Genomic DNA, 134,502 nt, shown 5'->3' on the forward strand with positions numbered 1-134,502 from the left:
AGCAGTCTCATCCAGGCTGGATTATTTCCCTGTTTTCTAACACTTAGCCTGGAGTATGACCTCTTAATTACTCTACAGCAGCCATGATTAACATCATTAATTCTACAGCAGAGAAAAAAACCCATATATATATATATATATATATATATATAAAAAAAAGCAGAAGTGTGCATACTGAACTGATCTGATGATGCATAAAATACTGCTAATATGGTTTCATCTTTCCTAGTCAGGAAAGAATTGACTATTCCAAAAGTCCTGGAGAAAGAAAGTCTTTTTCCTAGTTTTGTTTTCATTCTTCATCTTATGGATTTTCTTAGTACTTTCTCTGCTTCATGTATTTTTGCCAATACTTTTCCCAGATTTCTTTTGTTGCCTTATGAACTCTTCCCTAGTGATTCACAGTCCTTATTCCCCACTGGCTTCTTTTGCATTCACGTACATGGATTCCATTGCTTATCTCTGCGCTTTGTAAGTTCCCTCACTAGATCTGCAACATCTGTTGAGGTGTTATGTCTCCCACTAATCCGATCACAGAAGGAGTTACATTTCTCACTACTTCCTGAGCAAACGTTCTTAAGCCCTAAGATCTCCATTCTCTCATTTGCTAAGAGAACAACTGTGGTATTATCCCACCCCTTGACTTGGCTCACCTGCACAGGCCTAGCACAGCTCAGTACCCTTTCAGAAGTATGTTTTATTCTGCGGTGAGTGCAGTTTATATAATATTTTGATACAATATATTATCAGATGGTAAAAAAAAAGAAAAGAACAAAACACACGACAAAAGTAATTTTAAAATAGTTAAAGGTCCACATTTTCACTTTTAATTCCAGGGAGAAAGATTAGATCAGGACAGATCATTAATCGGTTCAGTCAATGTCAGTTAATATACACTATAAAGGAATGTGTTTCATTTAACCAAACCTTAACATTTGAATCACTCCTGAATCACTTCTGAGGAAACTTGTCTGTCAGGTCCATCAGCAGGGTGCAGTTAGACATCAAAGCTAATGGCTCTTGCAATGCTTGTACCACAGCACCTAACAGGATCAAATCCCACCTTCTTTGAGGTTTTACTTCCTGTCAATCCTACCATTATGCTAGCTCAGGATATACGTACATCCCAACAACTCAGTCAGCTAATATTATTACTATTACATGAGGGCTGCATCTGGATGTCTACTCACATTTTACATATTTAAAAATAAAAGGCTTTCCTGTATATGTCTAAGATACTTATGCAGATACTATGCTGCTGTCTGTGGTGATGTGAAAAAAGCAGAATGACATGCAGATGTTGCAGACTTCATTTAGGCCTAGTCAGGAAAACAAACAAACATAAATCACAAATGTAAAGTAATCAGGTCAGCCAAGGGGACCATGTCCTAAAGCACTGAGGATGCAGAAACACAGCGGCAGGACTCTGGAATTATTTTCCTACTGATTCACCCTATGAAACTACCCCCTACCACTGTCAGAAAATGGTAATTAGCTACTTCCCAGTAATGTAGCATCTATGCATCTATCTAGGGATGCATTTAAGAAGGTGGAAACCAAATAACCTCTATAAAATCACCTCTGTGCTACGAGGATCCAGGCAAGGGACACCAGAGTAGGAACAGATGTTACTGCACTACCCTGCCCGACACCTCACTTGCAGGAACAGCATTGTGTCTGTCCCATGTCGTGTGTGTCCCCCCCCCAGTAAAATCCCTGCCCTGACATCCCTGGTGCTCCCATATCTGTGGTCAAGGATTTCCCTGCCCCTCAACAGCAATGCTGGGAAGCAGCTGAACCCCAAGTGCCTCATCCTCAACTCCCCAAGAAGCAGTCCTCTCCTCAAACCATACCTCCCTTTGAGGAACAGCTTTGTCCTGATACCATACCCCCTTTTGTGGAGCAGCCTTGTCCCCATGCCACAAACCCTCAGGGACAACCCTGTCCCCACACTGCATCCCCCGGGAAACGGCCCTGTCCCCACATCATGTCCCCTCAGGGCCGGCCCTGTCCCCACACCACATCGCCTCAGGGACGGCCGTGTCCCCACACCACACCCCCCAGAGAACAGCCCTCACCACATACGACGTCCCCCTTTGGGGAGCAGCCTCGTACCCGTGTCCCCATTCCGCATCTCCCCTGAGGAACGCTCCCGTCCCTACACACCATACTCCCTTCAGGTAACGGCCGCCTCCACACACCATCCCCCGGGAGCGCCCCTATCCCCTCACACCACCTCCCCGCGCCGGCCCCGCCCCCCCGCCGCCGCCGCCGCCGCTTGGCCCCGCCCTCCCGCCCGTCTCCCGCCCTCACGCGCGGGACGCCGCAGAGGACGCGGCGGCGGCGGCTCTGGAAGATGGCGGCGGCCGTAGCGCGGGGCGGCGTGGCCGCGCTGCGGCGGAGCAGGTACGAGCACGGCAGGCGGGACGGCAGCGCGCTGCGCTGCGTCGTCCGGCGATGAGGGGGCTGGGGCTGTCCGGCTCCGGCAGAGCTGGGGGCGAAGCGGCAGCCGCTGTCTGACAGCCGGCACCCCGGGGGCGGGGGGCGTGAGGAGGAGCCGGGCGGCGGCCCGGCCTCCCCCGGCCCGGGGGCCGCGGCCGCCCCCTCCTCTCCGGCTGCCTCGTTCGGTGACGTTTCCCTGCCGGGGTGAAAATGCGGTTGTTTCTGGTGCCTGGGCCCTGTCCCCTGGGCATGTGCAAGGAGTCTTGCCCTCGTTCTCCAAGCTGGAAAGCAAGATGAAGGTTTTACGTTTTTTAAGAAAGGAAAGCGTGTCGCCTTGTATAATTTTAACTCGGCCTCATAGTCTATAGTTGTCAGTGTCTAACTGTTTAGTAGAAATTGGTAGATGGGGGCAGCTACTGCCCCAAAGGTTAGGTAATCCCCGGGGGAGGACCGGCTGCGAGGAGAAGCAGCTCGTGGGGAGCCCGACTGTCCTTTACAGGAGGTATTCTCTGAAAGCTTTTGATTTTCGTAACAATGAAACAGTTTTAAGAATACTGTTTCTAGGACACAATTTTGTGTTCTTAGAACACACAATCCCTTTACTCCACCTTCTCTCTCAAAACCTGGAGGAAACACCTCATGCACAGAGCGTGCCATTACCGTCTGGTCTCGGTGCCTGGCAGTGGAGTGTTGTCCTTCGTCCCGTGACGGCTGAAGTCACCGAGGGGCTGAAGGTAATGACGTGCGGAATCAAACTTCACAACTCAAAAGAGTTATAAAGCAGGTATGTTTATTACGGCGCCGGGTGCAAGGGGGATAGTTCCTCCTAGTTTGCACACCGTATGTTGCATCAACTGTCTCTTACATGGTTCTGCGGTGTACATATTCGTTACCATAGGCTGGGTTAGTACAACTAGTTCTAAGAAAAGGCAGGGATATTTTATTTCCAGGAACCCATTATCATAGGCTCCCTCCTCCTGGCGCACGCATACTGTCGTCTGGTGGTCGTCTATTGGGGTCTTTTGGAGGAAGATTCACAGTCGTCTTCACTGTGTACCTTCACCTCTGGCCCAGAATGCTGAGTTGGCTGAGCTTCAGACCGCAAGGCTGGTTTCAACCAGATGGTCGCTGAGTGTATACATTTAAGTTTCTGTTATCTACCCAACTTCTGTAACTTCTGCTAACAATAGGGTTACAGTGTCTTTGCCAAACATTCTATTATGCTTGCAACAGCATCTATGCTATTGGAGTTACTAACTACAATAGTTTATGCTAATAATTAGCCATTTGTTCCCTAATTCAGTAATGTGGGATCCTGGCAGTTCCTGCTCCAACAACCTCCCTTCCGGTGGCAGAAGCAGGAGGCCAGTGCTGTCCTACACACTTGTACCCATCAAGGTCAGGCTGTCAGGAGCAGGGAACGTGAAGCTGACAGTAAACTATTTAGTCTTCTCATCTTTACCTATTTTTAGACAGATTTCAGGGTAAGGAGGAGACTGGTTTTCCCATGTTGGACATCAAAAACAATTTTGTTAAGAGCTTAGGGTCTCTAATTAATTGTTGCGTCCTTCCTCTGTGATGGTCTGCCTCCTGAAGTACCAAGTCCCGGTATGCCCTGCCCTGCCGTGGCAACATGACCAGCTCCTGGATGCTCCTGAGAAGCCAACACAGCTAGTTTTGTCCTGGCTGTGCATTTTTTTTTTTTTTTTTTTTTTTTAGGTTATTATGTATCAAGACTAATATATGTCTTGAGAATACTAGTGCTTTAGGGTGTAGCTAAGTTTTAGTATTTTTTTCCCCCTGACTTTTTAGGGTTCTAAAACTTTTCTGGTAAATTTAAGTCTAATGCTAACTGGATTAGTTCTTAGCGTTTTTTTAATCCCTTAAAAGTAGCCCACAGGCTCCCAGCTTACTGATGGGCAAGTACTCCTTTTATCCCAGGTGTTTTAATATGTTGTAAAGCAGGCCTTGTAATACCGCAAATTAGTGTAGGTCTGGTGTATGACCCAAGCAGATCAAGTGACCTCATTGTTCATCATGAAATTACATCATGTTGCTAGGTAAAACATACAGGTTCTGCAGCAGTGTGGGACGCTTTTTCTGTCTTCCTAAGGAAATAATATCCTGGGAGATGATGCAGCAGTGTGGCATGTTTAGCATCTGGTTACAGGAATCTATGTTTTGGGGAGGCACCATCCTGTCACATTTGGGTTAATACAATGGTTTTAATAGAGACGATGAAGCTGAAGGGCAGAGTGAAATATTACTGACACCGTGTTATGGGGATAATTGAAAACTAGCTATTTGTCCTTGGCTAACATTAAAACATTGTTAACAAGTGTCAACTAGTATCATTATGTGATTTCTAGACAAGAAATCTGCTATTTGTAGACTTCTAAATAAAGAGATAATGTCTATATGTCAGTCAGTAGACACCCGAAATTAATTCTTAAAACTCTTAATAATCACTTCCTGGGATTGAATCACCCTAAATGATGCAATAGCTTGTAAGCTAATGAAGTAATTCTGTACTCAGCATGTATCTGATCAAGAGCAGATGAAAGGTCAGAGGGCCAAATGAAGACATCCCAGCTGTGGCATTTGCATCCCAGGAATGAGCGGGCTGCACAAAGACCTGCCAGACCTGGTTCTTCCCAAGGGGCTGAGCCTGTGGGTGTGAGAACACTGCCTCTCTCCTGCCCTGGCTTGGGCCTGTGATCCTGTCTGACGGCAGGATGTGGTGTTGCCGTGCCGTCTTCAAGTACTTGTCGAAACACGCTTATTTACAGACTTTGAACAGGAGTAGTTCTTGTACAATTGGATGGATCCTTTTCAGATTTATTAGAAACAGGAAATTAAATATTATATATTAAACATATGAAAAATCCTGGTTGGACCTTTTCCCTGTGTTGGCCAGTTATAAGGCTATTTTATGTGCTTTCAGAGTGGCAGATCCACTCGCATTACAGTTCACCAACATACAGACTGGTAAGACAAATTCTAAAGAAGAGCTTCTGTGCCTGGCAGCTTTTTTACTTTTCCAGCTATACCAGTTGGTCTAATAAATGTCATTACTTCTTCATAGAATCCATAACTATTCTAGGTGGTACTCCTCCCCACCAGCATGGCGAGGAAGGAGATCATAGAATCATAGAATAGTTTGGGTTGGAAGGGACCTCTAAAGGTCATCTAGTCCAACCCCCCCGGCCAGGGGCAGGGACATCTTCAGCTAGATCAGGTTGCTCAGAGCCTATCTTCAGCTAGATCAGGTTGCTCAGAGCCCCGTCCAACCTGACCAAGGAGATATGTGAACCCAACTCTTAAGTGTCTCTTAAGATAGTTGCTGTTATAGGAAGTTCCTAAATGACACACCTGCATAGCAGCCTGGTGGAGATGCAATAATCCCAAGTGCTAATGATCATTACAAAATTTACCACTACATTTGCAAGCAGAGTTTGTTTTGATCAGTGTGACTGAATTCACCTTTGCCCATTATAAACATCACCTTTGGATGGAAGTAAATACGTTAGCCATGTTGTTACAGAAGGTTGTGATACTTGTGCTATGTACTTTACCTGTAAGTAGAGAAATCTTGTTTTAAACATTTTTGTTTTCCCCAGCAAAATACAAGTAATTTACTGACCTTAAAAGGAGTTGTTTGCGTGCTGTTGAATAAAATTGGTTTATGTTAAACTGGAAGCAGATTTAGAGAGTAGTAACTCTCATCAGTTCTAGTATCACTTATTTAAAAAAAAAGAAAAAAGAAAAAAGTAACAGATTACTGAACATGTAGGCAAGGCAGTGCATAAAACAAGATGAAATTTGATTATATTAGCTTGCTTTTTAAAAAAGAGTCAGATTGTATTCACAATCACAAACATTTTAGAACTCCAAACAGGCCAAGATGTGGTACATAATGATAACATGGCAATAGTCCTGTTCGGGCAACTAATTAAGATAAGCACATACAATACTCAGAAGAGTATCACTATTACAATAGAATTAAGCTCAAGAGGAACATATGTCAATATTTGGTAAGAAAAAGAAAAGATAAAATAGATGCAACATTAAATAAATATCTGCAGGAGCAGTTGGATTGTCAGGGGGGTTTTTTTGGTTTTTTTAGGGAAGGAATAGGCCAGACTTTTCCCTCTGTTATTCACCTTCTGAATATAAGATTATCACTACGTTAAACTGCTTACATTTGCATTATTAAACATTTGTACTTAAGCAACTGTTTCTCATTTGTTGTATTTGCAGTTTGCTGACTAGCTCTAACTTCCTTATACACAAGAACCTGTGTGTTAGAACTGGAGTCCTGTGGAAGCATCCACCTTCTAGGACGTTTTTCAGTGGTAAGTGAAGGCTTGTATCTACCCAGTGTTTTTAAATTCAGGGTTACTGGAAGTTAGGCAAACTACAGTCACATATTGGTGAATATGAAGTTCTTGAGATTAAAGCAGAAGTGGGAGTCCAGCATCAGAGACCTATTCAATTCATGGCGTTTCCAGAGACACAAGCGTGCAAATTACGCTTTACTCCTTTGGTGTTTTGTTTTCCAGAAAGTAAAAGAAGTGTATTTACCTATTTCAGAAGATTCCTTATGAGGTGTTATTCATTGTTTCTCAGCTATTTTGGAATACTTGGATAGCAAATGTAGCAATAAAAATAAATAGATAAAAAACCCCAGAAGTAATTTCCTTTAACAAGAAGAGCATGTTAGACAAATAGCTTCCCTAGCCAAGGTCGAAAGCTTCTTTGTTCTTTTGGAGGTGCCATCCATTTGACAATGATTTTATAGGTATGAGGAGCCTTGCAGAGATGCAAATCTGGACAGCAGTTTAGATGCTATAGTATCCAGAGCAGTATCAGCTAAAACTGGAAAGGCAGAGCTGATCCCATCTGGGGGAACGTCACCCCCCAGATCAGGAGTACCTCCACTGGGGCTTATTAATAGGCCATGCAATTGTTTATTTTCTGGGGTTTTTTCCTCATTATTTTTGTTCACTCTCAACACTCAGTTATACCTGTGTGTGTTTATCAGAAAGTAACCGGCTTGCTTTGTCATTGTGACATCTGCTGCCCTAATGGTCTCTTTTAATGTACCCACCTTGAGGGTAGTTGCCTTTTTTGAAGCTTCTTTGATGCTTTGACAATCATCCTTTTCACTGGGATTATCGCTTCTGAAGAAACCTGTGTAACAGGGCCGGCAGAAAAGGAGCTAGGATAATAAAGTGAATGGCTGCTAAGTTTGTTTTCTCTCTCTCTTTTTTTTTTTTTTTTTTTCCTAAGGGAAATTTATATTGGGATCTGTTTCCATCTTCCTTGGCAATACATGTTTTTTGATGTTTGCTATTTAATTAATATGTTCAAACATTACGATAGCTGGGCATCTCTGCATCCTTCATACGTGCCTTATTGTATGTCAATACAATACAAATGCACCTTTCTCATATGACATCCATCTCGGCACACTAATGAATCAAGTTTTTCCCCTGTGAGCATTTTTGTACAACTTAATAACACACTGTAAACTAGGAGCTAGTCATTTAACCACAGTGTCATTTCCTTGGCTTCATCAGCCAAAATCCCTGTATGCAAAATGAGGGATTTCATGTTTCCCTGTACTCCCTACTCTCAGTAACTGAAGAAAGCAGAACATTCTGTAAAGCAAATTTAATCAGATAGACTGTGATACTAATAACAGATGCTAGAGGAAGAAGGACTCTGGGGAAGAGCACATATAATGGAATCTCTTTACCTGTAGCTTTTAAACTTTTCCAAACATCTAAAATTTTTCTAGTGAAGATGATCTCTGTATAGCAAATTAAAACCCATTAACCATAGGTTTATTTTTCTTAATTAACTTCTGCACATTACTTAGTTTTCTGAGGAGTCTACAGTTGAAAAATTACTTTTTTAAAGACACAGTACAGTTTAGCAGAGAGATTCATGTTAGGACTGTTTTTATATTAAAAAAAAAAAAACAAACCACTTTAATGAACTTGCTGAGCCAATAGTTCATGTACTTCCCACACCTACATTGTATCATTCTCCTTCATTTCAAAATTTGAAACTTTTTTACATCAGTTTAATGGTTTTGCCTGTCCTTCGACAATTTAAGTGTTGCGTTGCTCTAGAGTGTTTCTCGCAGGACAGCACAGCCAAGTAGCAGGCCAGGCATGCTTGTATCTCTTGCTGGACAATGTCATGAACGTGATGTGAAAGAGTCTGCATGGATGTTGGCTGAGAGATCTCTGTAATAGCATAGTCATGAATAATGAGCCTGACAGCTAAAATGACACCCATTGTCAACACGGAAAGCCAGTGAAATAATGTTAGATGTGAAGTGACTGACTGAGAAGGGCAACATCAAGCTTAATAGATAATGGATAATAAGAAAGTAACGGCACATACCAGGTGGGAATTTGTTGAAAACTGTTTAACTGTATTACCTGCTTTGTAGTGCAACTCCTATCAGCTATTCACCGTGAGAAGTCTGAGGAATTCAGACTTCAGTAGTTTAACAGGCCTGTAAGAAAGAAAACGTATAAGTATCCTTTTATATTTCAATCTGTACTTGTAACTTTAATAAATCAGGAAATCGAAGTAGGTTTACATGAAATGTTTAAGACCTGATTAAAATGATGCTTGCACTTGGAGTTACTCTGGCTGGGTAATGCTGTGAAGATCAAATATTATTGTGTGTTTTCAATATTTGTTTGTGAACTTGTAGCATATGTGTTGTCATATATTAGTACAATAACTGCATATAGTCTTCAATTTTTGTTTCCTTGCCAGCTGAGGTATTGATCCTATTTTCTATAACCATTTCTTTGGGTTAACTTGCCTGTCCAAACCCTTTGTCTGTCGTGTCATATATGGATATTTCATTATTGAAAGATACGTTTGCACAGATTAATAGAAACAGCAGCTCTTTGTTGTCTATAAATCAAAGTTAGTCCTTACAGAAAAAAAAGTATCTAGGAAGCTGACACACATAATGCAAAACTGTTGATCACATGGAAGAAAAGGTCATTTGAAGTTAGCTTTGAGTTTTGAACAAGTTAACTTTTTAGCCAGCCATTTTCTAAACCATTGATATTTCAGATTCAAATTTGGATTTAAATCTAGATGACTTGCAAATGATGTCATTAGGAAGAGAAGATAACTCTTCTTCAGTTTTATCTCTACCCCTTATAATGGCCTCCTCTCAGTGTGTATCCTTTCCTAGAATAAATTCTTAATTTGGTCAGAGTAACAAAGCAATATTTGTATCATTGCATCTGATTGCATAGACTAGGGCATGCCTTCGATTATGCAGTTTGCTTTCTCATCCTGCATTTTTTAACGTTTCTGAGGGAATGAGTCTTCTTCATCTGTTCCAGAGAAGGAAACGGTTACTTTCTTTTATTCTCATTTGCTGAATATACTCAATGTTTAAGAGAAATCTGAAACAGGTTAGCCTTATCTGTGAGGAGTTCAGGTTTAGGGTTCAAAGCATCTATAAGTATGTTATAGTATGTTAAAAGCCCTACACCTTTTTCCTCTTGTCCTGGACTTGTTTCTACTGGCTCATGTGCCAAGACATGAGCTTTCCTCATGTTCTCATGCTACTTGCCAGAGAGCTGCAGTGGTGTTAGTATCATTAGAGAACATGATGTTCAGCTGAAATCTCTAATCAGCGCCAACTGCCTGAACATGGTATTGTTGCCAGAATCAGTAACTAATCTTTTTGTTTTGGAATTTGTAAACTTGTGTGAATTTCATTCATATCTGAAAGGTGTGGAATTTTATTTTGTCAGGGCAAAAAAAAGCTTAACAACAGCGTGTTGGATTTGCCAATGATCAGGTTTTGGACACCAGTTACAGAAGTGCTGTTGCATTAATGCTGGAGATGGGGAAAAGTCAACTCTTCATTTATCAGCAAATTAAATTGTGTTTGCTGTGGCTCGTGGAACACTAAATGGTTTGGTCTCTAGGACAGGAGGAGAAACATTCATGTCGATGTAATCAATAGAGGCTCTTGAAGTGGAAGCAGCCTCTCCCTGGGTACAAACCAGAAAGAGCTGTTCCCGCTGGGGGGTTTTGGTTTGGGCATTTGCTAAGCTCTGGTGAAATAGCTGAGCAGCTTTGCTAACTTAGAACCAAAGATGTGGTGGGAAGGGAGTTAAAGGCTTTAGGGCTAAAGAGTATCATTGGTCTCTGTACAGACATTTCTGTTGAAATAGTGATGCAAAGTTGAAAGGTTGTAGAGTCTTTGTAAATTCAAAATAAATAAAAGACTTTATTTATAAACATTTAGCTGTTCTAAATGATCCCTGTCCTTTATTGAGCATTGTTCTTTAGGGTAGAATATTTTCTAGAATCTTAACTGTAACTGTAGTGGCTGCCTTGTTTGTTTGTTGTTGTTTGTGGGTTTTTTTCCAGTAAGAATAAAACTGTTTTCATATTATGATGTATTTTAAGACATATAATTCAAACAGCGTTTTAAGTCACAGATGTAGGAAAGAAATGAGCAAAAATATTATTTTGGTAAAACAAAATGTGAGCAAGAATTACTTTTATTGGGCATTTTTTTTTCAGCATCACGGATGAAGAATAGCTGGATGCTTCTAATCACTCTACTACTTAGAACTAAAGCTTCCCAGATTGCTAAGCCATTATGCTTTGTCTCTATGCGTGCCTAGAAATAGATTCGGTGTTTACTGAATTCTTTTAGTTGTTAATGCATCCTTTCATAGTCAAACCCTAAGCCTGACATTGATGGAACAAGATATAGTCCATTGTTTTTGATTCCGGCTCATCCATGTTAATGATTGTTGTGGAAATGACACCAATCAGTATCCGAGAATGAATTCCTTTGGGCATTTTCTCTGTCCGGTTGTTGCTGAGAACCTTTAAACTGACTAATACAGATAGAAGCAGCACAGTCTAATACTTACTTAGCCCATTATGCCTGAACATACTTGTTTTCTCTGAAGATTTTGCAAGGGAAATGCTTCCCACCACTGTGATTGCCCTGTGCGGCTGTCCTGTTGCTTAGTGACAGTGCGGTGTACATGTATCTCACAGATGACATGCAAGGCTTGTGTTATGCAGGAGGAGCTTGGTAGTTCTCAGTATGAAATAGATGTAATACTAGATGTCATTTTTTTTTCCATGTGGTCACCTGTATTACAGCAGAAATGTGCCTATTATCCTGTTTACCAAACCTACGCTAAAGCAGGTCGTAATTTCCTTCCCTCTTCCAGTTAGCTGTACAATTTGGGGATTCCCTAACTACAATGAAAGCTTTAATGGCTGAGAAGCATGAAGCGCCACAGTACTACAGATTTCCCCAGCAGCTGATTATTCTGTATAGTAACAACATAGAAGATCTCATAGTTGGAAAGTATGATAGTGTTTTCAGGCAGCTCATTTTATATATTTCTCCATGGTGCTTTCAGGCAGCTCATTTTATATATTTTAGGGGGAAGAATGTTGGAGGGATGTGGGGTGGGGGCTAGGAGGATGAGGTTGAAAACACAGATGACCAGTTAGTGTTCGTCAGCTGAGTTTCAGTAACTTGGTAAGCTGCAGTAACTGGAGTACTTAGGAGCATCTATGCATACCTTCTGTATCATAGATTTCTGATCACATTTTCATCACCTAAGCTGACATCCCTCACTGCACATCATAGCTTTTTCTTTACTGTGTAGTTACTCTCTTTCCTGAAGTCTGTTTTTTTTTTTTCTGTTGCAGACAGGAAGAAGCTTCATACTGCTCCGGTAGGGCAAGTCTTCCGCCTGCGCCCCTTCCATGTTCTGGTAGCTACAGGTGGGGGATATGCAGGATACAGAAAATATGAGGATTACAAGTTGGAACAGCTGGAGAAAAGGGGCATAGAGGTGCCTGTGAAGCTTGCAAGTGAGTGGGAGGTAAGAAACCTGGGTCAATTTTGCTTCTGCCACGTTTGATGCAAAGCTCCTTTGCTTTCATTCCGACAAGGGAATGTTTAATTTGTCTTCTACTGCCAATGCATTTTTGACAAACCATGGAACTAAAGTTTCTGTCACTTAAGTAACTATCACTTTGGCTGAAGTCAATTTAATGATACATTAGGAACTGCTGGCATCTCCTCCATCTTCTAGTATGGTTGACACTTTAATTTTTTAAATACTTGTCAAATAGGAGGTGGAGGGGACAGTTGATCAAGTGGCTGTATTATGTATTTTGAATAAAAAGGTGCTTGGTAGGCATTGAATCATTCAGATGGAAGTCATGTAGTCCAACCTCCTGCTTAAAGCAGGGCCAACACTGATTTCAGACCAGGTTACTCAGGGCTTTGTCCACTTGGGTCTTAAAAATTTCCAAGGACAGAGATTCCACAGGGTCTCTGGGCAGCCTGTTCCAATGCTTAATCATCCTCGTAGTGAAAAATATTTTCCTTATATCCAGTTAGAACCTTCCCTGTTTCAATTTATGGCTGTTGTCTCTCCATCTCCCTCAGTAAAGAGCCCGGTTCCATCTTCTCAGTAACCTCTTCTTGGATGTTGGGAGGCTGTTGTTAGGTCCCTCCTAAGTCTTCTGCAGGCTCAGCAAGCCCAGTACCCTTAGCCCATCCTCACAGGCCATGTGCTGCAACCCTTTGGCCATGCTGCTGGCCCTTCACTGGACATGCTCAAGTCTGTCAACATCTTTCTTGATCCTAAGAAAACTGGACACAGTATTCCAGATGGGGTCTAACATGCACAAAGTAAAAGGGAATGACCTTCCCTTGGCTTCTGCTCCTCTATGCTGTTGGCCTTCATCACTGCCAAGGCATGGTGCAGGGTCATCTTCAGCCTACTGTCCACCTGCACTCCTGAGAGAGCTTAAGGCATCCATCTGCCGTAACTGACGGAGCTGTGGCTCTGCTTAGCACAACGCGTTTTCTCATTTTCCCCACCTTGCATTGCAGGGTAGCAAATTAAGCACGCTGTGCTATTTACAGAATTAAATACAGAAATCAAAATAGGCAAGACCAAAATTACATATCATAAAATTAAAAAAACATTCAGTGCTGAGGTTTTTTTGTCCTAGTAGTTCTAGCCGTGGGTACAGCTTTTGCAGTAGTTCATAGAATCATAGAATCATTGAGGTTGGAAGAGACCTCTAAGATCATCGAGTCCAACCGTCGACCCAACACCACCATGCCCACTAAACCATGTCCCTAAGCGCCTCATCTACACGTCTTTTAAATACCTCCAGGGATGGGGACTCCACCACTTCCCTGGGCAGCCTGTTCCAATGTTTAACCACTAGTTGTAGGGTTTATCTTCTCACTAGCTGCTCAGTCTGTGCTACTTTTAGCACTTTGCTTGCTTCCTCTATGACCTTCATGCCTTATATAGTTTACAAGGAAGCTGAGACGGAATTAAGACCTAGTTAATAACAATCTGCCTGTTTTCTTTGTGAATGTATAGCAAGACCTTTTTTTTGTCAGTAGCACCTAGGTCTGTAATGGCTCTTGCTGATCCTGAGGGATTTTTGCCTTTTCCTTCTGGATTCCAAGGAGTTTAGAAATTATTGTGGAATTGCAGTCTGTATATCAGATTCATAGGTCAAATATCCATTGCAGCATTGAAGTAAGAAATATTTCATAACTTCCTATAATGGCTGTATCTCCTTTGAAATATTAAGTATAGTGTACAGCTCCGTGTTAGACAGTTTAAAGTATATGTGGTGTTCTTCCAAACAGCCAGGTGAGTGCCTGCCTCAGTGCCATTTCTGAAGGCAAGGAGTTAAAAATTCTAAGATTGGATTGTGTAGGAGATGCTTCAGTATGACCTTTAGCATCCCGTCTCTTTGCATTCCTGAGCACTGCTGCCAGTTTGTGAGTGGTTTGGCCACATGCCTGTGGGGGACTGGGCTGGAATCCCTAAATTCATTTTCACTAGTGACCCAAATCAGATACGAACCAGACAGTCCAGATGCTAACAGCTTAGGCTATGATAGCTCCTGAGGAATTTGTCTGTAAATCTGTTTTCTGTATGTTCTTTTCCTGCTGAAGCTTATTTCAAACAGGTTTTATGTTCTGATTAAAAAAGAACTGGTAAGTGTCCAAGGAGTATTTACTTAAAAAGGCAATGTCGATTCAGTTTTGATACTCGAAAATGCATGTTTTTTTATTATTGTTCATACTTTTAGGTATGAAATTGGGTAATTCCCCTATTAAATTTGCTTTCTTTCATTATACTGATATACTGGTTTCTTATTATTTGATGGTTATAATTTGGTGAAGCTATGAGTATTGCTTTTGATGAAACAGCTCTAAGGGATTTGGTTTTTGCAGTGGGGAATCACACAAAGAATTTCAAACTGATAACAGCAGGGCTCCAAATGCAGCAGATACTCTAGGAGACACTAAGGTTTCCTAGTCCTTCCTGATATGCTTAAGTTCTGTTGAATGCTTCTGTGGGAGGGAAAGAAAACTTGGCAGTTATGAGGAAAAAGAGAAACTGTGTTCAGACATTGCAAGAAATATTCCAAACAATGAAGGATTCAAGAAAAATAAGAGCTGCTTTGTTCCTTTATATTGGAAAGTGGAGTGGTTTTTTTTTTTTTTTTTTGCTGACCTATCATTTTCAGTTATTCTGGGTTTTGCGTCCCTGGAAGCACACTTAGGAGTGTGGAAAAGAGGGGTGTCGCCTTGTTTTTAGAGCAGAATAAGCCTTTGCATAGGCAAAAAGAGACCAAGCATGATTTGAATGGACTTTGAAAGAGTAATATAGAACAAAAAAACCTGCACGTGTCCTCACTGCCGAGCCTGCTGCTATGAAGTATGATTCCACAGTACCAACCTTGTGTTCATGTGAGAACACGCACCATCTTCCACCTGACAGCTCTGTGGGTAAGGCAGATTCCCCTGCTGCTGAGCAGAAGTCGGAGGTGTGAAATAGGTGATCATCATCATGTCATGCAAGCAGAGAATCTGTCCCTGTTGCAGACGTACATATCGGTATCGTCATAGAAGTGTGCATAGTTTTTGATTGAATTAAAAAGAGTATACTCCTATATGTTTTTGCTTTGCTCAAACTTCATAAATGAAGGGGGGGAAAAAATGAATCTCGTTTAAGTCAAGTGTCCCTTAAGTTTTTCCACAGGGAAAGACAAAACTATTGTTTCTTTAGCATAGACCTTTTCTTCCTATAATTTTCTTAGAGACATTATGTAGCTAATAGCTTGAGCCGATTAACGCCTTAGAGTGTCTCCTACTGCGAATACCAGTGAGGATCAGCTTTCATTTAATTAGATGAGGTAAAGCAGAGGGCTTGGAGGGAGACAGGTAGATATTTATCAGATGGATGGAAGCTTATTGTTTCAAATCCTTGCTGTCACAGAACATTTCCTGGCTGGGATCTGCATGCATGGCTTGCCATTCATATGCTAACTAGAGGCATTTTGCCTCTTCTCACCTGGGCGCTGGGGCGGTGCTGGTGTAGGATCAAAGAATTACTCGGGGAAGCCTTGGCCAAAGAGTGAGTTTGGATGAACAGAGTGACCAGATGAACAAGTTTTTCTCGAGAGAGAGGAACTTCTTGTCGCTGTCCTTTGCTTCCATAGTTGGTTCTGTTTTGTGTAAGCAAAAAGCACTGTTTGTTGGAGTGACGTGCACCAGGAAAACCACAGCGAACCTTTAAGGGAAGTGAGCTGCAGTGACATCTGATAATACAGATGACAGATTAATACACAGTTCTGCCCCGTTCGAACTTCAGCTTATTGTCATGGGCCACGGTTTTTAAAAACAGCTTAATACAGTGGGGAAGTGCTTGAGTATAGCTTTAGGATTTTGATTCTCAGAGGTAAGAACAGCACAGTCTTTCCTATTGATATTGAAAACTGCTCGTATTTATGTAACAGGGATACTGGATGCTATTTTGGCAGTACAATACAGAAGGTGCTTTTCTTGGCCCAGAGGAGACAGACATTTAGTGTTATGGTAAGAGGTGCGTATCAAGTTCAGGAAAGAGCTAATAACGGAAAAATCTCCAATTACTCTTTTTTTAATCCAACTTTGGAAGAATGAAACGCAATCTCCAGTTGGTTGGTCTCTTGTTCTTCATTCTTGCTCTCATGTTCTGAAGTTTGGAGTTTCATTTGAGCAAACATGCAATTACAAAAACATTTCTTGTAGAGTGGCCCAATGCACGTGACAAAGATGGCCAGAAAATGTTAAAAGCGGTGAAATTTCAACAACATCAAAATGTGTGAAAGGTGTGACGGTGTAAATGTTTTTCTCAGCTGTCCTGGAAAACTGAACTGAGTAAAATCAGCCTTTTTTTAATCTGACCAGTGAGATGGCTTTTTGACTATATAGGCCTGTTCTGTCTCGTACAACTTCCTGAGCATCTTGCTGGGATTATGCAGCAATTCATCTGAGCGCTTCAGGAGCGCTTTATGAGACCGCAGTGCACTTTCTTGCCTTGGCTGAAAATGGGTATGTCGGACTGTGTTGACGCACCAAGACACACCGCGGAAAGCGCAGTCTCCCGGGAAGCCGGGCGACGTACAGCATCCGCGCTGCCGCGTTGTTCCCCGACGCGGTCGCTCTCCCTGTTGCCTTGGCCGGTGGCTCCTAAGCGGTGATGCGGGGACCTCCTTGTTCCCCGGGAGTGCCCGACAGCCAGCCTGGCAGCGCCTGGATGCCTCCCCGGGCAGACCCCTTCTCCCGCCGAGCGCCCGAGGTCCGGCCCGCCGGGCTGCGGGCCCCCCGCCCCGCCCTGGGGTGCTGCCGGGCGAGACGGCGTTGTCGCCGTGTTCCGGTCCCTCCGGTTTCTCTTCCTTTTCGTTTCTGCTGCCCTGGCTCCTCCTCCGAAGGGGGCCGGGGCCCTGCGGGAAGGCAGCCGCCTTGGAGCGCCAGTGGCTGGGAGGCGAGGCGGGGGAGGGCCGCCTGCCCCGCGCCGCTTCCTTAAGGCGAGGACCGGGCGGCGGCGAGCGGGCGGGAGCGGGGGCCGGCGGCGTCCCCTGCCCGGCCGTGCCGGAGGTAGGTGGGGGCCTGCCGGGAAGGGGGTGCGGGTGGGGCCCTCCATCCCGGCCCCCCCGCTCTGCCGGAGAAGGGGCTCGGCCGGCGGCGCGGAGCCCCGCGGGGTTGCGGGGGCGGGAGAGCTGGGCCCGGCCGGCGCGTTGGTGGGGTTTGCGTTCCGCTGCTTTGTTCACGTGTCTGAAAACTGCTTTAAAAGGGCGGGTCAGCGTCGCCTTTCAGCGAGTGGAAGCAAAAAGCCGGGACGGAGGAGACCTCGCTCGGCCGCTGGCGCCGCCGGCCGGCATCAGGTAAGGGCTTGCGGACTTGCAGGGCAGATGTGCGAGGTCTGATGGCCGGGCGGCAAATAATCGTTGGTCTCTGGCTTGCTGGAAGTTTCGGGAGAGATGTTCCAGAGTCTGGGCTCTCTCACGAGCGATCTCCCAGCAGATGTAAACAAAACCGGTCTCTTGGACCAGCGTTATCGGAGTTCAGGGTCCCGTTAACTTCCTCAGCCGCCGGGAGGGCGGCTGGGGCCGCCGCAGCCGCCGCGGGCTTTGTTCAGCTTGGCCGGGCTCTGCTTTGTTGGGAAGGTGTAACGCGGTTTATGCTTCCGTTAGAGCTCCCTTACAGGGCAGAGAGTTTGCTTTGCAGGTATCTTAAGCTGAAGCATGGTCTTTTTAAACATGAAACGGAAAACATTGCTACAAAATACTAAAATAATACAGCGTATTTTAGGTGTCATCAATTTTCATGTCACTTTGCAAAAGTGAATAAAAGTAAAAAAAGTAAATAAAACTTCTTTTCCTTGCTTCACAGAAGAGATCTTTGAGACTGCGTAACAGGCTTTTTGCACAGAATTCGGGTTTAAGTTTAAAAAACCACCCAACCTTTTACGACTAGCTTAAAATACCGCTTTTTTTCCCCCCTCCATTTATAGAATGCAACGAAAACAGCAACGTAAAATTGGAGGAAGACGATCGAAGGTTTTTTTCTTAATAAATTAAGCATATTTATATTAATAAGTATTTATTAGTACATTAGGAAAAGATACAGAAAGCTTTCTTCGTATGGGAAGTGGAAGAGCTGCAGAAGCCGGGGCGGGTAAGGCGGGGCGCGGCCCGCTGCCCCGGCCCGCGGCGGGGAGCCCGCGGGAGGCGGTGCCCGCGGCCGGCCCTTCCCGGCCGAGCTGGAAGCGAAGGCGCTTCTCAAAAATCACGCGGCCTTGGCAGCCGCCGGCTCTGTCTGCGCTCGCGTTTCCCCGCAGCGTGAGAGCAGTTCTGTTGTGCTCTCGGAGCTCGGGAGCTCCCGGCTGGGCGTGGAGCATCCAGCGTTTCTCCCGCTGGGCTGGCTCGGGAGAGGGTTGGGTGGGAGCGGGGATTACGGGTCTGAAATTAAACGGGTACTGCTGGGAAAGGAAGGGGACCGTTAATAAACGGTCGCCGAGTACCTCTCCCCTGGTTGCAAGACCTTATTTTCGCTGGCACTTAAATAGAATGCAGCGCTTGGATGCGTACGGTGCATTTTTTAAACCGCGGTTCTGTTACCAAACGCAGAAAGTGTGACCCGAGGGCTTTGAGCGCTCGGACCAGCACATTCCAAGCCTAATGATTCACGCTTATGATTTGAAACCGAGACTGCAGGTTTGAAGTTCAGTTGCATAGTAGTCTTTCTTGCAAATGCCTTGCTGTATTGTTTTTTAAAACTTGAGGGGAAGGGTTTGAGGTAGTAATGGAAAGACGAGTAATTAAAGGGGTCACTGGATTTGACGCTTATTTGAGCTGGCAGAGCAGAACGGTGCTGCGTAGCTGGCAGATTAGCAGTTCTCTGTTAGATAATAATTCTCTAGGGATTTATACCTGCTGGTAACTGCTGCTTTTATTTGCCTAACGTGGATTCTGGGTGAGTTCAGACAGGTGGGGCAGTTTGGTACTGATGACCAACCTCCTACAGACCAGCAATCGCCCAGATTCTTGTCTAAGCTAATAACGCAGGCTCTGTGGCGCTGCCTGCATCACAAGAAGTCCGGCTATTGAGATGCCATTACATGAGTTCCCCTGTCACGAGCTGGTTGATTACCAGTTCTTGTTCCTTTCCCCGTGGAACTCGGGGTGGATTTTTCATTTCAGCCTTCTCACGCTGTAGGAACTGTACATTGCTTCTGGGGCAGCCGCAACAGGGGTGGCAGCTTGCCATATATGTCAGCGTTTAGGCAGGACTCGGGTATTTGCATCTTGGTGAATGCAGTGAGGTCAGTAGAATAGAATTTAAGAGAAACATAGGTGGTCTTATTCATCTGAACTCAGTTTTTTTTAAGAAGTGGAGGAAAAAAAAAAAGCTTTTAACATCAATATTTCTCCCCTCCTGGAGAGGAATCTCTCTTGCACCACATTTTTTGTTTTGAACTGAAGGGTGGTAGCTCCCACTGCATTGGGCTGTAGAACATTTCAGTGTCCGTTTGTTTTTAGGGAGCAGGTGAGCTATTTAACTTGTTCCGGGCTTTCACAGAATCAGTCTTGTTCAATCTAGAATATAATAATTTCTTGAAAATGTTTTGTGGGATAAGATTGACTTTCTACTGAAAGAGCTGGTGGGTTTACCTCCCTCATCCGTAAGGGAAGAGTGCTGAAGAAAATGTAGATAAGGCTTCTGTTTGCTCTGTTGTCTTTCTGCGAAGTCATGCACCAGGTGAAAGGTCCTCAAAGGAGGAGATTAGACCTTAGACCAGGGAGCGGGGTGCCAGCCTGACCTGCAGGAGCCGAAACGATGTTGTCAGTTTAGCTTGTTTCTATGTGAAATTTGGTATTTAATGGTGGTAATTTCTAACGCTCCTGGCAAATGAAGAGAAATAGCTCCCCTGTGCTCCTCGTTGCTTTTCTTTGAATTTTGATGGGATTTGGTTAAGTGCTTTCATCACTTCACTATACAGATGGCTTCATTTTTGTTGTGTAGGAGTTTCTTGTGCCAGCCAGAGAAAGACTGAACGATATTTTAAAGAGGAAAACAAAAAAGTTGGCACAGGGCTCAGGGAGGAAGGGGTATGTTTTGCGTGCCTTCAGCTGATCTTAAATTTACCTTCTTTCTATTAACTGGATTTTTTTAAAATACGCAATTGTTAAAATTCAGCTGAAACAACACCACACACACAGGTCTTGGAACTTCCTGAGATATAGAATGCTCTATAGCAGTTGTAATATTTGGAGTTGAAGGCCAATCAAAATACACAGTTCTTGCTGGAATATTTTCCTTTCGAGGCCTGAGTGGGATGCCATTAGCTAGTTAATTCTAGCTTTTCCTGCTGGCCCTAATACAATACAACCCTTTCCCTCGCGTCAGAGCACCAGTGCTCGTTTTGATCTAGTCTTATCAGGCATACAGCTTTCATGGGTGTTTAGAGAGCTTTGGAAACAATTTTTTTTTTTTTTTTTTTTTTAAACCCAGACTTTAACAGAAAATGTAAGTGAAATGGATAGCCACTGGAGTTAGCCCCCAAACCGTTCTGTGTTGGAGATGTGGTCTGCAGGGTCAAAGAGGGAAATTTCTCTCTCTGTATATTCAGAATGCTCAGATAGAAATACTGCAGCTTTTTGTCTTTAAAAAACAAAACAAAACCAGCTTCCTTTGCTCGTGTTTTGTATTTTAGTGCTACTGGACATAAAAACTGTGACAGTACCGAGAGTCACATAATAGACACGTTTAACACTGCTTTTACACCCCATTCTCAAGCTGGCCCTAAAACTGGCTATTTCCTTACGTATTTGGGTTTTTGTAGAAGAATGTCCTTTACCTGCTCCCTGTGTGAGTCTTTTGAGATGGAAAGAGACTTCAGGAGATGGATGTTGGTGTCTGGCAATGGTTGTGAAATAGAAAGACATTCCTTTCCTTTCTGTTTTCTTCTTTCCAAGCTGGACATTAGAGCAGGGAAGGATTTTTGGTGCCCAGCAGTCCAGAACTCTTTTAGCGGCAGCTGCTGCACTGCAGAATTGAAGCTGGGAATTATCTCCTCCTCTTCTCCACCCCACTCCTCCTCCCAGCCTCGGATTCAGACCGGCTCTGGGGTTAGCTGTGCAAGGCCAGCTGGCTGCTCATCTGACTGTAGCGCATCGCTGCCCAGCAGCCTGAGACTGCAGGGTGTTTTTTGGAGAGTTGAGTTTCAATGGCCACCCTGACTAGCGAGAAGCAAGGACTGCTTATACGGACAGCTCGTTTCTATCTTGTGCAGAGTCGGCTTTGTAGTGGGATGTTGAAATATGACACAATGCCTGTTTGTTTGCAATAGCTGCAACCCTCGTAGCAGAGATTCAAGTGGGAAACAGAGGGGTAATCCAGAGACAAACCAGCGGGGGAATTAGGAACTGTGACGCCGTGTCCTCTCTCCTGTGCCGGAGCAAGCAAAGGAAAGAGAGGTAGAGGAAAAAAGACTGAGCCTTGCGACCAACCGTCACCCTGACGATGTGTCAGTCAAACACCCTGCAGGGACCAGATCTGCACACAGGGAAATGGTGAGATGCTATAAAGCTTTATCTAACCCTCCACCCTCTTGCTACAACCTCCACAAAGTTAAAATTCATGTCCGGAGGCTGCGTTCAGGGAACGGCGGCAGCAGGAGCTGTGCCGGGGACCAGCACCCACAACTGGAGAGTCCAGGCCCGGCTGGCTCTGCCGGTGGTACAGCAAATAGGAGAACTCGTTTCAGGTACTGTTCAGTATTTTCTGCTTTGCAGGAATGGTGACTGAAGGGAGAAACGAGGGCGGGAGGATGGGAGGGTTTCTGGGCAGAAGGAGCGATGGCCATCTGCAAAGCTTTTGTTTGGCCTAATTACTATAAAGCTCCTTATGCATTGAATTGGCGGAGAAGGGCATGCTGTTCTATGACAAGGGGAATGAGGAGGCTTTCATTCCTTTCCTTTCTATTCTCCATCACTAGGAGAACAGAAAAATTAGCGAGGGACTGCTCTGAAACCAGGCCAAGGCAGTGAGAAGCCCGAGGGCTCTGGAGTGAGCTGCCAGGATGCAGCTCTGCAGGGATTGGTTCATGAGCGACTGCAGTGAAGGGGGGGAGAGCAGTGGGAGGGGGAGCAGGACCTCTGCGCCCGATGCTGGCAACCCAGCTCCCGGCCTTGCCAGCCCTCGAGCAGACCGCAGGCTGGTGGATGGTAAGGATGGGAGGAAGAACGTGAAGTGTCCCTGCCTATTCCCAAGTCAAGTCAGTCCCGCGTCCTACTGAGAAAGCCAGCTTTACCTCTGCCGAGACAGCACTAAATCTCCTCAGGGTTTTTTTTCCCCTTGCATTGTGATGCACAGATCATTCTGTATTTTATTTATTAATTCTTGGGGGGAAAGAAGTCGCGCTCACTGCAGAAAAAAAGTCTGAGCCAAAAGCACCATCTTGCATCCCAAAGTGGTGACAGTTGTACCTGCCTGCATGACACTAATTCTGATCCAAGTTTTGAAAAGAACATGTTGGCAAGAAAATTTCCTTTTAATTTCCCAGCTTCTTTCCATCTTGGAAAGACATACACAGTATTTTATAGTTCATCCTTTGCATCGTATGATCCAGCGATAGAGCGAGCTGTTCAGAGCAGCCAGAGCGTACCACTTGCAGTTTGTGTGCGCACATGGCTGTATCCTGGTTGCCGGCATACTGCCTTCAGCGGTGTGGGGAGAACAAGCTCTTAGCCAGGATCTAAGTCAGTGCCCAAAAGATTTGAACGTTCTGCCCTCAGGTAGGCAGACTTTCATTTGACATGGGACCTTGGAAATGCCAATGGTTTCTTTATGACTAGAAGCCAAAGAATAAATGGGGACCTGAAGGGTCTCTCATCCAGACCTCCTGCAAGGGTCTGAACTGAGGCCCATGATGTCCTCTGCTAATAAGATGAGCAACTTTTCTCTCCAAGAATTACAAGTTCAACTTCTCCCCATGGCCATTTGTGCAAAATGAGTTTGCTCTCAGCCAGGACATCCACATCACAAAAAAAATCATAGATGCGGTTGGTTATGAGGCGAAGTCTCCATAGCCCAATAACCAACTCCTTGCAGCACTAGCGATATCTGCTTTGTCCACATGTTCTCTGCTCAGAGCCAGGGTACACAGTGAAGGTTTTAAGACCTGGAAAGATGTCTTTTGGAATCAGTTATTTGAAAATTGTATTAATTAACTCAGGAGTGCCACTCCTGTTGTTTCTCAAGTGCTTGTTTCCTGAAGTTAGTGAATGACCAACAGGTCTGTGTAAATTTGACTCTGAGGCACAATCTAGTCAAGATGCCTTCAACACATGAACTCTCTGAAGGACGTCAGTTTCTTAGGTTTCAAGGATTTCTTTCATCAGAGTATCTGTTCTTTCCTTAATATACAGTACAATATACAATTCCTCCATACAGTTCTTATTAAAGTCCTAGCATCACAGATTCCTAGCTTTCAGAATATTGTTTGCTGTCCACTTTGGCTATCCAACAGCTGGAGCAGTCACAAAACACTTTCTGGGGATGTAATCTTCTGATATTTGGAAGAAGCAGCTTTGCTCTTTCTTATTTCCACTGTAAACTATCATGTTATGTTGTTAGTTGCATGAACCAGCTGTGACTGTTTTCAGATGTCACCTGCAAGTGATCTTGCCTTTAATTTTTGAGGGTGTCGCTCATAAAATGTGACCTGTGAGAGTGAACACCATTTTTTTGGACAGAAGATTTTTCTTTTCTTTTTAAGGTAAACTGGTCTTCTATTTGGGAAGGGGAAGAACTGACCAAAATAAAGGAGTAAAGACTTGCAGAATCAATGTTTAAGTAAAGATTAGCAGGAATAAATCATCCCCAGCTACCAGAAGCTGGTGGTTCTGAAGCTGAGATGGCTGACCCTCTTATGTTGTGTATGTAATCTTTCAGGTTGCAATTTCCCCAGCTGGCCCTGAGGCGAAGGTTGGGCCAGCTAAGCTGTATGTCTAGGCCTGCTCTGAAACTCCGTTCTTGGCCTCTGGCTATTCTCTATTATCTTCTGCCTTTCGGTGCTCTTAAACCCTTGACCAGAGTGGGATGGAGGCCTATGAGCAGGGTAAGTGTGAGCAGGTCTCTCTTGCGCTTCGTGTATGTTAGTTCTTTTATACCGAAGGGAGCTGGCAGCAGCTGTTGGATAGATCCTTAATATAGAACAGGCTGATGATCACTAGTACGAAAGCAGAGATGCAATTCACGTTTCCCTTTAGTTTTTACTGTTCATAGTTGTGCTGACTAACTGCTTCACAGACAAGTGATTTTTTTCAGTAGCAGAGAACTTTTGTCCTCTAACGGTCAAGGGTCTACCCAGGAAAATCAACAGAAACTTTTGAATTAATTCAGTCACCTCAAAGTATCAGGGCTAGGATGAGGCAGACCTGCTGGTCTTCTCCAGTTCCCTTTCCTGGCCACATGGAAATGGTCTCTTGCTTTCTGTCATTTTTGCACAGAGAGGGTTTGTTCCTCAAGTTCTTTGAGCATTTGTAATCCAGCCTGTCCAAACGGTACGCAAATCTCTGCTCTGACACTGTTGTGAGCAGGGTGTAGGAAGCCTTGCACGTGGATATTCTCTGCACATATGCAATTTCAGAATGCAACAACCACAGAAATGTTTTGATTGAAAACTGCAACAAAATTGTGGTTAAGACTATTTCATTGAATAGCTGTTCTGTTTGATCCCATCAACTTGAAAACCAGGCTCTTTTGAAGAGAAGGGCCTACCAGGAAATACCACTTCGACAATTTTTGTGATTTTACAGCAGTAGCTGCATATTCTCAGTATTTGTGGAAAACTGAGCAAAACTGATTTTAGAAATTAACACTGTATAAGGCATGTCAAATAAAATGGCAAAACATTTTTTCCTTCAGTACTTCAGCTTATATAACCTAAGGTACTGTTGATTCAGATGTTTTTATCTGAAGTAAGATTAGGTTGCTGTTTTCTTTCTGAAATATCACTGTATTTTAATGTGATGCAGGATGGCGATTTGTGAGTGAAATCTTAATTCACTCTATTTGATAGGATGGACAGGCTCTCAGCCAGTGTGTGCTTCTGTTTGTGTTTATGGCTGTATTTTGCAAGACTTAATTATGAAGGATATGATTAATATTGAGAATAAATGATGACTCTCACTAAGAAAAAAACCCCAACTTTTAGTTGGGAGTTAAATGTAGCTGAGCTGCACCGTTCAAAAAAATTGTACTAGATTCAGCAGATAACTACTTCTTTTGCAAAACTGGTTTCGGAGGGTTCAGTGCCCTTGGTCCACACCTCCCACCCCCTTGATGACATCGTGGTCATACGAGCTTTTTTTGGCTGATACTAAGTACCACAAACCCCAGCAGAGTGACCTGCTGGAATTACCAACAGGAAGACACTGTCATCTGTCCAGTTACATCAACAGCATATACCTCTTACCAACATTGTTTCATTTGGTTTTCTTGCTACTAAAACTTACGCTTTGGTGTAAGTCCAAAGATGTATTTCTACAGGAATAAAGGCACTTTACTCTTACAATTGGCAACTCCCGTTGTTGCGAGAGGAGTAAGGCTGGCATAAGTTCATAGCGGTGTAGCTGCATCCACATGGGTATGTTTCTTCGATTGTACTAGTATCATTAGAGCAGTACAATACTGGGATGTGGAAAACACCCTCATTAGTAGATGCATAGAGAAGCACGTCATTGACTGAAAAAATAATTTGTCAGTGTTCAATTTTCATTTGGTTATTCACAAAAATTAATACATTGGTAATGTTAAACCCTTCTGATGAGTGTTCTAATAGAATATGTGCAATGTGTCTTTTTTTCTGTAAGCCTCACATTGGGCAGTTTCCAGTTACTTGAATGTGGAGCTTCAGCCTGCAGGGGAGTGGAGATTCTGGCTTCAGTATAAGGTTATAGTAAGTTTCATCCCATCTCTCATCTGCTCTCATCAGAATGGAGGGAGTGCGGATGAAGCAGTGTTAATTTTTTGCTGACTTAAAGGCCACTTTGTGTGGTGTAACCCACTGAATTCAAGGGAGTGGTTAGCAGGGACAGTTTGATCCTTTCTGGTTTATGAGGAGAAGTAAGAGAAAGCCATCAGTGGGAAGAACTGAATGACGTGGTGTAATTCTTCTTTCTTTAGGTTGCTCTGTACAAATCAGTACCAACTCGGCTGCTCTCACGAGCCTGGGGTCGCCTGAACCAGGTGGAGCTGCCTACATGGCTCCGGAAGCCTGTTTACAGCCTGTACATCTGGACATTTGGGGTGAACATGAAGGAGGCAGCTGTTGAAGATCTGCATCACTATAGAAACCTCAGCGAATTCTTCCGCAGGAAGCTGAAACCCCAAGCGCGGCCAGTCTGCTGTTTGCACAGTGTGGTGAGTAAAAGGAAATGAAGGCTTTACACTACACTACCAGCTTCCCCCCACCCCCCAAAGGAACGTGTCTGCTTTATGAGGAATGAATGAATTCCTAATGTGTTTCATTTTTTTCTCTTTGCTGTAGATTAGTCCCTCTGATGGAAAGATCCTTAATTTTGGACAGGTAAAAAACTGTGAAGTGGAGCAAGTAAAAGGGGTTACTTACTCTCTGGAATCTTTCTTGGGACCTCGCATCTCCACAGAGGAACTGCATTTTAGCCAGGGTGAGTTCTGCATTTATTCTGCTCTGCCCTTTCAGTGTTCTCAGAGATCATGAGAAAAGAGATTACCTCCTTCCCCCCCCGCCCCCGCCGCCCGCTCTCTTTCTCACATTGTCAGTAACAAAAGCAGGCCTGATTTTTGTTTGGTTGGTTGGTTTGGTTTGTTTTGTTTGGGGATAAACATGTCACTGTTCTAGTTCTTCTCTTTCTCACCAGCAGCTTTATAGTGTCTTGCCTGGCTCATTCTGATTATCTGAATTTAATTGCTTGGTTCCTACAATTGACTCCAAGATCTGCCACTATAATGAGGCCACAGCACTGCTGCTGTCAGACTGAAATGTGCCCAAGCACCTGGTTAGCAAAAATCATCTAAGCTACTCCGTAACAAGATCGATGCTCAAGCACTATACTTCTAATGGCTTGTGCTATTACTGCTCTGCTGCACCTCGAGCACTGTCTCCAAGGCCTTGAGTTTTGATGAAAGCAACACATTTTGCTAAACTGGCGAGGGGACTGGAGAGACCGAGTTCTGCAAACAGTAGGGTTATTTTCAACATGAGCACAAATGAAACTAATGCATTTTATAAAACTAGGGACTCTTCACAAATTCTGTTCTTCAAAGGGTTGCTTTGAGAAAAATTCTGTTCTTGAAAGGGTAGCTTTAATAAAACTTGTGTTTCACTGGATTTCGGTTTCTGCTCTTCTGTTTAGGGAAGGGCAAACTTCAAAATGAAGGAATTTCCAAAATTATTAAAACAATACGGGATCTAATTTTGTTATAAAGGAAAAAGAACACTTTGAAATATTGGATTCCTGGACAAAGTGTAGCTTTTTGTAGTCTCAACAATGCATGTGGACTGCATTTAGTCCTCTGCTATTACCACTGGTTCTAATGTAGACTGCTCGGCTATGGTAGATGACTGCATGAAGAATATCTTTAACCCCTTTCTTTTCGCGGTTTCTTTGCAGCCCCACCTGGTAACTCTTTTCAGCAACAACTAGTCACAAAGGAGGGGAACGAGCTCTATCACTGTGTAATCTACCTTGCACCAGGGGATTATCACTGCTTCCACTCACCCACTGACTGGAGAGTGTCACACCGGCGTCATTTCCCAGGTAGGTTTCTGTTCCTAGAAAACGAATGTAGAGCAGCTATGGAGGGAAGCGCTGGTGTGGGCCACTGCTGAATGAGACACACCAGTGGAGCACTTGTACAGTTGCGTGATAGATAATGGTAGAAAATGGTAATGAATTTTATGGTAGTGTAGTTTACCAGAACAAACAACATACAAATGGTGAAAACAGTAATATTGTATGAAAGCTGTTTTAGTTCTTTGAAATAACTGTCGATGCATGCTGACCTGACTCGTTCCCAAACATGATTTGTTCACTTTGCACCTGAAATACAAATAGTTCTGCAGATCAGAGCAAACAGTAGCCTGAGATACGATCTCTTCCTGTGCTCGGCAAAGAAGATGCAACTAAACAGTTACGTTATTAGAGCTGGGATCAGATGCTTTTGTCCTCCTCTTTACAGATCATCATACTGTAGTTCAGCAGTTAACAAAAATGTTTTAATTCTTGGTATCTAGCAAAAACCTAAGCACTTGGATTTTGTTTCAAACACCGTGAGGGAGAGACAATGACCTGCCACAAGGTTTGAGAAATCTGTCAAGTTCCAGACTGAAGCTAGGCCTTGACTGAAACAAAGGAGTATTAGTGAAATGCTGCTATCGGATTCAATGCAGCAGATGCATTTTACAGCTAAAAATGTATGTAGTGAATATACCTCACTAAATTATTGTAAGGACTTTGTTGGGATTTAAATCTTTGAGGTTCTTCTGTAATAAACTTTTTTTTAACTGATTCACATTATTAGTATTTCCTGGTCAGCTCTAGCTAGATAGCTACTTGGTTTTCAGCCACAGTTTCAGTAACCACTTTTATGCTTTTACCAAAAAGAACTGGAAGGGGCTGCTCTCGTGCAATCGATGGTTAACCAGCAAAACCTGTTCCTAAGCTGTAAAAAGTTTCTTCAGCTTCCTTTTAGGAGCCTGTAGCCTTTTGTTAAGATGGATCTTATGTGCTTATTAGAAGGCTTCTTTCAATTCTGTCTATCAGGTCTGAGACTAGGGACTAGCTCTGCCTTTGTCCTTACCCTGATCTCTCTTAAGGGCCTATCAGATGACAATTAACAGTAGTTGTCATTTGTGAATTTGTAGATGACACTAGTGTGAAGTTGGTTGGTTACATCTTTGGTAGAGGAATAGCATCAGGTAGTGTGGAAATGAGTCCCTGCCACCTCAGTTTGGTGTGACAGAAGAGTAGGTATGACTGATCCTAGAATAGGCTTCAACAATGGCAGATATTTTGAAAGGGACTCCCATCCCAGATTTTGCTCCCTACTTTAACGGCAGGCTTTTACTGTCTGGAAAAGCAGTCAAGGTGAAGCTGTAGATGGGAGTAAGTGAAAGCTGAGGGAGGTGGGGTGGGGGGTACTGAAAAGAACCATTTCCAGGTATGAAAATTTAAACCCTTTGCCTTCTAACAGAACTGTAGATGGTACTCCAGATTGCGTTCAAGCCTTACAATGAGGGATGAGCATGGTCTTTAGTTTCTCTGTGACTCTGCTAGGAAAAATGCAAAGTAATATGAGCCCTGCCCAAAAGTGTTGATCTTTCTGGACAGAAGACTACAGATTACATCTTTCTATGACCCCTTTGTTTTTACTACAGCCTTGTCTTTCATTTGCTCTGCCTAACATTTGCCTCTCTTCCTATAAAAATAAGTGACAATTGCTTACTGGATCAGCTACAGTTATACTGAAAATCCATTTAGATGGCATTATAATACTGCTACAAACCAGACAACTTAACTTGAATATTTTCTCACTACTGCAGGCTCTCTAATGTCTGTGAATCCTGGAGTTGCTCGCTGGATCAAAGAACTGTTCTGCCACAATGAACGGGTTGTCCTTACAGGTGACTGGAAACATGGCTTTTTCTCTTTAACAGCTGTAGGAGCAACAAATGTGGGCTCTATCCGCATCTACTTTGACCAGGTGAGCAAGATAGTAGTAGGCAGCTTTCTGGTTTTGATGGTTGAGGTTGGTACAGTATAATAAAAGAAAACTACAAAAAAAACCCCTTAAAAAACCCCTTAAAATCTTATTACCCTGAAATTAAGGTGTTTCACAATACTGATGTTTTAAGACTGATTTAAAGGGAGTCATCTCTGGTATAGACTATTTTTTTAATATTCCTGTTGCACTTTAGATTTTTAAGTTCCTGCACTGAAAAAGCCTGGATATCCAGTCTACAGCTGTGCTAATGAATAGACAGTACTGAAATCCTGAAGTAACAGTTTCTTCCTTCTCTGTATAGGACTTGCATACCAACAGTCCACGTTACTCTAAAGGTTCCTACAATGACTTCAGCTTCATATCCAACAACAACAAGGAGGGAATCCCCATGAGGAAAGGGGAACATTTAGGGGAATTTAACTTAGGCTCTACAATCGTACTAATCTTTGAGGCACCCAAGGACTTCAAATTCCACCTCAAAGCCGGACAGAAAATCCGCTTTGGAGAAGCACTGGGCTCTCTATAGAAACTCTCAGCAAGGTGGTTTTCTATACAAAGGGACTCTTATCACACCACTGAGTGTTTCACTTAACAAGTATGTATCACTCAGCAGGACCTGGGTGAGGAAAACAGAAGCTGTCATTGCTATGTTAAACTTGAGAGTATTTGGACTATATTTACATGCTGCTGAATGCAGAAAGAGAATTGAATGACCATATATGTATCAGGTACAGCTGCCTTTAAAGATATCGACCATGGAGGTTTCTGTCCCACCCTGTGCCTGTAGTCTTTCATGTTCTCCCCTCAATGTGCCACTGGATAATTATGTTCTTAGAGCCTGTAAGTCCCTTTTAAGCCTTCCTAGGCTGTGCAGGTGCAATGGAAAAGGGTGGAGGTAGAGATTAGCTATATTTAAAGGGACAGTGACAGGCTCAGTCAGACCTTGTACCTTCTATCTGCAATATCTGTTTTTCAGACCTTGAGTAAAGAACGTGTTCTCATATTTATTTTATTGAGACACTGCTGAAGTTGTTATATAAAGGCAGCCTGTGAATGCACAGAGCACCAAACAGTTAAATTGGCTAGTATGGCTTCACAGCGCAAACTAAGCAAAATGTACAACAGACAGCATCAGTACAATAAATTACACTCATCCAGGTTTTCTACTGTTAGACAACTTTAATTCTTTTACCTGACACTGTCCCTTTAAAAATGGACTTTGCACTGTATTTTAAACCTGAAAACACTGTGTCTACATTCCATATGATGAAACTGGTCATCTTGGGATTTTCTCAAAAAAAAAAAAAAAAAGCAGACAAAGCTGTGTGTGTCCTGTTCCTAACCCATGGTTTTATTTTGCTATTCCAGGCCTTAAAGATTTTGTTTGTATGAGAGACAAGTTAGTTCACTTCTTGGATTAAGGGATGAGAAGACATGGGGGGGGGTTTCTTGTGTGATGCAATGAGATGGCAGCCAAAATATGTTTTTACTTTCTGCTATGTATCTTCATTGTTGCTTTGTCACTAAATTCTTGAAGAATTAATTCCTCTACTTACAGAGCTTCAGGACCAATTTTTATTGCACGGAGTGAAATGTCCTATGCATTGACTGTGTATAAAAAAATTACTTATCTTTGAAGCAATCCCAGGTTCCCTCCCAGGTGCTAACCTGGCCATCCTATAATGGACTGGCAACAATTTTATCTTATCCAAAACAGAAAGCACCCCCACACCTGCTCTGTCTTCTGCCCTCATACTTAATGCTACGAATGTGCTGGGGGCTGAAAGCTCTATGCTGAAGCTTAATCCTGCAGCAAAACTTTAAAGTCTCTTTGTAACTTCATGTCAAGAAGAGTTAAAAATCTAACACATTGGATCTATTGAATGTAGCACTACATGGCACTGACAGAAACTGGTGCCAAAGTGAAGAAGAGGAATTGAGTTTTAAAGCAATGTATCAATTGTTTTTAGAGAAATAAGCTGTTTCAAGTCCAGGCACTCAAACATTTAGAATGGACTGCTGTCCAGAGCTTGTTGGAGTGGACGTGCTTATGAAACCTGCCTTTCTGCTCTCTGAAAGATTTCTCATATTACTTCCTTGCTTGAGCCTTGAGTGTTTTTTCTGCTGCTTCAAGGAGATGGTAAGCTTTGACCAGCTCGGATTTCCTAAAAAAAAAAAAAAACCAACCAACGTATCTTCTTTGTATGCACTGCAGAAAATAGAATATAATTTTGTTGTACAAATGTCCAGTTTGCCAAGTCCTGTATGCTTAGCTTGTCATCAGGAAAGACAGGATGATAGACTGCCTTTAAGTGATGTACCCCAGCCCTGACTCAGATTATGGTGGCTCTTTGGGTGACAAGCAGGAGAAAATTCATTTGGCTCCAAGAGTCAATGTTTCCTCACTTTAAACGGGGAGGAGTTTGAAAGCTTGAAGTGGCTCTCAGCCACTTACCTTGTTAAACTTCTTGGCATTAGCAAGTTTATTCCTGCAGTAGTATATTGTCATATACAGGTTATAGAAATGTACACTTTTTAAAACCATTAAGAGTGAGAAAAGACTAAGGCAAATGTCAACCCCAAGAGGATAAAGCTATGAGTAGCCTTTTGACTAAGCTTCAACATCATGTTAACAGTAGAAAGCAAATTTATTCCAGTGGATGAGAGAAAAGACAACTGAAATCTTTTGCCCCTTTTCCACTGGGGCCTATGGCATCCAGACACAGCCAAAGCAACTTGAAGCTTTAATTCTTCCTACTCAGCATCATCATCCACAGTATCTGAAGGTTACTGTTAGCCTCGTAATAAAGGACAGGTTACCTGATGTTTGCTTTATTAGATTTCTAAGAAGGAGGAGAGGATTCAGCATGCAAGTGGCTGTTTTTGTGATGGTCTTAATACTGTGCAGAGCTAGCTGATTAACAAACATTACTTGTTACGCAGTGGTCATATGCGCCCTGGAAGTGAAAGCAAAGTTCCTAGAGGGTACTGATAATGCTGTGAATTTCTCCTGCATGGAGAATCCATTTAATTCTTCAACTGTATCAGTAGCACGGTATTTTTGTATGTCAAAGTGTATGACTTACTGATATTAACTCATTTAATTGCAAACATTTTGAAATAAAAAGTCTTATCAGTGTTGCTTATCTTTCTGAAATGTCAGGGTAACCTAAACTAGGTATTGCAAGTGCAGCATGAGGTACATTTAGCTCCTGGTTGGTTTGGTTTTTAACCAGCTGTAGTAACAAAATAAAACAAACAAAAATATTTAAGTTAAAAAATGCCATACATAGACTAAGACAATGTATACATCTCTTCCCTCTAAAGGCAAAAAGTCCTACCCATGAGCTGGAAAATTGGTTCAGATGTGTTATATATCCAGAGCAATCTGGATATCATGCAGGCGGGCAACCAGGTTCTGCACAAGATGTCTCTCTTTTAGTTGTGCTTTGGTGAGAGTGTTGATCCTCATGTGCAACTGAAAGTGAAAACAATTGCATAAGCTGTTTGTACAGCAAGACAGCATTTAGTCTTTTTGACAGGGGAAGAGTGAAGCAGCTCTAGCAGCCTTTGTATTATCCTACTTAAGAACCATTAAGTGACAGGATTGCGTCACTCGGGAACAGCCAAGTACTGGCTAGCTTTAGAGGTAACAGTGCAGTACCCCACACATATGGCTGTATGAACTTGGGGACTGACGGCAATGCAGTCGTAGTATAGCTACACTGTCCTGAGAAATCACAGAAAAAAATTTGAGACTGAATCTACTAAAGCCTGGTATAGAGCTTGGAAATAGCCTTCAAAAGATCTGTTGGAGCTGGAGTTACATTTCTGAACAAATAGGAAGATGCATCTATACAGCAGTCCATTCTGCTCGACAGCCCACTTCTGATTACAAGTTTCCCTTCTGGCATTTTAATAACAGCTTACTATACAGTTCCTCACAATTACCATCAGCCTTTAGGCTAAGTGCATAGCATAGCATAGCGATAATCACTTAAGTAACTTCAATTTGTCTGCTATTTACACACCTGATCCAATTCTTCCTGAACTCTGTGTACACCATCTTGGTCCTCTGGTTGTGTGCTCATTTCTAGCCACCTGTGTAGAATCTGTGCCTGCTGCTGACAGGATCTGATAAAATGGATTAGAAGGATTCTTATGCCAATTAGGAGCTCGACAGTCTAAGCCAACTAGACCTGCAATTGATACTCGCAATAAGACCCAATTTTTTGTCTCAAACCAGTGAATGATAAAAGTCTTTAAAATAAGAGGAAAAAAAAAAGGATGCTGGAAGGCAGAGAAATCCGCCTGAAAGCTGTTGTCTCCATTTCCTACTCCTAGTTCCTGACTTCTTCCTTTCCTTGAATCCCCTCCAAGCCCCATTTTCTTTTAAACATTTTTGTAAATGTCGTCTTGTTCTAGTAGAAAAGTTGTCAGACTCCAGCCGTTTTTTTTTTTTTAATTGACAGCTGAAAAAGCTAAGTCTTCATTCCTCATGATAAAAGAACTAAAAGCTAAATTTCAGCTGCTCTGCCAAGTTCATTTGTACTGCCTTCAGATTACACCCAATGATACCTTTGTCATGCTTTCTCCAATAGCTGCCAAAGGTATAATTAAACCACTTGCTGACTACAAAAGAAGTTGTGCATGTACTCTCTCCCACATGGAGTGAACTCTTAAAAATCTCTAGAACTTTTCTCTGTTTCATTCACAGTTCTGCTGTGAACAGACTGGTTATTTTCAAAGTAGATACATACAAAAAATGCAGTATTGAGTTGACAGCATTAAGAAAGCCTGGCTAAGGGGGCTTTGCAACATACTTGAGTTCTTGTTTCCTGCTGAAGTAGTACTGCATCTGCTGTTGGATGTGTCGGAGTTCAACTTCCAGCTTTCTCTGTAGCACCATTTCTTCTCTGGAACTGTGCTGCCTTTCTTCCCCTTCAGCTGAATGGAAGATACAAGGCACAAGCAATGGAAACAGAGCAGACTTACACTGTTTCTTCTTATCAAGGAAAGTCACGTTAGTAGACAGGAAACATGGAACCCTCTGGAGTCCTTTTCACACATTTTGTCACCCTGTGACATGTACCTATTCACCCAAAAGATCAGGTACAGTGAGAGGGCAGGAGCCCTGACAGCATTACAAGCTCTCAAGACTCAGTTTAAACATACAAAAAAAGATAAATGCTCTAGTGAATGGTTTAGTACTACAAATGCTATTCATGATTTAGTGTTTTACGTCTACTCTAGAAGTCAGTCAATCAGTCTAGTCCCGTGGAACACAAATTTCATGCCCTTATGTCATTAAAAACACCATATTGAGAGGTGCTTAGACAGCATCCGTCCCCTTTACAACCATACTGTAAGTACGGGGAAAACTTAGAGACCCTTACTGGGTGAATTCTTGCCTCCTGAAGCGAGTTCTGCTGTACATTCAGCTTTGTGTACACGAATACCCCAGCACTTGAGCACATTCTTTCTAAAAGAAGCTGACCCCTAGCAGTTCCCATCCTTCAAATCCCTAGAACAGGGCTTTAGTCCCCTGATTCAGCAGAGTCCATAAAACACTATTACCATCCTGAAAAGGAACGACTGATACTCTTCACCTCCTGATGCAGGCATACAAGACTGCCTTGTCTCCCTTACATTTGGTAGAGTTGACTTGCAGTCTTGCATATATTGGAGGAGGACACACAACTGCTACAGTTTAGATCTGAGGACCTACCTGCAGTTTGGTGACTCCATTTTCCCACCAAGTCTTCAGGTGACAGCAAACATGGCTGCAAGTTTGGTTGCAACTTCTCCAGAGAGTCCTGTTGAGAGTCTTGGGAATGGGCTCCTTTGTGACCACTCCCAGGCTGACCTCTCTACAAGGTCAGAATGATACTGGTTTTTTCCTCAGGGTTTTCTTGAGTAAGCCCTACAAGTAGGATGCACCTGACCTACTAAGCCCTATTCCCACTCAGACATCCCCCGTAGTTGCTGAGGCCCTCTCATAAAATACCACAGAAGAAGTGGAGCTTAAGAAATGGGCTCTTTCATTTCTAGCATGCAGATATTTCATCAAGATTAACACCTCCCATTCTGCATGGAACAGAGGAGTTTAAAATGCAAGTACCTACTTGCAGGTGAAGTGAATTTCAATTTTTGAGACTCAGCAATAGCCACTGCTACTAAACTGAGTTACTCTTAAATCCCTGTAATCTGGTTGGCAAACTAACTGCTCTGAACTCTTTGAAGGAGCAACACTCTCAAGTCAATTGCTAGGAAAAGCATCCTGCTAGGAAAGACACAAGACCAGGAAAAAAGGTATGAATTACAGTACAACACACATGTGGACTGGTCAGCTAGTGAAATATTGCTTCAGACTGGTGGTAAACAGTTCTTGGGCATTCAGAGCCAGTTAATTTGGTCAGCTTTTAAGATGATAGCTAGAACAAGAAAAGAATAGCTCAACAACCAGATGGGCAGTCCAGAGGAGCCACAAGAAAAAACAGCAACAAGCAGCATGCATGTTGACAGTAGCCCAGTAAGCCCACTAGGTTCTCCTTCAGCAATACACTCACCATTTCTGCTCCAGCTTTCATTTGGGGCATGACAGATGAAGGAGACCATAGCTCTGGCCTCTGAACAGCACGGCACACATCATGTGTCCACAGTGGTACAGACCGGAGAGCAGCATGTGTGAGAGATGGATAGGAATGCGTGGTATTGCTCATTTGAGATAGATGTTTACAGGTACTTTCTTCCATTTGAGGTATTAGCATTAAGTTCCCAGTCTGTGCAGAACATTTGTTCACAGATGTTTGCTGAAAGGGTGCCTCTGATCTGTAAAGGAAGAAGGATGAGTTCCCTATACATTGCAACCTGTTGGTCTTGTCCTTTGCAGTCAGTGCAAAAAAAAAAAAAAAAAAAAAAAAAGGGAGAATCTTATTCCCTTGCACACAGCTTTCCAGTTAGCTGCTTTACTATGCAGGGGAAGCCCCAATTTAAAAAAATAAAAATAAAGGAGAAAAACACCACAATGGTTTAAAAAACCAAAACAAACAAACAACAAAAGCAGCAAAGCAGTTAAGGTTTCCATTACTCCAACCTGCCCTGCTCCAAATCCACATTAATCCAGGCTGAAAAAATTTCTTTAGAGCTGTGAATTCAACCCGTTAACAAAATCCAGCTTTATTTTGGTTTGGGGACAAGAGAAAGAGGCAAGCAGAAGCAGCAATCTCAGGTTTTGACGGGAAATTGATAGATATCTCCCTTCTCTAAAGCTAATTACAGAACAGTTTCACACAAAAAAGTTCAGTTTAAACATCTGCTTAAAAGCAGTTTCAGCCTCTATAGCAAGAGCAGTTTCAAATCACTCACTTTCAGGGCTTAAGAAGTGATACCATAACTAAAACAAATGCAGAACACTCAAGACCGTGAAACCACTGCTTAGTTGAACTATTTCAGCAGCATAGACCTTTTGGGGAAAGTAAAAATAAAAAAGCAGCTCCTTTTAGAGCAGCAAAATTGATTCAGCCAAGCCAGAGAGGACTATTCAGTTCTGGCTCTGCATTACCAGAATCATTAATGATTCCCCAGTAGATTAGTTAAATCCACACCCAAACCTGTTGTGGAGCAGATATGATCTATGAGCCAAAAAGCATCATGCACAACTCAAACTTCCAAGTTTATGTGGCAAGACTGACAGAAAAGGAAACTTAACTTATTAACTAAGCCCATTAATTTTGGAAATAAGTGCTGTGCCTTGTCTTTCCCTCAAAATCTCTCACTTATGAAACAAAGGCCTTGGTTGCTATTTAAAATTAACTTGAAAATTACATTATTCTTGTCTGGTTCACATAAGAAACTGGAAGTTTTTAAGGTCACCATGGCCTTTTGATAGTATAGAGCAATGCACAGTCACATAATTACTGAATGCCCTGTATTATCAAGGTAAGGGGATTTGAGGGGATAAGCATAGCATAAGGCCCACTGTAAGTCACCCTCTTAAAAACAGATTTTCTACCTAGTAAAAGGAGGTCCCAGCAGTTCCTTGCTTTCCAGAGATTGCAGAAGGAAGTCAGGCCTCCGTGGTGGTAACCTTGCTTGTCGAATAGCATTTCTGAAAAGAACAAACAGAACCAATAATGCCCCAGATTCATGATTATTTTAAATTGGCATAAGCTGGCACTGCAGCTAAAGAAACCGTCCTATTCCATCATTCATCCCTGCTTTGCAACATTCCCCATGCACGCAATAATAATTTTTAAAGATTAAATTTCGACCTGTATTAATGTCATAATCTGGCTCACCATATGAATGATTGTGCCACGAGGAGCGGTGGAAGGGACAGAACTGAACAAGGCAGAACTACTACTTTTGGCAGCATATGCTAGCTTAAAGAAATGTGAAGCTATCACCTTACTTCCCTGTAAGGCTCCTGTCCTGGACTGAGAAGCTTCATGGAAGATTCTTCCTTGCAATTGCCCCATGATCAGTAAGAATTTTTAAGGAATAGCTTCCCCAAAGGAAAGAAAGGGGCAAGAAGAAAGTTCAGTTTCTACACAGCCAGGATCTTGATGTTTATCATTTCATCAGACCCTATATATGACTTCAGTGAAAAAAAAAAAAAGAAGAGCTTCAGTGACAGCTCTAGGTCACTTGGGCAAGATAAGCTCTCATCACGGTAAAAGTCCCATCACATACATCTTTCAAATGTTTCTCTGTGTAACTGTTCCTATGACAAATGACCAATGCTCCATGAATTCATAGTGGTATATTGAGAAACGCACAGTGGAAAGTATATAGCTGAGCTGATTCTACTCGTCACTGATATGTAAGTATAAAGTCACAAATTCTTTCATTATTTGTGGGCTGATGTATGCATTACGCAGCAGCTCTCATATAACTGCAACGCCAGCTGTATGATGCAGGGTCAGAGAAAGAGTTAGGGAAACTGCATGGAAATAACAGTCATCAGTGTGAAAACTTGGAAATACAAAAGTGACACACACAGACAGACTACATATATGCAAAGCTACATATATGCCAGAGAAACACAGGAGGGACTAGAAGTTTACACTCACAGATCACTGCGAATTGTGTCCCCATCAGCAAGGTGAAATGGTACATGACTGCATTTTGAAGGCCATGGCTCTTCCTCTGAATGTCCTCTTGTTTCAGGGCTGACATCAGGCATTTTAAACGTCACTTGCTTCTTCAGAGGTGGCAGAAAAGAACAAGGCTTATTTAAGTTGTTGGAGAGAGCCTTCTGTTTCCACAGCATGGCACAACGATACACTGACTGGTGAAGGTTGTAGGCTGCCTGCCAACACAAAGAATAATAAAGCATTTGACAGCTGAGAGTAGGAAGCAATAGCACGCCACCCAGGGAGAACACCACCACAGAAAGGAACTGAGATTTCTGATGACCTCACAGCCATACCAGCTCTCTAAGCTAAATTAGCAGGTCCACTGTGGTAACATTTGGGTAAAGAGAATTAGCTGGGTACTTCTGCAATGAGGCAGGCTGCACATTAGCAAATGGAACAACTAGTGTCTTGAAAATCTGGACAAGAGCTGGGAAAGCTGCCCAGGAGCAGGAAGAGAGCTATCAATACAGGCATCCCTATCTTCCTTTCCACACACAGGGCTGGGCTGATACTCAAAGGCAGAAGTGACACTAGCCCATATTTGAAGGTGTAAGTGATGCTAAAGCTAAGACAGGATTATATGCAGCCTCTAATTCTTCATTCTAGCACAGAATTTAGAGCCCAGACCATACCCACAGGCAAAGGTTTCATCCATCTGTATTGTCTACGGTAGGAATTGGCCAGTTTTGAAATAGCTTCATTAAGAAAGGTTCCCAATTAGCAACACAAGTCTGAAGTGCTCTAGTCTCAGCTGAATGAAAGGACTGGGTGTTTTGGTTTGAACCACAGGCAAAAGTGTATGTCAGATCCAAGCAAGAGCCGAGATGTAGGGCTCCAAGATACATATACACACACACAGAGTAGATGAGAGCAGACCAGTCCTGGATGTATCTGAGCAATCACTTGTCTCTTTCACCTTCAGCTGGTGCTGGGCTTGGAGCTGTCCCCCCAGCTGTTCCATGCCAGCAGTGTATCTCAAGACCCGGGTTACACCTTCTCTCAGAACAGTAGTGTGGAAAACTCCTGTGGCTTTTTCAGTGTGATCTTTCTTCTGTTGTTGTCCCTTGGCAAATCTGAGCCAAGCATCAAATACCTACAACATGAACAGCAGATAGCTGTGAGTGTTACAAAGACAGGTTCCAGGCCAGGGACTCTCCCGGCAGACAGGAACATTTTCCCTTCCACTGGATAGCAACAGGCAGAGCTACAGCAACAGCAGGACACTACCACAAGGACAAAGGGACAGGGATTTAAGTCAGTTGAGGCTGGATGGGGAAAAACGTGCAAATTTTTTAATCTGATAAGAGGACTTAGGGATGGTTTTCCAGCATCCTAAAATAACATATAGCACCCCAAAGATGAAAGGAAACAGCTATTCAGTATGCACTGTGCTGATCGCAGTCAAATCTGCACATGATCTGCACATCTGCAAATTCAGTTGTCTGCCCCTGACCCCCAAACACTCTTACCTTCCTCTGCAATGAAAGGGACCAGTGCCACAATGCTTGCACTGTCTTCAGCTTTTCCCATCGCTGCTGCAACAGCTATCAGGGAAAAAAATTGCACAGCAACCAGGTTAGGAGTTTACATATCCCACACCAGAAACGCCAGCCAAATGGAGCATCAACCAAACAGAAGTGCTGGTGGAGCCATAGCAGAATAACCTACTCAGTTCACCCAGTATATGACAAGATGTCTCTTGTGCTAGTGGAACAAAAAAATCCAGAAAATGTTTAAATAAATTTTTGAGGTCTTCACGTGTAAGTGGAATATGAAGGAGAAGAAGGGATAAGGATCAGCAAGGAGCTAGATACCTACCCAGGGGACAATTCCTTACCTGTGTCTTCCAGCAAGAGAAGGAAGCAGAGCAAAGTCTACGAGCCATTAGCTGATCTCCCTGTCTCTGTAGTAGCTGTAAGGCGACCAAAACAGTGAGTCACTTGCAGACAAACCCCACTTATCTGAGCCAAATGCTACTAGAGCAGAACAGGTACCAAACAGCCTTTATCACCTTCCCTTTGTTCCATTGAGGCCACCCTCAATATCTAAGTGCCATATGGTGTAACCCCATTTGCAAGTATCTATAAGCTCAGCAAGGATTTCATTGACAGTCAATGATCCCACACACGCCAAGCCCAACTTGTCATCTCTTGTTAAGTCTATTAGTTCTATCAAAGCTTCTTCAGGCAAGACACAGGCATGTTCCTGCCTCCTCAATGCACAAGGCTGTCATGCTCCTCCTCAGCCAAGACTACCATTGCCTTCATCACCAGGGCACATGACCTCCTCCACACCACAACTTCCCACCCTGGGTCACTGGCTGGGGAGGCTGCTGATCCTTCTCACCATTTTCCCAAGGCATCGCTGATGATATTTCTTCCATTTCACCAGGTACTTTTGGAGTAGGTGCTGCTGGTGGTGCTGTATTGCCCTGTGCTGCTGAGCCCTCAGCATCAGAGACTCCCTGGTTAATTCCTTCCAGTGAAGAAACAGGGTCTGTAAATGCACTGTTAGGAGGAGATAAATTAACTAATGTACCAAAAGGAGACTATTAATGTCAGAGAGTATCAAGCGATCAGCTACTCTTCCAGACTGTTTTAGTAATACTTAACACTAACAATACTCAGCACTAGGAAGAAGGATCATGAAACACTTCAGGTAACAGACAGTGAGCCGTGACTTGCAAGTCTTCCCTGCTGCCATTGACATTCTTTATAATCTTTAGGAAATTATTTGCCCTCTTTGTGCTTCAGAGTCCTCATGTCAAGAATGTGGCTGGTACCATGAAAATGCTTGCAGAGTTTGACGGCCTTTCTGTATTAATTACTAGAGAAAGATTGAAGCAGTAATTGATAAGATTACTTGCACTGCCCTCAAAACAGAGACGTCTGAGCTTCTCAAAATTAATAATGGAAAATTCCTTTGAGGAAGGAAGCGTTACCATCCCTTATATAGACAAGGAACCAATAGAGAAGCAAAAGTCACACAAGAAGCCTTCAACAGATCACTGGAGTCCCAGGTCATTCCCCATTCTATGGGGACATCCCTTGTAGGCTTAACAGACCATCCAGTCATTTCATCTGTACATATGATACAAAAGACTGGCCTACTAAGCCATGTCTTTCTAAGGATCGTACACAGATAGCTAAGTCTTTTGAGAGTTTAATATCTCCATCAGCTCACCTATATCCAGATGTTTTCTGGCCTCCATCACAGCTGTCATCTTCTGCTGACGGTAATACACTTGTAGCGAGGCAGTGTATCTCCACTGTATCAACACCTAAAGATATAATGCAAACAAGAGACAGGATACAGACTGACACTGCAATGTTCTTTGGAAGGGGAAGCAATGTACTCCACATTCCTGGCACCATAACTATTTCCATCTCATTTTCCACATAAGGCTCCCCAAGACAGTGCAAATTTCCCACAAATTGAATACAGCAGTATTTCAGAGGGTCCCCCTGGCATTTTTCAAGGCATTCTTTTCTGTCTCTCCATCTGCCCATCCCCCCGCCCCCCCAAGGTAACTCTACTATGCTGTATCATACTACTGGTTTTCCCTTCCTTCTAGGAAATGGGGAGAAAGAAAGGAAGAGGAAAAACCATGAGCTCGCTCAGAGACAACAGTTTCAGAGATGCGTATGAAAATAAGATGGGACTCCCACTTTTTAGACCTTTCTTAGTAGTGGCTCTTAGATGAAGTTTTTGGTCCTTCTAATTGCATTACCTGACCCCTGCCTGAACTAGCATCTGTACCTGGGTATCTGCTATACAGACCCTACCTTTGACAGGATTGCTCTCCTGTAGTGCTCATCTGCCTGAGTAGTTGCCTTAGCTTCACGTGTAAGAGCAAGGGCATTTTCTCTCCACGTACACAGAAGCTGTCTGAAGGCAAAATGTATAAAAAATTAAAAAACTAAAAACACCATTAAGAATGATTCTCACTTTTTCATTTGGTACCTTCCCATTCGCAGGGGAACCAAAACCAGCTGCCTCTATAAACCCAATCTTGCAAGTCAACTTCTGCCCCTTCAGGTCTCTGCTGGAGAAGGCAGTGCAAAAGCAGAACACACTCTTAAATCTAGCATCTTAAACTGAGTCAATCAGGCTCTGCAAGTGACTCAAGTTTATAGCACTAAAAACAAATGAGGTAGTTAAAACTAAAGCAACTACAACCAACACAAAGTGATATTATCATTAATCACTCTCCTCACTATAATGCAAGACGGCCTCTACATCTTCCAGGCTGCTTTTGTGTCATAGCAGTCAGAATCCATGCACTGCAGGGAGTGATACAGTTTGCTGTCTCTCATGGGACTAAACACAGATAAAAAAAAGTTAAAGCAAAACAGATGGCAATCCAGGAAGAGGTTGACTTCTTTTAGCTAGATGACCTGCACAGAAATAGCAATGCACGGCAGAGTCAATTCCCAGCACTGAACACTCAAAAATTTACAATGGCGGCAGTGAAAGAAAAAGAGTAATTTGACTGCAGTGCAATCACTGCTCTCTCACGCTGCACAAGGAAACACAGGCTTACCGCAGCAGTAGTCTAGTGTGCCGTTTCTCCTTTTCAGCTACTTGGTATAGAATGCACTGTATGTTATGCTGGTAACTCTGCAAGAAAAGCAGAGAGAGGTAAAATTTCCCTCAACTGCCAACATCTCTGAGGAGAGAAGACATTTGGAAACTCTTAGTAGCAGCTTAGTAAAGTAGTAGCAGCAGTAGAGTATAGGGAAAAAAAAATGTTACAGCCACTGAAATTGAATGCTGTTTTTCTGAAATGAACAGCCATTATACACTAGTTTACACTAGCTATTACATACCCTTCACCAAAGCCACAAGATTACATTGGTTCTTTCTCTCCAAAAAGCAATGCTAGAGCTTATACAACCCTATCCACAATAGCCTCCATTCTACCTTGCACAGTTGGTGTGTAAGTGCCTGGAGTGAAACAGCATGGCAGCTCTTCAGTTCTCACTGAAACACTTAAGCACACACAGACAAGTCCCACGAAGAAAAGGACATTCCCTCCTACCTTCCAGACTGCCAAGGTCTTGCCCAGTAATGTGCGCTGATAGTGCACGTCTGCTTGCACCAACTTTCTCCATTTCTCACGCTGACGTCCCACATACTGGGGGGGGGCAGAGAAAAAAAGATACGTACACATGGTGGAGGGAAAACAGGCAACAGCAGAGAGCAGAGGGAAAAGGACCATTCCCAGTCTTTGGGGAAACATCAGTCCTTTATTTTGCTATAATAGGTTCTCACTCAAACTGGTGCTGCACTCTACTATTCCCCCAAAAGGCCTAGCTGAGGTTTTTTTTTCTCTGCTCTTTTTAGGAATCCTCTTGAAGACTGATGCAGTTCACTCAAGTTAACAGTTCTGAACCAACAGACTAGTATCAACTCCAAAATTTCTCATAGATTCTCAAGACGTGCTGCAAGGCACATTTGGAACCTCACATCATGGTAAGAAAAAGGCCCAGCATAAAAGCGAAGTGCCGTTTGATAGGGCCTGCTATGACCTGTACACAATGACAGACCATACACCATGGCTTTGCTGCAAACTTCTAACTTAAGGAAAGTTTTGAGAAGGACATACACAGTATTGGCGAGGGACAATCTCATCACACTAACTCTGGTTTTGTTCCCAGATAAATCTCCTAAACTATAGTCCCGTTCTCACTATACCTGGACAAGTGAACAAGAAGTCAAAGAACTCCCCCTCCTCCCTACACAATTCGTGTTCCGCCCACACTGAACTGGTTTTGTTCACCTGAAAAGGGAGAAGGGCTTAGGAATGACTAGTGTTTAAAATAAACAATTTAATTTCTAGCCATATGGGTACAAGCAATCTGAACATAACAAAAAGGATTCAATCTCTTCCCCATCTGTTAACTCTCTCACCTCCCTCCACTTGTTCCAAGTCTGCTGCAGACACTTTGAATGGTGAAATCTTGAGGCTTGCATCTCCTTGAGCCTCCTACAGGAAAAATAATTTAATTATTTCTCCTACAATGCAATCCATGTTACTGAACCTCTCTAGCACAGGCATGAGTCCACACTTGCTATTTTCAGTAAGTCATTTACTGAGTGAAAGACAAAGCAGCAGATTCTAAAGCACAAATAAAGAGTCAGAGTCATTGTGAATTAAATGCTGCTTTGTCAAAAGTAGGCCACCACAGGGCCAATCCAAATAATTCTCCCTTTTAAAAAACCTTCTTACTCTGTTTTTCTCTCCTGAGTATTTTGCTTCCATAGACAGAAAGCCTTTAGCAGAAGCAAGTTACTGTAGTGATCTCTTGCACGAACCAAGCCCTCTTGCTCCTCCAAACATGCAGCTGTTCTTCTACGCCAGAAGCACCAGAAACAACGCAATAGTTGTCTTTCAAAATGAAGTACAGCCTATAATGGAAAGAAGGTGGCAATGAATTCAAGACACAGGCCAGTTACAAACAACAGAAGACAATTCTTTAAAGGTGACATGCACAGAACTGTCCGATATTTGCTTTCCTCTTCTCATGTTGAAGAGCAATGGACACATGTCATCAAAGCCCCTTTGCTGCGAGTTTATGTGAACGTGTTCTACAGGTACCTATATGCATGCGGATGGAGAAACTGTTATCAGAAAACAGCAGGCCAAAGAGAGGAAGAACACAAGCTGATAAGTAGCATGTGAAAGACTCCCAAGAACCGATAAGCTCCAGAAACGGATCCTGTTGAATTCGCAAGAACTGATAATCTTGAGAACACCAAGAGTCAACCATATCTGCACAAGGCCACCCACACACGCTACCATCAACTATGAGTTGTGTAATTCAGACCACATAAAAGAAGGCAGTGGCTGCTATATATAAAGACTACAGGATTATACATACATCTTAGGAAATGAAGGACCCCCTAAGGGACTTTCTGGACACCTACCAAGAAGCAACTAGTTTGTTGCACTTCTTAAATAGGTTGGTGTTGGCTCTTTATTACTATTATTGTTTCAACTGGGTAACTATGAAACAGAGACAGTGTGAGAGAGAGAGAGCGCACACACATATTTACTGGGTGAGGGAATAAGCGAATTAACTGTGTGAATAGTTATCCTCTAATAATAACAGCTTGATTCTATTATTAATAAACAGCTTAGCTTAAAAAATCTGATCACTAAATATTGGTTGTAATCTGTTTCCCCTGACTTGATCCCCCACCAGGGAAAATGGAATTTACAACACCCGAGTCCATCTCATGCTAACTGATGTTCACAGACAGTGATTAAGAAATCATTCCCTTTATTTCCTAAGCAAGGCCAGGTAGAAGAGTTACATTTACCCTCCTCTCTCCCATTCGGTATTCTTGCTGCTTGCACACCTTCAGCAACCATGTGTCAAATACGTGTCTCATCAACATCCTCCTGCAAGCAAAAAGGGAGAACGTCATCACAGGAGAGAAATCTTGCCCAGAATACATGAGACAAGATTAACGACTTTTCTGAAGTTATTAGATCTCCCTGCTTTCATTCAGATAATTCAAAAGATGTTCCGACTTCTGACCAAAGAATTTATTTTATGTACAAACACACACAGAAAAAAATTATATAACCACCTTTTATTTCTTCTCCACTGTAAATATAGTCCATTCCCTCCTTCCTTGGAAATAGTTTGAAAATCCTACTCTTTTTCATTTAAAAACAACAAAAAAACCCCAACAAACAAACCAAACAAGCATCGTAATAGGACTTGAAAACTGTTATAACAACAAATAATAAAGAGCAGCGTGGTCTGATCTCAACACTGAAGGGATTCTACCAAAGCCTTCCTTCATGAATGAGGTCAGGTTAGTTGCCCTTATTATCAAAGATTCTTTCTCTCTAGATGAAGATAATACTTGCTAGTCTGCCTCCCAGGATTGCACAAGAGTCATTATCAAATAGTATCCCAAAAATGCAATTAATATATATTTGTGACTAAGCACTATACATCTCTCACACAGAACAAGCATATGGTAGAAGCATCTTAGTCCAGAAGTCTGAGCTACAGCCTAGTAGAAATAGCACCCAGTTCAAACCACATCAGTTATTTCCAGAACTCAGTCATGTGGGCGTACTAATTAGACTGTCAGCAAGTCCCAGCTCTTCTCTAGTCTAGAGAGGCCTAAAAGATATTTTGGATTCTTACAAGGTAATTTTTAGTAGGCAGCTGTTACAGCTCATTACAAGTTTATAGGTTGGTAAACAACATGAGTTAAGTAAGTCTTCCTAGAGTTGCCAGCAAGAGTCTTTGATCTGTAGACAGTCACAAATCTCAACTGATGGCTCTTCTGGGGCATCTCCTGGGTCTTACCACCCGACACAGCAGTCGGGGCACTGACTTGTGAGACAGCACATATGTGCATCAGGGACCAACAGGGAAGCTGAGTTCTGGCAAGCTGCCATGAAAGTTTTACTTAGGTCTGGTTGGAAAGCAGTCCTGGACCTCTGAACAAGGAACACACTTCTTATATTTTTCTTCTTTTGTATTCAGGAAATAGGACTTCATTTATACTCTTTCTAAAGAGAAAAGATTGCACACAAAAACATTCCTGACCCATGGAATCAAGGTATGGCTACTGAATCAACAAGAGCCTTCAAACCATTTGTTCATCCCTTCCCTGGTGAGAGACACATATGTTACATTGCAGCAGTTGCATGCTCCAACTCAACTTCACTGAGCTTAACTTCTTGAGTCTTTGAGCCTTTTCTCTGTCTCCAGAGGGTAAGCTAATGCACCACACCTGCACTCTCACACCAGTTGGAAAAACTCAATCACTTGCAGAAATGCAGCTGCCCTCGTTATTCAGCCTGCCCTCCAAACCTATTTGTGAATCTCCCAAAAAGCAAGCCAATATCCAAGGCAAAACAGACTTTCTGCAGCTTGCTTTTCAACTGTGAAGCCAGGCTTCTGATGATGGAAAGGTATGACTCTAGAACACAGGTGTGACCATGTTCTAGAATGATGAAAGATGCCAATGAAAGATGCAAGGTCCCAAGTCTACTAGGAAAGAACATTCAATGCTAAACAACATCTTTTTCTCTCTAACTTACACAGGAAAATGTCCCAGGAAGGGACTCACTGTAAGAGCAGATTTCCAAACACACCCTTTCCCAAGGAAAGCAAACTTTTTTTTGTTAGTATTCTAATACAGAAAATGGGAAATAGGTTTTAATAGCATCATAAAATACTTTAGTACTTAAAGCAAACTCTGCTGGGAGGATTAAAAGAAATGAGATAGAAATTTTATTGAGTGGAAGATACTGATTAGGCCACAAGGTAGTTCTCTGAGCTGTAGTAAAATCAAGTATCTTTTTGAATACAGGCTGTGCTAAGCTGATAAAGAACATCACACATAAGCTTACATGACAGAATGAAGCTTCCCTTCCTTCCCTTATTACCCTGCATCTAATTTAAACCAAGCAACTATGTGGCTCGTTGCACTAATATACTAACATGGTGACATCTCAACAGGTTTCATTTGTTTGAGAGCAACACCATAATATTGTGGTTGAAGTGTTTACAGTACTCAGATCCTGGGGCTGGAGTTGAAACTGAAGAGTACAGGATGCTGTACTGAGTAGCACAGACCTGTCTTGTAGAGGTCTCATTCTCTCCTGCTAAGCTTCACCCAAAAATCAAGAAAGTTCTAAGGCAACAAAGTTCAGAGTACTTGCACGTCCTGCAATTTTGGAACGAACTGAAAGCAGCATTAAGAACTAATAGACAGAGGAAGTGTAAGAATCAAATATATACTCTTTCAACTTCATCATAACAAACATGTACTCCCCACCAAACTCCACAGGTAAAATTTAAAAGCCTTCTGGCTGCTTTGTTAATGTTGACTTATTCCTAGGACTAAATAAATTTAGCTTCTACAAAAAAGCCTTACCTTCAGTCTTAGAGTACCTCTAGCAGCAGAGGTAGCATACATGAGCCATCAACTCCCTCTGCTCCTCCTCAGAGTAAAGCAGCAGCAAGTGTTTTGAGCTGTGTCTGTGCTCATGCTGCAACCTACTGCTCTTACCAGTAAAACGTCCAGCTCTTAAATCTAAACAAGCCTCAGAGCTAGGCTTAATCAATCTCCCTCTCACATTTCACAGAGAAGCAGGAGATGTAAATTGTCCATTACTCATAGAAAATATAAGAGCAATTGGCATCAGGATGGTCATGCCCCCAAAGGTATTACCAGATTTTAAAAGAGAACTAAAGGCCCACAAATCCCACATTTGTACAACTTCATATTAATATTTCTCTGCATACCTATAACGGGCATGAGCCACTGATATTAAGGCCTGCTGCTGTTCTTCCTCTTTCTCTTCCAAACGGGACTTCCAACGGTTCCAGAACTTCTGCAGTACCTGAAACAAAACAACAAAGACATGAAAAAACATAGATATTGAGGGAGAAGAATGCAAAGAAGGAAATTATTAAATGTCCTACTGAAACTACATGCTGCAATGGTTGCCTCCTGCATTGCTTCATATACCAAACTTGTTTTATAACATGCTATGAATCTTTCTGCTAAAAGAAAAAGTCACCATAAACAGGAAAACAGAAAACTAAAATAATGTATCTAAGACTGACAGTTGATTTGCCACAGAAAATCTCGTGTTATTTTTGTATTTAGCAACAAAGCCACTGATTTAATAAAACAGTATTTTGTAGGTGAAAGTGGAAGCCAATAGGCTCAAGAAAAACTAACACAAGAACAAGAAAAAGTTAAACTCACTGTAACTTGATGCTGACGGTATGACAGATTTTTTCTCATTTGCTGAAGACGCGTGTTCATGACATTCTGCCAAAGACCCTTAAAACCAAGTTTCTGTAACAACAAGAAATGTACACAGCTTTCATGTAATTCCAATCAGCAAGCACTGGTAAGTTTAGAACTGGCTGCTCCTTACAAACAATCTATGTTTGATGCTACTCCTTGCAATAGCTAAGATTTATGAACTCAAAGCCATGCATCAGTTTCCTCTCACAAACTGCCACTTCTCCAGCTAAACTAGAATTCCCTTCCGCTTTCCCAGGGTTTTATTGCGAGACATCTAACTCCTTATTCAGCTATCACCACCACTACCCAAGTCCTTTCCCAATCTATCTCCTCCTTCAGTTCAAGACTTATAACTCGCTCCTTATCAAAAACAGAAAAGATCCACTTCCCTTTTAGGTCTCCTCTGCACAAGGTCTTCTGGTCTACAATCCCACAGTATCTTGATTCAGGGATGAACACGGTAAATAGCATTATGAGAGCATCCTGCCTTAAAGTGCTCTTATAGTCACTAACATTTTCGATCTATGATCCAAACAGCTTTATTGCCATTCTTTTGATGATAGGTACTGATCCACACTTTAAAACAATTCAGTTCCAAAAAAGCTGGAGGTTTGCTTGTGCCCACCTTTCAGACAGCCTTCAAGGATTTCTTTTTTTAAAAAAAAAAAAAAAAAAAAAAAGAGACACTTACTCAACTACCTGCATATGCAATAAGCTATCTTTGGACTCGTGAAAAGAAGCATGTATGCATTACTACAGAGGCAAAAAAATAATTCTTGTTGCAAAACAGTGTAAGCAGACAGAAACATTTGGGGTAGAGGTGAGAAGAAAAAAAAAATCAGGGAAAAATCAAGGGGAAAATGCAATCTCATGGTGAAATGGCCAGGCAGCATGGCAGCCCAATACCATCAAGATTAATCTGCTACTTCACCAGTTTCCCAATTGGAAGAAAAACTATTTTGGAGAGCAGCATGGTTTCCCCATTTGGATTCAACTGGCAGATTCCAGAATAGTTGGAATTTAGAAACCTGATGCCCGATCCAAACTCACCATGGCAGAAAATGGTGCCTCCCCCACTTAACACCCACACACCACTGTTAGTATTAAAGGCACACTGCCAGTCAGAAGTATTTTAATTCTCTCCACAGCCTCTTCCACCTGATGCATAACAGCGCTCTTACCAACAGATGATGCTTGTAGTGTTTTTCAGCCAGCTCACACTGTTGAGTCTCTTCCACACACAGTACATCTGTCACTGAGTTAAAGTATCTTTTACACAGAAACATCCATCCTGATATATACACAACCTTCTCCCACAGAGGGGCACTAGATCTCCATCTAAATTTGCTTCAATATTTGAATTTCCAGCACTGTTACCTGTGCAAGTTTTGATTACAGTCAAGTTTTTAGATTTTGCTGGTTTATCACAATACATTTCTGATTCACTGTTAAGTAAGAAATTCCTCCCCAGCCTTAAATTATCTTCTGCAGGCTCTTAGCTGTCAACAGGCTAACATACTGTAATTGCAACAGTTTTAAGAATTGTTAGTATGGCCTTACGTACATCTTTCTGATAACATGTTTATTGTCACCCGTGCTACTGCACAACATTCCTGCTTATTAACCAGATCTTTCCCCTGCAGGAATGCTTTCAACCTGTCCCTGCTAGGGACTAAATACAGATTGGATACAATGCTTCCAGTGTGCAAAGACTCTCCATAAGGCAATCCTTGCTGCTAGTTTTTCAATGTCCTTTCGGTGAGCATGCATTCTTCTCCTACACTCCCATGACAGCCGCCAATCAGAGAAACACTGCCGGACTATCCTGCTTTGGTGATGCTCTTGGGCCAGCTCTAGAAAACAAACACACAAATTACTCATGACTTGCTCCTTCCTGGGCTCATTTATATCAGATGAGGCCATGACATTTAAGGCCATGACATTTAAGTCACTGGTTCTGAAGTGACAGAAGCTCTAACACTGAAAATGCTAGTAAGAATTCACAGCAACACTCAGCTACGGACTATATTCTTCCTATTGATCACAAAGGCAGTTTTAAAGCAGTAACATACTGCTTTACTTTTAAATGTACTACTTTACATTTTAACGTACTGACTTAAGAAGGGGAAGTTAAGACACTGCATCACTTGTTCAACATATACAAGCTTGCTTACATGTCAGCATACTCCTATTACTAGTTCCCAGGTATCCAAGCTGGATTCTTTTCCACTACCACCGATCAACAGGCAATTCACACAAATGTCTGAACTCATTCCAGTGACTTCAAGGGAAGAAACAAAAGAACTGGTGTAATAATCTTTACCATCCTGTCTGAGTTGTGATTTGTCTGACTATCAAGAAAACCCACACAGACTGACTGATAATAGTCCTGAATACGTCCTTCTCACAGATATCTCAGTCCGAATATAATATGCAATGTGCAAGTTTTCGTCAAGGGAACTGTAAAGCATTTTCTTTTAAATCACATGGAAAGCAGGTGATCTTCCTGTTCAGTGTATAACCTTAGCTAGCCAGGCCTGTAACAGTGTACAGTCCAAGTTGCATCTCATCATTTGTTGAGCAAGCAGAAACATTGCAGCGTCTCCTAAAATAGAAAAAACACATCACTGTGCCCTAAGCAAAGGGGATGAGGCCCATTCTGTCCTAACTCACCGTTTTCACTCACCGTTCTGAAGTTTCTTTGCTCTGTGGAGGTTTAAGTATCCTAGCCACGCTTCCATGCATCTCTTCAATTCCCAGTGCTGATGGTGAGTTATTGCCCTACTCTCCTTCTGCTTGTCATTCTGGCTATATAAATACAGCTCTCGCCACTGCAACCAAGCCTGACAGAACAATTGAGGAGGGAGGGCAGTAAGGGGAAAAAACCGGACAAGATTAGGGAAGTAGAACAAAGAAGAGAAGAGGAAGAACACACAGGCAATAGGAAATTCCATGTAAGATCTAAAGGTGAAAGCCATGACCAATGAGGTTCCTCCCCACAACGGGAAAAAAAAACAAACAACAAAAACAAACAAACAAACGCCAAAGGAATGTGAGCATAGAAAAGGTTAAAGAAAGAATGTCGATATCAAACTTCTTTCCTTTTTTGATACTTTCACACTTTTTCCATTAAAAGGCCAAAATAATACTTTTTGGACAACAGGCTTTCTTTCAGACAGAGGATTTTCATATAAAAGAGAATCACATCTTGAGATATGATACGATTTCCCAACTTCTCCTTAGCAGAATACTGGCCTCAAACAGGCAGTGTCGCCATCTTACAGAGCAGGCCAAATTAAATACCATCACCTGTTTTTAATGAAAGGGACAAAAAGCCACAGTTCCAGTGAAAGAAAACCACACTCTCCTCACTTCCGCTAAGATGAACAATTTACTGAAGGAGCTGACAACCTCTCAAGAATACAAAATGCTGGACTGTATTTTCTTACCCCAAAATGGAGTTAAACATGCTCACAGAAATTCATTAGGACGTAAGAAATGTTGTCTTACAAAGATGCAAGGTGCTGTCAAACAGCAAGTGCTATCTTGCCTCCTAACAGGATAGTGGATTGGACCTCTGTGGAGTTCGGCATTCTAGAGAGCTGGATGCAACTACCCTTCATGCCCTGCTCAAAATGCCACAGCTGCAAACTCACACACCTGTTTTCTTTTACCTCTTATTTACCTGTGGCTAGTTTCTCTAGTGGAGAGAACTCTGATACTTTCACTATCATCAAGCATCGTATAAGACAATATTTGGACAGTCTGCTTCCTAGCAAATACAAGACATGGATCCAGTTTGCTTTGCCTAGATTTCTTGTAAAGAAATTTTTCTTGTAAAAAAATTGTTTTGACCTTCTTCATAGAATTGTAGAATATCTCAAGTTGGAAGGGACCCATCACGATCATCGAGTCCAACTCCCTGTTCCTCGCAGGACTACTTAAAACTAAATCATATGACTAAGAGCATCGTCCAGACGCTCCTTGAACTCCCGACAGGCTTGGTGCCGTGACCACTTCACTGGGGAGCCTGTTCCAGTGACTGACTACCCTCTCAGTGAAGAACTTTTTCCTAATGTCCAATCTGAACTTCCCCTGACGCAGCTTCATTCCATTTCCTCATGTCCTAATACATTCTTCCATCATAAGTACTGCAATTTGCAAAGCAAATGAGTATAAGGCCTATTTTTTATTAATCTGCAACTTTATTCACACGTGCGTGCAGCATAAACGTCAGAAATGGTAGTAGCTGAAGCTCCTGGACTTACTCGAAATTGCAGGCTCTGGGCCCAATGCTGCAGAGCCAAAATAATCATTTTATGTCCAGTGCAGTTCTGGTAGTGTCGTCTTCTCCACACTGCCCATGATATGCTGCCAAAACAATGTTATAGACATGTTCAAACGCAGGTTCCATAGTTTGGTGCAAGAAGTCACCTTCCTCTCACTGGAAAAAGGTATGAACAACAATCTTAAGTTCACAGTCTATGGGTGTACCAGAAGAATTCAGAGACACACACACCCCAAAAAGAATTAAAAAAAAAGTCAAACATGGAACAAAGCCAGCGCAAGAAAAGATAACAGAACACAGGGAAAAACCATGGCCTTCTGGTCAGTGCCTCTCTGCCTGTTTCCGCTCCATTCTTACCGCAAACAGCTTCTTTCCCTGAATGCCAGTGCCACAGACTGCATCCCATGTTTTGTCCTTTGAACATCAACATAAACCAGCCAGTGCTGCCAGGTCCTGAGCAATTTTTGCTTCTTTGCTGTGCACAACAAAAAAATTACAGCATCTTAAGTTCATGCAAGAATCTAGCATTTTTTAACCACTCCATAACACCACTTGTCCCCGACCTCCACTCAACTCAACCATAGTGACACCTCGTGGGAAACGCTGAAACAACAGCCACCAGAGCCACAGCTGCGACCATCCACCCTGGCTGAGGGTGTCACACTGACAAGACTCTGAAACGCTGACAGCATCATGCCACTTGTTCAGAGCAGCGTGAATTATTAGACAATGGCATTGCTTTGTCTTCAGTGCTTACAGGGTATATAATTGTATAACAATATTCAGCGTAACAACCCCGTTGGGTAAGAATTACAGGATTTTCTTTGGTTCGTTTTAAAAAAAAAAGTTCATCAGGTTCATCAGTAGCTTTTCAAGAGTTATTCTCTATTACAAGCAGAGAAATCAACCAGAAACAAGTCAAGTTTATTTAGCAGGCTGGTCACGCAGCTAAAAACAGAAGTGGTGTCACAAATTCCAGTTTACCACTTTATGCAGTGCACTGCACTTTCTCCTCACAACAGTCTGGCTTGTCAGAACTGACACTATTGAAGCAAAGTTATTAGAAAGAAATAATCCAAAACCACCATGGATTTTATGCCACTTCACCCTTGCACTAAAAAAAAACCACCCACACTTTTTTTTTTTTAAGATTTCCTTGTGATCCAGTGAATCAAGTATTAACCTACCTTAAAACAGGTCACTTTTCTATCTTTTTGACTAACACACAGCTGCTTCTGTAAGTACTCTGGCCTCACTCAGTAAGAAAGGAAATCTAGACAGCCTATCAGTTTGTTTCCAAACGTGCCAGTCTGTATAATATTCTGAGGCTACATTCATATGCAAAGAGACCAGTTAACTTGTTTTGCAAATCAGCACAGAACAAAACCACAGTATCATCTTTAAAAGAGGGTCATCCTCCCCTTCAGGCAAACAGATATTCCCTGAAACCAAAGGAAGTTGCAACCAATACAGGCAACTTCATCAGTAGGACAAATCCATTGCAGAACAAAGAATCTACACAGTAAGACAAGGGGCACTTCGAAAGCTTGGGCTTCTTTTCCATTGCAAGACACAAGCTGGAAGGAATAGCGAATACAGATAAAATATGTGCAGTTAATATCACAGGGAATGATTATCTAATTTCTATAGCCACAGTTGATAGAATGTGTTATTGGAATTCTCTATCAAAAAATATCTATTTGAACACATATTGTGATAAAGTAAAAAAACCAAAACAAACCCCAACAGACAAACAAAACCAAAAAACCAACCAAACCACCCGCCCAAAAACAAACAACACAATCCGGAGCAGATGGAGAGGCCCTTAAGCTTATTCACCAGCATCCCTAAATAACTATATAGCTACACAGTAGTGTATCAAACAGACCTTCCCTGCCAGCTTTAGACAACCATCTGCACCTAAAAGTATTACACTTCCACGGGGCGGGGGGGGAGGTCAACGTGCAAACATTTACAAGGGACAGAGATTCTGTATAAATATTTCCCTTGGAAACTCCCACCTCAGTATGTCCCCAAATAAAGGTAGTTACCATCACTTCACTTACCATGAGACTCTGCAACATAATATTTGTTCCTCTTTCCTTGTTGCTGGCATACATAGGCTCTCCAAGCCTTGAATATCAAATTATGGAGTAAATGCCTGAAAAATTAAAAAAGCGCCGTTCAGTGAAATAGCTACCAATGCCTAAAAGTAGGATTCTTTCAAGTTCAGTCACATTCTAAAGATAAGTTGGATAGGAAATTTTGACTTCATCCTAAAACAACAGCAAAAAAAAAAAGGCGGGGGGCGGGGGGAATATGAAAATAAGCAATTAAGACATTGCTCTTGGCCTAGAGGTACTGTTGATGTAACTTGCTTACTGGTATTAATAACACCTTCAGAACCTAAGGAAAATTTCTCATGTTGCTATATACACACAATAATAGGAAGTCATTTCACAAACCTGTAATGGCTGTCTGCTCTGAGGCTGAGCTTCCTTTCCCTGCAAACAGTCCACCAGTCCTTCCAGTCTCCAAAAGTTTTTTGAAGAATCTTCTGGTTATAAAAGCATCTAAACAGCGGAAAGATTTGGACATGGGAAACTTCATACAGGTTTCCAGGTTGACCACAAATCAGTTTTAATGAAGATTATGCTACCTCTTTTCCAGTCTTGTCTGATTAGCCTAACAGCATTTAAAAGACACTACCCTAATGTGACACTTTACTCCAAGACTCTGTGAAGTACGACAAGAAGCAATCAGCTTACTGACTGTAAATACTTCACATAAAGTCAAGGAAGGAAAGACAGATGTTGTTAACTGACTTGCCAAATATCGCAGTGCCAGGTGACTTTAGACCTACTCACATCTTCTATCCTCAGTTCTGTGTTTTACTCAAACAACCAGCACCGTTGATAATATGTGTATTTTCCTTGCTAATTTTGTTCTTTGTTATTTTAACACAAAATATTTTATGTATAGAAATAAATACAAAAGCTACTTCAGATTTTATAATGCCTTGATATTTCTATTGTGTTCTTAGAAACAGCATGCTGATCTTAAGTCATCCCAAATATAAAATCTTCCCAAAGAACACTTAAATAGGCTTAAGAACTCCTTCAGCTAGCTGCACATCATCTATGCTAAAAACAAAGCTGTTCATCTGCTCATGTACCTTCTCCTTCCAATGGATGCTAAGCCATGCACAAAATGGATTCACAAGTCACATATGACCTTCAAATTCTTTAACCTCAGTAGAAGAGTCTCTGCTTTTATACCCAGATTTAATTAACACGTACCTGACCAGGTAAGAAGAGATACTACATTTCAACTGAACTGTGAACAACTAAAAATTCAAATATAGGAGGGTCTGCATGAGGGAATTAGGATTTTGATCACCTAACTAAAAATAATGGTCATAACCTACTATTTCAAGCAATTCCTTTTTTTTTTAGTTTTAAAATATTCTCTCAAACATTTTTCCATGTGGTCAAGATGACCTGGGCAGCAGCCTAAGAACCGGAAAGTCTCATCAACTGGAGTAGGAATACTCTCAAAAAATCTCACATCTCTTTGTCTTTGTGATGGAGAGAAGGAAAATAGAAAGACCCATGAAAACATACAAGCTAACAAACAAAAAGTACACAAGCACAGACTCACAACCTTTGATCACAACTATCCCACTAGCTTAATGAAATTGGTCATATCTGTAATAACAACAGGGCTAGGCCCAGAATACCTAGAGGTCCCTCAGTAAAACACGTATGAATCCTCTCACAAGTTGCAATTCATAGCTACCTACCCCAAGCCAAGTTGCTAAGTCATTCCAAGCACTCAAGCAGAAAAGAAAAGAAAAAGAAAGAGAAATGAGCTATACGTTATTTTTTTGGACTTGGTGCATTAATGGAACATTGCAAATAAAAACTATGAAAATCTAGGGACTCTTAAATCTAAAAAGGCAATTAATTATTGCTTATGTTCCTTGCTGAACTTTATAAAACATATTTCTACTCATCCTCCTAAAAAAAAATAAAATAATCGTTGTCCTGAATTTACACACAGCCAAAGTAGTGCAAATTCAGTGTACAGGATAGCAGGAACGGTAAGGTTCACAGGACAACTTCAGTTTACCAGCTAAGGCAGACATAGAATAAATTTGATGCAGTAGTACAAGGAAATCGGATAATTAAGGGCCTGATCTTATTCTGACTGTAACAAATGCAGGTTTTTCCACTGGGAACTGCTTCAGTTCCTAAGCATGTGGTCAAACAAGAATGAACATGCAAATTAAAGCAAAACAAAAGAGTATCAAAGCATTGGTTTTCAGTAGCTGACAGAACACTAACAACAGAAACGAATTATCCGCCACAGGTATTTCAAAGTCAGACAGATACAAAGCATATATAGATATACATTAAGAGCAATAGTGCAAACAGTAAAATTAACTGAATTTCAAGATCTATCTCTAGTTATAACTTTGAAAAATCGTTAAATTTAAAGCAGGTGTCACAATCATACCCCATCATTTATATGCACATACAGTTCAACTTCATCAAGACAACCACAATTCCTATGAATTTAGTTAGTAAAGTTTAACCATGATTATTAAAAACAAACAAAAAGCAGGAGCAAGAAGGGTATTCAAAGGAAACCTTCAAGTGATCTCAAAAGACACCCAAGTATTTTCTTGGCAGCCAGTACTCTCTTAGCCCAATGGTACAGCACTAAACCATAAAAAAAAAAATAACCCACAAAAAAACCCCACCCTTGATTTCTGTAATTTTATCTACCTGGCTTTGGAAGGGAGAACTTGTCCAAATGTCTTTTTTGCCCACAGATAGAAGAATTTCCTTGCTAGGTATCTGGAATATAAGGAAAGGTTAGTTGCCTTTGTACTCTTCCTCTGCTAATTCCCAGGCAGCAGTAAAAATAGGAACTTTTATGCTAGTTTCAGTAATGAAACTAAGGGTCTTGGTTTTCAGAGATCAACACATATACGAAATATTTACACCCTGAAATTAGTACCTTTAACAGGACTATTCACCAAGCATAAACAGAGGCCCAAAGCATCATTGCAAGACTTGAACTGGGACAACACTTCTTTAGGAAACCTAGGCAGCTGAAATGTCTTCCAAGCAGCCCACTTACACCCAATGATACTAATGAGCAGGCTGCTGATTAACTGGGGAGCCTTTTTGTGATTTAGAAGCAGTAACATCACTGTTTCCCTGAAGTCAACCAGCTGAGTCAGACTTGTTTCCAGAATACTCAAGCCAATCTAATGTTTACCCCTGCCTGAAACCAGCAGATCTTCCTTCTTCCTACCTCCCCCACAGCAGTTCCGCTTTTCAGCAAGCTTCTCCTAGTACCAGCTCAACTCACTAATCTGTGATTGTGATATTATCACCCTTTACCCCCCCTTTTTTTTCCAAACGGATTTAAGAGTTAATTGGCTCACAAAAGGCCCCAATAAGCACCAAAGACATCACAAGGTAATTAATTAAAACACACAGCCATGAACAGGGCCTCCCTCTTTCAGCAAGTCTGAGTTGCTAGATCAGCTCTACTTGTTCAACAAATATTAGGCTTTTAATCTCTAAACAATTACCATCCCACCTTTGTCAAGATTCCTTCAACAAACAAAAGAAATAAAGAAACACAAGAGGAGGGCAAGACTAAATCATTACCTGGCAGTCCCCATCAAAGCATATTGTTAAATAGCCATTTTTTAACTTTACATTAGAAAATCAACAATGTACGAAATCTGACTGTGCCAATGCATGTTCTCAAATTACCACAAGACATCTTCAGAATTGTCTGGCATGCCTGTGAATAAAACCTTTGCCTCAGCCTGCACTTGTCCTACTAAAACCAGACTTCTTTAGATCTGATCCCCCTGCTCCATTCAGTGAAAATTATTTTGTACTTATCACCTGGTCTGGAATTCTTTTAACCTTCTTCTTTGATGCCAGGTATACCCAACTTGATCCAGATTGTCATGACCTCTGTCCTGAAATTGATGTCTGGCAGACTGGGGAGCAACAGACTGCCCAGTTGCATGCATTTGATGCCTAGATAGTTGTCGGGTTTCATGCGTCTTCAGAGATTTTGAACTTAAAAGAAGAAATATTTTGTGTAAAACTACATTAACTGCAAAGAAGCGGCATTATTTCAATAAATTAATCTATAACAAATGTATACAATCATATAGAAGTTGACAGCTACAAAATGTTAAAACACGTTTATTGTCTTTTTATCAGGCATTTTTCACTATCTGGAATTTTAAAGTTGTTTCCCCAAGACAAGCAGGAAGACACATTTCAGCGCAATCACGTCACAGACAATTCCTTTCTCCTCTAATGAAATGAAATGGAAAAGCACTAAAATACATTTGTGCTTCCCCTCCCATGTGTATGCATACAGTGTGCCTTTACAGAGAAGATTTGAATGTATTTTTCTGCCTTTTATTCTTGAACATATCAAGGTATTCTGTCTATTGCTGAAAAACTCTCTTGAGGATTAGGGAACTGAAGTGAGAATTTCCCATTTTAACATGAAATGCAATTTATATATACAGTTCTTTTACAAGGAACTCTTTCCCAGTTTTCCTCATATTTTAACTAAATGTGTTTCTTCTTTAAAAAAAACTAAAAATCCCTTCCTGTTTTTACATATTCATCATTAAAAAGCAAAATTAGGCATATTTTTCCATCATACAGTTTACTTTCACACGTAGTTCTAATCTAAAAAATAACAAGTATGTTTTTATGAATTCTAAGTACTTTGCCTCAGTAATTTTCTGAAAACAAGAATGATAAAAAAAAATCTAACCAGATAAAACTTGCTGAACCAGTTGTATTGAAGCTTCTTTCCCAAAACAAATACTGCCACCACCCTGAAAATTTGCACATTAGAACCACAAACACATTCTTGAACCTCGTAACAGGCAACAGAAGAGGATAGTCTGAAGTCTCACCCTAATAATCACCTGAACTGAGCTAGGAAAAACATGGCTGCAGCTAGAAAAAAAATGTTGGTTCCACAAAGTTACTGGAACAATCCAGACTACTAAGTTTCAGGAGTTCAGCTGAATAACCGCTCACAGTATTAACAATAAATCATTGCGGGAGGGGGAAAAACCCAACAACAAAACCAAAACCCAACCCCGCCACACACACACAAAATCTCATAGGAGGTAATACAGTATTTTTGGCTTGTTCCAGCAAGCTGCAAGGAGCTAAAACAAAGCCAATGAAAGAAAACAAGACCTGTATTTTGTGAGAGAGTTAAATTCTTGTTCTCCTATAAAATATTATTTGAATGTTTCCTGAAAGAGGTGGGCCTCATCCAGCAGACAGAAGAATTCTGTTCATGTCAACATGTGCAGTTAAGGCAGCTGTATGCACTTTTGAAGAAAAGTGTTTCAGGCACTTTTAAATTTATGCAAAATAGCTTTCAGCATGAATTCTTGTACACATCTATTAGGCCCAATTCCCTTTAAAACCATCTAATCTGCTCCAAAGGTAAAGCTGGTCTGACCATATGCAATGACAATGTAACACAAAGTAATCAAAAAATCAAGCTCGGGTAGAACATGTAAAAGTTTTGTATTAAAGTCTAAGGCATGTGAATACTTAATGATTTTCCAACATATGTAATTTTTAACAGATTATTCCTAAATTTGAAACACTGTATGTGCTACACATATGTAGTGATGACAGCCCATGCCCATGAGAATTTATGTCAAGTAACCACGAAAAGTAAGAGTTGAAGAAGGATGTAAAGTTACAAAAAAGCACGTGAAGAATAAGAAAACTGACTAATACCACAGAATAAATCTGTGGTTGGGACAAAAACTATATCCAAATATCTTACATTCCAGTCTAATATCTCAAGCTCAAGAACATAATTTTTATATTTGAATGTTATGATACATAAACCCACATAAAGTTGTGTTTCACGATGCTTTTGGCGGGGGGGGGGGGCATTTGTTTGTTGTTTCTGTTTTAAGAGGAACACTTTCTGATTAGTAATGCTCCATAGAGACGAATAAGCCCTCATATGAGAATAACTCAACTTTCTTCTGTCCCATGCATAAGATGTCATAATTGAAAAAAAAAAAAAATCACAGCTGAGCTCTTTAACAAGGTAGCATCTTATTATTGCTTACCTGCTTCTGGATTTCTCCATTTTGCTACAGTTCCAAGTCTGCAGTAAACAAATGCTCTCCCTGCACTGGAATGCTTTATATCAGCTTTGGGCAAAGCATAAATTAGTTCCTGTTATTTGTGATGAATCCATCAAATGGATCGATACTAAATGCACTCTGTATCTTAACAATAACAGGAATTCCACTCACTCGACCCGCATACAAATAGCATAATGCAATTCTAGATGTTTAACGTGAAAAGCATCTGTCTGCACACTCACAGCTTCACTGACCTGAACGATACTGTGCTGGCGTAATTTACTGGTAATAAAGTCATAACCGTTTGAATCCTAAGACGGCAACTGTACCTACCCAAATAAAGCTGTGCTAAAAAGATGCTATAAAGAAGGAGATGACCCTAAGTTATGTTCCCCTATTTAGAAATAAAATAATAATCAAGGGTGACAAAATCAGTACCTAATCAAACTGACTCCTTTTCCCTAAGCTTCTCTCCCATCACAAGCACACAGAAATGAAGAAAACACTGAATTCCACCCAGCTCCAGCGAGAACTTCTGTATGCACAGAACCTTCCACCTGTCAAAGGCCTCAGAGAGAATAAGACTCTGTGAAAGCACCTGGACTTACGACCAGCAATCTCCTTGTAAGCGTGAGATCCAAAGTGGACGTTTCTATAAGCAAGGTTTAAGGTGTGACAGAAAAAACCCCAACAACTTACTGCAGCCAATCTGAGTTTGCCTGCACGAAATGCCTTTCGGCAGAGGAGAATTATAATCTGAACGCTTTTTGTGCTTATGGACGAACACTCAAGAACCACACCACGCCGCTCTAAAAACCCCGCCTTGAGGCGCCGGAGGCCGCGGCCGCGGTGCCTGCCTCCCGCGCCACCCAACAAACGGATCCCGCCGCCCCCCCGCCCCGCTGAAGGCGCTACGGACCCCGCAGCCAAAGCGGCGCAGCCTCCCCCTCGGGACCGGCCGGCTGCGGTAACGGCTGGGCGAAGGCAACGCCTCGCGGGGCCCCGGCACGGCGTCTCTCGGGAGGCTCGGGGCGGCCCCGCAGCGCCACACGGAAGCCGGCGGGCAGCAGCGGGAGCCCGCAGGCTCTGCCCTTCCTGACCGAGATGTCCCCGCTCTCGCAGACGCCCGCACGGCCCCGGCCGCCTTCGCAAGCCGCGTCCAAGCGGGGCGAGCGGCAGTGCCAGCCCCGCCGGGAGGCTGCGCCAGGGGCCGGAGGCAGCCGGGCCGGAGGCAGCCGGGGCGGAGGGAGGGAGGGGGGGGGGGGGGGGCCGGAGGCAGCCGGGGCGGAGGGAGGGAGGGGGGGGGGGGGGGGGGGGGAGGCCCGCCGCAGCAACCGCTACTCCCTGCCTCCCCGCCCGCCCTCACAGCAGGAGAGGGATGAGCCCCGCCCACCACCACGAAGAGGGGCCGGAGCGCCGCCCGCCCCCCTCGGCGGAGCCGCCGCAGCGCCCCCCGGCGGCAGGGAGGGGTGCGGCCCGGCGGGAGCGCCGCGCCGGCCGGCCCGCTGCCCCCGCGCCGGTAAGGGCCGGTCGAGGCTGCGCCGACCTTGAGCCCCCGGGCTGCCCGGGGGGCGCAGCCGCCGCCAGGACAAATATTTGTCGACTTCGGGCACAAAGCGCAGTGCCGAGCAGCGGGAAAAGGGCTAAGCGTGCCGTGGCACTGAACTGCTGCTCACGCGGCACTGCGAATGGAGGAAAACAAGTATTTCACCATTTCTGTGCCATCGGGCTTTTCTGCTACGAGTATCCAGTAACCGGTGTCTCACAAAAGATGTGCCTTTAGGAACGGACAAAATAGTATTTCAGCTCACAACAGCAATGCGTACGAAAGCTACAGCGAAACACACCACCGTTCAGGCCCTCTCAAAGGCAGTGCCTACAGCATCTCGCAACGGCCGCTCGCCGAGAGGCTCGTGGCCCACTGGTTGCTACCGAGTCTCGCCGCGTGTTTGAAAAGCAAACTCGTTAGGAGAAACTTCATAATAGCCGCAGTGCTATCTTATTTATAATACAGCGTTTTGCCATTTCAGAAAAAAATGTGAAATGTTTTTTGCTTCATTCCACAAGTAACCAGCTTTTAATACTGGTGCTCAACTTCGCTAGAGAGCAGGGAAGAAAACATTTTATTCGCCAGATGCTGCAAGGACTTCCTTGCTCCTACACAGACCCCTCTGCCAAGGGAGTTTGGAAAACCAGGGCCTCCGCTGCGTTTCGGTGTGGTACCAGGGACGCAGGTGCCGAGGACACCGCTCCCCAGCAGCGCCGCAGGCAAACGGCGCAGGCGATCTTGCTCACTAAGTAAATTCCTTGAACCGATGTTGAAAGCAGTATCTGCTCCTTATTAGCAACAACTGAAAGATTTGCCAGGTGCCTCCGAATAAGCTACTCCGCTCACTACCCCAATCTTCCTCCTGCTGCCTCGTGGAAATGCCCAATTTCACTTTTGACAGAAGACTGGTAAAGGGTGTTTTAACATACATACAACCTGACAGGGCAGCGTGCGCGGGGCACCGGAATTTTAGGCTCACGTTCCTGCTGGTACCTCACCACCGCTGCCTCCGCGCGAAAGGGCCGAGGGCAGGCTCGGGCAGCGGAGGAAGCCCCGTCAGACCCCCCCTCACCCTCCCGCGGGGGATGGGCCGCTCACGGCGGGAACACGACGGCGCTGGGCTGCTGGCGGGCGCTGACGGGGAGACTTCCCCGAGCCCGTACATGACTCCGTGCAAACGTGCGGTACGAGGAGGCGGAGGGCTCGACCAACGCGCTAACGAAGCTGTCAGCCGCGCCGCCCGCCATCGCCGCCGGTGTCGGGCTCGGCCCTAAGCGCTGAGGGGGCCGCGCTCGCCCCGCCGCTTCCCGCGCCTTCCCCGCAGCCGCGGGCCTGCGGCGGCACGGCCCCTGCCCGCCGCGGGGTCGGCCCCGGCCCCGCTGCCGCCCGGCGCCCCGCGGCCGGCACATGGCGCGCACCACGTCCCGCCGCCGCTGCTCCCGGCGGCCGCCTCCCCCGCAGGGCTGCCCGCCGAGAGTGCCTGCGGGCCCTCGGGGCGCCCCGAGCCTTTCCTCACCCACCGCAGCGCTCGCAAGGTGAGACGACGGCTCGGCGGGCTAGCCCGCGGCGGGGACACGCCGCCCGACAGCGGGGGAGCGCGGCCCCGCCGCCGCCGCCCGCCTTTCCCGGTCAGGCGCCGCGCGGGGGAGCCCCGGTGCGCGCGCCCGCCGCCGCGCCTGCGCGCGGGCCATTAAATGGGTGCGGGGTGGGTAGCGGAAGGCCCCGGTTACGGCGGCTGAGGAGAGATAGAGTCGGGCGAATAGGGAGAGGGCGCGCGAGCCAGCGCGGAGGGGGCCGGAGCCGCGCGAGCGGAGGCGGGCGGGGGACGGCGCCGGCCCGGTGCGCGTGTGGCGCGTAAGGGGGGCGAGCGCGGCGCAGGGCGCCGCCGGGGGGGGCGGGCAGGCAGGGGCGAAGCGGAGCCGGTGGCCGGGGGCAGGAAACGCCGCGGGCGGCGGTAAGGCCTTCAGCGGAGCGGAGCGCCGTCGGGAGACCCGCCGCCGGCGCGGTGAGTGCGACCGCCTGGGCGCAGAGGTGGGGGGGGGGGAGCGGCAGGGCCGTCGGCGCAGGTGAGGATCCGCTGAGTCACCTGCCCCGCCGCCGCTCCGGTGCTTTGGGACGAGGCCTCGGCCGCGCCGTGGGCCGCGCTGCCCCCGCCGCCGCGCGAGTGGCGCCCGTCCCCTCCGGGCGCCGCGGGGGGTGTCCCGGCGGCCCCGCGCCCCCCCCGGCGCTGGCGCTCGCCACCTCTTCCCCCGGTCGTGCCCACGGGGGGATCTTTGTTGTGCTAAAGCTGCTTAGGAGCTGGGCTGCTGTTCTGGGGCGTGGGGCAGGTCTGGCTGGGCTTCGGGAGCGGGTTAAATATTTCATCGAGAGCTGCTTAGTTGAGGTGGGGGAAGCTGCAAGTAGGAAAGAAATGCTGTTAGGGAATGCGTTTCTTATCTGTTGTGTTAGGCTGGAAGGAAAATGCACCCGCTAGAAATATATGTCTCAAAATCTGACGGCTTGGTTTTGCTTTAATTAGGTCCGTGGTCAAAGGCTTTAACGTAACCATGGATAAAAGAGGAGGCATAACAGAAACTGAAAATGGTGATGCTTTCCTGGAGTTGAACAGAATTACAACAAAATACCCACATCGTTATACAAAGGTTAGCTCTCTCCCCTTTCCTCTTAAAAGTTGCGCATGGAGCTATTGGTCACAGAAGTAGAGTGGGAGGTGGAGGCTTCTGTGTAGTAAAGTGAAGGCTGAAAAGCCTTTGCCTGGATTAGGATTTGCAGGGTGGTATAAAATGAGCAACTTGTTAAATGTGATGTAGCTGTGCAATCCTGTCCTTGATATACTTTTGATTCCCACCACCTTATTTTAATATCTGAGCACCTCACAGCATGTGCTGGAGACATTATGGTAGAGACTGAAGTATGTTGTTCTACCAGCTTTCTCAAGCACTTGCACTTCGTAGTTCTACTTTTAGCAATGTTCCTTTAAGAAGTTGACTAAAATGTTTCCTTATAGTAGATGCCACTTCCTTGGAATATACAGCACACCAGATCTTATCAGGAGCTTTAACGTGTTTACTAAGATGCCTTTTGTAATCTTGGACTTGCTCATATTTTGCTGCTGGAAGCCTAAGCACTTATGACTCCAAACAGTGCTTAGTGTTAAAACTTTAACACAAGTGCTTTTGTTTAGCTGCGATACCTAAATGTATGCATGAGTGGAAGACCAGTAACTAAATAACTTGCAAATAAAGATTCTTTCAATACTAAGTGAGTTTGATATGCTGCGGGGCTTAAGGTTCAAACCTTGTTTGGGGTTTTGGTACCACTGCTGAAACATGCTCTTAGACCCTTTCTAGTCTTTAATGGTGGCTGACTTTCCCATTGCTGAAAGCTGTGGGAACAGGTGGTCATTGCTTTGTGGAAATCTATTAAGGTACTTTGCAACAAATGGCCTGAAGCGTGGAACAGGGTGAGACAGTGTACTGTTGCTGACTGTGTTATCTTACTTGAGGAATTCTGAACTGTTAGCTTCCTAGTAGGTTGTTTTTTTAAGAGAAAAAAATTATCATTGTAGCTCTGTTCGTTCGAGATAGTAGGGCTAGCTTATTTTAACTAGACATCAACAATAAACCAAGTACTTCAGAACTGGCAAAACTTACATGGGAATAGTATGGCTTTCTACTTCTCTCTAACTTCTTAGCAAAGATGTACACTTAACTGTCTAAGATGCAAGGCATACTATTGTTCAGATCTTGTTAGTCAATTAACTCTAAAGTGTGGGAGAGGAGCTGTCTTTAAACTTCTGCTGTTGGTAAAGCGGTATCTATACTTGCTTAGTCTTGCCCAACTCCTCTCAAGAGTAGTAACTGAATGCAGCTTCAAATTCTGCTTGCTTTTTTTTGGGCAGTAGTCAGCTAGTGCTGGTGGTAGCTGTACACTGAAACTGATGCATTTGTAGCTTCAGTTTCGTTAATTCAGTTCCTATAGTTTCTGATCAGGATAATGTTGCAGAACTAGTGCCAGAAGGCATCTAGTCTTGTTTATCTGTTGGTTTCCAAGGAGTCTAAAGTCAAGAAACACCAGAAATCAATCTGTGTTAAAATATCTTGTATTGTATGGGGGTTTTCTGGGTTTTTTTACAAGTAGCACCTTAAATATAGCTGCTTTAAGGTGCTCATGGAATCAACATCGTAAGCCATTTTCACATGATCTTGTTTCCTACTAATTAGGGATGGGAGGAACACTGTTTCAGGACATGTGCTGCTGATTTGGAGTGGGGACTCACTTCCTTCAATGGTTTATATTCATTTACTACAGTAGGAAAACAATTGGCTCATACTATGAATCCTTCTAAACTGTTTGAATAAAACTGTTTAATAACAGCTAAACACACCTTTCCCCCCACCCACTTAAAAGTACTAGTGTGTGAATTAAACAAGAAAACCCAAACCCAAAGCACACTCTGGAAGTGCCAGTGTTAATCTCCTCTATTACGAGTGTTATACAGTCCAAGCTGTGTCTTTTCTAGTTCTTTGGAAGCTGTTGCTCCAAAGGTGTACAGCTAATGAGCGAAAGCCAAGAAACAATTCAAATTTTCCTCAGTTAAGTGGAAGAATTGCAATAGGATCTGATTGAGAGCCCAGACTCCCTCTTGTGGCCAACAAAATAGTTAATTTCAAGTCTGGTGATGGACAGTGCTGTTACTACTTGTGATATCTGCATCAGGCTGTGATAGTATTACAGCACTGATGTTCCTCATAGATCAAGGTTTATTTTGGGAAGCTGTGGGCAGAGAGGCCAGTCTCCCTCCCTTTAATGGAACTCTTTTTGCTGAAGACTGGTGCAGGGTGATGCTTGGATGTACATGTATGTGAGTGTGCATATTAAGGTTTTGTCCAGCTACCAAGCTGCCATCTGGAAACTTTCAAATATCAACCTCTCATAGCTAATGAACTGATTTTAATCACGTGGGGATAATGATGTAAAAACTCTAGAGGATACTGTGTTCTTGGGGGGAAAAAGGTAAAGAGATTTCCTTCTTCAGTTTGGCTGATGTGTGGTGTCTGCTGTTAGGATTTCTTTATCCTTCCAGCTGCCCACTGAGTTCTGCACAGTTCTGAATCAATTTAGTACAGTTGGGAGTGAGGCAGATTGAAGAAAGGTAATCTAGGGAGAATAAGTAAGACTAATTAGAAATGTGCATCTTGACTGCAGCCAAGTTAACACTGATTCAGAGCACTGATGATCACACCATTAATAATACTTTTTAAATGTAGCAAACTGCAGTGAAACTGTAGATTGATTGCTAGTCTGCCTCAAATGACTAACTGCTCAGGGCTGTGCAGTAGTAAACTAAGGACTGTATTTGAAAGCTGGTGGAAAGTGGGAAAACTGAAGTAATCATTCAGCATTGATTTCGTGTTGGGTAGAGTGGATAATTGTATAACATACATTTAGATATCTTGGAATTGGTGGTGGTCAGAAATGGCAAGCTTGTCTGGAATTTCCAGATCTACATTAGTAACTGGTATTGTGATAATGCTTTTTTTACCTGCTGAATCTTATATAGCATTAAACATAGCAATTTTGATTCCATCTTGAGAACTTACTAGCTCCAGTATCAGTGATGCCTGTCTTGCTTATAAGCTGAACTGTCCGGGGAAGTGAATAGGTAAACATGTATGATGTGAACAGCCTTTGAAGTGTTAATGAGGTCTGAACCTGACCTAGTAAAGCTTAGAGCTTCAAGTAAGTGTTTGCTCAGTGGCCACTGGTAGAAGAACTGAAAAATAAACTTGCTGTCTAATGTCAACTTTTCACTGCAGTATTTCACAGGAAATGAAACAACATGTTGGGAAACTTGGGTTGTCAAATTAAACCACTAAACTGAACAGGCAGTCTGGAATTGATATTTTGGGTCACTTGAATCTTGTCTGGGTGAAAATTGGAACTAACTTCTTGTTCTTTCTAGGAGGAATTGCTGGATATTAAAGAGCGTCCCTACTCTAAGCAAAGACCTTCTTGTCTTTCTGAAAAATATGACAGGTATTTTCTTGATTATACAAAAACTATATATATTTCTTTCAAAATAAAAGTTTAAATTGCAAAAAATTCTTAGCTAAGAAGCGCACTTACGTTGATGCGAGATCTATGTGCTCCAGAGCTTAGTGTATGACAATGTTTTCAGAAGTACTAATCTACTAGGAAAGGCTTAATGCTCTAGCTAGGAGTTTTGTGCTTTGAACAAAGGTTATATTATGAGATCCGGCAGAAAATAACTTCACACAACACAAGTCTTACAGACTTGCAGGAAAAACTACCAAGAATGTAAGTGGCTGTATAGCACAGACCAACTAGGTCATGTTGCAGCAAGCTGAGATGGATTTCTCTCCCATGTTGACAGTGTACCTCATTTAAAAATGAAGGTGAGAGTGTTCTTGGCTTGTGTTTGTAAGTTTGCTAAACAGCAATATCTTTACTATTCAGACTGATTTATTGTACAAGTAAGTATGAGATTGAGGTAGAACTTTCTGAATGCTTAAGAACAGCGGCATATGATCTCCTTGAGCTATTTTTCAGTGTACCAGGCAAACTTCACCGATAACTAGTGATAGTCGTTATAATCTGATGCTGGGTATTAAACTTCCTTACTGTTACAGAAGGGATCCAGAATACCATGTATGGCGTAATATAGTAAGGCAAAGGTTTAGAAGTTGGGTATGAGAAATGTTTCACTTGTACAGATTGCTAGTCAGTGAATTCTAGGTTTTCAGCAGCAGTACTATGACTTATTTATTAGACTACAAGTAGCAAACAATCCTGCAATCTTATTTTCATAGTGATGGTGTCTGGGATCCAGAGAAGTGGCATGCATCTTTATATCCGAGTTCAGGAAGAACTTCACCAGTGGAAAGCTTTAAAAAAGATTTGGATTCAGATCGGACTTCTCTTATGCGTAGGATAGTAGGTAAGTGTGTTCTTACAGCACAAAACTCAAAACTGAACATAGGCTGTTGGCAAAACCTTTCCTTTGGGATGACACAAATGAGACTAAACAAAGTCTCTCTGAAAATTGTTTGACTGCATAGAATAAGTGTCAAGGAAATCTTGGTTGCTCCGACTATAGTCTAGTTTCAGGTATTCTGGTAACTGTTACCGAAGAACAAACTTAGGTAGCAGTCAGTTATTATATCCTACTATTCGTGCTATATAATAGTAAATATATATGCAATAATGCAAGTGCAGGGGACAATTTCCCTACAATTCAAGGCTGATTACTTCGAAGGTCTATAGTGGGAAAGCAGGTACTTCCTAGGAGACCGCAATGATTCCTCAATATCCAACTGTAAATTTAAGTTTTTTGTCCTCTGCACTTCCTGTGGTCTCGGCTAGATTAGCTTTGCAAAAATAAATCATGAGTGTTTTCCTTCAAAGAGCTCTGGAAAAGCAGCAAGGCTATGGAACAGAAGGCTATTATACAGCTAACTAGCTTTTATTTACTAATACATAAAACTCAATGCTTTTTGCTTGGTCCTTGACTTGTAGATCCAAGAGAGCGAGTGAAAGAAGATGACTTGGATGTAGTCTTAAGTCCACAAAGGCGAAGCTTTGGAGGCGGCTGTCATGTAACTGCAGCTATTAGCTCACGTCGAGCAGGGAGCCCATTAGAGAAGGAGAATGATGGTGTCCGTGTTATTGGTGGCCGCAGGATTGGCAGTGGAAGAATTATCTCTTCTCGTAATTTTGATAAAGACCACCGGGGTGGTGAAAAAGACATACGTGATTCTAGAGATGCAAGAGACCGAGATCGTGACAGGGACTACAAAGATAAACGCTTCAGGGTTTGTTTTTTCTTTTCCTAATTGCATATTAAATTAGAGGTTTTGGACACTTTGCACTACAAGCAACAGGGGCAGGTTAACTGCATGGAGCAGTTGAGTGTTCTGTGCAAGTAGGCTGTTTCTTCTTAGAAGAACCTTTATGGTTTAAAGGATGAGCACTCAGTACTTGAACTTAGTTGTCAATCCTTCTGACAGCTCAGCTGGGATACATCTAATACTGTGTATCTTGCAGACCTCTCCTGTGTAGACTTAATAGCAAGATATTCAAAAGTCTAATAATTCGTTCATTGCTCTTGACCTAGCAGTTGTCAGTGAGCACTGTCTTTAATCTCAGCAGATGGAAGCTTTCAATGCTTTCAGGCATTTTTAAGGGGGGAAAAAAAAAAGAGGAACCACTAGCCTACCTCTCAGGATACAAAACTGAGTTTATATAGGCACTTGCAAACCAATAGCCTTCAGTGTAATAAAGCAGAAATTCAACTATCAAGTTCTTAAAATTTAAAAGCTTACTAAGCATGCTGAGTGTGTGTTTAAACCTTTAAAAAAAAAAAAAAAAAGCCCAGAACTAGTGTGAAAAGGTTGTCATTTGCTTTGGAGGTCAGGGAGGAATCTTATGAAACAGCATTAATGGTTAATGTTTTTAATATCCCACTTCAGAGGGAATTTGGTGACAGCAAACGTGTCTTTGGAGAGCGAAGAAGGAATGACTCTTACACTGAAGAGGAACCTGAGTGGTTCTCTGCTGGTCCTACAAGTCAGTCTGAAACCATTGAGCTCACAGGCTTTGATGATAAAATTTTGGAGGAAGATCACAAAGGGAGAAAGCGTACAAGAAGACGTACAGCCTCACTAAAAGAAGGTAATGGCAAATTTGACAGAAACTTTGCTTGTCTGCTAGTATGGCATATTGCTAGATATAGAGGTGCTTGTTATAGGTCCAGGCAAGTGTAAAGAATAATGCAGTTTATCAGTCTTAAACTTGCATAGCTTTTGGTCATCCTGAAGCAGAAGACGTAAGGCCCATGATTGATCTTTCAGATTGCAGATACCTTTAAGTGATAAAATACTATTTTTTTTTTTCCAAAAGAAAGGCAGGACTGAGAGGCTGGAAAAGAAACTTGTATGGATGTTGAATGATATCAGGAATTTGTAGGCTATTAAAAGGGTCTTGTCCATTTTTTTTATATCCTGCTGGTTGCTAAAGGCTTGGTTTAAGCTAAGCTAATGCTCTGAGGTACTTGAAATATTTTTTCTTATAGAAATACTAGCATTAGTAACACTGATTTGGACATACAGCTGCCAGTAATATAGCTTTAAGCTGAATTTGGAGACTATCTGAATTTGTCTGCAGTCATTGGACTTCAAGTCTACCATTATTATTACCACTGCAAAAGCTGTAGTTTAAACTTTTCTGAGCAAGAGAGAAGATGACTTCCTAATGCTAGAAATTCTGCAGGTGGACAATATAAACCTGAAGAGTTCAGGTTCAGTTGTGTATTCACTTAACTAAAATGTAGTACAATTTCAAGCATACTAGGTTTGTAGTCATGTCACAGCTTTTTTGCAGCACCTGTGCAAGCTTGGTAAGTCGTTAATATGACACGTGCTTTCCTCCTGCTGGAGGAGTAGGAGCAATATTTGTCATATCTTGACAGTATTAAGAAAACTCATGTCAAGTACCAGCTTTCAGGGAGTCTGCTCTCTGGGCCATCTAGGAAGAAAGCAGGAGCTGCCAAAGGATTCTTGATGGAAAAACAGCAGTAGCTGTTAACTTACTGTAACAGCTGTATCTGCTTGGTGTGACATAACATCTGATCTGTTCTGTGTACTTCCTGCGTTGATCAGGATACAGTTGTGCATGATTCTATGGCAATTCTTATTTCCTTGAAGTAGATAGAGCTTTTAGTCTGTAATTAAGACTGTGCTAGAGTTCTAGTGGGCCCTAGTTTCTGTTGTGGCAGATTGGAGCCGGCACAATATAACTGATGAAATAGCACATAGGTGGCTACATTACTTTGGTCCTGTGCTTCGAATTCCTAGGCAAATACATTGACTGTTAGGCACTGTTCCTGCAGGAAATGGTCAAGTTCAGTGACTCAGCATTTGATTTTTCTCTTTAAGGGATAGAATGCAATGGTGGAGTGGCAGAAGAGGATGAAGTGCAAACTGTCCTTGCCAATGAAACTCCAGCAGATCAAGAAGTTCCTAGGGAAGCCGTTTTACAAGAACCAGCTCCAGGAGAGTTTGACTTCAATGAATTCTTTAACTTGGATAAAAGTGTTCCTGGCCTGGCTTCGGTGAGGTGGTTTTTTGTTTGGTTTTTTTTTTAAGACTGGCTGTATTCATGAGAAGCATTTTTGCTGCTGCTGCATTCAATGAAAGCTAAAACTTCTTGCTTTGTGAAAGTTGCTTTATGCAGTGTGTAAGTTAAGATGAATTTGCAGAGGTTTAGCTTTGGAGTGTTAGGATGTTAATCTTCACTGAAAGGGTTGTCAAGCATTGGAACAGCTGCCCAGGGAAGTGACTGAGTCACCATCCCTGGAGGTATTTAAAAGATGTGTAGATGTGGTGCTTAGGGACATGGTTTAGCGGTGGACTTGGCAGTGCTAGGTTAACGGTTGGACTTGATGATCTTAAAGGTCTTTTTTAACCTAAACGGTTCTATGATGTTACTTCTAAAATGTTATCCCTGGGACTGGCTGTATTTCCAAAGAAAGTGTATGAGGCAGAGTAGCTGATTATCTTTTCTTTCTTTTGATTGTTACTTGAAAACTCAAAATCAGCATCCTGGATGGATCTTCTTTGGAAGTATTAGATATGTTCAGAGAAGATTCACTGTACAAACTTTGTACAGCTGAAAAAAGCCTTTTGCAGCTAAGTCTTGGAATTGCAGCAAATGGATATTTTGTGCAAGCTTCCTGAAAAGCAGTAAGCCTGGAGACACCTGATGAATACTGTCTCTGAGACATTGCATCGTTATCAATACCAGTAACATGGCTGAAAGGATGTATGTCTGAGAGGGTTTTAATCTTTATTGCTTAAACCTCTGTATAGTGGTTAATTCATTATTTAGAACTATTACTACTGAGCTGGAAAAACAAACATAGCCTACTAATTCAATCAAAAGCATGTTTAAACAAAGTTATTGATGTGACTAGTAAATACTCTGTGTAGCCCAAGTCATACTTAGATTGCTACTCATACCTAGAAGGTAGTAACAAGACTATGAAGAAAGACTGACAGCTGCACCGCAAGTTTCTTCCAATAGTGGATTTGTACCTCCAGCCATGATTTGATGGGGATTCTGGTACTTCTGTTGATAGCGTACAGTTCTTGAACATCCAATCTCTAGAGGTAATAGTGGATGGTTGGTGTTCACTGTTTTTAGTCTGAAAGCTATAACTGGTCTGTATCTTAGCGTGCTTTTTTCCTCTTCACCACAAGAAGGGGTAAGCAGGTCCAGCAAGTACTGATTAAGCATGGGCCTAATTCATAAACTGCTGATATTTCTATTCTTGATCTCTCCGTCACCAGGAAGAAAAGCTATTCTTGACTATTCTAGATGGTATAACTGATTAGTAGATAGAATTTGAGTAAAAAGGCTTAGTGTTGTAGAAAGGTAAATGTGTTTAAAAAAAAAAGTTGTATTCTGATAGCAAAGAAACAGATCTGATACATCGTTTAGAAACGTTAAGGTTTAAAGAAATAGAATCCTGACCTAGTCTTTAATATGGAAAAGCTGCTTGCATTAAAAAAGGTTCATCATACGGTGGCAGTAATTCAACAAATACAGTGGAGAGTTTGTTCTCCCTATAGAAGATGTAAATGATGTGTCTTTAGTCTTGACAATCTGATTTTCAGCATATCTGCAAGATGGTGACTCCTTCCAAAAGCAGGGAATTCCCAAGTCACAAAATATCTGCTAATGAAACTTTAGTGGGCAGATGTTATAATTTGTCACAAAAGTGGGTTTCAGACTAGCCAGAGCATATCGTAATATTCTTTTTTTGTATTGGCGATATGTCTGTGACAAGTGTTACAGTAGATTTGTACACTTCCTGACATAACTGTCTTAATTCTTCTAACCTGTTAGATTCAAACAATTAAAACCAAATGGATCAACGCTATCTTGTTTTTGCTGTTGGAAATAGTGTTGAGTGCCCCTTGTTTTAGAGAAAACAGCTTCTCTGGCAGAAGGAAGCTGTTCTTCTTTTGTCTAAAAGTAAATGTGCTGCATGGTGAAACTGCACTGGTGCTTATTGAGCAGGCTTTTAACTGGATACTATCTTGCAAGATAGGAAAAGCTTTAGTTTAAGTTAAATTTTATAATGCACTGGTTTTTAAATACTTGTAATAATTAGCAAAGAAGTAAACAGTTGCTATAAACTGTAGTGACTTCTGACAGACTAACTCTATGAAGTACTGCTTAGTGACCTCAGTTCTGTCTGGAGGGAGAAGGTGCTAGCTGCCAGTACTTTGCTGATGACACAGACTCCATTGACTTGAAGAATGCAACCCTCTTAGTCCCAGAATGGTTCAGCATGTGAAGTGCAAGCAAGTAGTCCTTACTGTCTTTCTCCCCCAGCCGTTGTGGGATGCTCACAAGTCAAGGAGTAGTCTCTGCACTTCTTTCCAGGCACTGTCCTTGGCCAGTGCTGGAACTGAATTGAATCGTGGTTGCAGAAAATTCAATGGATCAGTACTCCTGCTGTACAGTGACAGGGACCAGCCTTGAGCCATCTGGCTGTCAAAATTACTAGTTATTATAATATGTTTTCATTCTTGTGGCAAATGCTTCTCAATTTTTTTTGCACATCCACTTTAAAATGGTGTAGTTAATGGTCTTTGGAATCTCTGATTATGCTGTTTCAGTTATAGTTTTACTCTGAACAAATATTTTGTATAAATAAAAGATGTATGATGGGTTATGCTAACTGACTATGCAAATGCTGCCATATTGGAAAGGGGAAAAAAAGCAGTTCAAAGCTTCTAAACTCTGAGAGTAGCATCTAGTTGTCTGTAGCAGAAGAATCTTGGTTGCACAGGAAAGCTTCTCAAAGATGTTGCTGATCTTGCTTCTGTTAAGATTATCTCTTTTTTTTCTTTCCCCCCCCCCCATAATCTAGATGATAGAGGATGTGCTGGGGGAAGGTTCAGTGTCTGCCAGCAGGTTCAGCAGGTGGTTTTCTAATCCTAGTCGTTCTGGAAGTCGGTCAAGCAGCTTGAGATCTACACCACATGAGGAACTGGAGAGGCTAGCAGGTAAGACTATAGGACAATACAGGGTCAGATAGCCTCCTTCCATATTCCTTCCTACTCATTCAGTAAGAACATGGCAGATAAAGCTTTAGGATAGTGAATTCTCCCACAGTTTAAGCACTTGATGTTCTTTTGGAAGCTCTTAGAGTAAGCAGCTATAAGTTCTTTTTTATAAGTGTTCTTGTCATGCTCCTGATGACTTCCCAGCTGATCTTGGGCAAGGGGTGTGAGGCATAACTTTTCAGTGACATGTTGAAGTTGGTTACCAGTGTATGTTCATCTTGAGGCATTGGGTTGGTAAACTGATGTCGCAGTGCTCCTGGTTTTGCTGTTTCAGGTCTAGAGCAAGCCATTCTCTCCCCTGGCCAGAACTCTGGAAACTACTTTGCTCCCATTCCATTGGAAGACCACTCTGAAAACAAAGTGGACATCCTAGAAATGCTACAGAAAGCCAAAGTGGACTTAAAACCTCTTCTCTCAAGTCTTTCAGCCAACAAGGAAAAGCTTAGAGAGAGCAGTAAGTGCCTCTTCAGATATTGTCAAGTTCTTGTGATGCAGTATCTCAAGGCAAGAGGCTTGGTATTCTGGAAACCTCAACTGCCAAGTCCAGGAGTAGGAAGTATTATAGGTTTACTTACAGTACTGAAACCCCAGTATTCAACAAATCTCAGTTGTGTCAATATCGTCACTGCTTCTTTTCATCCTAATCACAGGATGACATCAGGACTCCGTCAGACTGCTTTACTGGCCAGTAATAATCATAAGTTAAGATGATGCAAGTCTTGACCTAAGTTTCCAGCTTTGTCTATGGCATTTACATACATTTTTCATACTGGAGACTGATAATGCCAGCTCTGAAACTGTGTGGCATTTAAACTCTGGCTTTACCAAAAACTTAACGTGTAAGTCATTCTTGCAAGCATCTATAATGGATCACATTGATCCATGAAGTATCAGTATCTAAAAAGATGAACAGTGGCTTGAGGATGTCAATTTTTCCAAGTGCATACTGTAAACTTGAACTTCTCATGGCTGTTGCTAGCACTTGAAGCACAGTGGTCTGTGCTTGCTGTTCAGTGCATGAATTAAATAATTAACATAGAGCTACAACATAGGAACAGATTGTCTTAGTTATGCTAACTTGGCTAGAATCACAGGATTTCAGGGAACTTAGTCTGTTAGAATTCACTTTTGCTAGCATCGGCTGTTCTAAACAGAGTTCAGGGCTGACTTTAAGCTTAATGTTCAAGGGCAGATCCAAGTTAGAGATTTGCATGTTTGGGCCCATAGCATGCATGGAGGGTACAAAATGCATGTGTTCTTTGAAATCTTACGGTCTAATTCCAAATTGGTTTCTCTTTGGCAAGCAGCATGTATTGCCATGTAAGCTGGACTGAACAAAAGGTAATGCTACTCTGTGATTTGTGTGAAGTAGCTAGGAAGGAAAGCATCCAAGCCCTGCAAATATTCTTAAGCATCCAGTCTGGGAGTAGGGAGTGTTGGCTAACATGTGGAGAACTTTTTCTTAATTTGACTTAAATAGAACTACAAGTCTTTTCTGTTGTTCTGCTTAGTCTGACTTTCCTACTAAAAGCTTTTTAAACTTTGATCCTCACAAAGCAAGGATGAAGGAACAAAAACTTGTGGGGAAGCTTCCATTCATTCAAAAGTACCTGATGTGGGTTCTGTATTCCCATAAAATGCTGTACAGTTCTTCAAGTGTTGTGGAGTTTTCAGGTCAATTCCTCTCCACCAACATCATGTTTTTCCTCATGTTCCATACTGCATGTCTGCATCATTGTTTCTTTTCTCCACCTTCTTGCCCAAATTTCCAGTAAATCTTATTTCTTTGGTCCACCATCTGCTACAGCAACCCATGGCATGCTCCTGTCTCTTCTTCCTTTTCTCTTAAGGTGTCATACCTTGTGATGTGTGTTAGTAGGTCCATAAAGCATGTCTAGCCTTGATGTTGGGCACTGATAGATATTTATATGTGTATACACAGGGAAAAAGTACGGCTTAATAACACTCGTACCTTATTCTGGTTATGCCAGTGAAATCTTTCTATAGTGGCTTTAATTTCTGAGGGAAAAAAAAATCTACTTCAAACTTTATGCACACCAAACTAAGTGTGTAACTGAGTCTCCAAAGTATCTAAATTTTCCAGGTATGTATTCTCTCTACTTATGATAGCTTCAGACAATTTGACATCGCTTACACTGTGGCTGTAAGACCATCTGATCTCCTGGAGTATAAGATAAATGGAACTTTCCTAATTGAAAGAGAACAAACTCTGTTGTCAGATGAATATTCTCTACTAAAAGCAGGTGAAGTTGTAAAATGTGGTAATGACATGTCTTGCAGGATAAATAAAAGCTAGTGAGAGCTTATCAGTTGAAACCTAAACAGGTTCTTGTGGAATCTTACATGCCTGTAGTTGTGCATGGCAATACTCCTAATTTAAATATTAGAATATCAGTCTAAACACAGGTCAGACATGGTTTGACAGCTAGTTTGAATATCAGAAGATAAGTTTTTGGCTGTTCCTTGTTGAATACAAGTTGTTTGAAAACACCTGCACAAGAATTATTAGCTCACTTGTAAACAGAGAACCATGGTTTACCAGTATTTCTCCTGTATTTCTCAGCACATTCAGGAGTTGTACTTTCAGTGGAAGAAGTTGAAGCTGGGCTAAAAGGCCTGAAAGTGGATCAGGAGGGGAAAATTGCTACTCCATTTATGGCCGAGCAAATGGAGGAAGCATTGAATGTCACTGGCTCCAGACAGATCAAGAAAGATGGAGATATGACTGCATTTAACAAACTGGTCAGCAGTATGAAGGCAAGTGGGACTCTACCTTCACAGCCCAAAGTCAATGTAAGTAGCAGACACCTGGTTCTTCTGAACTGTAAATGGATCTGTGCTAAGATGTGTTATGAACTGGAAACCCCTTACACAACCCTTCTGATAACATGTGAGCCTTGACTGGATACAGCAGCATGATATTAAATACAGGCTTACATTCAGAATATTGTTGCTTGGAGGGGAATGTAAGGGAGGTGCTTTGGTCTCTTTTCCCTAGCCAAAGTAACTGAAAGTGGGCCTTTTTTCAGGTCAGAGTTCACAGGGATGATTTCATGTTAAGTTTCTGAAAGGCTCAGAACTCTAATTAATGTGAGAAGTCTAATAATTGCCACCTTGAAAGTGGACCTATGTGAATATCTAGTCAAATTGATTAATATCTGGACTTGAAGACTATAAATACTTGCCCCCAAAAAGGCCCTGTATGATGAAAGGGCTGAATCTCCTACTATAGAGGACATTTTGACTAGTGTCTAAGATTCTCCTACACTTGAACTCATCCTGTCTGAACCTTATTTAATAAGAACAAATACATCTGTAGAAAAGGTACTGTCTATATAACAGATATCATCAGTCCACTCTTTATGGAAGACTTGCTAGTGGTTTAATGGTTGCCTCAGTGCTGCTATGAAAAGGCATCTCTTAAAATGCTTGTAGTGTGCGTACAATTAACACTTACCTGAAGCTCAGATGTCTTGCTTTGATGACTTTTGTTTTGATAGAGGTATGTCAGTGCACAACCTAATATTTTAAACTTGGGTTTTAAAATTATTTGCACTAAGATAAAACTGAACTGAGTACTTGTTAGCTGAAAGATTAATATTAAACAACTGATACTAGGCTTTAGACTGAGATTGTAGTATGAAATTTCATCTTGCTACTAACTGCCTAAACAGTATGCTTGACCCAAAGCTCTCAATAACTACTTCTGGCATCATAAAATACTTCTAATAACTGAGTAAGTCTAAAGCATCTGTTTTTCTTGCCAAACTCTACCCAAGGACTTTTAGCCTCATCCCACTTCACTAAAAGATAGTAAAGAATGTAAATTTAGCCTGTGAGGAATTTGCAGACTGATTTCACACTTAAATCAAGACTCTTGTTTCTGACTGTCCCTTTATATTGACATGTAATTTTGATGCATAGAAGAATATCTTAAATAATTTCTCTAATATACAAACACTTTTCAGTGTTTGCATAGTTTCAGTTGACCACTTGGCCCAATGGTTCATCTCCAGTTTACACAATTATATGTATTCATATATCTTACTCAAACTTGAATAAGGCACACTGGACTACCTGTATGCAATCTAGCACTAGGCGTTTTCTTAGCTAGGGAAGATCTATGAGCCAGCTCAGCCCTTGGCTTTGCTGGAATTTCATTTGACTGATGCATAAACTATGCTTCTAACAGAACAGGTGAAATTATTTCTGTCACTGAGACAAATGTGGCTTGTCTCTTAATGAGTCTGATGCTTGTTGTATCTACATCTAATTTACAATGTTTTCATTTTCTTAGAGTCTTGAGAGCCACTTATTGTCACCTCCAGAGATGCCAGGCCAGCCTCTATCAAAGAATATTCTACAGGTACTTCTTATTGGTGGGGGAAAGTACTTAAAAGGGCATTCCCAATAGGAAAACAAAAATTATTTGAAAAGAAGACATTTAAGGCAATTATGACATCAGTAGTCAGACATGACTTCCTATAGAGGAAAGAGAACTAGTCACTAGTTCAGTTTACTTAGAAATTTGTCTTGTCATGCTATTTCCTATGATTACAACTTGAAAATGAAAAGCCTGGCTAAGTGCCTAATTCTAAGGGCAATCCAGATTTGGTGTATCTAGTTGCACAAGTCCACCTTGTCTCTTTAACTTGCTATGAATAGTGTAGCCTGTAGTCTAGTAAAATGAGCTCGTTTGTATAAATTGATTGTATTTTGAACATTTTTCATTACTTATTCTTAGGAACTTCTTGGTCCACCCATTACCAGACCTGCTTCATCAAATGTCTTAAGTGGCCTGATAGGTGGTTTGGAACCTTCAGCCTCTTTACTGACACAAAGAGCACCTTCTCCCCCTATTCCACCTGTGTTTCCAACTCGAGCTGCTTCTGCAGATTACCTGCGTCATAGAATATCTTCACCCATTGGTGAGACTGGTTGCAAAACAGTTTTTTCTTTTCTTTTACTTGAGTTTGTTTTAAAGAATGCTTTACAGAACAATAAGAACTTCCCAGCACTTGGTGGGCAGCTAGGTCAGTCTCTGCCTCTTGAGTGCAAGATGCCTTTTTACTTACTAGTCTCTAATGTTAAACTAATCTCCAAAAAGTGTAGATGTCTGACAGATCAATTAGACCTCACAGTAAATTCTGGTGTGGAGTAATGTGCTCAGCTACTGTATAAGAAGCCAATTTTCAGGAACTACTTGGCCGTTTGTATTGCAAAACACTACCAGTAGCCTCCCTGTAGCTCTCCAGCCTAGTGACAAGGAAAAGACATAGCTCTGTGTAGACTTAAGGGATGAGCTGGGAGTAATCCTTAATTCATGTAGAATTGTTTAACTTGGGGATGTAGATTGTATGTATTGAAAGAAATTGTTAGTCCTTTTAAATGCAACTGTTGAATGTTCTTTAGGTTTTGGACAAGGTTCTCAGCAATTGCTTGGTGATCCATTTCCAGGTGTAAGGAAGCCCATGAGTCCAGTTGCTGCACAGGTTAGACTAAATGCGTTTTGCTTAATGTGTATTCATCTCTTTTTATATTGTGTGGTCTAGAACTAACTGGTGGAAACACATACTTAACTCTTGCATTCAGATGTTTATGCTTAATTAAGTTCATTTTGAGTGTGAGGATGCAAAGTCTAATTTAATACAGTCTCAAAACCTCACTGCGATTGGACCCATCTTAAAGTACCTGAAGTACAAGATTTTTTGAAACTTCTATTGTCTGTCCATAAAACAGATGGCTGTTGGTGGACAGACACTTCGAAGACATTCGTAGCTATAGCAGTAAATCTTCAGTATCTTAAAAAAACACCCAACCAAATACAAGCTCTGATTTGTGTGTTTTTTATGCAACTCCAGATGAGTCCCTTGGAAATACAGCAAGCTGCATTAGAGGGACTAGCATTGCCACATGACTTAGCCATACAGGCAGCAAACTACTATCAGCATGGCTTTGGTAAACCACAAATAGACAAAAGCAGAGATGGCTACAGAAACAGGTGAGTATCTGACTGCAAAATTTAAGGGGTACTCTGTCAACTGATTTTAAGTGCGTATTTTCTTTCACTAGATGTTAGTACTAGTGACTCGAGCTTGTACTGGTTCTTGGCAATCCTGCCTTCCATTCTGTGCCAAGAGTAGAGCTGCTTCTTACTAACTTCCTGTCTGTTAACAGGCAGCAGCGAGTGACTAAATCACCTGCACCAGGACACAGAGGGAATGCATCTTCTCCAGCCCCTACAGCATCCATTACCAGCATGGTCAGTACCTAATGTATAATGATTGTAGGAAAAGCTGTAAAAGTGTCTGCAGTAACTAGACTATAGCAATTGTAATCAATGAGAGAAAGGGATACCATAGAGGAGTTAAACATTCATTTATAACCATTACCAATCAACTGTTTATAACCATTAATAATGGTTATATTGGTGGCCACATGATGCAAGAATGAATTACACTTCATGCTTAACTCAATGTCTTCACTTTGGAAAACAGCCTTTTCTGACCACTATCTTACCTAAAACTGAAGAAGAACCATTAATACTACCTTGACCTGGTCTTCTGAAACCAAAGGAAGATAACTATGAAAACTCAGGCCCTCGTATTTTGGTACTTAAATTTTCAGAAGACGAGTGCTGAAAACCATTAGCTGCTTTAGAGAACACTGGTCTTCAGGTATGAAGTGACTAATCTAAGTGTCTGTAAGGTTGAAATATTACCTAAGAGCTTCAGGGTCACTCTGAAAATAAATAAAATCTCAAAGTCAAGGTGTTGCCTCACTGCCTTCAGTACTATGTAGAATGTTGCTTTGATGTAAATTTTCCAATAAATCAGTCAAGTACTTGCTTGCAGCTCAGGACTAACACAGACTATGAGCTGTTAAATCAAACAAGTACTTTTGTTTGTATATCAAATGAGTAGCTTCCACAGATGCTGTGTAACGTTGGGGGAAAAATACAAATGAGACAATAGTTCTCTGCAGATCTGTCAGCCCTGAGTTAATACAGATAAGGCAGCTCTGTAGGAACTCGTGTTGAGCTGCTGTTCTGAACCAATAGCAAAAAGGAAACAGCTGTAACTTAAAATACAGCTTCAATCCTGTTAAAGGTATATTTAACTTTGAGAACATCTGCTGGTTTTAATAATATCGGACTTCCGCAAAAGCTAAAGAGAAGTGCTTAAACTATAGAATAAAGCTATGAAACAAGGTGAAGTAAAATGATGGGCACACAGTGGCTGATTCAAAAGAGCTTTAAATGGAAAGGGTGTGCTAGAACTGGTGTCCACCCACAACTGAGATAGTGTGGCCTAGATAATGAGCACCGAGTAAGGCGTTGCTTTTTACTATGTTCTCTGCAGCTGTCTCCTTCCTTTACACCTACCTCGGTGATTCGCAAGATGTATGAGAGCAAGGAGAAAAGCAAAGAGGAGCCAGTTTCTGGGAAAATGAAAGTCAGTGATGGTAAAGATGAAAATCAGAGGCCAAATGAAGGTATTGTAATGGCTTTAAAATAACACACACAAGAGATTTGGAATAGAATCAAAGAGCTTCAGCACATAATATGCCCAAGCTAACTTTAGACATTCCCGATCTGTGGAGATGAGGGTGTAGAAATGAGCCTATAATAAGAGAAAGGGTTAGAGCTACGGAGGGGATGCACTTCCAGGTGCACTCTTCCAGCAGTGTTGGGTTTAAATCCTTTTTTTTCTTATCTGTCAGTTTGTGAGCAATAGTGACACAATAGTGACACTGGACTAAAACTGTTTCTTTGCAACTGCTCTTGATGAACAAGCATATTAACAATAATGCTTCCATAGCTCTCTACACCACTAACTGAATACAAACAGCTTATAGTGCTCTCAAGACATCTTAACTGAACAATCAAAGCTGAGACCAATTAAGCTCTTTTAAGTGTAGCAGATCAAGGAAGCATTTTGTCACCCTAACTGATGTAAGTGGCTATTAAAAGGAAATGCTTGATACAGATTGCCTGACTCAGTAAGACTAACATGCCTGATTGCCATGATGTTGTACTTCAGTACTGGTAACTACAGAGATAGCTTGCAGTTCCTATTATACAGTTGACTTTTTTTTTTGTCTTTTTAGCACTCCAACTGTTACTGCTACCTCAACTGGTAGCAGATGACTCTAAGATATTTTAGGCCTTGTCTAACTGATCTATATGGTCTGTGGAAGTAGCTTCTTGAGGTGCTTTAGTGTTCCAAATCTTTCCAAGCAGATGTCAGACATAGAAGGCTGCTGCTAACCCCGAGACACATCTAAACTGAAAAACCACTTCAGGCTAGATTTCTGGCACAACCCCAAATTATAATCTTGTCTAGGGAGGATCCCTTGTACCTCCTGTCTCCTTTGGGACTGACTCATCCATGCTGCCCGTTCAAAATTTCTAAGAAAGAGGAAAAATAAGAATTACAGGTGGAGTCACTGCTGATTGTGACCTAATTTAAGCTTGCTGTCAAGGGATTTCTGTGGAACATATTCCTTCTCATTACTGTTTTGATATAATTTGGCCAAAAGCATCCAGGAAAGACAGATGCTTACTATTAAATCCATATGACTAAAGTTCAGCTACTCCTGGAATATAGCTATCAAAGCCAGTTATTAGCTTTAATTTTCATTAGCTGTAATCTCTAGCTGTGGACTATAATAGTTGTATTCAATTCTAGCTACAGATAACCTACTGTCTAGTTCTGTGGAGAATGCAGATCAAGAAACTTTGCCCACCTTAGGTACCAAACTACCTGCACTGCAACGCTCTGCATGTTCCACACCTCTTACCCAAGCAAATCGTTGCACCAAAGAGCAAGACTACAGGCCTAAATCAACTGGTAGAAAGACTCCTACAATGGCCTCCCCAGTACCAGGAGGCCCTTTTCTTCGTCCTGTTCATCAAGTACCCCTTGTTCCCCATGTACCAATTGTACGACCTGCTCATCAACTGCATCCAGGATTGGTCCAGAGAATGCTGGCACAGGGGGTTCATCCGCAACATCTTCCTCTACTGCAAGCAGGTAATCCATACTTTTTTTTTTCCCCCTTAAGTTAATGCATGTTCTCTGTAAGACTGACTTTGTGCTAGGAACAGCACAAACTGATACTCATTACTGGTAATGTTTATTACATCAAAACTTACCTTTAAAACCAGGCAACAAATTCCAACCCATTTAAATATATAAACGTTTGTTTTGCTTGCAGTTCTTTATGCTTATTAGGTAAGAAGTTTCCTCACTCTTGTTTCACAGGTATGCTTCCTCCTGGAGTGGACCTGTCTCACTTGCAGGGAATATCTGCTCCCATCCTTGGCCAACCTTTTTATCCACTACCAACAGCCAGCCATCACATCTTAAATCCACGCTCTGGGACACCTTTGCAGCTAGCGATGATGCAACAGCAACTACAGCGATCAGGTAGGCTAAAACATAAAACAGGAGTGAGTTTTAGAACACTGACTAGCCTGCTCCAGGTACTATACTTGTTGGCCTGTTTCAGTATACTGTGATAACAGGAAGCTACTTCAGTAATTTAGATATTCATAATTGCTAACCTTGTGTGGGTATCAGAGCAGTTCTGGCCACTGCAGACTCTCTCTTACGCCAGAAGAAAGTCCAAGTGAAGCATTCAGTTTCAAGATACATGTTGCTATTGACAGACCTGCCCCTTGCAGCATGTGTTGCAGTCTTTCCTTCCTTGCTGGGTGAGAGGCCACCCACCTATCTCAAACAAAATGCTATTTGATGCTGGTCTTCCAGTTAAAACCTGCATGATACTGTGTCCAGAACTGGCAGTGTCAGGCAGTTTACAGGAGTACTAACAAGAGAATAAACGTGGGGTCTGGATTTCCCAAGGCTAATAGAACGGGTAAAAGCTACGCTCAGCTCGCATGCCTTATCGAGTCATTGCTCTGGGCAAATCTCAGTTGGGTGAACGTATTACTCCGCCTCTAATAGCTTTACGTTTCACAGGCACTGGAGCACAGGGATCACCCGCTGGTGCGCAAACAACCCCTCAGAATGTGCTGTCTCGGACTGGATTATCTCATGGGCACACACAGCTTGACCACCGCCCCAGCCAGAGAAGTGGCTCTCCCATTGGCCTTGCAAAATGGTTTGGTTCAGATGTCTTGCAGCAGCCTCTCCCTTCCATGCCATCCAAAGTCATCAGTGTAGATGAACTGGAATACCGGCAGTGAACAGTGACCACTGGGTGGGACACTTGTGATTCTTTAGACTGGATAAAAATGTCCATAGTCAGGACTTCACCTCTGTTTGTTTTTTGGGGCTTTTATTTTTAGCACTCTGTGCAAAATTTCTTTTTGAGAGACTAAAGCACATGGCACCTGTCCTGGTCTCATGTCTGCATCAAGACTAAAGGATCCATTATGGCTTGAATAGTGAAGCCTGAAGAAATTCAGATGCAAGACAAAGCCAGTTTAATCCTGGAAGTGTCTATTTTTTGTTTTTGTAAGATATGTGAATGAAGTGCTGATATTCTCTAGTGTAGAGGTAGCAGCTATGGATTCCTCCTGCAGAAAACTAAATGTATAGACCCTTGTGTACAGACTTGTGTATAAACAATCTTTTGTATATATACACATAGAATAGCCTTTTTGAATCTATACAGCTGTACATAAGAGTAGCTGATAACAGTTGAGCTTTAGTTGTGCCTATGGTTTGGATCTTTCTCCATTGTACATGTGGGACTTTCTTTAAGATTAAAGTTGCATATCCTAAGTGTGAGTGAACAGGATAAAGTTGCTTTGCCTTTTCTTGCTGCTCATCTCTTCTAGGTCTCCCTCTCACGTTCTTCTGTCACGTACTGTGCACTCAGTGTAGCTAAAGTGTCAAAGTAAAAAGCCCACATCTTGCTGTCTGTATAACAAAGGTCTGATTCCTTGCCATCAAATGAGAATTGTTTAGTCTTCAAAACAGCCTTGAGGATGGGACCTGGTACAGTAATGATAAAGCCAGATCTTAGTCTGCCATAAGCAAAGAGACTGTAGGTACCTACTGGTCACAGTTCTGTCAAGAGGGCTGGTGCTGGTCCTTGTTTAGCTGCAGTATTTTCCTTGTTTTAATCTTTCAAACCAGTTAGTAAAGGTCATCAAAATGGAGCCTTTACATCCTCACCCTTCAACTCCTCAGTCATAGCTGTGGTATGTTCTATACTGCCTTCAGTTCTATTTATAGAACGGAGTCCCAAGAACTGTCCTAAATCTAGCGTGCATCTACTGATGCAGTTACTGTGAAACTTGCCCTTGGAGTCTTGTTCTGTGGCTTGAAAGGGGGAGGATGGGGTAATTTTGTGATCTTACTGTGTATATTTGGTTTTAAAATACTATGTTCCTTTTAAGCCCGTTTCACTTTCCTGAACAGTTAAGTGTTCTCTTCCATCCTTCTACTGCATGGTTCCTCACTTCACTTTCTCACTTGTGTTGAGTCTAGTACTGCTGTCATGTCCTCTATCTAGCTTAGGCCATTGTGCTCTTTTTTAAAAGGTGAAAGCAAAACCAGAATTCTCACGGACTTGCTCTTTCTTAGGTCTCACTGAATGCAAAACCAGCAGCAGGAAAAAAAAAAAATCACTTGACTGTATTATAACAATTGCCAGCATGCTGTGGTGGGTTTGTTTCAGTCCAGCAGAGACAATGTTGTACAGAAATAGCAAGCTGAAATCTCCAATGTGGAATCTGTTGGGGGTCACCCATACTTCTAGTGGTTGTTCCTAAAACAATCTGTAAAACATGCAATCACCAGCTTGTCCTTGTAAGATTGTTTTCATACTTTTTTAACTTGACACTTTCCCAGTAACATTCTGTAAATAAAGTTGATTCTACCAGCTGTCTGTATCAACTGCTCTTAAACTAAATTATAATGTCAGTATATTGACTAATTTTTAGCATTGTTCTTGTTTGAGCTGAATCTGCAGAAAAGTTCCATGTTTTCCAAGTAAGAAAACTTATCTTCCATGTAGGGGAGAGGAACAGTCTGCTTTGATGAAGGTAACTGGCCTCACTAAAGACGTACAATGGAATTGCTGCATTTAAATGTTTTTGTACAGCCATGGTTAAGTGTAAGGAATGAGATTCCAGTGTACCAGAACAACTCGTAAAACTAACCAGCCCTGAAGAAAGGGTGAATGAGGTTTGCTCTTCGTAGCTTCTACTCTGCCCCCTTCCAGTCAAGGCTGATAACCCCAGCACAGCTGCAGTAGTTCAGCTGACTTACGCAGGAATCTACTTCTAAGCTTAGAAAAAATATTAGGGAAAATGTTTTTTTACCAGGCTGAGTAGCAACCACTGTTGCAAGGATTTAGTACTTGAATGGGTGTCTGAAATCACTGTACTTCTCTTCTTATATGCATAGTAACATGAGAGGGAGCATTTCTGACATATTTAAGTAAATACCCCTACTTCCTTTTTGTAGGAGAGGAAATGCTAGAGGGTGATGCATTTGATAAGCTTTTTGCTCAGGTCAGAGCTCTAACTTTATTCATTTCTACTAAAAAGCAATAGATCCACTGCCTTTAGAGCAGTCTGCTTCTCTTGTGCAACTTATCTGACTTCTTAAAAGAATTTCCTGCTTAGTTTAGAGAAAACTTAAAAGCTTCCAGTCACTAACACAGTAGAACACAGGCATCGCTTACTTCCACTCATGAACAACTGAAAAAGTGACTGCTCATGAGTAGAACCTACCATCTTTTCCATAACTGCAGAACTATTGATAGCCTTGAAGTATTCAAACAAGAGCTAGAACTGTGTCCTCTAGCATTGTTTCATAAGATATGGTTCTCCAGCCTCTGCTCTTCATGTTTTGTTCTAATTTAGAACAAAGTAGTTTCTGATGTGTGAACTTTTTTCCCATTTGGATAGACATGTACATGCAGCAGAAAATCATCCCGGGCATCAAAGCTTCCTTGTAAGATCTTGCCCTTGTGAAAGTCACTTAACATGAGTTTCTCATCCGTAAGTTCTACCAGAATGGGACGGTGCAGTACACGTTGGCCAGAAACATCAGTTTTACCATGCAGTAAGGTACTGCCATAAAAAAACAATACCCATTTGCTATAGATTTGAAAGAAACAGCCTGTTCTTTGCCACTTACAACTAATGACAAATTCCAGGCACAGTGGCAAACCACGTCAGAACAACTTTATTTCTTCACAATCTGAATAACATCCTCATCTTCAAGAGTATGGTCTTTACCAACTTTCTGAGGGTTGTGTTTAACAGATGAACCCCAGACCAATGCACTGAAAGGAGAAGAAAAATAAAATTTGAAAGGCTTAGAAGTATAATACGCAAACAGCAGAACAACAGCTACTTCTGTCACAAAGCTAATACAGAAAGCAATACTTAAGAGCTCTTTTTGTTCTGCAAGTACCTGGCTGAGTGGTCTGTGTGAACCAGAGTACAAGCAGATCAAAACAAAGTATGAAGTCATTTGAAATACTTGTGCATACAGGATGATGGCCCATAATGCTGCATCTAGTGCTGCTTTCAAATATAAAGATAAAACATTTTCCCTGTAGAGGAAATTTATCCAGGAAAGAGCATAGGAACATCAAATACAGTAATTTAAGTATTAATTGTCATAGGGAGATCTAGTCCATTCAGCATCAAAAACATCAAACCCTGTTTTCCCTTCTAGTTTACAAGAAAATGAAAGAATATACCAGGAGGCAGATTATTTTCTATTCTCTATAGATTATTCTTTTACAATAATACTTACTATTTAAAGTCTTTAATGAGATTTTTGTGGATCTTCATGCAAAAATCCTCCACTGTGGTCTTGCAGTAAGGTAGTACCACAGGAGAGGTGTAGTCTGGGAGCTGCCCTTTAGGTTTGGTGTAGCTGTAACGCAGATGGAACAGTCAGTCAATACCAACCAATTCTCAACCCATCGTGAAATTTCATAGGTTATTCGCACTGTCATCCTAGGCGCTTGTGCTGAGTTCCACTATTTCAGTGGTGACGATAGATACTCTGTAAATTGTTTGGTGTTCTTAAGCTGAAAAGGCACCTGGGTAGCCAATGGCTGCAGCAGGTTCTCCCTTGTAACTGTGAAGGTTTATCCCTAGAGTGAGCTTTCTGTAGTTGCTTAAAAGAAGATGAAACAGGAATAGTTGATGGAAAAGAACATCTACAGTATTATGGTTCTGATTTGTGATTTTTTTTCTGTGAAAAACTCTATGTATATTAGGAAAAAAACTGACAAAGTCTATAGCCCAGATACCTAGACATACTAAATCCCTTTTTACAATAATTTTATATTGTCACAAGAAGACAGATACACGTTTAAAAGACTACAATTACTGCATTATGAGTATGAATAGATTCATCCATAAATTCACCTAAAGAAATGCATTAGTAGTATGAGGTAAACCTGTAATAACATATAGTAAAAATACCTGAAAGGCTAGATGAAGAACTAAATTCAGTTCTGTTAAGAGAGCTGAATGCATGTCACTCATGACAGACTGAAAAGAGGTACCTCTGAAATTCATAACTTTGCACTAAATTTGACCAGAAGTCCATGTTTTCAGGATTTTTTTAAAACTTATTTTGGACTTGATTTCACAAGGTCCTCATTTGATTCCCCTATAAGAAGTTCAAAACACAGCACTTGTGACTGTTAGGAAACTCTGTCCGTCACACAACAGACAAAGAGGAGCACAATCTCCGATTTACAGATTAAACATACTTCAGTGACAAAAGACATCATCATTTGAAAGCTAGAGCTCTATGCTAGCAGAAAACCATTACAAAATAATCATCATTCATCCATTCTTGAGACATTCTTCAGTCTCAGCCTTACACTTAACTCCGCAGAAGGCAGCAACTGGGACTCACATTCGTACTAGCTTCAAGTAGTCCCAAATTTTCTCCAGCAGATCGTCAAAGTTCCAGCGATGATGAGCAGATATTGGTACACAGTGGGGTACTTTGTAAATGATATCTAGTTCCTCAATGGAAATCTGGTCAATTTTATTTAGGACGTAAATGCATGGGATGTAAACTCTGCAAAGAGAAGGAAATACCATTACAGCAGCCCAGCAGCAATACACCGCTACCTTCGAAAAAGCTTCATTTTTTAAAAGGGCAGTAAGGTGCTAAACAGCACTTGTTGATACCACACTGCTAGCTTAGCTTCCACGGGAAGCAAACCTCAGAGACAGTTCTTTTCTTTGGAATATAAATCGCAAGTATGCCAAACCCAGGGTCCCAACAGTACCTGTTCCCTTCAACAACATCAATTAGGTCATCAGCAGTGGCGTCGCTGCGCAGTGTGACATCAGCATTGTGAATTTTATACTCTGCTAAGATGCTCTTCACTGTTTCAGTATCCAGCTCACTCTGAGGACACTGAACATAGACACAGTATTAAGGAATGGAAGCGTTTACAGTCAAATCAAGTATTACAATTAATAATGCTATCACCTAGCAATCGCTGCATACAGATTACTAGAAATAATAGCTGCACTGTAAGTTATTGGACTTGACTATGATTTTACCATAGTTAGCCTCAGGAAAAGGAAAAAAGATTTAAATCCTAACAGCTTTATTTCTATTAATGCCCCACTGATAGCTGCAATCAGACATTTCAGAAGTAGTGTTTCCTGTCAATGTGGGACCAGTTGCAATACAAACCCACGTATCTACTAGTTCAGTGCCCAGACAACTACGTTAGATACCTAGATCCCAGAGCAAAGTTCTGATTTTTGGTATCTCTGGCTATTTCTACGCTTTTGAAGATTCAGTGGGAAATGGGAAATGAGGAGTAGTCCAGGTTGCAAGGCCTGGGACTCTGAGCAATCTTCTCCAGAAGAATGCAGTAGCCACCAAGCAAGAGGCAGTTTTTGCACACTCTCTTTTGGGCCTCGGAACTTGTAATTGTTGGAAAGCAACCAAGCCTCTGATTTGGGGGTGGGGAAGTGGTCAGGCTCCTAGGGCAGGTATGGATGGCCTCCAAGAAAAGTAACTGACTACAGAACAGTACAGCAGTTCAGCTTCTAAAGAAGTCAGAGCACAGGAATAGTCCCGGGCACACCATTAACTGCAAACGCCTCTTTCTTCAAGCAATTTTTTTTTTTATTTTGGTTAAAGAAAACTTCTAACTTACTGTGGCTGTAAGGTTAATGCCTCCTTTATCCTTTTTTTTAAAGCCGATATTGGGGGGTTTACTATTCAGACGAATTCCAAATCCCTCCAGTTCATTCTCAATTATTTTCTTGTGACCAAGGGGTTTCAGCACATCCAGAACAATCAGAATGAGATTACAGGTTCGAGCAACTAAGAATCGGAAAAAGAAAGTCATCTCTCAAAAAAGTACGCTCACACAATCTGAGACAAAACAACACAAAATATGGCTCAGTGGACTTGATGACAATATTAAACCCCTGAAGGACAGTACATTGCTTATTTTTAAATTCCAGTAGAAGAGTGAAGTTTGTAGTGCTGGCCAAGCATCACTGATGATAGACAGATCCTTACATGTTTTAAGAATCACAGAGGCTGAAAAAATCTTCCCGTCTACATTCAGAGCCCAGAATGATGACAATAAGCTAGGTAAAGAAATTAGGACAGCAGCCTTGTTTAATATGGGATCATATGTGCCTTCAAAATTGGTAACATACTTTCACTGCAGTATCAATGCCGAGCATGAACTCAGCAAATGCATAAAGCCAGAACTGAAAACAGAACAAAATAAAAATGGCTACTGCTTCACATCAGGCAGCTCAATTCCAGCATACAATTCAGCTTTTTAAAGACATCAGAAACAGCGATTCAACCCTTCATTCTCATAAGCTGTACTAACTGAACCAGTGATAGGATGCTGCCTCCAGCTCTAATATACTCACCTGCAATGACTTGCCGTCCTCTGCCTTTACCATCCTTGGCACCTTCAATAATTCCTGGGAGATCAAGTAGCTATTTGTTCAGAAGAAGGAAAGTAACTCATGAGAAAAATATTTCTCTTCATGGAGAAAATAAATCCTACTTTTACCTTTCTCCTAAACCAGCTGACTCTACTGCAAATCTGAATAGAATTGTTTCCCCTTTGATTCTTATATATTGTATTATCCCTGGTGCCCTATTAGTACAATGCAACAGATCATCTCATACAGAATGTGAGAACTACCACAGGAACTTCTCCCCAGAGCAAAGTGAAAAGCAGGGTAAAATTAGTACCTCAAGGCAACATTTCCAATGTATTCTCAAGCACTTCTACATGTCACTTCTAACCTGCTGATGTCAGGCTAGACCATTCAGCCGTAACACCACTGCATCTACATACACAATCTTATCCTCACAGACACAAAAAGATCTCACCTGTATCTTTGCTCCTTTGTATCTAATGACTCCAGGCACGGTAGTTAGTGTAGTGAATTCATATGCTGCCACTTCAGAGTATACACCAGCAAGATTACTTAGAAGAGTAGATTTCCCCACTGATGGAAAACCCACAAACCCAATTCGGGCATCACCTGTCTTTGCAACATCAAAACCTGCAAATAAGGAGCAAAAATATTCGTTTGAAGATCAACATTTTCTATCTTCTAAGGATCTGGACAGCGGTCCCGCTACTACTTTTAATATTGCCTGAATGAAAGCCAAATAAGCTTCCCTAACAAGGAGAATGAAAGTATGAAACAGAGAGTTCACAATCTATATTGCCTTGCACCACTTTGTCTGTGTAACACTCCATGGCATGTACCTGTCAATAAAGTGTAGGCTGCAAGACTTCCCAGTGGGCTATACTTGACTTGGGTGTAGGTGGAGCACTCCCTTTAAGCACTGCAGCTTACGCAATTCACACCTTTATATATAAAAATAGGTGCCTGCTGCAAGATGCTTCTTCATGTAAAAACCCCTAAGACTTCTGCAAATACAAGATTATATTAGCAAAAACGCAGAAGTCCTTTCATTTACGATTCAACAAGGGCTCCACCCCAAAGCCCTAGAAAGGCCTAGAAACCACAGCTAAGGTCCTGTACCGGGAAGGACAAGAGGGAGAGAAGGCGGCTGCTCCGATCTATTCAGCGGGGAGTCTGTAACGACTTGAGCGGACAAGAGCCACCCCCGTTAGATCGATTTCCGTCACACACCCCGCACTTCAGCTTGCAGGAGCGGCCACTTCTGCAGAGGCCGCCGAGGCGGCCGGAGCCTTCCCGCAGAACAACGCACCTTCCCCGGGGCCGCCGCCGCCGCCTCCCTTGGGGGTGATGAGCTCCCGGCGTAGCTTGGCCAAGCGGGCCTTCAGCAGCCCCAGGTGGTGAGCCGTGGCCTTGTTCTTCTGCGTCCGGGCCATCTGCAAGAGCACGGAACCGAGGACTCACCACCGGGAGAGGCTCTGCCGGGCCGCACCACCCCTCGGCTCCCGCGCGGCGCCTCACGACCCCAACGGCGCCGGCAGGGCCCGGTCACCCCCTCACGGAGTGGCACCGCGGCCGCTCCGTCCCCCGCAGCCGCCCCGCCTAGCGCTTCATGCCTGGCCCATCCCCGACCGGGGAGAAGGCCGACGCCTTACCTCAGCCTCGATCTCCGCGATCTTCGCCAGCGTGCCGCTCATCTCGGCGGCAGGTCTCGGTCTCGGTCTCGGCCCCGGCCGGCAACCACCGCAGCAGCGCTCCTCCTCAGACCCGGCCCGGCCCGGCAGCGGGCAGGCGCAGAGCGGCCTCTCGCGGGAGCGAGGCCAACGCTCGCGAGAAGCAGCGGGCGCGCGCCTCAACGGCAGGCGGGAAAGAGCCCGCGGCGCGCGGCGCCCGGCTCGCGCGCCTGCAGCCCGCGCGCTGACCTGGCCGGAGGCGCCGCAGCGCCCCCTGTGCGGCCGCCGCCGCAGCAGCAGCCCTCGCGCCGCCTCACGGGAGCGGGCACCGGTGTGAGGGGAAGGGCGCGGCGGGCTACGGCGCAAGGAAAAGCGAGCGAGGGAGAGAGTGTGTGATACGTGTGTGTGTATGAGAGCGCGAGGCTGAGGCAGCTGTGGGGGTGTAGGAATCGGCATGAACCTACGATGCCGGGTGTGCGAGAGAGCCGACGAGAGGCTCGGGGAGGGGGGTGAAGGAGAAAAACGGTCGTTGTGAGGCTGAGGTGCTCATCTGAGAGAGAGGCGCTGGCGTTGTGGCGCTGGGAGCGAGCGTGGCAGCCGACGTGAGGCTGAGGCTCTGGGTGTTGGTCTATGAGAGAAAACGTGCGCGAGGTGTGGCGAGAGCGTGCGGCGATAAGAGGGAGAACGGCTGTGCGTGGTGAGGCAGGGTGGCTCGCAGGCGTGTCAGCCGGCCTGCGCATGGAGCCGGGGGCGCTCGCCTCCCGTGAGGGGAGATGGCGTGTGCCTTTCCCTGTGGTTAACCTGGACCTGGCGCTTCGACGTACGCGGAGATCTGCCTCTGCCCTGGTCTTCCTTGTAGTCCACTTGCAGTACTGCTCATCACCAGGTGTGTAGATGTGCATATGTGCATATGTATTCCACAGCCCTGCTGAATCGGGTAGAGCTGCTACACTGCTCGTAGGAGAGCCTTCTTTAGCTGGTGCTTTATAAAACCAGGACTTCCATACTGAAGCTTTCTCGCGGCTCCTTTCAGCTGAGCCCAGGCCATACCACTTAGCCCCAGGGATATCTGTAACTGCCCATTGAATGCAGGCTAATTAAAGAGATAAAAGGATTTTTTTAATGGCCTCTTCAAGCTTTAAAGAGCCGAGTATCTCCAGCTTTTGACTATCACAAGAAGCCAAACGGTTGGATTTGGAATAAAAAATATTTTTATGACATAAGGAAATATATTTTTTATAAGTTTTCGGGATTTTAGAGTCTCCAAGTTTGTTTCCCTGTTGTATTTTGTCTGAATTGGAACCATTTATAGAAACCTTTCTCTCCATACTCAGTAACCTTTCCAGGAAGGCTCTTCTGTCTCAATTTATTACAAAGTCTGTTTTTATGTGACATATCTAAATGTAAAACTTAACATGTTTTTTAAACAAAAATATACTCTCCTGGGCCCATACTGTAGAAGTGTTTCTAATGATGCTTGCAGAACCACCTGCCACATCTTCAGACAGGATTCCAAGTATTGTAGGATTGACAAAATTTAACTAACCTTGTAACAATTTGGTTAATAGAATTGTTAGGGATCATTAAATCTTCTTCAACTTACAGTAAAAAAAAAAAAGAGTGCTAGTGCAATGGAAACCACACTGCTGTGTGCTCTTTCTGCCTCTGCATATCCTCTTCTTGTCTCATCTTAATCAAAAAAGCAGCCTTCAATGTCATAAACTCTTTATAGAGTTTTAACTGTCATTAATATAAGCTTATACAGAGCTTACTAAAATAGAGTCTCGTATAAAATGGGATTACTATTCCTGGTAATGTTAGCTCAGCTAAGCTAGGGTAAATATAAATGCACCTACCAGTGTATATTTGTTCATGGTTTTCTAATCATTCATTGCGAACAATATCTGTTTTCAACATAGGGCATAGCAGATTTGGTCCTGGTATACATTTTTTCATACTTACTTCAGATGGAATTGGACTTTATGCTTCAGCTGAAATCAGCCATACAATCAGTCCACGTTTGTGGTCCCTTTTAGTAACAGGAAAAACACTGAGAAAAATGCAAATTCTGAATGCTCAATCAGGGTTTAAGACCACCTCTATTTTTGCAGTAGGTGTTGGCTAACTTCAGAACTTGTTGCTAGCAACAGTAATAGTTGTTCTTACAAACTTACTCCAAATCCCATATATTGAGTCTAACTAAAAATTGTTTTTCCAAGTGTGGGCTGACTGAACAAAGATGTCAATAAAATACCTGGTTTGAAAATTAAGTTACTGGGTGGGTTTGGTTTTCCTGGTTTAGGTATTCATAGTGTTCTTAATGCACAACTGCTCAGTATATGCTCTTAAATCCTTTTTTTTCGAGAAAGTTACTCAGGCGAAGATCCTATAAGGAATTTAGGCACGTAAAAACTTCTTTCAGTGTTGAGTATTGTCCTTAATGACCTGAAGGGAGTAAGAGTTTAGTTAATAAAGATAATTTGGCTGGGTTTTTTTTCTAGCCAAATTAACACTTTCTAATTCGTTAGAATATTTAAAGTAGTTCATATTAGTTTGTAACAGCACCCTCTTTTAAGTGTCAGAAAGGCTTGTTCAATAGAGATTGGTTCCAGGTTGTGAATAGGGTGTAATTATTTTTATTTACGGTGATGACTGTTGTGAATTTTTTAATATAAAGGTGTTTTATGTTATGTGATGCTTGGGGAACAGGGTGGTTATGACCATGGGAAGTTAGATGTGACAACTGGGAAAGTGACTGAAAGCTGGGTAATTGGGAATGGATAAATGATGTCCTCTGAGAACAGCAGTCAAAACTAGAAAAAGGAGAGCAAATGATAAAAGTTTATTAAAAAAAAAAAAAAGGTCAGTCAGAGAAGGGAAAAATCAAGGAAAATATTCATAGAAAATTGGATATAATGTCAGAAGAGGAAAAAGCCCCCAGTGGAATCTGAGAGGAAATGAAGAGAGATGCAAGAGACTGAGATCCACTCAAAAGGTTAATTGAGCTTCATAGTGGGCGCTGATGGAAGATGGAGTATGTGAATTGCCATTTTTTTCTTAAAATGTATATGTATGTTTTTTAAGTTGAGAGAATTCCATTTAAGAAATCTAGATGAAGTGCAAGAGGGGGTATATTTCCAAAGGTTGTAAATTGCACAACAGTTGCAGAGTCAATCCCTCAGGTGGCCAACTGCCTACTATGTCAGACCACACCAAATAAAGATTCAAATATGGAGTAAAAAAGCCCAAATGATCAAGTAGTCATAGGAATTACTAACTGATAAACTGAAAGTATATAACATAAGCACTTTTCTAATAATATTTTTAATAAGGTAAGGGAAACAATAAACTACAGGGTGTTTAGAAAATGCAGGAAAACTGCATCTGAAATAAAGGCTGTCTCATCAAACAGTTAAACATGACACAGTACAGAATCAGTGATTGGGAAAAAACAGGATTTTGTGTTTCATCAAGCTACAATGACAGGAATGTGACTTAAATGGCACATATCTCATTAGTGAGCTCTGAATGATGAAGGCTGTAGCAAAAATGGGCTTCAGAAATTCATATTCTATGCACTCCAGTCCTGCTGACTGGATTGATTTTGAGCAAGTCATTTCCTTTACTTGTGCCTCAGTTTTATTTTTGCACAACAGGAATGTGCAGTTGCTGCAGAATGATTGAAACTTTTAATGTTTCCATAGCACTGCCCTGTGAGAATGATAACTGTCGATCACTTCAATAGGAGAGCTGAGTAGTTAATGCATTTAGTGTGTTTTCTGTCAAACTACCAATTTTAAATAAGCTGTTTCATTATGGGCCAAATTCTGAAATTCTTTCTGAAACAGCTATTATTTTAGCTTGAGTAAGAGTTTTACTTATGTGAGATGCAAACTAAGTATGTTGAGAAGCGGCTTGCAAGTCTTTTGGATAACCATGTAAAATTTACCATTGTAAAATACATGGTAAAAACTGTGAGTATGAAATTGTGATAACGTGCATTATGTATGCTTCATTAAAATCACATAAAGACCCTTCTTAAAAATAAGCAGTGCGTGCTTGCTTAGTTAGGTATTTTTAAATTATTTTTCTTTTCCTCCTTTTTATTCTAATAAATAACTTCAATGGCAAAATACTTGTGGATATCAAGTCTATTCACAGTGCACTGAGAAGGTCGTTTTAGCTTAAGAGCCACTCTAGTAGTACAGCACTTGTGGTTTTGGTAATTCACCTTACGACAGAAGCTGTAGAATATACCAGCAAACAGCTGCACTAATGCTACATGTGTGTTTGTGGACTTGCTAGGGACTACATTTCTAGCTTAGTGGTGGGGATTTCTGCAGGATTTAAAAAAGTGGGAGGGAGGTGACCGGGAGGAAATCAAATCATGATTGCAGGTGAAACAAGGCTCTTGAAATTTCATATCATCTCAGCAATTATCACCAGCCCAGTGAAAAATAATCTGTATCAAATTATAACCTCGACCTGACTATTTATGATTTTAAGAATTATGGGTATGGGACTGTAACCAACCTGCCAGAGTTCCCTCGTGAAAAAAGGGTAATTGCAAGTTAAGGCATATCGAGAATCTGTTAATTTTAAGGTGATTTTTCTGTGTTTTTTTTTCTTTTACAATTTTGCAACTTACCTTTGGTTTTTTTTCCATGAATTGTACTTTGATTTGAGAACTGGCTGCTAATTAACCCTATTATTGTACTTCAGGGAAGAACTGCTCATGCTGAAGAGGAGACAAACCTTTCTAAGGTGTTTATAAGGAGCTGACTAAGGGCCAGCCTCATACCTGTTTGGAGGAAAGAGGTTTTGAGAACCCGCTATCAAAAGGTAAGATTTTTGAGGTCCGTACTACTGAGTCTTCAATGGAACCATAATACCGATTGCCTGAGGTGAAGCGACTCTCCCAGTTGATGCAGTTCACATCTTCATTGACTCATGAGGCAATAGACAGAATGTTGTGTATCTTTTGAATGTTGTAAGAAATACAGATGTATCCATCCTTAGTTGTCTTCCTGGATTAATTTTTTTATGCCAGTTTACTTGGTATTTATGGAGAGGTCCTTCTCAGGACAGCACAGTAGTTTAGCAATTAATCCGTAAATACCAAACATTTGCTACTTGCATTGCATATTTAGGATTGTATTGTAATGTATGTTTTACATGAGAAAGTTGTCTGTCAGGTTTGCTTAGCTAGGCATGGATGCCTAAACCATGGGGAGTCGATTAGATGGAATCCTAGGTTGTATTCCCATTTTGACCAGATCCTTAATGTGGCAATCTTGTTTTGAATGGCTCAGGTTGCTTTGGTTCCAGGCAGTCTAGAATAAGTTAAACTGGGCAGAGTGAAGAAATGAGGGGAACAAAAGGGAGATTAAGTATGGAAGGTTGGCTTCCAAGACTGTGTTGAATTAGTTTAACGACAAAAAGTTCTGTAGTTTAGCATCAGCTCCCCAGACTTTGTCATAGACTGCCATGCAACAGATGGATTATACAACGCATGAGTGCAGTGAGGAGAGTGATCAAACAGAAGAAAAGCAAACAGTGCAGTTTTCCCTTTTTAAAAAACTCTTTCTGCATACTTCTCATAGCATCATATACCTTCCTATTAGCAGTTGCTGTAATTTTTGTGAGAATGCTAGGTATTTTTAAACAAGAGGGTTGTTTGTCTGCTTCTAGAGGAGAAGGCTGACAAATCGCTAACCCACGTCTGGATTACAGAGGAAACTGCTATCTCCAAGTCTGAGAATCCTTGCTGCTAGGGTTAGCATTCTCGTGGGATGATTCCCAATAAAATGAGCAAGCTTTAAAAAACTAAATTTAAGTAATAATCAACCTAACAAGTAATGAATGCTGAATTAATTGCTTGTTAGATCAGTCACAGTTAATTAAAATTCCAGTGAAAGCTCAGAAAAAACTGACGCTACTCACTGAAATTGCAAGTGTGCCATGAAATGCACAGTGTTATACATTTCTGCGGAACACACATAAAAAGGAAATGGTTCATATGACTGAATTAGCTGGCACAAGTGCTATGCAGAAATGTCTCTGCTAATATTATAATCCATGTGAAATAGTGACTAACTCACCTTCTTAAAGAGTATAATAATGGAAACTATTCTGAAAAAGTTCAGTAGCCTCAAGACCAACACAGATGCATGAGTTGAGAATGTTCAGCGAATAGGTATGACTCAAGTCTGATTAACATATACCCAAATATATTTGAATAGATTCGACTGTAACGCAGTCTTTTGTTACCTCCTGTATTTGCAGACCAATTTAAGGTCTGCACTTCGGAGTAAGGCCAGTAGCAATTGATCTGCAGTGAAGTGAGCCATGTACAGTGTACAGTCCCAAATGGTACACATATGTTCAGAGCAAAAGAGGATTTTTAATATTATTGCTATACCAATCAAAGTGCTTCAGCAGGGACCAGACAGCTGCAAAACATTTAGGGACAGCTCAGGAATTCCCATGAGCAGAAGTGAGACAGGAAATAGTGAAAAGCTGAATAAAGTAGCTGAGGAAAATGCCTTTATTTTGAGAGGTGAATTCAAAAGCAGTTCAGCAGATCCCAGTGCAGAAGATGTCAGAGAAAATAGATTAGGAATCATCTGGAAAGGGGAGGAAATTCTGTATACTGAAAATATAAATTTTTAAATTAAAATTTAAACCTCTTTCACATCATCTGGAACTTTGTCTTCGAGACAGTGACTAGCTAGTTGTGATGATAAATGAGTTCAAAGGTAATCATACCTGTACCCTTACATAGTTAAGTATGGGGAAATGACATTTAGTCATCACATTAAATGTAGGGAACTTCATCTTCCAAGTCTGTTTGTACTGATGAGCCAATTTTTGTCTCAGTATGGCACAAACTGCTTATTTGCAAATAGAAGAAATTTGGCTACATTGTAACAAATGCTAGTTGAATGACTACTTTGAGTCTCATATTCTGAGACGTGGTAAGTTTGGGACCAGATAAAGTTCTAAGAAGTGGTCCTTTAAATGTGTTGCTGAAGCCGTAAGGCGGGGGAGGCCAGTATAGTAAGAGTGGAAGTACTAAAAGGAGAGATCCAGCCGTTACCATGTCAGGGTGCTGAGGAGCTAAGGCGAATGGCTATGTTGGTCGCCTTGTGATTTCCTTGGGAGTGCAACGTGCTGGTGGTCATCTTTAACGAGCATCCACCCACGTACTCAGAATATGAGCTCCCAGCATGCTGATCTGGCATCCTCATGGCAAGTGTCAATGGGTCACTTACCAAGAAACAGCCATGCTTTGGGGTGAAAAGCTTCTTTTACCTAAAGAAGCAGGCAGGGTGTGTTGGATGGTGCTTTTTAAGCAGGAGGGCTGGAAGCTGAAACCAGAACATTCCATGGCAACTGGAGAAAGTTCTGAGGAAAGTGCAGTGAGCGCCCCTCCCCCTGCCTAGAGGAGAGACAAAGAACGGGCAAGGAGGGAACTGAAATAGGAAGCAGGAACCATGTCAGGACGCTGGGGACTAAAAAGAAAGCAAATTAATAAACCACTGGGGGGAAAGGCGCACAACTGACCAAAGCCACTAGGAAAGATAAGCAAATTCCAGATTCTTTAACTGCTCTACGTGTGTGCGCATGCAGCCTGGCCAGTACGTTTAAATATAATCATTTTCCTCACTGTAGCAAGTACAACTCTTGTGTCTGTGGCACACACACATGCAGACTTACAGGATGTGAGCACTTTATTATCTATATAATACGGTGTATTTGAGCTGGGTTTGTCAGCTTTGCTACCACTCAGACAACCTCAAATTTCTGAAAATACATGTTCATATCAAGGTGTGTGCATACATAATGCAGTAATAAAAAGCTACCGATAATATTCTGCAAGCAGTAAATAGTTCCTATCAAAAGCAGGAGAAATCCGGCATACAGGCTGAGGGCACTGTGTGGCCTTAAGTGTTAATGCAGTATTGCATTTTGGAAGTTGGAAGCTTGGTGCGCTCATTTGCACATCAGTACCCAGAATGCTTTTTCAGTTCCACCACTATTTAATTCAAGTGCTGGGTTCGAGCTCTTGGAAGGCTCTGTAGTTTGTGATGCCCTCGCATGTGCTGAGTTCAGTATTTTCCACAGAATAGTTTAAGTGACGATATTGGATTGTGAATAGGTCATCCAAGGATTCTTAATTAGGCTTGATGTTACAAATGCAAAAAAGCACCCTTGAACACTTTTTAAAGTGTTGTCTTTAACAAAACAAAGAGCGAACTCTGTTTTGGGAGTGTGTGTGTGTACGGGGGGGGGGGGGAATATTTCTTCAAAAGTAGAGAAAAATTCTTCACCAAGGCAGAAAGCAAGTTTCAGCTGAAAATGAGTAATGATGATGATGTTGAAATAGAAACTCTTTGTAGAGAGACCTTGAGCACACAGGGAAGATTCAGCACTAGGACAGTCCAAGCAACCCCCGCCAGTGAATTACAGTAGTGCATTGTGGAGTGTTTAGGGCCTGGGGAAGGCTAACTTCAGGGGAGCAGGAGCCTGGCAGCGCTGGATCGTGGGGTGTGCTGGGTGCCGTGGGAAGCCCCGGGCAGCACGGGGCTCAGCGGGGCAGCAGAGTTTCCCCAGCATGGAGGCAAGCACTGGGGGCTGTGCAATTGCCCGTGCCTCCCGCAGCCCCCAGCCCGCGGGTACCGTTTCTCCCAACTCCTCCCGAGAGGAGGGCATTTTTGCACTGGAAGAATTCCCGCTGTACCCCTTCCCTCCCCCACAATGCCGGCGCCTCGCTCTTTTAGCCAGGCTGAGAGTTGATCCTAGTAGGGGGGGTGGGGGCGAGACATGCAATGAAAGACCGGGGGGAGGCCGGTCTGCTCTGCAGCCCCTGGCCCCTCTGGGATCGGCTCTCCTCAGGCGAGGCGAGGAGGTGGGGGCCGCTCTGCGCCTCTGCAGCTCCGGGAGGGTTTGCATTGGACGATGTGCGCCTGGGGAGGGGGGGAGGTTGCCTGCAACCCCCCCCCCCCCCGCCGGCCCCTCCTCCTCTCTCCGGCGGGAGGGGGGCCTGGGGGGCGAGCTGCAGCCCGGATATTTGGGGGAGGGGGCGAGCGCAGCCCCGCCGCCCCCGTGTGCCGCGGGCGGGGGCCTCGCTGCCGGCTCGGCATTGGAGGATCGGTGCTGGGGAAGGGGGAGACTGCAGCCCCCAGCCCCCGCGGGCGGGCGGGGTGGGGGCCGGCCTGCTGGCTCTGGCTGCTCTTGCATTGGCGGATGCGGGGAGGGAGGGGGGCAGGAAGCGGGGGGGCAGGGGGGAGCCTGAGTGGCTGGAGGGGGGGTCTCTATGAATAGGGTGGGGGTCTTCTCAGCCAAAGAAGAGAGGAAAGTTTGCGGCGCCGGTGGTGCGGGTGCAGCGAAGCGGGCGGGGCCCGGACCGGAGCCGGCGGCGGCGGCGCTTGGTCGGGGAGCAGCAGCCGGGGGGCCCCCGCTGGATTTTTGTAGGGGGGGTGGTATCGCCCCCTCCTTCTCCTCCCCCCAGGGGTGAAAGTGCAAGAGGAAGTGCAGCCGCTGCCATCTTTCCTCCGCTCCAAACACACAGGGACGGACGGAGCCGGCAGCCCGGAGCCGCAGCCGCCGGAGCCCCCTCCCTCCCGGCTTGCTGCAGCCGCGCCGCGCACGCCCCTTCCCGCGGCGGCCTCCGCGGCCGCAGCGCCTCGTGGCGGCCGGGCCCGGGCGGAGCTCGCGCGCCGGCGGCCGCGGCGGCCCCGCGCGGCGCGCGCCCCTCCGCCGCCCGAGCCTTTTGTCTCGCCCCCCCTGCAATCCCCTCGCGCTGTGCAGGGAGCGCAGCGCGCGCCGCCGCCGTCGGCCCGGACAGGGGCGGGGAGGAGGAGGCGGCGCGCGCCGCCGGGCGGCCTGAGAGCGCGCGCCCCCTGCGGGCGCCAGCGGGGCGGCGCAGCCCCATGGAGCGGGTGAGCGAGGCCGCCGCCTGCGGGCCCTCGTCGGGCTGCTACACGTACCAGGTGAGCCGGCACAGCGCCGACATGCTGCACAGCCTCAACCAGCAGCGCAAGAACGGCGGCCGCTTCTGCGACGTGCTCCTGCGCGTGGGCGACGAGAGCTTCCCAGCGCACCGGGCGGTGCTGGCCGCGTGCAGCGAGTACTTCGAGTCGGTGTTCAGCGCGCAGCTGGGCGACGGGGCAGGTGGCGGCGGCGGCGGCAGCGCGGAAGGGGGCGCAACGGAGGCGGCAGCGGCCGGCGGGGCTGCAGCGGCAGCCGGCGGGGCCCCCGGGGGCGGGCGGGAGCTGGAGATGCACACCATCAGCTCCAAGGTGTTCGGAGACATCCTGGACTTCGCCTACACATCGCGCATTGTGGTGCGGCTGGAGAGCTTCCCGGAGCTCATGACGGCTGCCAAGTTCCTGCTGATGCGCTCTGTGATTGACATCTGCCAGGAGGTCATCAAGCAGTCCAATGTGCAGATCCTCGTGCCCCCCGCACGCCCCGACATTATGCTCTTCCGTCCAGGGGCTGCTGACCTCGGCTTCCCGCTTGACATGACCAACGGTGCCGCTTTGGCACCCAATGGCAACGGCATTGCTGGTATGCCTGAAGACGAGGCCACACGGGCTGCGCTTACTGCTGCGCAGTCCTCCCTACCTGTTCTGCAGGGTGTGGACCGCCTGCCCATGGTGGCGGGACCTCTGTCCCCACCACTGCTGGCCTCACCCTTCCAGAATGTTGCTGCTAGTGCCCCCACTTTAAGCACCAAGAGGGGCAGAGGGCGTCCCCGTAAAGCCAATCTCTTGGACTCCATGATGTTTGGTACCCCAGGGGGCCTGCGAGAGGCTGGTATCCTGCCTTGCGGCCTCTGTGGGAAAGTATTTACGGATGCTAATCGTCTTCGTCAGCATGAGGCTCAACATGGGGTAACAAGTTTACAGCTGGGCTACATAGACATCCCACCCCCAAGACTGGGCGAAAATGGTGTCCCTGGTCAGGATGACCCTGATGCACCCCGAAAAAGAAGCAGGACAAGGAAACAGGTGGCCTGTGAGATCTGTGGCAAGATTTTTCGGGACGTGTACCACCTGAATCGGCACAAGCTGTCGCACTCTGGCGAGAAGCCTTACTCTTGTCCAGTGTGTGGCTTACGGTTCAAGCGGAAAGACAGGATGTCCTATCATGTTCGATCTCACGATGGCTCTGTGGGAAAGCCCTACATCTGCCAGAGCTGTGGAAAAGGCTTTTCCAGGTAAGAGAGTACTGAATAAGGACCATAGACACAAACGGAGACCTAGGAAGTTGTCTTTCCTATCCCTTGGGAAACAAGAACAATTTGCACTTAGGATAGTTTGACTGTTCCATTTTAAAATGTCTCAAGAAATGAGACTTCCATCATTTCCGCTGGGATGCTATTCTGCAGTCTCTTGAAAGGGTTTAAAAGTAATTAAGACATAGAACTGGGAGTCAGCTGGCTTCTGGGTAACATTCCCAGCTTTGTCCCAGGCTTGGTGTATGCGTGTCCTTGGGCAAATCAGTTAGTCTCTCCCTCAGATGACTCTTCTGTGAAATGGGTATTGAAATAACCACCTACCTCACATAAGTGTCTTAAGACTACTGATTTGCAGGTAGTTTGAAGGTGCTGTTGAAGTGCAAAATATTAATACATCTCAAGATTATTATTTTTCTCGTATCCATTTTAAATTTTCTTTTTCTTAACTTCCCTTCGTTTCTCTTAGTTCGTAATGTTTTTTATCACCCAAATGTGAAGGAAGAGGTGAGATTTCAAAGGCTGCAGCATCAAGTATCTTTTAATACATGATCTTTGTGTCCTTTGGGTTTACATCCTTCTGAAGGGGATCCTGTTTCTGCCCTGCAACATACGTAAGATCTGTGCATTTAATGTTGCTGATTTTTTGTTGTCGCTGTTTGTGGGAGTTAATTTAATAAGTAGTTTGATACACGTAGTCGTGTTTAGCGGTATCTTATAGTCTGAGTTAATGAATTTGAAACTTTTTTGGAAGTTTGATGCTCGCTTTGAGACTAGAAGTAGTGGGGGGAGGGGGATGCGTACACTCTGTGTTACTTTTGTAGCAGCAGTCGGTTTTCTACAGCTGTCGATTTGCTCTAGCAGGAGGGAAGGAATCGAGATGCAAAAACAAATCAAAAGGCTACTAGGGCTAGAATTGTCCCAGCTGTATAAATGTAGGAATTGTGCCCCTGCTAGCTCTCTTTTTGATAGAGGGACTTTTTGTTACTGAAATAAATTAAGAAAATGTAGACTCTTTTTTCTTTTTTTTTTTTAAATCAGCAATAATTAGGGGTCCATTTTCATAAGGACTACAAATTTAGTGATGGAAAGTCATAAACCAAAGATTTCATCTGTAGCTAGAAGTGAAAGTATTTTTCTTACTATAGTGCTACCTGGGATCATCTGCCAATTTTTATTATTTTTATTCACACTTAAAGGTTTCTGCTGTTGCTGTGTGAAAGGTTTTTGTCAACAAGGGAAAGTGAAAGATACATGTTGAGTTCTCATTTTTCCCAGTAAGTTAATGTGAACAGGCAGGAATGCTGTTACAAAAGTAAACAACAAAAATGTCTACACATCTTTGTAAAATCAAAGTATGAATGAAAAGTAGAGACTCTTTCTTTAAGTTTCAGTGTTCAGTCGTAGGAGCAGCCAAAGGAACTTGGAAGCGTGATGTCTAATTTTAGTATCCTTTCCTTCATTCAGTAGCACAGCACGTGAGGTTGCTAGGCTTGAGGTACCTAGAAGGACCCCCAACCAGTCTTTCCGGTTACACCGCTCCAGCCCACTTGCTGGAGCATCAGGTTTAACAGCCTGACTGCAAAGTTCAGTCTATTTTCTGTCTGCAGTGCGTGAATTCCATCCCGCGCCCTCTCATTGGCGCAGCTGGAAAGTTGGGGGAGGAGAGGGTGGAGAACTTGTTTCCAAGCAGTTTTGGCCTCATACAATGAAAAGCTTTCTTCCCACTGGGAGAAACTCCCACCAGGAAAATCTGCAGCTATTCAGTCCTCTCTTCTTCAAAGTAGGCTTTACTGATTGTGAAGAATGGTCTAACTTTTTTCAGTAATAATTTGCTCTTCCATTGCACCTTCTAGTTGGGACCTTCAGAGCACTTTATTTGTATTAATGCAGTCTCCCCACCAAGTTGTGAGTTAGGACAGTATTTTTTCATCTTGCTGGTGGAAAATGTGTCACAGCAACAGAGTTTAGAGTCAGTCTTTTTGCACAGAGGTGCTGAAAGTTGGCTTCTTACATCCATGTTTGGGACACAAACCAAAAGGGTCTGATTTTCAAATATTCAGCAACTGTAAATCAAAGTGCCCTGACCATCAAGATCTAAATAGGATTTTGGAAGGGGGACATACAGGCTTGAAAATTATAGCTTGTATTTCCTGTTTTCTCTGATCATTCAGTCATAATTTCTTCCTGAGAAAATGCTGCCTTTTTAGCAAGTTGGAGAGGGTACTTATCAAGGTAGAGTCCCAGTTGTTGGGGATCTGGTTCTTGGAAAGTTAAATATCACTACATTTGTAATAGATCCACCACTGGGATCTTATCTCTTATCTCTTTCTTTTTTTGGTTAAAATTGTAAGTTTATTTTTAGTATTTGTTTTAAGTGTGCTTATGTGTATCTTCTTTTAAGGCCAGACCACTTGAATGGACACATCAAACAGGTGCATACCTCAGAGAGACCTCACAAGTGTCAGGTAGGAGCTGGAGGGGTTTAGACTGGTGTATGGGTAATCTTTGGCATTGCATTTATGTGTGCAGACAATTATGAAGTATCAGTAAAAATACCGTGTATGTGTGAATTGGGATAAATGTTTGTAAATAACAGTGTTCAACAGTGACAGCTGTTTTACATCCCTCCCGTCCCCCAGCCCCTTGTGTCATCTACAGCTTTGGTCCTCCTGCCTCCCTCCCCTTCTACCAGATGTTCTTCCCTGCTGCTCTATCCCAGTCTCACCCTGGATCTCTTACCCAGCCACCTTGTCCCTGGGCTTAGAGTCAATGTCACAGATGATTTCCTCTGCCCCCACCCCACCCCCTTTTTTTTTTATTGCAGTTGTTGCCAACAGGAGGCTCCAATGCTGACTTCTTTTTTTTTTTTAGAATAATTTCAAATAAAAATGGTAAATTATCATAACTTGCCAAGATACTCTTTTTTTTATCACATAGCCTTCAGAACATTGCACTGAGCAAAATTGGAAGCTTTTTTTTATTCCAGGGAGAATATAAATAACAGCATCACAGCATTGTAATACAATGTCATAATGTTGTATATAGTTTTTTACAGTTAATAAATAATTCGCTAGGGTTTGAAAGATCAAATCAAGAAAGATATTTTGTGATTCATTTGTAGAGAGATTTAAAAGGTGCCTGGAAGTATTAATTAAAACCAAAGTTGGGAATCAGCTTCCACTATCACCCACTGCCTTCACATAGTTGTTGGGCAAACTTCTAAAATATTTGTTGGGCAAATTTCCAAAACATTTATTGGGCTAACAGTCTCCATGCTTGGTCTCTGAAGAAAGATTTATTTAATTATTTATTTAAAGAAAGTTGGAGCAAGATCATTTTCGTTTTCTTTGAAGACAGTGAAGGTTAGAGGATTTCTTTTCTTCTAAAATTTTTAATCACATTTTCTGAACCTAGTCAATCCTACATGACTGCTGCCTCCTGATCTACGTTTTTTTTTCCCATCTCTTGACACACCTCTCCTATGTTTCCTCCAAATTGTGAGAGTTTTGAAACATTTTGCAACTTTAATAATCCAGTGAACAGTTTTTCAGACATATAGAGCCATCAAAAGGTTTCTGTTGACCTCCATATGATCTGTGGAAGCCCAGCACCTTTGAAAATCAGGCCATAGAGCCTTCACATTGATTTAACTGCATATCCTATATAAAGCCTTAGGTTAGTTTAAGCTTCTTAAGATGATTTAGGGGTGTTAGATTTATATAAATTGGAAAATTCCACTCATAAAAAGACTTCACAATTTGGGGGTAGCAAGGGGTCTGGGTGGATGAACTGAAGATGACTACAAATTTTTTCCATAAGCATGTATTTGTGTGCAAGTACAAAAATGAATGTTTAGGTCCCAAAATAAACAGAAACTCATCAGTCTTTTGCCAGTTGATACCAGCTGTAAGTTGTAACTGATCAACTCTGTAAGTCTGAATCAGAGGATACACTGAGAGCTAGAAGGTAAAGAAACACGGAAGCTAAGATAGTACAGCCAAGCTCAGCTCTGTCTCCTTGCACACATGTATTTTGTGATAGTAATTTCTAAGAACAGTCTTTCTCATTGTGTGTTGTTTAAAGTGCCATAATACTGTATGCACTGTTCATTTCAGTTAAAAGGTATAGGCTATTGGTTACAAGCATCAGGACAGAGTTGAGGTGGTCATTCAGGCTTGGTTTGCTCTTGATTTTTGACTGCTTAACCTTGCAAAGTTAATTTTTCATGAATCTTAAGGTGTAGAAAATTTGTTAAGGAGCTGTTGTGTGTCTTTGCAAAAAATACTTCATAATATCCTGTCAGATTTAGAAAGACTTCTTAAATACGCACAGATCTGATATACACGGTACAAACCATGGAAGGCATGCTATCACACTGAAAATTTGTTTCACATCTGAAAGCTGATGTATAAATTGATAAAGTTCTCCTTGTGATTATCTCATAACCAGTAACACTTCTGTTCCATGACGTGTATCTAAACACAGAATCTGGCCACTAAGAAGGAAAATAGCTTAATATTGGCATGCTGTTTCCCCATTTTCCATTCTCATTTTCCATTGATTTTGTTTGGCAAATTAGCTCCCCATGAGAGTAGCCTGAACAGCATTGAGCATCCTTTTTGAATCTGTTGAGTTCCTGTTGAAAATTCCTGTTATTGTCATGCTTTTGTTTATGTTTACTGCAAAAGAGAAATACTCTGTCAGTAAACAGAAAAGCTTTCCAGAATCCTCTGTCATAATGGCATTCTTGGAAGTGGTGCTCTGTTACGATTTAAACAAAATCCATGTAGCTTTGCAAACCAGTGGATATCTAATGTTTTGTTGATGTGGCATCATGGTACATTTTGGACTCCCAAAACAAAAGCTTGAAGGTGTCAACCCAACTTCAGAATAAATAAAATGAAACTATGAGAAGCAGGACAATTGTAAGCTGAACATCAGTGCAACAGCTATAGTTTTCAGTGCTCAGTGTGTAATCCTGCACTCATCCCCCTAAAATAATGGTTGTGCTTCACAGATCTTTGAAAAACTATCCTAAGTTCCAGCACCTGTAGCGCCTGATGCCAGACAAAGACCTGATTCCAGCTTTTTCGTTACTGTTAAAATAGACTCAGAATAGGGAAGGCCTCCACAGAGCCAAGGCAGCTGAGAAATCGGATCCAAGAAGTTGCTTTGGTGTCCAGACAAGACACCAAATGGCACTCTGGATCTTTTCCCCTGGATTGTTGTGTTGGTGATTTTTTTTTTTTTTTTTTTTAATCTGACAGTTGAGTTCTGGATGTAGGAGAAGGGGTAAGTCAGTTTTCTGGCCATAATGGGATAGCTCAGTTTGCTGATTCGTCACGGGAAGGGGTGAAGGTGGGTTGTTGGCTTTTGAGTGTGAATGGTATGAAATTTAGGCTGCAGTTTGGGAGGAAATGGTAATCTGAAAATCTGTGGACGTGAAAGAACAAGGGGAGAAAACAGAAGTTTGCTCCTTCTCAGAGACAAGAGACAGGTGATTCTTCTGGCAATTTAAATAAAAAAGAGAAAAATGCAAGTTAAATTAAAGCAAAACTTTTGACAAAGAAAAAGATCTAGTTATTTAAGTAAACCTAAAATTGGCATCCCAAGTCCAGTGCTTTTCCCATTGATTTCAATGCAAAATGAGTTTCTTCCTGTCCTAATTTCTCTTACTTCCTGCCTATTAGCAGGAAAATGGCAGCCACCATGGAATAAGCTCAGAGACATCCACATCCATAGAAAAGTTGAAACTTCAAGAGGTATTTCTTAAACAATGTTTTTTAAACTTTATATATATTCTTTTTGATCTATTTATATACCTGTGCAATGTTTGATAGGAAAGCACTGGAGAGTTTTCTTCTGTGATTAACAATTAATGATAAATACTTAGCACTCATTTAGCACTTTACATCTTTTGTAAAATAAAACTTTTTTTTTTCTCTATACCTTTTATAAATATTAACTATTTGAACATTAACTTTGGGGTTTTCTTTAAGTCTAGTCCTGTCTCCCATTGTTATGATTCAGCTAAACTGGTTCTTGCTTTCTCCACTGGACTTAATTTTTTTTTTTTTAAGCTTCTTCGCAGATATACTTACTATATAGCTTATCCAAAGGTGAACTTTGCACAACTCAGCAGCAAGAGTGAGAAATCAAACACAGAAATGATTATATTGCCTTTCCCTAAGCTTTCAACTTGATAAGTTCAATATGGGACAGATAATGGTTTTACTTCTGGCATCCCTGTATTTATGTGGTTTGTCTCTGGTCTGCTTCATCAACTAATGCACTCCCAATGCTTTTGTATGGACGCTTACTGTGGCTCAATATTTTTAGACTTATTGATGATGGATCTCTTGGCTGTCATCTTTGATTGTCTAGTTATATATCTTTAGTTGATATCCAACAGATTGATTAGTAACAGTGCTGGAATCCTGCCTTAAATGAGTGTTTACCTCTAAGATCATTTTAGTAAGTGAAAGCTGCACCTGTTTTGCTCAGCGCTGTGTACTGAGATTTCAAATTAAGATAAATCTTTCATGTTCAAGAATTTGCCTCTTAATCTTCACTACTTGTAATTTATGAGTCTTTGTCTGTTGAGCTTAGTTAAACTGTGTGTATTGCAGAAATTCATATAATTTTACTGTTGTCTTTTTAAGTTCATTAAGTCCTGATCCTCTGAGGTGCTAAGTCTCATGCTTGCCTCAGCTCTATGGGAGTTTACCATACTTAAGCATCTCATAGGATCGAACGAGTGTAAAGCCTGTTGAAATTGATAGGTACTTTTCAACTGCCTTCAATGTTTTTTGGATTAAGCTCTTGATTAACTAAATTATATAAAATGATATGGGTTATCCTCTTCTGTATTATCAATTTCACTTACTTGAAGTTATAATTTTATAATTTTACTAGGATTGTTGCTTTAACAAGCCTATCTCTGCTGAAACAGTTGTTTAATTACACACTGATACTTGAAAAGACAGAATATATCCAGTTCCCAGGTCACTTAATAGTCTCATGTTATCTCTTATGGGGTTCTGGTTATACATTTTAAAACTGTGTTATTTTATATAAAGGTGGTATAAACGAAACACTGTACACTCTTGAATGTCACTGTTGCCTGCTTGGTCTAGTCATTTTAATGTATGTTTGCTTTTGTTTTTCCTCTTGCACTTGTGAGCAGTGGTTTCAGACTATATCTTTAATAACTTGTACAGTGTATTGCTGGAGATTTATTTTCCTTCACATGGAGACAGAGCAAGCCTTTCAGAACTGGCAGGCTGTTGTAGTAGGCTATATACATGCCTGCCTGCCAATTGCTGTGATTATAAAAATGGGAGGGAGCCTTCACTCATATGGATTATGGCTGGGAAGTGGGCAAGTAGAATCAATTTTATCTTATGCCAAATCAAGCTTGTTTCATGGTAGTAAGTGGAATATGATACCTTGATCAGGGGTAAGTTATAAACAGATTACAGTGTCATGCAGTTATTTTGATACCTGCTCAGTTCTGAGGCTTCACTTCTACAATTTGTCTGCACTGCTACTGTGGATACCAGGATGGTTCTTTTACTGTCTTTCGTTATGTTCTCATACCAACCAGTTCTCTGATGCTTTGTTTGTATGTCTTCATACTCCAAAGGGATTCTGTGTACTGAAATTAGATTGATCAGATCAAAGAGTAAAATTTAGGAAAATGACAGAGAGGACATTTTGAGCGGTCTAAAGTGATTGTAATGGCTCAGTGAAATGGCAGAATTTACTGTAAATGGAATGAAGTGGTTTGTGCTATTTCTTTTGTTAAATATTACTTTAACTTTTAGTATCTTCATCCTCAGAGAGCAGCTAAGGCCTTACAACTCTCTTGATTTAAGTTTTACTGTCTGTAGTATGTTAGAGCTGTTTTCTTGCTTTCTTAATTCTTTCGAGTAGTAACATCACATCTTGTGCAGTATGTTGGTGATCTGAATTTTTTATTTGTGGGAAAATAGCTTGTGCATCATGTCATTTGTGTGTTTGCACAGGGTCTAAGGTATTTATTCTAAAGAATACTAAATATATTCGACAATATCTGTGCTTTTAGCAGCGTTGATGAGTCACACGGTTCTCATTATACCTGCAGACTTGTAATGCTTCCTTTGCCACTCGTGATCGACTGCGCTCACACCTAGCATGTCATGAAGACAAAGTTCCGTGCCAGGTGTGTGGGAAGTACTTGCGAGCCGCATATATGGCAGATCATTTGAAGAAACATAGTGAAGGACCAAGCAATTTCTGCACTATCTGTAACCGAGGTAATGAAGAAACTATTGTTTTATTTCACTGGGACGGGACAACACTTGAGGGAAGCTGTAAGGCTACATGACTCTGTCTGCAACAGGAGGAGGTTATACCATATATGTGTACCTATTTTTTGTTTTTCTTATTGAATGCGTAACCTTGAAACTGATGGAGCTATAGGTCTGGCCTTTTTACATGGCTGATAGTTCCTGAAGAAACTCAGTTTATATCTGAAGCAAATTGTTTCTAGACAGTTTTAAGAATTTTATTTGCTAAATAGCCAGATCCCTATAAAGTAACCGTAGTATGTTGCCTTGCCACTATTCACCATGCAGCTTTTTTTCTATACCTGGTTAGACTTGAGTCCTTGCGTTCAGTTTGGAAGAAGAATCTTTGAAATACACACCAACTTGAAAATTATACACTGTACATACAAAAAAAATTTACATTATTATCAGTCTCGCTTAACCTCCTGGTGCAGCAGTAGAGTCAAGCTGCTTCTCCCTCTTAACCCAAGAAATTTCTTTGTATTAACTTACATGTCTAAAACAAATTTTGTAAAGAGCACTAGAAATGTGCTTTACCTTTATTTGTACAAATACAGCTTTTCATAGAATCATAGAATATCTCGAGTTGGAAGGGACCCATAAAGATCATCGAGTCCGACTCCCTGCTCCTCGCAGGACTACCTAAAACTAAACCATATGACTAAGAGGGAAGCTTTTCCATCTGTTTGTGGTACTCTTCAATTGGAGAGAGTTGTAAATTTAGGTTTTGTGGGATGTAAGGCAAGCTGGGAAAATAATTTTGACTTACAGGTGTCTTTTTTTTGAATGATGAATACACAACTTCAAAATATATTGTTGGCTCACACAGGCGTACATACCTAGTAAGTGTAGGAAGAGGTTGCTGCTCTGTTTTGGGATCTTGTTTTTTCTGATGAGTCATTTTTTTATGATGTGTGTTCCCTTTTCTAATTTGAGAGGTGAAATCTTTTGAGAGAATAAAGCTGTTCTGTATTTAATGTGAGGACTGTACAGTGAGCTTTTGGATGACTAGGAGTTGATGAGTAATGAGAGACAATAAATTGCAAGGGAGGTATTTCCAGCAGTCGAACCGTCTGTTAGGTCCTGAAAGTGATGTTAACAGTTTGAGTGGAAAAGGCACCTGCGTTGAAAATATTCAGATTCTGAAGCTCCAGGTAGATGGTACGAAATGAAACTTGGCCTCCTTTTCAGCTGAAGGCCTATCTTCTGAAAAACTGCTTAAGCTTATCCCGATTCTTTTTGTGGTAACAACATGGAAGACGCTGTCCAAGATCCAGGTGCTATCCTGCTTTCCTTCAGTTGAACATGGTGCCAAACAGAAACTCATATGGGTTGGGAGGAATTGTCTTGTTTCCAAGATTTGTAAGCTTGAGTTTCAACTTAACTACCACTGGATGTCACTGCAGCTCTTTCAAAATTCAGCCAGCATGACAAAGACAGATCTGGCATTCAAACAATGAAATGACTAAATGGTTTATTCACATTTTACAGGTTTAAATGTACAGTGGAAATTTAAATAAAATACACATTTCTCTCTAGAAGGATAGGGAACCTGTTGTACAGCAAACTTTAAGCAACTACTTTCTTATGGTTTGTGTATTTCATATGTGTTGCCAGAATTTAGTCTGCTGTGAATTTCAGTTTACATCAGCACTTAGAAAATATAATTAATCTGATGAATTATTGTTAAATATCTACCCAGTGTTAAAATTCATAGGAAAGGGAAGTTACAGACTGGATTTATCAAACAACTGTGTTATGAACTCATTGTTATATGCTGTGAATTTTGATTATAGGTTTATGATCCATGACAGCAGAATTTTTAATCCAAAGTGTTCTAGAATCAAATTATAATGTTCATTGTTTTAAATAGATATCTTTTAAATTGTAGAGCCTGGCAAGATGAAGTATAGTGGAAAATTTCTGGATTAGAAACATCTATTCCATAGGCATTGGTGCAGTCAGAAGCTACGTGCCACCCCTCCGACTGTGGTTGTGCCGTGGCTATGGTGCTTGTGCAGTGGGATTTTGTTTTGTTCTTCCCTCAGCTAACGTGCTGGTGTATTTTTGTATTGGAACTTAGCTAGTGCTGGATATAGTAATTGTCAAACAAGAATGCTCAAGCTGCTTGTAGAGAGAATTTTGGATGTTAGCCCACCAAAAAAAAAAAAAGTGGATGAAAAGGTGACTCTTACACAGCTGAACATATCCTAGTGTTAAAGAAAGAGCTTAGAATCCCTCCATTTATCCCATCAGGCTGACGGCTTTTCTGTGGAACTTAATCAAGTGTCTCACATTCTTTTAAAGGTTTAACAGATTTAGGAGATGGGGAACTCAGTAGCTGACTGAAAGCAGTAGCCCCTGGTTTGCCATGTAATGCATGTACCCATTTGCTGATTTTATTTATTTATTTATTTTACAAAATGGCAGTATAATGTCCAAAAATTACCATCTGTGGGTTGATGTTTTTTCCAGGTTATTTTCTCACTTAGGGTCTTCATGCTTAGAATAATTATGGAAGCAATTAAATCTTGTTAAATCAGGGAAGCTGTGCAATGTTTTTTTCCTGGGATTTTCTGTTTGTTTTTTTTTAAGAATTCATCTAAAATGTGCTTATGAAAACTAATCCTCATTTTTTAAGACAAATTCTCTTTAATCAGTTTGAATAAAAAAGACCTGTTCCTGCTTTGTTGTTACATAATCTTCTATTACCATCCTTAGGAACTTTATTTGCTTGTGTGGGCTTTTTTAAAGAACTTGAGAGATTAATGACTTTGGCAAGTCTAGAACTGGTACTTTGTAATAACATGTGCAACTCAGAAGATTCACTTTCTGTTTCAGACACATACGCATTGTTTGTTTCACAGAAATCAAATTAGTGAAGGGTAAATATTCCAATCACAAGTTAGATGGAATTTTTTTTTTTTTACAATAAGATGAATTCTTGTATATTTCATGGTGGATACAGAGTTGATTAAAGCAAGACACATTCTCTGGATGTTCCAGCTAAATCCAAATTAGAATTTTTGAAAAAGGAGCATCCTGCAATTATTTCTATAGTCTGTCTCCTTATAGATGCTATCTAAGACATCAAGGGATAGATCCCATTTATATAAAGCAGATCATTTCCTCTCTATGCAAGTTTTTAATGTTGGTTCCTCTGGTATGAAGATTTCTTCATCTGCTCTGCAAAGCTGAGATGTGTATGGGTAAAGCAATAAATACATTCCTCCTTTGAAAAATACTGCCACTTTATCCTCTGCATTAACCTGACTTTTACTTTTAAAAATCTCTTTAAAAACAAGGATTATTGTCTATGAATCCCCCATCTTCCTAAGACAGGCATTCATAATTAAGGTCTGGTGGGAAAAAAGAAAAAAAAAAAAAGGCCAGTGCTAAGTGCTTCAGAAAAAAATTAGGATAAAAACAAACAAACAAAAAAACCCACTTTAAACAGTTTCCTATGAAGCAGTTGGCATTCTTACTGCTTTGATGGAAGTTGATGACTCACTTGTTCATCTGCCAAGTGCATAAAGGGGAGCTAACACACTTTGCAGGCAGTTTTCATTATATAAAACAATGTACTCTACAAATAGAATTGCAGAGTTCAGAAAAAATACTGTATAGCAGAGATTACAACTTCAGATTTTCCTGTGTCGATTGTAGTATAGAAAAACACTGAATATGTGTATGAAGTCCTTTTTTAATGGCTGGCAGTGAGATTTTAATGCATTGCTACATAAAGAGGCTCATCTCGGCATGCATGTGGTTATTAGACACATGTATGAAATAAAGGGAAATACCTTGTAGTTGGAAGTATCACCATTATATCTGTACATTGTGTCCTTTTCTCTACCAGTCAAACACTGGTTCTTTCCATGCCTACAGTCAATTTTTGGTGTTTGGAAAAATGTATTCTCTTGTGGCCCAGTGAGATATTCAGTACAGCATTTTGTGTCTGGGGGTAGGTCTTGCACTATTTCGGAGGATAATATCCTTACATTAATTCCCTGGATGACTTTGCCTAGGTGATTCTGCTCCATTGTATTTTGAGAGTCTTATGTTCTTGGTTTCTTCAGTTGTGATGTATCTACTTTTCTGTACTTTTATCTTCAACTCGGGGTCTACAGTAACTATCTCTTGTTCATTCTTGGCAACCCGCCCTTTTTCCCCTTCAGCAGGTTGCTGTGGAATTCTGTCTTGCTCTGCAGGTCCTGTACATATAATTCTTAATTATGCCTGAATACCTTTGATCCTGGCTTTGAAGAAAAGTCTGGGTAGAGGGATATTCTGTTGGGTAGGCACAGGGAATTCTAGTGTAAAGCCACGTTCATTATTAAATTCAGTGCCTGAAACTAACAGCTGCTGTCAGAAATCCACCCCAGAGAGGTGTGCCAGTATTGGGTTTGCATCCTTTCTAATATATTATGTATCATCAAATGTAAATGCAGTTATATCACTATAAAAATGGCCTTACAGTAGTGTATCTATTCATATTTAAAGTGAAGCATTGGTGTGAAAGTTCTCTTGCAAGGGCTTGTGCTGTAAATGCTGTATTGGTTTAAAAAAAAAAAAATCTAGGTCTTGGGTTTTCTCTATCCAGAAAGGGAACCTGGAACTGTGTCTGTGACGGTGAAACTTGTGTTATGTTCTCAGTTGTTAAAGGAAAATGTTTCTAACGTGAAAGTGCCATAATACTCTGTTCAAAATTTAATAGAAAATTAAGATGGTTGTTGATAGGCTTACCTGTGTAGGAAGTCTTTAAAACTCTGTCCTCCTTGTGCCTTGTATATGGTCCAAATGTACTAGTACTAATTGCAAATCTTGTTAAAATCTGAATTTAAAAACATTCCAAAATATATGCGAGATAATCTATTGCATTAAAAGAAAAGGCCATATTTGTGAGACTTCAAAAACAACTTAAAAAAAGCACATGCACAAGTGTAAAATATTGTTTTGTTCAGAAATCAGTTGTTTGAAATACATGGTTTTTAATTTCAGTGGTTTGGGCTTACAGATCAGAGCTAATAGAAATATTGAAATTTTCTTTTAATTTTTTTTGTTAACTGCAGACAAAATATGAGTTTTAGTATGTTTTTTTAAAACTCAGGATGAGCTGAATGAAGGAAGTATTTTTCAAAAATTACTATAGAACAAAATTATATACCTTAAAAACTCAGTAGTTTTAGCTTTCTGCCTTCTAGGATTCACTGTAAATGCTAGAAACCTAAGAGGAAAGCACACTAAATACCAAAGAGGGGTGTTACTAGATGGCATTCCTTCAAATCTTAACAGCATAAAATAAACTAATTTGAACTGTCTTCCAAGGTATTATCAGATGATGAAGGCATTTTTAATTAAAATAAAACAGCACAAAAATGGTGAAGAGACAGGGTTGCCTTTTTGTATCATGTCTCTTCTGCCTTTTTTTCCAGAAAGTTTCATGTCATCTGCTAGGTTTGCTTACATAGGATTTCTTTCTCAAGGAGGCTGTTCTTTCATCATGACTTCCAAAAAGCAAATGAAGTCTAATGAAAGGTATGCATTGCATTCATTGCCTGATTATGTCTAGGAATCCTACTTGAGCATGTTGTAGGTAACCAGAAACCAAGCTAGTATAATGGCAGCTTTGTAATAGGGAGTAGGAGCAAGAGAAAGATTAAAAGAACAGGGAAGGCAGATGTGTGTCTTTGCTGGTGGCAGGATCTCATCTCCTTTTATCTTGTTTAGGTTTCTCCTCTGCCTCCTACTTAAAGGTCCATGTTAAAACCCACCACGGTGTTCCCCTTCCCCAGGTCTCCAGGCACCAGGAGTCCATCCCGAATGGGGGAGCAGCGTTCCACTGCGTCAGGACCTATGGCATCAAAGGCAAGAGACTCGCTGCTCTGCACCTTGCTGCTCTGTGCAGAACTTTGTGTTGTGGGATGTTGGGCTGGGCATGAGAAAGGGGAGGGAGAAAGGACAGGAAAAATACTGGAAAGAAGCTTAGGGAGATGCAGAGAAATTACATAGCATCACATAGTATGTAATATCTGTCCTTGGATAGCCAAATTAACAAGTCTGGGGGAAGGAGATGGACCCATAAGGGTATGTGAATTTTTGGCATCCTCTCTGATTTTAGAGATTGAAAAAGCCAGTTAGTTCATCTTGAGCATCTTCCTAGGAGCAGTCGATACTTGAATTTTACCTGAGGGGTGCAGATCCTTGACAGTTCTTAGTCCCACTATACTTGAATCTTGCGTCAGTCAAACCATGTTTCTGATTTCTGATGAAGGAAGGGGGAGCTGCAGAATGCAGTTCATAAAGATTCTTCGGCAGTGAAAGCAATATTCATCCTCAGGTTGATGAGGAGCCACGCAACTATCTGTAGTTAAACTTACACTTTTTAATGCTGCTGTTGGGGAGGAGAGGTAGAGGATCATAATAGTACTGCTACTTTTTTTGGTTTTTAACCTGCATTTAACTTCGGGGGGGGGGGGGGGGGGCGGGGGGAAGATGTTATTGTAAGAATAGCTAAAGAGTATTTAACTTCTGAATATGTAAAGCTGTGTGTTAACCTATGTAGAATAGTTTGCTTTTTGCTTCTTGGTTTGAGCTGTTAGTATTCCTGGTGAAGCTGAAACATCAGAAAATTCTTGAAAACCATGGTTGTCCCGTGTTGTGCCCAGGAGAACACAGCAGGCTGGGTTAAACAAAGTCTGTGCCAGCGGAAAGCTACAGTTGTGTTATTTTTTTTCCTGTTGAAGTCCTGATAGAGTTACTACAGAAGCCCTTTGGTTCTGGGTGGTGTGCTGACTTAACAAGAGATTTACTCCAGCCCAGTGGTGTATTGATTTCATGCATATCCTGTTTGGTTTGTAATGCCGAGTCCAGAGCAAATCTGTCTTTTGGGTTGTGCCAAGTGGTTCTTTGGTCTTTTAGAGTTAATAGTAGTTACAGCTTATTTGTATTCAGAGAATTGTTTAGGGAGTACGTCTGGGTTTCCCACGCTCATTCATATGTGCTGAGCAAAAAGTGTGGACAAACTTTCTTGGCATACTGCCAGAGGAGAATGAAGAACACTCCAAACATACCAATGGCTTTGCCAGGATCTGTATCCAAATGACTTAAAATAGTGTCCCTAACCTCTCTCCTGTTTCACACTACAGTATTTAAAGATGGAACAATTTTGGATTATGAAGTTCACTTCTAACAGCGTTGCACTTAACTTGTAAAAAAGAGTTCCTCAAGACTAAATGGAATTGCACTTCTTAAATTGCAGTAGCTCACTGCTGTTTTGCTGAGTATTTCCAGGTTTCTTCGCATTTTGCTGCAGCCTGTTATACTTTATTAGGTTTCTAGGCTCTTCCCCAAAGTATCAGCAATATTTCAGAAGTGTGGGAGTGACTTGTACAGTTAAAAACTCATCATTAGGTCCATCCTTTTGTAGTGCCTGAGGTATAAACGTTGTGAGACATCTTTGGGATTCAGAAACATATTATATAAACCAGAGACCCAGTATGGATGCATTCAGCATCATGACAAATCCAGAATAAAAACCTGGATGTTGCTCTGATAGCAGCCCGGTGGTTTGTAAAGAGGACCTATGATCAAGGGCTTTAGAATATGAGGGGTTGCGATACTAAGTGTGTATCATTCTGTCATGACAGGCATTAATGAAATCAGGTGGTAATCAATATCATCTATTTGGATGCATGTTAAATAATTTTTTGGGGAGATAAGATTCTGAAAACTTCTCTCTTTTCTTTTTCCCGTAGAAGGCCAGAAATGTTCACATTCGGACCCGATTGAGAGTTCTGATTCATACGGAGACCTCTCTGACACCAGTGACCTCAAGACTCCTGAGAAACAGAGCACCAATGGGTCCTTCTCGTGTGACATGGCAGTCAGCAAAAACAAAATGGAGACGGAAGGAGAGAAGAAGTACCCTTGCCCTGAATGTGGCAGCTTTTTCAGATCAAAGTCTTATCTGAACAAACACATACAGAAAGTTCACGTCAGGGCCCTTGGTGGCCCATTGGGGGACCTCGGTCCTGCTCTAGGATCCCCCTTTTCACCCCAACAGAACATGTCTCTCCTGGAATCATTTGGGTTTCAGATCGTCCAGTCAGCATTTGCATCATCCCTAGTGGATCCAGAGGTTGACCAGCAACCAATGGGGCCAGAGGGGAAATGAGATCAGTTTGATCTTAACAAAGCAAAGCAGCAGTCTGGCTATAATGATAAGATGCTGTGAATGAAAGAGGAAATAATGAAATCTGGTTCTATAGCTGAGAATTTTTTATTCATTTTAGCTTCCCTCTTTGTCTCATGCCCTACCCCACCTTTAAACCTTCACTGAGGAGAGGGAGGAAATGCTTCTTAGCTGATAAATTACAGAAGATGGTGACCTTGAATAGGAGACATGACCTAGAACACCAAATGGAGCTTTAGAGGCTGCTGCTGGTGTTTTGTCATGATCTTCTAGAATAAACAGAAGTTGCCAGCACTGATCTGAGAATTAGACAGTCCTAGTAACTGAGGCACCTGGGGAGCTACAGCTACAAGGAGCTATTCTTTTGTACTCTCTCTATTCCCCACCTTTCCTAACCTACCCCAGAAAAACAGTAAGTTTTAAAAACAGACCCATTATTGATCCATTATTGAATATAACATTAAGTAAAATGCCCCGTGGTACCTAGCAGGTTACAATGCAGTTGTCCTTTTAAAAACAGAAAAATTTAAAGAAGGTGAGAGAATTTGAACCCCTTCTGCCATTTGTGAGGCTGTGAGTGCTGCAGCAGGACTGAACTGCTGAGAAAAATGACCATTCAGAACAGGTTGGTTTTGTTACTTTTAACCATTAAACTTGCTGTCAGGTTTTTAATTCTCTATTATTATTATTTTAGGACCTGTTGTAGTGAATTGCTACTGAAAAGCCAGTGTAAGGCGATACACAGAGCACTCTTAAAGCAGCAGTCACATTAGGGTTAGTATTAATTTTTTTTTAGATGTACCATAATTAATAACTTGGCTAGTTGATTGTTTTAAGTCTATGAAAGAAATAGTTTTATGAAAAAAAAAAAGAAAAAAAAAAAAGGAAGAAAAAATATCATTGCAGTCTGGTTGACTGGTGCTCATTTTTCATGTGGGGACCTAGGGTATAAACACGATCAGCTATCGGGTTAACACTATGTACCACTGACTTGTTTAGTGTGAATAAACCCAGGGGTTCACAGAGTGATTTTGGTTTAATTGGATTGGACTCTATTAAAGAAGTTAGTATGTTACTTTGCATCCCCTCGTTTTGTCTGGTTTTTGAGCAGTTCAGCCACCTGTCCAAAAGGTGTGCAAATGAGAACCAGTAAATAAGACATTAATCCCTCTCTACACTGTACTGTATTCTCAGTGACCTGGGCTTTTTGGCTACAGTCATGCTCTCCTGATCTGCCTCTAGTCAGGTTTGCAAAAGCCAGTCTTACTCCTTTCTTTTCCAAAGAAGAAGGTTTCTACTATAAGAGATGGGAATTGCAAACAGCATATCTCTGAAAAAGAATTGATTACAAAATGCAAAGAAGCTGGGCTCTAGATTGTTGGAGGTTCTGTTTAATCTGAAAATACCACTTGTGCAGATATAATGTCCTTTCTTGGCCCTCCCTCTCCTTCCATGTAACTTGTCAAGGTCTTTATGTACCAAATCCAGGTATAAATGTTGTTTAATGAACACAGGGTTAGGAGTTAGGAATACTCTGAGTTATAATTATGGTTCTGCTGTTGATGCTCAAGGTCACATAGGACAGCTCACTGAATTTATTCCTTAATTTCCCATCTGTGAAAAGTTTACTCACAGTTGTGGTGAGGGTTAATGAGCAAAGGTTTAAGCAGTAATTTGGTAAACTGACTTGCTGTGTGTACCGAATGTTTCTAGAAAGGCCATTCTGAAGAGCCCAAGTCCCTCACCAAACTTGCATTCTATGAAACAGTAACTGTCTCCATCATTAATACAATGCTGGAGCAGGATAGACCACCTCAGACCAGGACCAACATCCTCTGCAGGAGATATGTCTGTATTAGATGTGGACATAGCTACAAACTGCTGTTGTGCCACAACTTGCGTTGCCTAGGTGCTCCTAATCCAAACCCTGCAGCTAATGCATAACTGAAATAAGACACATTCCTGTTTTGTTTTTATGTTAGAACTATAGAGCCTTTTGTAAGTATATGGATTTTGGAATGACGTTCTAAATTCTACAGACTCAGAAGCCCCAGCTTCTCTCTTGTAAGAAGCTACTTTTTTGTACTTGCTCTCGAGTATTATAAACCAAGGATGAATAATCAATGGCTTTCTCTTTATAGCACCAGCACTTTCTAAATTGAGAGCATGTTGCAGTGGACTTGATGTTTTTCTATTAATCTGTGTTGGGAGACTGAAGGACATGTTCTTCTCCATTCATCTTCCCCCCAGAATCCCTGGAATAGGTATGAGTCTCATTTAAAAGGGGGAAAAAAACAAAACAAAACAACCCACCTTCAAACTAAAGCTTCATGGAATTGCTATTGCTGTACTGGTAAGCTTAGTTGACAAGTAGAAACAGGTCATTTCGGAAAGGTAACAAAACATTTTAAAATACCTTACAAATCTAGACCACGATGAGACAACCTTGTAAGCTGCCAAGGAAGTCAAGATAGAGCAGGCTTTCAGTCAGCATAACAACTCATTGGGATTAGCAAATGCAACTGCAGTCACTGATTTACTAATAGCTTGTATTTAAGCCACCAGGAAAATTTCTGTTGAATTGAGGCTGTATTCTGAAAGATGTAAGAAGTTTGTGTCCCTGATGTTCCTATATGCATTCAAAGAGGGTGCACTAGTCATAAAATTCAACTCCAAAAGCCAAGTCCAGAATATAGGATATTTTCATCCTACATTTTAACTCCACTGACTTTAGTGTTACTAGTGGGTTGAATTTTGGCCACGTGTATCAGAATTTTGAACGCTACAGAATTTGACCTGATGAAACAAATGAAAAGCCTTGAACTAAAAAGGAAGCCTTCTAAAACACTAACTGTGCATTTTGCTTGTCAAAGAAAATGCTTACTAAGTTGTCATGAATACATTGAATGAAAGCTACTTACTTCTCAGTCTAGTGGACAGGGAAACAATTAGGCAGGAAGTTAACAATCCTGAAATGACAGTTCTAGATCATCCTAGTGTAAATAAGAGAGATTTGCACCAACACAAGAGTCTGGTGCAGACTAGTGCCAGCAGTAGGTTGGGCAGATCTTTGGCAGTGCTGTGTTTTCAGAGCTTTTTGCTTCTTTGGGGGCATACTCCATTCTGGATAGTAATTTAATCTACGTGCAAATTCTTTATATTCTGTACTTTGGGAAACGTCTGCTTCTCGTAGAACAGAAGACAGATCCAAACAGAAAACTCAGCCTCATAAGTTCAGAGTTCAAAGGGAAATACTTAACATGCCCTGAGCTGCAACCTCACTTAACTTGTTTCTATAAAATTTTTAATTGGCATATCAGTGTATAGATGATAGTTCTCATTTTGGGCCAGCCCTCCTTTCCTTGTCATCTTCTTTGGTGGGACTGCAATCCAATGTTTGAGTCAGTGCGCTTCTCTGCCAAGAAGTGAACTTCAGTTCGTACAAATTTTGATGATCAGAATTGTAGTATTTCTTTGTATTGTAGGGAGTCCTTAAACCCCTCAACTGAGGCTCAGACCCATGTGTATTCGGTATGATGAAAACATCTTCAACCATTTATAATCTAAACATTAAAGATAGACAAGAAAGGAATAGATGCTTATAGGTGAATGAGTGAAATAAAGATGAAGGACTAAAAACTGCTTGCATGCATGCTTAAGTGTTGTGTTGAATGTAGGGGCACAGACTTTCCATCAGGCTTCTTTTGTTGCCTGAAGTAATTTATCTTTATGTACTGTTAATCCACAACAAATGCAAGGTAAAGCAATTTAATGTGAATTTATTCCATACTGAGTTAAATTGTGACATTACCTTGCATTTGTCATGTGCTAGATGTGTGCAAACAGACTTACTAGTGTGGCTCACCTGATGCATGGTAATGTGGTGTGTGTGAGCTCTCAATCTTAAGTGATTTGCCCATGATGACGTGGGAAATTGATAGCAGAACCAGAAATTGAACACAGATTTTCCTTCTCTCAATCCAGTGCCTTAACTATAGTAGGGCAAAGTATTATATGTTGGGGGGGATGATTGTTTTGTTTGTTTTTTAAAGCCTAGAACTATAAGATGGTGTGGAGTAGGTCTTCCTACCGATCTTTTGAATAATTGCAAATGCCCAGTCACAATTTTAGACCTGTTTGAGTGCCAGTGACTTAGGGAATATTTGTTATTTCCCACGTATTCCCTGAAATTATTGTTCCTCCCTCAACTGCTGTCAGCAGTAAGGAATGACTTGAATAGAAGAGCTGTGTAACTGAATGTCTATCTAACTCAACTAATTGAATTGATAGTATGAAAGCTAACCTAGATTTTGTAGGCTCTGTTGTAACTTTAGTGTCCTGTTTTTTCACTAAATCTTTGTTCCTAGAAATCAATATCTGAACTTGTCTTGAGTCTGGAGTGGGATACCACTTTCAGCTTTAATTTTTTTTAAGGTGCTTGCTTGAGGAAGTAGATGCCAAAGTAAACTTCAAAGGAACTCCAGACTTCAGTGTTGGAAAAATGAATGGAGAGCAAGAGCTCTCTTTGGGTTTCATGAGAGATAAATGGACAAAATAAAAAACAGCTGCCAAAATTTTAAGTAATGAAACAGGAAAGGCTTTTCTTTATCACCCACAAAAATAATCAGATATTTTCAATTGTTCAGTGTGGCAGAAACTCTGAGAGCAAGTGCCAAACAAAACCATGGAATGTGTTGGCTTTTTCAGCATTATGAATATACCTTAACAGCATTATGAATATTTTAATGTAAATTAAGCCAGCTTTGGTACCGTTCACCTATTGCCTGGGCACAGTACCTGAGTTTTAATTGAATAGAACATAAGCTCACAGTGAATCTCTGAGTTTATGCTCTCAGTTCCACCCCGAGAGACAAAACAATTGAGCAAAGAGGGAAAAAAAACCAATAGGAAAACCTAAAAGGGAAAACTGATTCTGGAAGATTCCCATGTCTCCTGAGAGTCCTGTTTTTTATCCTGAACATCCTTTTCAAAACAAGATCCTTCAGCTGTTGTGAACGAGCCTTTGGGAACAGATTTGGCTTTCAGCCCAATCTGCTGCTCCGTGTCCCTGTACGAAGGCTGTGTGTTCGGGAGCACTGAGCCTGGGGCCCGCAGGGAGGCAGTGCTCCTGGGCTGCAGCCTCAGGCCACATTTACTGTTGCAGTCAGCAGCAGCAACGTTGGCATAATGTTTTCTTGCCTGCTCCCTTGACACCTTCACCCTCCACACATTCCTATGCCAGTGTGGTACCTACTCAGATGTGTACAGCTCTGCAAATAGCTGTGCTAGCTATAAAACAAACCAGAGAACTATTTGGCTAAAAAGAAAAAAAAACAACCTTAAAAATAGTTATGTGACATAACTGCAAAGTGGTGCAGAACAGGAGCAGGAACCCTGTTGGGGTTGTGGTGATGGCTGGAATGGTTAAAGCATGTTAGTGAAAAACCACAGTTGTTTGCTCTGTGGTAGCAGATAATGACTGGCTGCTTGTAAAGAATTAACACCTTCTGTCATCTCTAGCCTCTTCCAGTGTTTTGTTGCCATCTATAAAATGAGATGATAACCCTTGGGTAAGAATGTTTCAAGATTTGATTGATGTGCCAAATTGCGCTGCACAATTGTGCTGCTGAATTCTGCTACAAACGTTTGGCCTCACTGACTTCAGGCGCAATCCAAAGTGAAACATTTGGCTACATTCTTCCTGAAAGGTGAAATATTTAAATTAATTTATAAAGACTGCCTGGCACTATTGATCTGCTCTCAGGGTTGATGTGAATGAAGCTTTTCCTGGGTGGCCTTTCTACTTGTACTGCAGCTTTGGAGACCTGGAAGTGCTCTGAGCTGAGATGTGCTGAAGGAAGGAGGTAACTGGTGTCTCACTGATGTTCCAGTGACTCCCTCCCAGCTCCTGGGTTCCATGTGGACCATGGGGTCACTTCATACAGCCACTGGCAGCCATAAATGCTCTTGAGCTTCCTGCAGTCACAGAGTGAGCTTGGGTAAGTGCTTTTACAATAAATCAGTCTCATGCTTGCTAATAGCTTTTTGGCTGCTGCATCTACAAACTGGTGCCTTCTCCAGGCAATTTTTACATGCCCTCTGCAAAGTTGTCAGACTGACTGCTGGCTCTTAAACAATCAACCAAGCCTTGCTCTTGGGCTCAGAATTTCTCTTCAGTACTGTTGTAATCTGAAAGTTTGCTGCAATTAGTGCAAATACACAGTGTAAGAGAGAAAATAAAAGGCTTTTCTCAGATGTCCTGTAGAGTAAACAACTGAAACATGAGTGTGGGGTGAGCCAGGAAAACTGGCATTTTTCCCTGGCTGCACGCCGTATGGAAGAGACAGTGCCTTGGAAGGGAAGGAGCAGAAAAGTTTGCCATTGGCTCTGATGAATCCCAATCCTGCTTCTACTGAAGTTGTTGGGAATCCTCCCATTGTCTTCAGTGTGAGCAAGAAAGGATCTTAGGTGAGGATGGATGACTCTTTCCCTACTTGAATGAAGTCTCTTGCCTATTTATGGGCCTGCTTCTATTGAAACCGAGCCTGTTTTAGCCTTTTTGGGTTCTTAGGGACCTGTTTGTATAAAGCAACTTACCTACCTATCTTTTTTTTTTTTTCTATTGTGTGTATTTTTTGTATGTTCTGTTGGAAGGTGAAGCCTCTGTAGAAGGGGATACAAAAAATGATTTTTAAATAGTAATAAACCAAAAGAGAATTAAACTCTGCAGGCTGCATGCATTCATTTCCTGGAGACGGAGAGTAGAGACCATGAGTGTACAGAGACACAGCCTGTGTTTCTTGTATCTCAAAATCTTTCTCTTTTCAGAGACAGTTCCTGCCTTTGCCTATCTCCACAGCTCTATATGAAAACCCATAGTGTCATGGGCAGGTTGCAACATTGTGTATCAGAATGGCCATTTTTTGACTAGAAAATCCTTCCTCTGGTGCTGTGCGATGAGATTTCTGACATTCTTTTAGCATGTGGATGGAGTAACAAGTATCTACGTGAAATTTGGTATTGTCCTCATTGAGTACCTGGAAGGCAGTGAAAATAAAAATGAGACAGGATATATAAATATATTTTTGCAATGCTTCTGGCCTGCCTACCTCAGGTGCTAGGTCATTAGTCAAATGCACTGTCTTCTAACTCAACACCATTATATTCTAAAGAAATAAGTGAAGTATGAGGTGAAACTTCACTAAGCCTTTGTTCCTTCCTGGTCTTTTTGCCTCCTTGTGGTGTTACCAGTTTGAGCCCTAACTTTCTAAAAGAATAGCAAACTCAAGACCAAAATAACAACAGAGGTTTGTCCTATTCTGTAAACATACTTAAGGAACAGAGTCTTTGCTTCTGTAAACAGATGTAAAAAAGTCCACGTGCATATATGAGAGTCATGAAAAAGGCTATCTGCATGCCTATGGCATGTGTGCAACCCAAAGAGAGGATAAAGAGGTTTGCCTTTCTACACAGGAAAGAAAGGGCAACTTCCCAAAATAAACAACTCCTCCCACAGCCTTCAGGCAAACACCTGTGGAGAGAGGTCTTTCACTGTACCCATGTGCCAATGGTTTTATCTGCTTTCAGGTCAGCTAAGAAAATAAAATCCGGAGGTGAGAGCTCTGCATTGTAAATGTGAATCCTGCACTTTTATGAGGAAACACTAGTAGCTCTACTGAAAGGTTTGGTCTGTGCTTCTCTGCTCACATGTTGAATTACAAAGAGACCCATTACAAAATGGGCCTCTGCTCATGTGTTGATGACTCCAATCCTAGTCCCAAAACCCTAGATAGATAAGAAAATATGTTTGGGGTTTTTTTTAATGTGTACAAGTTTATAACCTTATTGTCTTTCTGTTGGCATGGGATATGGGTCGCTTGCTTATAATGAATGGTTGTGCTATTTAGACGTCGTGTATTTTCTACAGGAACTGGAAGTTTTGCATATTTAAGTGCAACTCTATAACCTCATGCTTTCCGCAATGGAATCTAACTCTTACTTTGATAATATTCCGTGATTATTGAAGTTTAAACAGGAGAGTTTTGAGCTATAGCTTCTGTTTGACTGTGAAATCAGCTTCCATGGTGAGTGAAAGATGGGTAGAAGGATCTACCCATCTACCCATTTAATAGTCCTGTCCAATTCACTGGAAGTTAATTTGAACAGAGATCAGAAAAGAAATCTTTATTCCCCTTGACTCAAAGCTCCCCATGTTTTGGTGCTGCCCTTTTCGTGTTTCTCAGGTGCAGATAAACCATTCTTTTTAGATCGACATTTTCTAACAAGAATGAATGTTGGTTCATCTGACTGCTTAGCTTTGCTAGTTACTGCTGTGCTTAACAGTGAATTAAGGAACAAGAAAGCTACAAAAGTACTTTTATACCTTAAAAAAACAAACAAACGACACAACACATTCTGTTTTTCTTCCTGCATTAATGCTTATTTGTGCTTTTCAGCTAAGTCAGCACTACACATGTAGAACTTAAGAACATCTTAAGACCTTCCATGCATATCCCTCTTCATGATTCCTTCCCCTTGAATACCACTTCATAAGGTATATATTGCATGCCTGAAGCTTTCAAAGCACTTTGCAGACATTTAGTCCTTTCTGCCTCTGTGACATAAGTAGTATTAACATGGGAAACTGAGGCAGAAGCTTGCCTAAGATCAAACAACAAATCAGTAAAAGAATTTAGAGTAAGGGTCCTGTTCTTTACTCAAACTGATGTGTTCTCTGAGTAGATCACAGTATCTTTCAAAATAACTTCCCTTCTTCCACCCTTAAAAATGCATGCTCTGTTTTTTGTCAATAGCAGCCTGCGCCTGTAGGAAAAAAAAAAAACAAACAAAACAAAACAGTGCAAGTGGGGGCTGAAACATCTTTAGACAGCTGTACCTTATTCCTAACAATATTGCTACAGTTTTATGGTATCTTGCTAGGAGTCACACCCATTGGATAGCAGGTAAAAGCAGTGTCTGTGATCCAGATACTGATTCCAGAATGCTTCAGCAGGGGAAAGAGCTAAGGGCCATGGTCCAAGCCGAGTCCTTTCCAACAGCCACAATGGACCAGTGTGAGCACAGATGTCTATGGGCAGTTGGGCCCATCAAAACCACTGAGGGAATTGTGGAAAGGCACTGGGCAGTTTGTGACAAAAAGGATAAAGAAGTGTTGCTGTTAGAGAGGACTCAGTGTGTGAAATTTCTTAAGTCAGTGATTGCCGAGAGTATTTAGTGCTAATCTCTTAATGCTAGAAAAGTGTAGCTGCAGTGCTTCTCCCCCAGTAAACAATAGGACCCAGACTGCCCTCCTGAGGCCTCTATCCTTTTATTACAGCCCACCCAGAAAGCTCATCTGAGAAGGCACTTTGAGTTAGTAGAGCAAACTCTCTGAACCAGTCTGAACCAGTTCAAATACCACATATGGTTGTTTTGCTTCTGCAGACTTCCTTGTTAGTCCTTGGAGGCTGTGGCTGGCATTTACTTAGCAATAGCTCATGCTGTCAGATTGAAGGGGGAGGGGAAGCCTCTCCTTGAACATGTCAGCAGGGGGATGCAACAGTGCAATCAGATATTTCTCTGTCACTCCACAGACTCCTTTGTAGTGACTGTCTCTGTCTTGATTTTTGGTTATACTCAGCTCAGTTTCATAAACTCAACATCTGATCCTTTTGTTGCAGCCCTGATGTTTTTTCTTCTATTCAGATTGTTTCTAGGTTAGGAATAAAACATATTTGTTTCTGACTCTTACATCATTGCTTACAGAAGGCTTTTTACAGGTGAGACCCACAGTTATTTTCATGATCCAGACAGAGGCAACAAAGGAGTAAAAAACCCTGCTTTTGTTGGTGTTGCAAGTACTTAATAGTGTTTAATAGCACTTGATGCTTGCAATTTTTTAAGCTTTAAGCACAAATTGCTGTAATATTCTGTTTGTGGTGGATGAGGCCTCAGAGTGTACTATCTTTATTCTCAGGCATCGCAATTTATGAAGGAAGCAGAAAAATGGGAGAAGTGGTGAACTGGAATGAAAAAAGGTTTAGAAAAACTAGTTTTGAGGAAAAATTGGAAGAATTATTTTGGTTTGCCTAGAAAGAAGAAAGGGGAAGTTACGGGAACGTGACATATGCCCTGTTACAAGGAGGGCAATGGTCAGCTTTTTCCATTTTAAGCAATCCATGTTGATTTGGCTAGGAAAGAATACTTAGATTAGAAAACTGATTTTGCTTACTCCCCCCAGTATCTTATTTAGTAAGATTAAGTAATGAAGCATGTTAGTTCTTTCATAGGAGGTTAGATGAACTTTTGCCCGGGAAGATCTGAACATACTTGGCTGTGGCCAGAGAAGGAGGGTGGGTTTGATGACTTCTTGCGTTGTCCTTCCAGAGCTATACATCTGTGGTTGCCTCCCTTTGCACAGCATGCTGTGCTATATGTTAGCTTCCTTGTATTTTTCTTAAGAAAACTCTCCATACACTTTGAATTTTTCCACAGGTGAAAAAGTAGAACAAACAAGAAAGAGCAGTTGACAGACAGGAGAGAAAAAAAGCAGACATTGTTCATTCTGTATAAAGTAAACAGCAGAAAGGTACCAGCTCACAGCTGAAACTGGTTCACACTGAGTTTAAGAAGGATGCTTCACGTCCCTCGTTCCTAAAAATAGCGTATGTATTCTCCTGTGAAGTGCTTGTGGATGTGTGGATGTGTTGTGGTACATGTATGTGTATATACCTACAGACTTATACATGTAAACTATGTGAGGGTGTAGTTGCAGAGCTATTAGCTTACTTAGAGTTTGGGTGGTTACTTTAAAATCAAGTCCTAGGAAGTAATGTCAGGTTTAATCTCTTAAAAGTGTAGCAAGAAGAGCAAACCCATTCCCAAACAGCA

At 42.0% G+C, this 134,502-nt stretch overlaps 5 protein-coding genes across 15 annotated transcripts; 3 read left to right on the forward strand and 2 right to left on the reverse strand.

The window, feature by feature from the left end:
- The first annotated feature begins 21,798 nt into the window (after positions 1 to 21,798).
- PISD (phosphatidylserine decarboxylase) lies at positions 21,799 to 33,273 on the forward strand. 3 transcript variants are annotated; one of them, XM_076352707.1, is made up of 8 exons: positions 21,799 to 21,927; positions 22,005 to 22,121; positions 24,311 to 24,476; positions 26,546 to 26,782; positions 26,910 to 27,048; positions 28,015 to 28,161; positions 29,946 to 30,106; positions 30,429 to 33,273. In XM_076352707.1, the coding sequence occupies exons 1-8, from the start codon at positions 21,878 to 21,880 to the stop codon at positions 30,651 to 30,653; spliced, it is 1,242 nt and encodes a 413-aa protein (XP_076208822.1). In that variant the 5' UTR covers positions 21,799 to 21,877; the 3' UTR covers positions 30,654 to 33,273. The 3 variants fall into 3 exon arrangements, with proteins under 3 accessions (XP_076208822.1, XP_076208823.1, XP_076208821.1); XM_076352708.1 differs by lacking the exon at positions 22,005 to 22,121; XM_076352706.1 differs by having other exon boundaries at positions 21,845 to 22,121.
- Positions 33,274 to 33,294: 21 nt separating this feature from the next.
- Positions 33,295 to 63,552, reverse strand: SFI1 (SFI1 centrin binding protein). 4 transcript variants are annotated; one of them, XM_076352704.1, is made up of 31 exons: positions 62,526 to 62,999; positions 60,289 to 60,468; positions 59,146 to 59,217; positions 56,821 to 56,928; positions 56,422 to 56,516; positions 54,713 to 54,830; positions 54,336 to 54,438; positions 52,754 to 52,910; positions 51,759 to 51,920; positions 51,249 to 51,316; positions 50,023 to 50,115; positions 49,554 to 49,651; positions 46,594 to 46,675; positions 45,500 to 45,678; positions 45,181 to 45,256; positions 44,309 to 44,404; positions 43,811 to 43,887; positions 43,053 to 43,155; positions 42,451 to 42,547; positions 41,614 to 41,774; positions 41,105 to 41,179; positions 40,737 to 40,811; positions 40,184 to 40,360; positions 39,202 to 39,440; positions 38,142 to 38,237; positions 36,697 to 36,958; positions 35,856 to 35,997; positions 34,951 to 35,074; positions 34,159 to 34,261; positions 33,469 to 33,605; positions 33,295 to 33,363 (listed from the first exon to the last, which is right to left on the reverse strand). In XM_076352704.1, exons 1-30 carry the CDS (start codon positions 62,543 to 62,545, stop codon positions 33,498 to 33,500), a joined length of 3,546 nt encoding a protein of 1,181 aa, XP_076208819.1. In that variant the 5' UTR covers positions 62,546 to 62,999; the 3' UTR covers positions 33,295 to 33,363; positions 33,469 to 33,497. The 4 variants fall into 4 exon arrangements, 3 of the variants coding, with proteins under 3 accessions (XP_076208819.1, XP_076208818.1, XP_076208817.1); XM_076352703.1 differs by adding an exon at positions 63,463 to 63,552 and having other exon boundaries at positions 33,339 to 33,605; positions 62,526 to 62,609; XM_076352702.1 differs by having other exon boundaries at positions 33,339 to 33,605.
- A 2,342-nt stretch (positions 63,553 to 65,894) lies between these two features.
- On the forward strand, positions 65,895 to 89,166 carry EIF4ENIF1 (eukaryotic translation initiation factor 4E nuclear import factor 1). Of its 4 annotated transcripts, none has more exons than XM_076353273.1 (19): positions 65,895 to 65,931; positions 66,611 to 66,734; positions 70,058 to 70,131; positions 70,926 to 71,053; positions 71,632 to 71,927; positions 72,585 to 72,786; positions 74,049 to 74,224; positions 77,054 to 77,189; positions 77,524 to 77,703; positions 79,834 to 80,063; positions 81,568 to 81,636; positions 82,015 to 82,198; positions 82,683 to 82,762; positions 83,132 to 83,271; positions 83,448 to 83,532; positions 84,632 to 84,764; positions 85,961 to 86,305; positions 86,537 to 86,701; positions 87,257 to 89,166. In XM_076353273.1, exons 2-19 carry the CDS (start codon positions 66,639 to 66,641, stop codon positions 87,481 to 87,483), a joined length of 2,946 nt encoding a protein of 981 aa, XP_076209388.1. In that variant the 5' UTR covers positions 65,895 to 65,931; positions 66,611 to 66,638; the 3' UTR covers positions 87,484 to 89,166. The 4 variants fall into 4 exon arrangements, with proteins under 4 accessions (XP_076209388.1, XP_076209386.1, XP_076209389.1 ...); XM_076353271.1 differs by lacking the exon at positions 65,895 to 65,931 and adding an exon at positions 66,033 to 66,097; XM_076353274.1 differs by lacking the exon at positions 65,895 to 65,931 and adding an exon at positions 66,033 to 66,097 and having other exon boundaries at positions 86,024 to 86,305.
- A 1,253-nt stretch (positions 89,167 to 90,419) lies between these two features.
- DRG1 (developmentally regulated GTP binding protein 1) lies at positions 90,420 to 95,948 on the reverse strand. The gene is made up of 9 exons (XM_076352894.1): positions 95,823 to 95,948; positions 95,480 to 95,603; positions 94,625 to 94,800; positions 94,153 to 94,222; positions 93,414 to 93,583; positions 92,526 to 92,656; positions 92,144 to 92,311; positions 91,022 to 91,144; positions 90,420 to 90,542 (listed from the first exon to the last, which is right to left on the reverse strand). The coding sequence occupies exons 1-9, from the start codon at positions 95,862 to 95,864 to the stop codon at positions 90,443 to 90,445; spliced, it is 1,104 nt and encodes a 367-aa protein (XP_076209009.1). The 5' UTR covers positions 95,865 to 95,948; the 3' UTR covers positions 90,420 to 90,442.
- A 9,827-nt stretch (positions 95,949 to 105,775) lies between these two features.
- On the forward strand, positions 105,776 to 124,694 carry PATZ1 (POZ/BTB and AT hook containing zinc finger 1). 3 transcript variants are annotated; one of them, XM_076353276.1, is made up of 6 exons: positions 105,776 to 107,067; positions 109,490 to 109,553; positions 112,779 to 112,850; positions 115,214 to 115,385; positions 121,149 to 121,286; positions 123,176 to 124,694. In XM_076353276.1, exons 1-6 carry the CDS (start codon positions 105,776 to 105,778, stop codon positions 123,592 to 123,594), a joined length of 2,157 nt encoding a protein of 718 aa, XP_076209391.1. In that variant the 3' UTR covers positions 123,595 to 124,694. The 3 variants fall into 3 exon arrangements, with proteins under 3 accessions (XP_076209391.1, XP_076209392.1, XP_076209393.1); XM_076353277.1 differs by lacking the exon at positions 112,779 to 112,850; XM_076353278.1 differs by lacking the exon at positions 112,779 to 112,850 and having other exon boundaries at positions 121,214 to 121,286; positions 123,176 to 123,296.
- The last annotated feature ends 9,808 nt before the right edge of the window (positions 124,695 to 134,502 follow it).

The sequence above is a fragment of the Aptenodytes patagonicus genome, chromosome 15 (assembly GCF_965638725.1).
Source record: "Aptenodytes patagonicus chromosome 15, bAptPat1.pri.cur, whole genome shotgun sequence".
NCBI classification, from domain to species: Eukaryota; Metazoa; Chordata; class Aves; order Sphenisciformes; family Spheniscidae; genus Aptenodytes; species Aptenodytes patagonicus.

What these genes read in the sequence shown, in the direction of transcription:
- PISD (XM_076352706.1), top strand. Translation starts at nt 21,925, where the DNA reads ATGGTGAGATGCTATAAAGCTTTATCTAACCCTCCACCCTCTTGCTAC. An exon ending in GATGGAGGCCTATGAGCAGG is followed by an intron (nt 24,477 to 26,545) that starts GTAAGTGTGAGC and finishes TTCTTTCTTTAG; the next exon opens with GTTGCTCTGTACAAATCAGT. An exon ending in ACACCGGCGTCATTTCCCAG is followed by an intron (nt 28,162 to 29,945) that starts GTAGGTTTCTGT and finishes TCACTACTGCAG; the next exon opens with GCTCTCTAATGTCTGTGAAT.
- SFI1 (XM_076352704.1), bottom strand. Translation starts at nt 62,545, where the DNA reads ATGGAGAAATCCAGAAGCAG. An exon ending in TTAAAAGAATTCCAGACCAG is followed by an intron (nt 59,218 to 60,288) that starts GTGATAAGTACA and finishes CTTATATTCCAG; the next exon opens with ATACCTAGCAAGGAAATTCT. An exon ending in TTATGTTGCAGAGTCTCATG is followed by an intron (nt 54,831 to 56,421) that starts GTAAGTGAAGTG and finishes TGTTGTGCACAG; the next exon opens with CAAAGAAGCAAAAATTGCTC.
- EIF4ENIF1 (XM_076353273.1), top strand. Translation starts at nt 66,639, where the DNA reads ATGGATAAAAGAGGAGGCATAACAGAAACTGAAAATGGTGATGCTTTC. An exon ending in AAATCAGAGGCCAAATGAAG is followed by an intron (nt 84,765 to 85,960) that starts GTATTGTAATGG and finishes ATTCAATTCTAG; the next exon opens with CTACAGATAACCTACTGTCT. An exon ending in TCTTCCTCTACTGCAAGCAG is followed by an intron (nt 86,306 to 86,536) that starts GTAATCCATACT and finishes CTTGTTTCACAG; the next exon opens with GTATGCTTCCTCCTGGAGTG.
- DRG1 (XM_076352894.1), bottom strand. Translation starts at nt 95,864, where the DNA reads ATGAGCGGCACGCTGGCGAAGATCGCGGAGATCGAGGCTGAG. An exon ending in ACAAAGGAGCAAAGATACAG is followed by an intron (nt 94,223 to 94,624) that starts GTGAGATCTTTT and finishes CTGAACAAATAG; the next exon opens with CTACTTGATCTCCCAGGAAT. An exon ending in AGGACGGCAAGTCATTGCAG is followed by an intron (nt 93,584 to 94,152) that starts GTGAGTATATTA and finishes TCCGATTCTTAG; the next exon opens with TTGCTCGAACCTGTAATCTC.
- PATZ1 (XM_076353276.1), top strand. Translation starts at nt 105,776, where the DNA reads ATGGAGCGGGTGAGCGAGGCCGCCGCCTGCGGGCCCTCGTCGGGCTGC. An exon ending in CTGCACTATCTGTAACCGAG is followed by an intron (nt 115,386 to 121,148) that starts GTAATGAAGAAA and finishes TATCTTGTTTAG; the next exon opens with GTTTCTCCTCTGCCTCCTAC. An exon ending in CAGGACCTATGGCATCAAAG is followed by an intron (nt 121,287 to 123,175) that starts GCAAGAGACTCG and finishes TTTTTCCCGTAG; the next exon opens with AAGGCCAGAAATGTTCACAT.